We start from the raw sequence: 102,711 nt of genomic DNA on the forward strand, positions 1-102,711 counted from the left end.
AAAGTGTCGTCCACAGACCAGCAGGGTGGGCGTCGCCTGGGAGCTTGTTAGGAATGCAGTCTCAGGCCCCACCCCAGAACATGCCTCAGGGAATTCCTCAGGGAATGTCTATCGATATTAAAGGTTGAGAAGTCCTCAAGGAAGTAACACAGGAAGGGAGACAATCCACTCCTCTAGAAGCTCACACATGGTTAGGAAGATACGACTTGTAGATATGAAACCGTGGAGCAGAGTGCGTGTCTATATCATCGAGCACGTTTTGGAAGAAAACTTGGATACAGAACACCTAGACCAAGTCCTGCCTCAGCCACTACTTTCACCGAGCCTCAGCTTCCTCATCTGTACAGTGGGAATAACACTTGTCCTGTCTACCTTATAGATAGATGGTCCTAGGTGGGAAAGCATGATACCCATAAAAAATACTATTGAATGTTATGTACTCTAAGGGCTACAGAGGTGCCGGGATGCGAGAGTCTGGGAAGATCCACTGGGGGGCTGAAGGTGGCCTTTTAAAGGTATTGGACCATACACTTTACTAAAGCAAGATGGAAAAATGTACATTTTGACCTTTGCACCTCATATGGACTCTAGCCTGAGCTACAGAGAGCTCCCTCTGACCAGCTTTCATCCTGACAATCTGCTCGTGGTCAGCTCCACGGGTCTCAAAACACACACTCAATGCCACTGGGTGTGTTGCAAAAGGCACAAAGCAAATAGATGTGGTCTCTGTGGGGAGGCTGACAAGAGCCCTCTTGCTGCAAACCTTAACTCTGGTTTGTAGTACATGGAAGTGGATTTGTTTGTCATTTTGCATGAAGATGTCTGGACACCGCAAGAGGATGCAGGGGGTGAGGGGGGAGGTAAAGGAAATTAGCATGAGTTCTCAGGTAATCATTTTCCTAGATGATGCCTATTAAGCCTTTGCTATGTACTAGATGCTTTCATGCTTTTTCCCCCCCATTTAATCCTTACTACGACCCTATCAGACAGATAGGGACAAAAAGTCCCCACTTCACAGATAAGGAAACCGAGGACTTAGGATCTGAACCCAGGTTGGTCTGCTTTCCAAAGCCCGTGACCTTAACTGCAAGCTAACCTGCTAAAGGAGTGTGAGAATCTCTGGGCTTCCTAGTGCAGATGAAACAATGTGACTGCTCTTGTGAAACCTGGCTCGCTCTGACTCGCTGACGTTTGCCATGCTTGTCCTGAGCTTCTCCAGAGAAATGCCGTCTTCTGGCAGGAAAAGATAAAAACTGCTGATACAAATGAGTCACTACACTGGCTATAATTAACAGTGATGCAAGAGCCAGATGCAAACCAAGAGGGGCCTCAGGACCTGACTTTTCGGCAGCCCAAACTTTGAGCTGCACTTCAACGCAGAAGAGTCTCTGTTGTGAGCTGCTGTCTGCTCAAGATACATTTTAAATGAAGAAATGAAGCCTGGAATGCACACGAGCTCCCAGATACCGGAGTTGAGAGGGGTGGCACCAAATTAATCTCCTTATTTACAACTGAAAAACCATCCACCAGAACCAGAAAGAGAGTTTATACTTTATAGATAATGTAGATATTTGCCTTTCACACTCGGCTGCCCTGGAAAGTCTAAGCAGTTTCCAACATGCTGAGCTAATTTATAGCAACTACAATTGTAAATTTGGTTGTACTAGGTGTTCAGTTTACTCTCCTGATTGCAGTGTATACCAGTGAACTTTTCAAAAAAGACCAGTTATCATTTGCATCTCTCTACTCTGTTTTGCTGACCTGGAGTAAGCAGTGATACAATGAGAGCCCAATGAAAATGACTCTGAAAATACAATTCCCCCCACGCCATCCACATGGCATGATGAGAGGTGAAGGCGGTGCTCTCTGGCTGCTTCTATGACCAGTAATTGCCTCTTGAGGTTCAACTGAGAGAAATAACGAGTGGTCAGGACCTGGACAGACTTAAGTGGTCACTGATGTCAGCGTCAGCATCTTACCTGTTTAAAAGAGGCTCAACTGTCCTCAAGATTTGTACACAATACAGCTGATAGAATCTTACCACTTTCCTTTTGAATAGACTTTAATTGAGAGCGAAGTGAAAAATGCAGGTTACATTTTTAGTGTTACTTAGTGGTATACGTTGGAAGATCAACACCAAAACAGTGATGCATCTAACATTTATACATTTCCTAACTTTAGTTGTCAAAGAGCAAATCATTATCAGATATATATATTTACACAATAATTTCAAGCAACAGTAAATAATAAACTCCCTCCCTTAAAAAACAAAAACAAAACACACACATACACCCAACCACCTTTAAACAATGGATTTCCTCACACTAGTAAGTCTCATTTTTTTTCACATATACTTGTAGACCCAAAGTTACTTAAGTTACTAAAGAACAGTCTTATCAGTGGAGATCCCGGACCAGCCCTTATTTTCTTTTAGAGTCACTTTAATTTTTACAACTTGAATCCACATAACCAGTGTGGTCTGTACACTCTTAAGGACACCCCAAATGATAAAAATGAATTCCACTTCCTTTGTGTGAGGAGATACGTACATCTCTGAAGATGCATATGATTACAACTCAAAAAAGTCAAAAAGAAACACAAAAACAAAATCTCAGATCCTCAAGCACGGTTTCTTAAGAGCATTGTGCTAATGTTAACATTGAATTAACTGAATGATAAGATTCTTTTAGATATCTCTGCAGAGGTACTGGTTAGTTCTGATTCTTTTTTCAGCTGCTTGAAATGCTTGAGTTTTAAAAGTTGCCTGGTGGCGCTACATCCTGCTTTCCAGGTTAGCAGCCTGCCTAAGCTCCGGAATGTCGGACGAGACTCACCCCCAGTGCCTTGCTCTCTGATTTATTTCTTGCTGTTGCTGTTAGTAAATGGAAACCATGACAAAGTTTACATTAGCAGACACATCCACATGCCCTGGCCTATAAATATTCTATGATGGAAAAAGGTACAATGACTCCATTCCTCATGAAAATGAGCGTAAAGGGAGAAGGGGCAGGGGGGAACATTACCAACAATGGCTCTTCTTACAGTGGAAAATCCAGACCAAATGGCAACGGGCTTTTAACTAACTGGACGCTGACAGCCACTTCTCCAGAGCCTTATGAGTCAACTAAAAGTTGGCTAAGCAGAGACCAACTCCTCTGAGCAAACCTGGTAGGATCCAGTGGTACAGGCGTCTTTCTCGGAAGCTGGATGAAGAAGATCAACCTCCGTTTCCTTCTTAGAGAGGCGAGTGAGGAGGAATTTTAAAGTCAGCTTTGAAGGTAGTTCACACACAGTCCTGCCTGAGACACAGAACGGTGCCTGGCGTGGACCCCTCAAAGCGCCAGCTGGAGTTTGCTCATGTTTCTCTGGTGCATGTTGTGATGGCGGACTAATTCGTCTGACCGGGCAAACTTTTTCTGACAACTGGGCCACCGACAGCTGAAGGGCTTTTCACCTGTTGACACAATGGCCAGTCAGAGACACTTGCGGTGGAGAGATGGGGCGCAAGTTCAATCATCAAAGGCCCAAATTAAATCATCACAAGACACCCACTCCAGATTCTCTCTAGCTCTTTCCCTAAGCTAACAAATTGGGCTCATCTCGCAAGCAGCCTTGAAGTGGCAGCACCTCTGGGGCCTTAAGGATTAAAATACTGTGACAATTATAAAGTGTTATTGAGTCAGAAGACTTGGGAAATGGGAGAGAAAGAATGAGTCTAGTTAATGGAAATGTCTGGGCAATTCATATTTAATCAAGGGGGAAAAACATCTGGTAAAACCCCTGCCATTAGACTGTTTTGTGAACTGTGTAAATGTTTCCCCTTTGCTGTTTAAGGAGGGAATTGAGCTTAACTGGGAGGCAAGGGCCTCAGGATCATCACCCTGGATATTGTTGATTGACAGCCATCCAGTAGCGGAGCTGTGACTGTAGCTTTAATATCTCTGTCTGTATAGATATTCTGGATGGGCTGGGTGTTTTTAAATAAATCACTGACATCAGTGCACATGGTATTTGCTTCTTTCACCTTAAAGGATTACTCAGCATAATACCCATTATACAGAAGATTCTAACTGAGGCATGGTTTTGAGATTTTTTAACAAGCTTGCCAAAAAATCGAGGCTTCTCCATCTAAGGAGGCCTCAGAAGATCCTTCCAAGCCTCATTTTGGATAGGGAAGATAATTAGCATTTATGAATGCCTAATACATGCCAAGCCTTGTGCTGGGTGTGTGTGTGTGTGTGTATATATATATATATATATATATATATATATATATAACACACACACACATATACATACATATATATTCAAATATATATATATACATACATGTACACACACACACACACATATATATAATTTCGTGTACTCCTTACAGCAGCCTGTAAGGCCAGCATTATTATCCCCACTCTACAGATGAAGCTGGACCTCTGGTGAGGGCAGACCCAGGCAAGACTTAAATCCAGGTCTGTCTGATTCCAAAGCCCACACACTTTGCTGCATCATACCTCTTGGACCTTGACATAATGGAAATACAGCCATAGCTTTATCCTAAGTAAAAACGTTGCAGGAGCCTATTCCTGTACCACATGGGGATGTTCTCAGGATATGGCTAGTCCCACATTGTTTTCTCTGAGAACTACTGGATGGGACAAGCACTGAGAAATGTCCCAGGAGAGGCGCTGTTCCAGGGTCAGAACTGGAGGCCAGTCAAATAGAGCATTAAACAGTCTGCTGGTGACACAGGTCACTTCGTACATATACAGATATGCACAGGGTAGGGGGCAGGGTACAAGCGATGATAACTCTTTCCCACCAAGTTATGAGCTCAGGACTAAGGCAAAGAAGTGACACCAAAGGCACCTGAGTAGGGGAATGAGATGCCCATCCCACCAACTCTGGGGCACAGGTGCCTTGACTGTCTGTAAGTACAGCCTGTTGGGGCTGAGAATCCAGGACTTCACAGGGGCTCATGACCTCCCGTTTCCCTCACCTCCTACTCACTGTTCCTCTGCTCCCCACTCCCACCGCCAGCCATGCTGTCAAAGATCACCTCCTAACGGACAAATCCCAACCTCTTCTCCTGTCAGTCATCATTCTCCTCAGTCTCTCAATGGAATTCAACTCTGCTGACCTTGGGTCTCTTCTTTATTCTCTATCCTCCCTGGGCTGCAAGGTGAACCCAGGCTCTTTCCCCAACAAAGAAGGCAGTGGGTAGGTGGGCTGGGAGAAGACAGAACTGGGTTTGCTACTTACTAGCTTTGGGATTTTAGACAAAGTCATTTTATCACGTGCCTCAGCCTCCTCATCTGTAAAATGGGGATACAACGTGCCTACCCTACTCTTCTTCCAAGGATGTTGTGAAGATAAAATGAGATAACCTAAGCATTGGCCCTCCCTCCAAAGCTAGAAAATACACAACAAAGATGGTGCTGTTTTCATTATGAATCACACCAGCCTTGTGGAGAAGCAAAAACTTTCAGCAGCCAGTGAATTAATGTCCTTTTCCCCTCTCTATTCTAGTATGAAGGAAATAATACCCACACACTGATATGGGTCTGGCAGAAACCATGACTGCTCCTGCAGCATTAACTTTTAGCAGAGCAAAGATTCAGGGCTCTGAAAATAGTGTTGTGAAACACAAACTTTCAGGAAAATAAGTGTTTGGCTTGCTAAAATTTTTGCTGTTTTTCTGTAAGGTTGATTATCCTATCAAACTGAGTTGATAAAAATGTGATGCAACAAATTGGGAACAGCAGGGACCTAGCTTATCTCTTCACTTCATTCTGGACACTCATGAAGAGTTCTTTTCACATCTCTTATGCTCTGTGTCCCCCACCCTCATTCCTTCTTAAACAATGTTGTTATTTAAAGATAGCCATGCAGTGTTCTTTCTCTCCACTGAATCTAAACCTGTTTAGAACCTTTACACTTGTTTTTTCCAATCTCTCTCATCACAAGCAACTCCATTCAACAGTAGTTTAAAAAAATAATGAAAAATAAATGTGAAGAAAAGTTTACGCACTTGTTTTACCTGTATGAGTCCTGGTGTGGGTCTTCAGATGGTCAGACCGGGAGAACTTTCGCTGACAAGTTTTACACTGGAATGGTTTCACACCTAAACGGACAGAGAAGGTCTAGCCGTGGCCCTAACCATGTGGGGTAAAGCAAGGCCCACAAGGCCTGCTTCCCGGCGGCCCGAGGAGCCAGGCATCTCCAGCCACGCCTGCAATATCTGCCTCGCCCTCAGATTTCCCCAGTACCCCAGGCCCAGCAGGAACCACCTGACTCTACACAGTAATCCTTGAAGACCTGTGGTCTTGGGAACAACTACTGCTTAACCACAAATGTCCAGCTTCTCACCAAGTTCTCAGTTGTGTCTGAGACTGAAAAAGTGAATCACACACTACAAATGGGATTTTGCTCTCCACCACCCATGTTCTTTACTGACACTCAGTGTATCATCAGCAAACTGCTAGTGGGAATATCATGGCTCTGTGGTTTTCAGGGGAAATATGGGATGTTTCTTTTTCTTTCCTTTCTTCTTCTTCTTCTTTTTTTTTTTTCCTTAAGGGAAGGTAAATCCCCAGAGATTAGGGGGAAAAAATTATTGGAGAAACTAAACAAATGGCTGACCCTCTCACATCCATATTGAACAATAAAGAGAATCACAAAATCAACCATGACCCGAGGGAACACACTGCCAGCAACGAGAAGTGAGCCTACAAACCTGTGTGTCTCCTTTGGTGTCTTTTGAGCTGGTCTGAACGAGAAAACCTTCGCTCACAGTCCTTGAAGTCACACTGGTATGGCTTCTCACCTTGGGGAAGACACATATTCCGTTGGAAAATGATACTGGAAATGAGGATCTCATTAGAGGCAACTTCTCTTACTGGGACTGAAGGCATCCCAAAATGCTGAAGGCACTTGGGTGGAAGGTTTCAGGGATGTGCTGCCAACTGCAGTGTGAGGTTAAAGGCCCACCTATACATACACTCATGGGCAGGAGGCGTAGAAGGGGGTTGCGTGAATAAGGATGTGTTAGAAGTGAACGGAGGGGGACTTCCCTGGTGGCACAGTGGTTAAGAATCCGCCTGCCAATGCAGGGGACACGGGTTCGAGCCCTGGTCCGGGAAGATCCCACATGCCATGGAGCAACTAATCCCGGGAGCCACAACTACTGGGCCTGCGCTCTAGAGCCTGTGAGTCACAACTGCTGAGCCCACGTGCCACAACTACTGAAGCCCGTGCGCCTAGAGCCCGTGCTCCACAAGAGAAGCTACGGCAGTGAGAAGCCCGCGTACCGCAACAAAGAGTGGCCCCCGCTCGCTGCAGCTAGAGAAAGCCCGCGCACAGCAACACAAGACCCAACACAGCCAAAAATAAATAAATTAAATAAATTAATTTAAAAAAAAAAAGGAGTGAAGGGAATTCAGGTTCTGGAGTCTGACGCTGGGGTCACATCCAGCTCTTCCACTTAAAGTGCTGGTTGAGGTGTCATTTCCTCACTGTGAAATGGAGCCAATGATCCGACAACTTCCAAGGATTTATAAGCAGATTACAACAGACCATCCACATAAGGGTCTTAGCCCAGTGCCTAGCACAGAGACAGTGCTCAAAAAAGTACTGGCAGAGAATATTTAAACAAATAATAAACCAAAGCAGTCTTAAGCCCTAGGCTGAGTCTGAGGCAGAATTCTGGGATGGATGTGCCTTGGAGCCAGCCCTGTGACATAAGTGTTTTATGTTTTATGGCCTGAAGATCTGGTGTTCTCTGCTACTGACTTCCCATTCCTGAGTCAGGGATAAACAGCTGCATGATTGTGAGGTGCTCAAGTTAAACCAGGAGCCAGAGCCTTTAGAGTTTTTGGTATCCCTTTACCCGAGAGAAGTCAGGAGTGGGATTACACAACCTCCTGCCTCAGAATGGAGAAGCCCCACCCCTGTCCTCGCTGGAGAAAGTTCAGCCAAATCCTGGGAACGGCGCCCCCTGAACGCATTGAGCGACTCTGGGCCATCCCACCTTCTTATGAGAATTCTGAGTCACCAGCATTCTGGATGGAGAGCAAGCCTTCCCAGGATCAGCCAGCTCTTTCTGTTGCTGGGCAGTCCATGGTTACCTTTCCAGCCTCATGACGCCCTCCGTTTCCCTGATTAATCTATATTCCTGCTATACAGAGCTCACCATTCCCCAAAACTGCCTTGTACTTTGCTCACACTAAACATCCTTCATCCCTATCTCTGGATTCCTAACCCATCAAAAACTCTACTGCACATCCCTCACAAATGCCGCTTCCTCTGAGATGCCTTCTTGGAAACTTCATGTTCACATAGAAAGCCCTTCCTTCCCTCATTACAGAACTTATTACAGAACATCTAACACGGGGCCGTGTCCAGGTCTAGTTCTGCCGCGAGCTGGAAAATCCTGAGGGCAGGAGCCTTTCCTTAACTTTCTATTGATATCCAGCCCAGCGACTTAAGCTTCACCTCTTCAACCTGGGAAAAGCAACACTCCTGTTCAGTCTCATGTCTTTTCTCTGCCTTTCTGCTTCTGCTCAGCCGTTACTTCCTCTGCCCAACCCTGCCAACCCTTTGATGGTTAACCCAAGCCCTTCCTCCTCCAAGAAACGAACGACGCTTACTCGAGCAAGTCTTCTCAGCACCTCCAGATTCACACACTCTCTGTCCCTTTTCATTTGTGTATGTCTTGGCTCCAAAACAGACCACAGACTCTTTGAGAAGGGGGCTTGTGACTTGGAGTTGAAAGTCATGAGTTTAAGTCCCGCTTCCCTATATCCTACCCACCGGATAACTGTGCGTGAGGATTAAATTAAATAATGCATGTAGAGAATTTGGCACATAAAAAGTATTTAATATAAAAGCACTTAACATAATAGTCTGTACTATTATTATAAATAAGTACAAAAAGATGGCATTCTTTCAAGAAGGGGACTTCAGCGTTGTTAAATACCCTGCCCTCCTCGTCTTCTGCAAGGAAGCGCTTCTTAAAGGTTCCAGCAGGTCTGGGGGTCGTGACTATCTTGCCCACTGCCTTCCCTTCCCACAGCCATCTAACCCTGTTTTCTAAGTGCCTCTTTCCCATTAAAATTTCTACAACCACATTGCCTTCAATGTATTACATCTGTCTAGGCAGAATTTTACCTTATCATTTTCCTTATAATCTTAACAGATACTTTTCAAATGATCCCATTTGGGGAAATATGTAAAAATATAACATGCAATTGATTCTCTCATCTGCAGCTTCAAAGCAAGTGGTTTACTGAGTGCAAACTCAGGTCTATGCCAGAATTGCATCCTCCAGACGCAATGGCTTAGCAAAGACCAATGGTCTGAAGAGATCTGAATGCAGCTCACTTTCTTCTCCAGCTTCTCCAAAGCAAAGTCCACAGTAACAATAAAATAATAATGGTAATCATAACAATGTAGCTTCCCTTCTGTCGTGGAAAGAAAGGTACCAACTCCCCAGCAGGAAAGCCTGTGCTTTGCCCGGCTTTTCTGTAGGGGAGACCTAGCCACACTCCCATCTAGTGCCCACGAGGCCAAGAGCAGACATTTGTGAAATGGCTGTTCACATTCAAGGCAGCCAACAACAGCACATGGCCAATTCTCTCTTTCCCAGAGGCAGACCCCTTGACCTGTGGGAAAATCCAGTTTTCTTTAAAACATCATCAAAAATCATCATCCCTTTTTTTTAAGATTGAAAACAAAAATTAAACCTACCAGCCATTTTCCCATTCCTATCTGGTTGGTTATTACTAACCCAAGCAGTTAAGTTCTTCTTTGGACCATCTTTTCCAAAGTCTTATGATGACCTTGCATATCAAGCTCTCAGAATCATCTGATTACCAAGCTCCCAGGCTAGCTCCTCTCCCTTAAGAGATACTAATAGAATTAGAAAAGTAATCTATTCAGACCTATTAACATAGGAACTGTACGTTTCATATCTCTAACTCCTTTAATTCAATTTGATTTTAGAAGTTAATCTAGTCTCAACAATTGTATAAGGTAGGTGAGGCAAGTGAAGTTTGAAGAACAGTTCCGTAACTTGCTCAAGGTCACACCACCTGGTGGTGAAGCCAGAATTCAAACACAGGTCTCTTTAATTCTGTGGAATTCTCTCTCCACCTACTCTGCTCTGCCCTTCTTTAATAAAGGATGGATAATCAGGATACAAAATGACCTGGCATCCTTTTTCCATCACCTGGGCCAGATCTTTGAAAGCAGCACCTACTTTCCATTCCAGAAATCACCCGTGTCCTGGCAGCGCAGGAGCCAGGAGCAGGAGCTCCTGGGCCACCGCTGCCCAAAGGCCACCAGAGCCAAGGCTGGACGGTGGACGCACTTACCAGTGTGCTTCCGGCTGTGCATCTGTAAGTGAGACAGCTTAAAATATCTCTTATTGCAGCCCGGGTAAGCACACATGAAGGGGCGTTTCTCACTGGTCTCAGATGCCGACCGAACAAGAGTCGGGGCTACTCCGGGCACTCGCCGCACGTCCTACAAGCAGAGTGTAAGAGAAACGGAGGTTTTAAGGCACACGTGAACATTCATGTTGGTCCCAAGGAAAGTGAGCGTTGAAGTATTCCCAAAGAAGGGATGGCAGATGTGAGGCCTAAGCCACTCCCCGTCACACCCGAGGCGCCCGTAGCAGATGTCACTAATGGGTGACAGAGCAGTACATTCTACAGTGCAGTGCTCTAACATCGTCATGGCTATCAACCAGAACGGGGACTTGAAATAAAGTCTGTCTGCTGCTGCTGATCCGGAGCATGTGGAAAAGAAACGCTGGTGACCGGAAGAGCTCCCAATGCATCCTGTCTCTCAGCTTCTCCTCTTGAGGCAGTGAGGTCTGGAAGTCCGAAGCTCCAGATTCTATTCTATTCCCTCCCACTCGGGACACCGGGCCACATGACCTCGGGCCCAATCTGCAGTGGGTTGGGAAGTCCTTAGGAGAGAAAAACAAGGCATATTAAATGAACCCCCAACTGAGCAGACCTTCCACCTATGAGTAAATGACAAGGAAGAAGGAGCTCCTGGGATGCGGAGGTTCTGTCTGTGAAGGGAGCTGAAACTCCAGGAAGGCCATGGTGTGGCCAGGGCACTCCTTTACTAGAGACACTCAGAAACACTGTGTCCGCTTTCCGTCCACTTCACGTGTCCGTCTCAGGGCATTCTTCTGATCCCCCTTATCTTGTGCGAGTGAGTGTGTGCATGGCCGGTCCTCCATGAAAAGGAGCTACAGGGAAACAGTGAGGCAAAAGCCCCTTAGGCTCCTGGGACCAATGAGTCAGAGACAGGAACAGTGGAAGTGCCTGAGGGATCACTGTATCCCTTGTGCTCTCACAGATGTGCAGTCAAGGCCCAAGAGCACGGCCACAGTTTGTGTTAAGACCTGGAAACACTTCTGAGCTTAACCAACTCCTGCCCTGTGCACCTCCCACACCACCCCCAAGCTCCTGTTTGAGTTCCTATTTCATACTGCCTTGCACCGTGAGATCTTTTTGAAGAAAACGTACAGTAGTCTCATACAGCTCTGCTATTGATGGGCCACAGTGCCTCAAGGCAAAATGTGGCATAAGTTTAAATGGTGAGCCAGCGGTGTCCGATTGGTCTACTCTAGCAGAAAATGAACACCCGTCTGGTCTGGAGTCTATCAGAGGCCATGACAGCAAGTCTGACAAACTGCGCTTGGTGGAAAGGAAGGCAAAAGGAGCTTTTTACATTTCCTTTAATTCATCCTAAAGGCAGCACACACGGCAATAGGATATAAATCTGAGCTGTCAATGTCAGCCGGTCCCGGTGGAAGAGTCTGATGGTACTTGTCTGATTTCCATCTGATTGCCATCATATTTCTGTAACCCTTGCCTTTATTCCCACCACTGGAAGGCCTGAGATGAGGGAGCATGCTGTTCTATCACCATGACGCTTCTGGAAACATTAATCAGAACATCTCAGAGCACTTGCCCCACACATCACGTGAGGACTTGGCCCACACACAATTTGTTTCTAGTGTGCTGACTAGGCCGGTGAAAGTATCTCAGCCGTTCCTCATGTTGCAGACACTGAGTCACATGCCAGAGTCACAAACACAAACTCTTGGTAACTGTGCATGGTTCTGAGCATCCAAAAGAGGCTCCCTGGAGGTGGCCTTCCATCGAGTTTCCTGAATTCTCTGAAAACATCAGCCTTTTTACTTTACTTTCTTTACTCTCCCTTAGAACTGCACAACACACAAAGTGAACCCTAATGTAAACTATGGACTTCAGTTAAAAATGTATCAATATTGGCTCATCATTGTAACAAACGTACCACCAATACAAGATGTTAATAATAGGGGAGACCAAGGGATGGGGTGGGAGGTGGACATGGGAACTCTCTGTGCTTTCTGTTTTTCCTTACACCTAAAACTGCTCGAAAAAAATGAATTCTATTTTTTTTAAAAAGTCCATGTATAAAACTGAGCACAATGCCTGGTATATAGAAAGTGTCCAGCCATACATGGTGCTGTTATTATTGTTATTGTTATTATTAGCAATGATAGACTCTAACTTTGGGCACTTTACCTTGCAGACCAAGTCTCCGTACAAGTCAAGAGTCCAGGTCATTAATTCAAGCTCATTTACCCCCCCAACCCGATACAAGATGTGCGCGGCCCACCCTGGAGAAGGCGAGTTAAGCAGTGAAGGAGGAAGGGAAGGGGTTCTGCAGGAAGCATCCTGGTCTGAGTCAGGGAGGCGGCCACATCCACACCGGCCTCTGGAGAGGAGGAGGCCCCCAACCTGCCCCAGTGGAAGAGGAGGGGTCCCTGCTGTCACAGGAGCCTACAATTAGGAACAGACTTGCCAGGGCCAAATGGCCTTCAGCAAGGAAGTGAAAGACTGTTGGGAAGGAAAGAGGCAGCTGAGGCCCCTGCATACTCACCTGAATGCCCCTGAAGACGCCGTGGGTGTGTATCCTGTACTGGGCACCACAGAGGATGGGGGTGGTGTGGTTATCACTATCGTACCCCGTGCCATGGCTGCAAACACAAAGAAGGGAGAACAAGACTCAGGCTGGTTCACAGGCACCCTTTGGAAACGCACATCTGCAGCGGAAGGAATGTTCTTTAAAAGCTCTCGGGACGATTTGGTTGGTTTCTGTCTTCCTCCACTGGGGCTGCTGGAAGCAGGGCTCTGTGAAAGGTGGGGCTGCTCGATCCTCGGGTCACCCTCATGCAGCCCCTCACGCTCAGATTCTCGAGGGCACACCACCTATGCCTCTCTCTAAGACAAGACGGGCAAAGTCACAGTGCAGGATTTCATCCGCAGCAAGTTGTTTACCGTCAAAACGGGGCTGACAGCTGTGAATATCTCAGGAATGAGCAGATGCCTCAAGTTTCACATTGAGTGCAAGGAATTCTTGTCGGCACCTCATGACTCAGTTTTTACCAGATAGCACCAACTAAGTGATGACACTTACAAGAAGAGATGTCACATCCTCAGAAGTGGGGATTACACATCTGTGGCTCTGCTCCGCTCAACCCACAGATCACTTTTCCAGATCAACTTAACTCTTTGCAGCCACCCCATACCCTAGGTGGACACTGGATAGGTGATCTGCCTCCTTCCTTCCTCTGACCAGTCCTCTAGTCAGAACTCAGTTGACCTTCGACTACTATCAAGAGCTGAGGGATGGAGAAGGTTGAAAAGAACACCTTGGAAGGGGTGGATGTTCTGCTCTAAAGGTATTCTCCCCTTCGGATACAAGCTGATCTCTGTTCTGCAGTTATTTTACTTCCAGATGAGGCAGAGTGAGGGTTCCAACCCACACGGGCAGCACAGTATAATCATATCTAGACCCACCACGGGGAGCTTTTATGAAACGCCTCTGTAAAATGGTACAGCTGCTTGGACAATGTCCGGCAGTTCCTCAAAAGGTTAGACACAAAGTTATCATATGGCCCAGAAATTCCACTTCTAGGTATATACCCAGAAGAAATGAAAATGCATTTCTCCGCAAAAACTTGTACACATTGTTTACTGGCAGCATTATTCACAACAGCCAAAAAGTGGAATCAACCCAAACATCCATTGGCTGACGGTGGATAAAGAAAATATAGTCTGTTCTTAAAATGGAATATTATTTGACAATAAAAGGAATGAAGTACTGGTACATGACAATGGGGACAAACCTTGAAAAACATTATGCTAAGAGAAAGAAGTCCGTCACAAAGGACCGCCTGTTGTGTGACTCTCTTTAAAAGAAACGTACAGAATAGGCAAATTTATAGAGACAGAAAGTAGATGGGTGGTTGGTTGCCTAGGACTCAGGATTTTGAGGGGAAATGGAGAGCGACTGGTAAAAATGTCCTCAAATTGTGGTCCTGGTCATACAACTCTGTGAATATACTAAAACCATTGAACTGTACGCTGCAAATGGGTGAATGGTATAGTATGCGAAATATATAAAGCTGCTTAAAAAATTACCTTGGGGGTGGGGGAGGGATAAATTGAGAGACTGGGACTGACATATACACACTACTATATATAAAATAGATAACTAATAAGGACCTACAGTATAACACAGCAAACTTTTCCCAATTCTCTGTAATGACATATATGGGAAAAGAATCTAAAAAAGAGTATATATGTATATGCATAACTGATACACTTTGCTGTACAGCAGAAAGTAACGCCACGTTGTAAATCAACTATACTCTAATAAAAATTAAAGTGATTGTGCCAAAAAACTAAAACAAAATAAAATTGCAAGCATTTATAAATAAATTACCTCTGGGGACTACTATGCATTTTTTTAAGCCTCTGGGTGCAATCAACTGTCTGTCAGAGCTGAGAACCCCTACCCTCTGCCTCTGTTACTCTAGACATTCCCAGGGGCCTGATGCAGGAGGCAGGCGGCCCACTCCATCCGGGACTGGCTCAACTCTCACTCACCCAGGAGACAGAACTCCTGGAAGGGAAGAGCACATGCCAGGGCGACGGACATGTCCACACACCCTGTGGCCACAGCAGCTGTGGCGTTTCACATTTGGCTCTGGCTCCAAACTTTTTAGAAAGAATTGCCTTGTCTCCTTCGCACAGAGCAGTGAGAGCAGTTGGGGGAGGTGGGTGGAAGCTCTGCTCCCCCTAACCTCCTACACCTCATCTCCACATCCTTCAGGTGATTTCTGACATACCTGGGGAAAATGTCCCAAAGAGCTGACCCAGGGTCAGACACACAAAAACTGGAAAGAAATGCCAAACTCAGATAGTGTCTGCCCTTCAGAACCTTAGAATGTGCTTGCCAAAAGAAAGAGGCCCTATCTACCCTCCTTACAATTACATTATATAGACAGTGGGGAAGGGAGAGCTGACGAGAACGGCGATGTGGCAGCAGAAAGAGACAAGAATGGTGCTGCCAGATTTTGCCTCAAAGGCTGTGAAGAGATGCTGCCTTTGCTAGGTTTAGCCTTCTGCATGGAGCCAAAATGTGACTTACAGGTTTTGTAGGGCTGAGGGATTTTTAGGGACCCAACGATAGAAGTCTGACTTATTTTAAAGTTCCACCATCAAAGAGGAAGAACTTGGGCTTCCCTGGTGGTGCAGTGGTTGGGAATCTGCCTGCCAATGCAGGGGTCGCGGGTTTGAGTCCTGGTCTGGGAAGATCCCACGTGCCGCGGAGCAGCTGGGCCCGTGAGCCACAATTACTGAGCCTGCGCGTCTGGAGCCTGTGCTCCGCAACAAGGGAGGCCGCGATAGTGAGAGGCCCGCGCACCACGATGAAGAGTGGCCCCCGTTTGCCCCAACTGGAGAAGGCCCTCGCATAGAAACGAAGACCCAACACAGCCAAAAATAAATAAATAAATTAATTAAAAAAAAAAAAAAAAAAAGAGGAAGAACTTGGAATCTAATCTCTGGATGTTATCTGGATTCCTGGCCGGGGTGGGGGGGGTGGTGCAGGGGGGGGGATGACATAGGAAATAGACTTTTCTCAGGATACTTGTCCCAGGAAATGAAGTGTTGCACCACTCAAAGGGGATGTCATGATCCTCAGAGCCAGATGCAACCAACAAACAAAAGAAGCAACAAGATTGTACCTGCCAAATACGCCACTAGATTCTTCTACCAGGTCCGTGAACAAGAAAACCAGCCAGGTCCCTGCTTACTGGCTCTTGTGTCTCCATAAGACAAACTCACCAGTGCAATTCCACACAGTAGAAACCCTGCAACCCCACACTCTTCCCAGCGTGGTCTGCCTAGAACACTGAGTACAACCCGTGGGCATTCAGTATGGTAATAACTCTCTTTGGGTAAGTAAAGGAAAGCAAGTCAGGGGACTTGGAACCATAGATTAATAAAGGCAGAAAAATCATCTACTCTGACGCCCATTCAAAGCTCCTCCAGTTCATCCTCATCAGCTGGACAACATGACTGGTGACTAGCTTTGAAGGCAGCCCACTCCACTTGGGGAGAGCTCTAATTGTTCGGAAAGGGCTTTCTAAACTGAGCAGAAATCTGCCTCCTCATTTCTGTCTTCTGGAGAACCAGAGAGTATTACTATTTTACAGCCATCTCTGTGTATCTCCTCCACTGTATGGTAAACTTGGCCTTCAGGACAGACTGATTTGCTCCCCTCTGTATCCTCTCAACTTTGTGACTGAAGTAAGGTGCATAGTCCTGAAAAATTCCCGGAGATGGACTGAATCTAACTCCTCTTCCACATGACAATCCTTCAGGTATCTGAAGACAGCTCTCCAGACTACAGAGCTGTGGCTCTCACAACTACGACAATGTGAACTGGCATCTAATTTCCGTGCTTTCCAGATCATCCTCTTCTTCATCCCCTTCACTTTATGAAGTCCCTCTCAAAGTGTAAGCTTAGGATGGACCCCGGTACCCGTGAACAGTGTTTAAATAAGGGACTGAGAAAGGAGGACCACAAAAGTCTTTAGAGGGACTTCGCCAGTGGCACAGTGGTTAAGAACCCGCCTGCCAATGCAGGGGACACGGGTTCCATCCCAGGTCCGGGAAGATCCCACATGTCACGGAGCAACTAAGCCTGTGCGCCACAACTACTGAGCCTGCACTCTAAAGCCCGTGGGCCACAACTACTGAAGCCCGAGCACCCTAGAGCCCGTGCTCCATCCGCAACAAGAGAAGCCACCGCAATGAGAAGCCTGCGCACTGCAACGAAGGGCAGCCCCTGCTCGCCACAACTAAAGAAAGCCCACACGCAGCAACGAAGACCCAAAGCAGCCAAAAATAAAATTTAAAAAAAAAAGTCTTTAGAATCAGAGAAGTAACATAAATACCTAACACTGGAGAGTATATGCCTTACCCAAAGAGATTCCATTCCGAATTTTTCAAAATCAGTATGCTAGTCAATACAATGTGTTATGCCCACAGGCTGCCAGAGCTCAATCCCTGGGCAGAGGGTCTGGGGCTTCCCTTCTCAACCTGGACAGAGCACTGCTAACACACCTAAGAGCACACCCCGTCTTAGGACTCAGGTCAGAGTGGTCTTCCTCAGTCAAATAAAATCTCCAACTCCCACCCTAGCACAAACCACAATTAAGGCAGGTATTCCAACCTTGAACTTGAAGGCATGATTTTTTTTTTAACTGTACTACACATTTATCCTTCAAATCCCATTCTATTTCTTTTAGCAAGCTACCCTCAACTGTTGAAATCTTTTTGATTTGGCTTCCAAAGCATTTGCTTTCCATCCCATTTTATGTTATCTCAACATTTGAAAAGCACCTTTTCTGTTTTCATAAGAGGAAAAACTCTTCCTTGCTGTTGTTGGGAACTATTATATTAACAATATGTATAGTTATTCTCTGGTAACCAAGGCAGTGATAAGATTCTAGAAGGTCTCTCCATAGGGCAACCTGAGGGAAGCCGTCATAAAGAATCTGGTCATTTAAATGGGGTCCAGTCCAACAGAGCATAAGCAGGAGTTAATCTGAGACAGAAAAGCTCAGGAAGATGGCAGCTGCCATTGGGTCCATAGCTATTGTTAAGACCCAGCTGCTAGCTTAAATGGTGGAGTGAAACCAAGCTTTACCCCCAAAGAGATCAGACTTTAAAAGTTCCAATAAGTATGCTGTGGATGAACCAAATAGGAATGAAGGTAGGATTCCTAGAGGTCTGAAACCATTAAAGGGCAAGGAGCTATCAGCCTAGAGAAAAGATTTCTGGGGCCAATGATATACCTTTCAAATAAAGGACAGAGCCCCGGAGAGTTGTGGGGCAAAAATTGGTCATGACCCAGAGACAAGGGTGTTATCATTCATGGAGCTGATATCAGAAAGCAGGTTCTAGAGCAGAGCATGAATCCCACCAGACCAAGAAGTTGAGAGACCCCGTATCTCCCTTAGGGTAGAAATGCATGCAGTGACTAGGTCTACCTTCCAAGCCAGATTAATGAGGGAAAAGTAAAGGAACCTTGGCACTACACACAGAAAGGCACATGAACCAAGCCTGAGTGAGGCTGGAATTTCTTAGGGAAAAAAACTGGCACTTCATAAAATGTTTTCATGTTTTTCTGTTCTGTTGCCTCATAAATTTCTCTTTGACAGTTAAGATACTGGACTTGGCTGAATGACAGGGGAAATGGATTTGTTGACTCTTTGGCCAAGATAATCAGGGAGAGCACAGGGAAGTACAGTTGGGTGTAATGAGGGCAGCCATGGGTGCAGCAGGTGGGGAGAAGAGCTAGTGGTAACCATATGGGAGAGGAGGCTAAGAGTAACGCAATTGCTTCTTCCTTCCTGCCCCGGAGCTCTGCACGAGAAACCACTCAACAGCTTGATAAAGATACTTAAGACAGATCCTTTGGTTTTATTGTTCAACTAGGCACAAATCATTCATTTAAGCACTTGGCCCATAATTATCTTATCCACAAGGACATCAAAATATAACTAAGCTATATGGGGAGCAAAAGTTAACTTTCAGATGTCTTTTTGCAATAAAGATCCATTACATTAGTGACCTTCCACTGAGACTAGTAATTCTAGAATAGACTTGAGCACTGCCTTGCATACGATTAACATACCTTCGTTCTTAATCTCTCTTTTCTTCCCCATGTGCTTTCCGAAATCCAGCTTAATAGCTTTACCAACAACTCACGCTAATCTCACTGTTCTATGGGTTCCAGAATCTACTGGGTTTTTTTTTTCCCTACTTTAAGATATTTGCCTCATTTAAGACTAAAACTAAGACAAAAGTCTCAACTCTTCTGTCACCTCTCTAATTCTCCATGAATTTCCAGATTATTGGCCAAGGGTCAATAATTTTGCTAAACTGGTCAGAATACAGATTTGGGTTTTTTTCCTTAAAGCAAAGTCACAAACTCAGGTACCTACAGGGACCAAGTAAGTGAGAAAAATAAATGACGAAGGCCCCGGAGAGAAAGATGGCACCGAACTGGCAGGGACAACCACCCCACCCCCTGCCCAAAGGAGGCAGCCAGGACCCCACTCTACCAGCCAAGTACTGTCGATCACATAAACCCAGTGTTGTCAGATCTTTCCAGTCTCCAGAAAAGTCAGAAATCAGGACTTTTATATGAGATCACCTGAGTTTTAAATTCTGGCAAATTATTGAAATTTTGAAGAATCACTGTCAGGTCAAACAAAACGTACCTCTGGCCTAAGGGCCACCAATTTGCAACCTCTGCTTTGAAGGCTGAGCAGTGAAGTTTAAGCCGCAAACTGGAAAATTCCATCTGGATTCTGTTGCTTCCTCCTACACGGCAACAAAGTGGAGGTGGGGATGTGCCTGATTCTTTGAGAACTGAGTATTAGAACCTTCCAAACCCTTGAAAGCTTGAAAGGATGCTGTACTTGAACAGCAGGAATGGCCAGTGTTGTTAGAGCAAAATCCAGAAGTTACCATCTACAGGGGTCAGTGGTTTACCTCTAAATGTCACTGGTCCATTTGAAAGTAGGCTTAAGCACTGAGGTTACAGATAGAAAAATGCAGTTGCTGTGCAGTAAGTTGAAGTGTATCTATTTTCTACAGTTACTGTAACAAATTACCACAAATTTGGTGGCTTAAAAGGACACAAATCTATGCTCTTACAATTCTGGAGACCAGAAATCTAAAATCAGCCTCACTGCACTAAAGTCCAGGTGTTGGCGGGGCTATTTTCTTCTGGAGGCTGAGGCGAGAATCTCTTTCATTGCCTTTTTCAGTTTCTAGAACTCACCTGCATTCCTTGGCCCCTTCTTCACATCACTACATCACTCTGACCTCTTGCTCCCTGCATCACATCTCCTACTTGTCTTCTATAGTCAAATCTTCCTCTGCCTTCCTTTTATAAGGACAGTTATTATACTTAGGGCCCACTCAGATATTTAGGATATCTCCCCATCTCAAGATCCTTAACTTAGTCACATTTGCAAAGTCCCTTTTTGCCATATAAGGCAACATTCACAGGTTCCAAGGATTAGGACTTGGATATCCTTGGCGGTCATTATTCAGCCTACCATACCAAAGGAACTGGATTTATTTGGTTTCTTCCAGATACATTTGCCAGAGCTAAATTAACCTGGATCCTTTATCTCCAGATTAATCTGAAAAACTAGTCTGAAAGAACATGGGTTCTGCATCTGAAGGCATGTGTTCCAGGCCCAGTTCTATCATTTATTTGCTCTGTGGTCATGGGTGAGTCATCTAAACCCTCTGTGACTGAGATTCATCCTCTACAAAATGAAGCAATAACCTATTTCATACATTTGTTTGAAAACCAAAGAGCTAAGCTATATGGGGAGCAAAAGTTAAGTATCACTCAGTAACTTTATCCTAACAAAATGTTCAGGTCTATGGTTATATGCATTAGGTGACTAACAACCACAGAAATTATTTCTTGTATGCTTCTTATAAGCCTGGTGATTGAGATCTATAAAACATATATTTTTATCCTTAGCACAACACTAGAAGTCATTAAGGGTATCACTCTAGGCAAATGACTTAGCCTCCCTGGCCTCAGCTTCATGTAAAATGAGAAAAACAGTACCCCCGCCATTAGACTGTTATAAGGTCAAATGAGATTAGGTAAGTAAAGCACAATGCTTGTTACATGGTATGCCCTCAATAAGGGTTACTTAATAGTATTATCCCCATTTTACAGCAAAGAATACTGAGGTTTAAGGAGAGATTGAGTTATTTGCCTAAAGTCAGATAGATGGCAAGTGGCAGAAATGGGGTTTGCGTCCAGGTCAGGGTAGCTCTACTTTCTTCGAAACCAGCTAGACAATTCTGGTGGTGCAAGCCCATCCTGGGTTCACTTCTGTCATCGTGACACTTGAATAATTCCCAGCTCTTTTCTCCAGGGGTGTGAATGAAATTAGCTACATTTGAAGGCTTGAGAAATGCAGTAGGAGTGGGTAGGATAGGAGGATGGGGGCTGTGAGGAGGGGCAAGTTCAAATATGCACTCAGCACACTTCAGCTTCTGCTCAGAGGCACAATATTTATTTGGTATAAGAAAGCGCAAGGTAAACTGCAGGAAATGGCCTGCTTATGTGCGATAGAGCAGTTGAAACTGAGGACAATTTTTACAGGAAAATTTCTTTCTACCTAACTGGGAAAATAAACTAAGCAGAAGCAGTTATCAGCAGAGCATACATCTCGCCACTTCATTTCTGGCGGTGGCACGGACTGTACATTTTCCTAAACAGCTTTAAAACGCATTAAAATGTATCTTGAGAAAGTGTGCTCTTCCTAGACAGCTTTAAAATACATAAACATGTGACCTTAGAAAGTTTGTAAAAAGAGAAAAATGTCCCTCATATAACACAAATTATGAGCCCTATTCATGCTAAAAACTTGTACATTGAGGTTCGGCCCAGAGAAAAGTTAATGTTTAAAGAGTAGCTTCTTTAGAAATGATTAATTTTGATATTTCACAGGCACAAGAAGATTAATAAAAAGGAATTGAGGTTTTACACATGAGGAAAACCAGAGCTGCCCTGAAATCCCTTATCAACAGAAGAGGTTTAAAAAAAAAAAAAAAAAAAAGCCTTTTGAGGGCAACTAGCATTTGATAAGAATATTCAAAAAGGGGAAACCACCACCTGTGATTTCTCTCTCCCACCTCTAACCTTTGGCCAGGTGGGCATCCCCCCATCTTCACCTCTGTCTTCTCACCTCTGCAGAATTAATCAGATTTAAAGGGAAGCACATGGGAAAACTTCATACTCTTGTGTATCCAGAAAATGGAATTTACCCATCAACCCTTCTTCTCTCTCCACCTTTGCTACTCAGGCTTATATATGAGATGCTTAGGTGCCTGATTCCTTTTGGTGTTGAAAATACATTTTGCAAAAAAAAAGAAAATACACTTTGCTGCCAGCCTTGAGAACCATCATCCCTGTCTAGTGTGCCAGTTTTGAGCAATGGAACCATGTTTAAAAAGTGTGCTTCCTTAAAGTTTAAACCCAAGAGATGAGACTGAACACACCACCACTCCTCAATTATTCTTGCCAAAAAAAAAAGGAACCCAAATCTAATCAAGCCTCCAGATCTAACTACTTACTTATAGGAAATACAGGGCATGGACATCCAAAGTTAAAAGACTATAAGAGGAAGTGACCTGCCAAATCCTGACTGTGAGATATTCTACTGACCAATTGACCTGCCATCTTCAACAAATCATAGCATGAGAAAAAAAGAGGAAGTGAGGGCTCGGAGGGCAGTTACAGCATAAAAGAGACTTAAGAGAAGACAATCAACAAAATAAAAACCAACAAAACAATAAGCCTCTGCACAAATGCTCACCGTGCACAAGGATGAGCCAGAGACAGCTGGACTTGAACCGTTCAGTTCTAGAGGCCTTAGAGTCAAGAAGTCCCCGCGGAAGCCTCAGTGGTCACATCAGAATGCTTGGGTTTAAAGCTTTACTTTAAAGCAAATGTAATTTCCCTACAGCCAGAGTAATTTCAAAACTCACTTTCATATTCATTTATAAAATCTGACTTGGGAAAATGAATAGATATAGAACTATCTTTTTGTACATATTCAGAGCTGGTGTCGACCTAGCACAACTACCTCTAGTTCAATATGAATGCTATGTTATTCTCTTGCCTGAGTGTTATGATCTACAGGCAATATTTAAATAAAATTCTGCACAAATATTATCAGCAATGCCATCGAGCCATCCTCTTTTCTTTGTGTGATTTAATCTTTTATAGTGGAAGTATAACAAATCAATGTATATAAATATATGTGATATATAATGTATACATATATGTATGCATAATATAACACATAAATACATAAGATAATACATATAAAGTAAATATCAATACAAAAAACAAAGGATTACTCTGCTACTGAGAACATAAAGGGAAAGGCTGAAAGATGCAGTTTCTTTTACTAATCCAGCATAGAAAGTAGAATCTAAAAATGAAACGACCAAGTTAAATTTGACTGAGTTTAAAAAAAACACAAATAATATCTGTAATCTGATAACTTATGAGTATAAAATTTCCTCAGTAGTCTACAGAAAACAATCAGCCATATTTTTACTTGAAATATTTACTTTCCTCCTGCCCTCAGGTGTTTCATTTCAGTTCACACCTCAAGAAAAAGACACATTTTTTACTTTTAATTTAAATATATTGTATGTCACTTTTCATTAAAAATTATACTATGGTAATAATTCTAACTATTGTACTTTTTAATGAACACTTTTCCCATGAGCATTAGAAAGAAAGCTCCTCCCGCCCACTCCATCCTTCATTTATTTTCTACCCGGGTCTTGTACATCCCTGCAGCATCCAGCTCCACATAATATCTGGAGGGGAAGAGGACTCACCCCACTTTCACTAACTCTGACTTTTTAAATTCTCTATTGAGTATGTTTTTTTCTTTTTGCCCACCGTCCTCTGGTAACACAGCCTCTTCTCCTTTCAGGGAACCATCTCTCTCTAATCCCACCCTCAGGCTCCAGGGGTGAGTACATGCCTATGGCCTGGCCAATCAGACCACTGCATTCTCTAGCTACCCAATCCAGGCCAATCAGAGGCTTCCCTGGGTCTTTTGGTGGAGAAGAACCAATAGGGAGGCAGTCTTCTTGTGAAGCTGTAGGTGCCAAAAAACAGCTATTTTCGCCACAGTGAAGAGAGCCTGTCTGAGAGGACAGCCAGCACAGAGGAGAGCAAAGACAAGGGACAATGAAACAGTGTTCTAAAGACACTGTCTCAGCCCCTGAATCCACACATGGGGTTTTAAAACACAATACAATAAGCCACTAAATTTAAATTCCCTCTTTGACCTATGCCAGTTACAACTAGGGTTCTGCCACTTGCAATAGAAAAAGTCCTGTAATACATAATCTAACAGTTATCTAGAAGTAATTGGATTTATTTTTCAGCAAATATATCAAAACATGATACCTATAAGTGAGTACTGCAAAAGGTCCCTTCAAAGTATTACCTTTTGGGAACTCTGCTCAATGTTAGGTGGCAGCCTGGATGGGAGGGGAGTTTGGGGGAGAATGGATACATGCATATGTATGGCTGAGTCCCTTTGCTGTGCACCTGAAACTATCACAACATTGTTAATCGGCTATATTCCAATAAAAATTAAAAGTTAAAAAAGTAAATAAATAAAAATAAAAACAGCCCTCCATCCACATTTCATGATAAGACACAAAACTCAGTGAAATGACATCAAGAAAAAGGTAAAAAATAAAAATTAATGTATTCATTTAAAAAAATATATTACCTTTTGGAAGATGCTCACTTGTTCCAACCATGCTAGCTATTATTGCTAAAACTTGTTTGTATTCCTCTTTTGTAAGTTTCTTTATAGTCACAGCTCGTATGTTTTCACTTCCATGCAGCCTAGTCCTTAGCCACTATTTAATAGGGAATACAGGCTGAGTGGTTAACAGCCTGATAACAACGCTTGTATAAATCAGCCATTATGAACCATCAAGCTTTCCTCACCACTTGAAATGGTACACAAACCTCTTCCAACTGACTTTTTTCTCTTATTTCACACTCAGAGCAGAGCTAGAAGCTATTTTAAATCTAGTTTCCCATAACAGTTTGGGGAGAATACAGGTCCCCTCCAAAAATAAAACTCCACACTATTTACTGGCTCCTACTGCTGGGAAGAATATTTTTAGGCATGACTTTCCTTCCTACTTCAACACATACAAACATAGGAACGCACGTTCTCGTAGATCACCTCATCAGACCATATGAGAAATATCTGGATCTCCCCTTACATGTGTCTGGTATTGAAGTGCTAGTTCATCAGAATCCCAGTTTCATCTAACTCACTGGGTTCTATAATATCAATGCTTTGGCTCCATGGCCAGAGACTGCTGCTAGATTCACCCCAAGAACAGCTGTCCCAAATTCACGATAGATAAATTCTACACAGGGAAAAGAAGCAGGATCTTTTCAGCCTGGGTTCTCAAAGGCTCCCACCCAGCTTGCTCACACACGCTTAAATCTGAAAAATTTGACTCAACCATTCTCAATTACTTAAAAAAAAAAAAAAAAAAAGTCCTGCCTGAAACCCCAGAATCAAGCAGAGCGCTCTTAAGACTAAGCCCTTTTCTGCTTTTCCAGTTGAAACGGAGGTTTGTACACGTGAAGGCCACGTGCATAATCATCTCTACCAAAGGCACAACCTTTCAGCTGACATTAGTAACACAACAAAGTATTTCAAGGTAAAGAAACAAAAGAAATACCTTGTAATACATTCATAGGAATCACACTCATTCTCAAAGAGATTTATGAAGCCAGAGGCATTACTGTTAAAATTCCCGAAAAGGAGAAATTCAAAATAGGAACATCTGACATACAAGACTTGAAAAAGAGTTGAGAAATGCCATCCATGTTCTTGAAGAAAGGACTAGCAATTTTTCAAAGGTCAAAATTCTCCAAAATTAATTTTTAAACCTGATGCAATTCATTCAAAATTCCAATTAAGAGTTTTATAAAATAAACTTGTTACTTTAGAATGGGTCTTTATTTCTAAAGATAATATAGACAGTTGCGATATACTCTGCACTGTTTCCTCTATTCTTAACATCTCACATTGGTATGGTGTATTTGTCACAATTAATGAACTAATATTGATAAAGACTTTCTTTGAAATTAACAAAATGAATCTAAAGTTCATCTTGAAGAATAAACAAGAGATAATAGCCAGAAATAGTTTGAAAAAAGAAATACAATGCTAGGGAACTTTCCTATCAGGTATCTAAACAGACTATAAAATTATAGCAAAGAAAACAGTCTGATGCTTGACAAAAAGAGCCGGACTGATCAACAGAAGAGAATAACGAGTCTAGAAATGGATCCAAGGAATTTGATAGGATTCAAGAATTGATAAAGGTAATATACGAAGTTAATGAGAAAAGGATGGATTATTCAAAGCAGTTTGGGGATACTGGCTAGTCATCTAGAAACAAATCAAGGTGGAATCCAATCGCAAAATAAATTCAGAATAAATTAAATGTTTAAGTGTTAAGAAGTCAATCAAAAAATATACCAAAATACAATAAGTAAATTTTTTAAAAATGGGGGGACTTCCCTGGTGGCGCAGTGGTTAAGAATCCGCATGCCAATGCAGGGGACATGGGCTCCATCCCTGGTCCGGGAAGATCCCACATGCCGCGGAGCAACTAAGCCCATGCGCCACAGCTACTAAGCCTGCCCTCTAGAGCCTGGGAACCACAACTACTGAGCCTGTGTGCCACAACTACTGAAGCCCGCGTGCCTAGAGCCTGTGCTCTGCCACAAGAGAAGCCACCGCAATAAGACCGCGCACCACAACGAAGAGTAGCCCTCGCTCGCTGCAACTAGAGAAAGCACGCGCGCACTAACGAAGACCCAACGCAGCCAAAAATAAAATTAAAAAAAAAAAAAATTGGATATTTTTTGGATTGGATTGGAGAAATCTTTTCTATATAAAAGCCAAAACCTTGTAACTATGAAACATAAACTGATAATTTTTACTATGAAAATAAAAATTCCTGACAGAAAAAAAACATTAATAGTTAAAATACAAACCAGATAAAACATTTGCAGTACATATGACAAGCAAAGGGTTAATATCCTTAGAAACAAAGATCTGTTGTAAACCAATTTACTACTAGATGAACTATCCCAGCTCCTAGCTAACCAACCCCAGTTGCCCACGGAGCCTCTTTTCTCTCAAGGACCCTGTTCCAGCAATTCTATCCCCTCCCATCATTAATTATTTTCCCTCTTCTTGAACATTCTCAACAGCAAACATGCAGGTACTTCCATCTAAATATAGATAAATCAAAGCAATAAAAAACCACCTTTTCCCAACCCTCTTTCCCCATTGAGCTAGAACCCCGTTTCTTTGCTCCCTTTTGCTGCAAAACTCCATGGAAGTGTGTTGACTTAATACAATGTCTCCAGCTTATCTCCTCCTATGATCTCTTAAACCCATCTCTATTAGGCTTTTTCCCTTTTCCGCTAATCTTTTCAGAGGCAACTACAGTTAATAGTTCAGTAAATGTTTCCAGAACTTCTTCTCTGCAGATACAAATATACCCCAATATGTTTAAAAACTAGTTATCTCTGTGTGGTGAGATAACAGATGACTTTTCTTTTTTTCCTTTATAATGTTTTGGTACTGTCTGAATTTCTTCAATATATAATAAGCCTGTGTTACTTTTATAATCAAGGGGAAAAAAGTTGTTTTCATTTTGATAAAGTCACTATCTTAGCCTTAAGAACACTACATCTGTGGCTTTGCTTTTAAAATGAAGAGTTAGAAATAAAACCAGAATAAATGAAATTGTTCACTTTTAAGAGGAAAAAAAACCCTACTAAAATAAGCAGTAACCCCTCATTCCAGAGATGCATTTATTTGGATGACTTTTTATGAGTGCAGCTTCTATATTGACGTCTTTCTAGCTAGAGGTTATGATTTTTTTCCTCGAATAGATGACAGGGAGAAGGATAAATGGTGAGCAGAGGGTCTCAGAAGGGCCTATGATGGGATCATAGACATGAGAGGTCCAAAAGACGCCTTGAGGTCATGAAAGAGATCCTCCACTCATCTGATATACCTTCTCGCCCTCCAACACACACACACACACACACACACCCTTTATCAACAGACTGGAGCCCTCATTAACCCCTCCCTGCACCGAGTCCACCATGCTCCTCATTCCCAGCTTGACCCCCTTCATCACCACCTTCCTTTGCTATCATTCCTGCTTGGCTTCTTTCTTCTCCTGACCTGAACAAACCTGTTATTCATCCTCCCATTTATGAGATAAAACTAATTCCTTGCTTTAAAACAGAACAGTTAGAAACATAGTGTGGAGATGATAAGTCTACAAAGCCCAAAATACTTTTTAAAGTGAAGTATTTTTAAGAGGTTGAGAATATTTTCAAAAACACTCTCATGAAGGTCGAAACACAGAACTCGGCAATGGCCTATAGAAGTGCAGTTGCTGAATTAGATCTAAGCCGAAGCCAATCATTTGTTATAAAAAAGAAAAGGACACAAATGTATACCGATGCATGGCAAAAGGTCTGAAAGTGTATGCAACATAATATTAATAGTAGTTTCATCTGGGCTACTGGGGGGAGTGTTAATTTCCTTTCCTATAAAGTTGTATTTTCTAACTGTTCTATAATTTATACATATTACTTACATAATAAAAAAATTAAATACATGAATTGAATATAAGCCCAAAGAGAAAAGAAGGGGAAAGACAAAAAGCTAGGGAGGGGAAAGTAGCGGCAGGGAAGTGAAGTGAAGGCAAAGAAACTACTGAATTTGTCCACATTGAGAGGTACAGGGGAGACAGCTCTAAATCAGAGTCCCCATCTTTATCCTGCAAACCCGGGAGAGTCCCCTGCTTTGTTCTGGTAAGTATGGCTAACAGACTCTAGCCAAGTCCAGCACAGTTGAAATGCATAAATGTAACCATATAAAAGAAGAAATTAACAGCTTTATCCTGGGAGTGGAAGTGGAGGAGTACCCTCAGGAATGCTGATATTCCCAGAGCTGCTTCTCTCCACCTTTGTGTTTTCATCACAAGCTCCAGGAGCCCCTGAAAAGCAAGCTATCCATTTTCAAGAAGTAAATCTCTTGGACGAATACCTTCTGTTCACTAGCTGGAGAGGAAAGGTGCTGGGCTGTGTATTGGAACTCCAGTTATCTCTTCTGGCACAGGCTCTCAGGGATGAGACCATGTCTAGTGGGGATTTTCTCCAGATTCGACAGCCTTGGCCCTACCAAAACACGCAGCTTTGTTTTCACCATACATCACTCAACCTGAGTCTTTCGTTTTTCCTTTCAAGCATCCACAGGTCAAATACTGTGTGTTCCCAATGGTCTGAACTTCTTGGACCAGCAAAGGGACATTCATTTTGCTCAGCACTCCTTTCACATTTCTATTGTGTTCGATTTCCCACTCCCCCTACCCAAGTCCCCAGAGAATAACTTCTTCCTTGTTTTAATAACTTGGACGGCACTCAAGGTTGATGTGTTTCTCCATTTTGCAGGATATTTTCTTCAGAAGAGACAAAACAGAGGCTGACAGAGTAGCCGGGCTTGGGAGCAGCGTTAGGAAATCAGCAGGCGTTAGGAACACACAGAAAATGATTCTAAAGAAATACAAAGCAGACAGCAATGCGAGGCACCATACACAGAATTATTCATAAAGGTGGACTAGTGCTTAGAAAGATTCCCCTGCAATTTTTTCTCCCAATGACCCACTTAGAAAATATAATTTCATTTGTTTGTAAGGAAAAGGGTCAGAGTTAAGAAAGTGGCTTCATAAAGTACCTTCTCTTCGACTTAAATTGAAATACAATATTCTCCCATTTGAGGTCATAAAAGTAGCTCTGATCCCTACGGGCACGCAGAGATTAGAAAATGAGTAAAGGGAGGAGGAGAGAGGAGTAAATCAGTGGTAAGATTCCCTCCTCCCCACCCTGTTTCATGTTTTCATCTCGTCTTGCCCATGTCCTCCCTACAATCCTATCCCCACCCAGTATAATAACACTGCTCCCCAACGCCTAACGAAAGATGTCTCTGTGGACTTGCTCACTCTTTCTCAAGGAAAGGCGATGTGAACAAATATTTAGTGGGCGTTAGTGGGAGGCACAGGATCTTTTAATAAAAACATTATAATGCCTCTTTTTTATGAGTGATTTAGAAATTATATCCTTTTTCTCCAAAACATGACTCAAACCTCCAGTATTCATGTTACAGATCTACCTTGTCACCATGATTTTTCTTACTACTGATTTCAGATAGTGTCCAGACACTAGTAACAGATAAATGTAAAAACACAGTTATTTCTCTTTGTCTTTCTTCATGGAATATCTTTTCTCAAATGTATTTTCCGTATTAACAGCATTTTCATACCATGGCAAAGGAAAGCAAATTTGGTACAGAGAATAAAGATACCTACCCAGATTATGTACCCCCTGGGAAAAAACCACTTTCTACTGGGGTATCAGCTTCAATTGAATCCAGTTCTCTGCTGTTCATGGGCTTGGAGGAAAGAGCTAAGGAGTCGCTATTTTTAGAGCTAAGAGAGGCAAACTGTGGGTCATGATCTGTTAATGAGTTGTAAAATCAATCTACACATCTCAACCAGCATTTTTTAAAATGATATGGAATAAAGTAGAAAACATCAGTATGCACAGCATGTAGTAAGTATCGTTTTGTGAAAACGTCTACGTGTGTGGGTACATCTGATCTCAGTGTAAAAGGTATTTCTAACTGTGGTCGCAGTCTAAAAAGTTTAAGAAACGCTAATCTAGGGCCCAGATACTGGAGTCAGACAGAAGTGGGTTCCAACGTGGCTCTGACCCTTACTTGCTAAGTGAACTTAACCTCTCAAGCCTCCTCATGTGAAAGATGGGTGTGAACATAATACCCTAGGATTGTCATGAGATCAAAAGAGGAGAGGTATATAAAGCCCTTCACACCCTGCCCAATAATGTTAACAACCATCTTCAGGTAAATGTTCAGCTCACACTCAGAAGCAAACATTTAGTTGACTTACAACATGTGCTAAAGGGATAAAAACACAGTGTGAGAGAAGATATTAGGAAATTAGACAGTTGTAATGTTTTGCTCTCCAAAGAGTTACTCTTCTATAAGACTATCTACTGGAGGAGTCCTTGATGCTTTTTATACAACTCTCTGAATAAAGTATTCAAGAAATACATTTTAATTTCAGGAATCCTTTTCCAAAACGTAAGCACCAGATCAAGGAAAACACTTCTAGTTTTTGTTTCTTTCACAGGATTGAACAAAACAAATTATATGCATTTTGTGCTTCATCTTTGTAATATAGCTTCTGACTCCCTAGCAAGTGACTAATATCATGTGTCTAAAGATCTTAAAAGGTACCAAAATTATCTCACCTATGGAAAGACCCAGATTCAAATACATGCCAAGATTCTTTATATGTAATTTTTGCAAATAAGCAAATAAACTAACCCTGTACTCCAGCATGAAGAAATTTTAAAAACTGAAAACATACTACTCACTTCACAGTCATGTTCTATCTATTCTTGGCAGGTAGTTTGGTGAGAGTTACTGAATTCTGATTACAGTAGAGAGAAGAAAAGCAAGGGATCCAGAAAGAAAGGCTGGGACCACGAAACATAGGACAAGTTTTGAGTAGGTGGAAAGATACAGTGCTAAAACTGTCAGCAGCCCCTTGGATGGAAGTGGGGAGAGAAAAAAATCCAAGTCAATAGCAGGCTTTTTTACTTTTGGGTCTAGAGAGACGAAGTGGAGATTTGGTTAAAATAGAAAAATTGGGGGCTGGGGGTGGAAAGAAGGATCTAATAGTGAGTCTTAGAAGATGAAAAACAACTTCACTAATCACTGAAGGATGAGCCAACAAACAGGACTGAACCAACAAAAGAAAGATGAGAAGAGGGAGGCTGGTTTTGGTGTTTAAGCAGAGAAAACAAAATCAAAAGAAACAGTTACGGAAATGTCCAAGGGTGCAGGCTATAATAAGGCTGGGGAAAACACAGATGTTTAGGAATTTTCAAAAGTCTTTGCAGAAAGTCTGGCCATAGACTTGGGGTAAAAATTAAGTTCTCCCTGAGAGATTTAAAGGTAAATAGAGAAAAGGCTGAAAGATTTGACCGATCTAACAGGAATATGTGTAATGCCACAAATTTCATATTTTTTGAAACGTTCACCAGGAAATGAGCAGGGTTGCTACAGCATCATTTTTTTAATTGTTTTCCAGGAGTGTGTTGATGAGAAATGTCACCACCTCCATTTTTACCCACAGTATATCTACAATAAATAAGAGGAGGCAGAGAGAGACAGAGGGAAAAAATGAATAGATTCTTCCCATCCCTGTGCACCAACTGCTACCCTGATTACCCATCATCAGTCCTAACTCCTGCATCACCCCAGGTGCCAGTCAACAAGGCCTATGTCATTTGCTTTGCCATCATCGCATTGTCCACTCACTTGCTCTGCCCTTCTGTCCATTTCACTGAGCTGGAGCTCCCAGCAGCAACTCTAGAAGAGAAGAAGAGGTGGGGAATGGGGACTGGAGCATGCGTGGCTCTAGCAAGCCCCCCAGATCCCACAGTCCAATGAGAAGCCACTAAATACACAGAGATGTAAAGCCAGCTGTCTAGTCAAGAGTGCTGAACTGAGTCCTCGATCCCACTGGGGCTGATGGGGTGGGGGTGTGGAAGGCAGCACAGGGAGGCTGGAAAGAGCCTTTGCTTTGGAATCAGATCTGGACGTGGAATCCCAGCTCTACCACATAGTATGATGTGAATTTGGGAAGTTACTTAATTCTCTGAGCTTGACTGACTTATTTGGAAAACAGGATAACAGTACCTAGGCATCATAATGCCATCAGGAAGATTAGATGAGGTGACCTAGACGAGAACCTGATACACCACAGGTGCTTCATGACTGTCACATCCTACTGCCCACCAACTCAGATTCGAAACCAAAAGTGAGTTCTTTTACTGTTTAAAGCAAGTCCCACCTGCTTTATTTTTTTCACTTCCAGGTGCAAAGCATTGTCCCTACCTATGTTTGATTGCTATGTTCTCCCTATTCTGGTTGTGTATCAAGTGTGATAAAAGTCTGTTCAGGCAACCAGGTGTGAACACGTCTGACTTTGGATGGTCCAAATCATCTTCACTCAAATAGGAGTTTGGATCCTGGACTTTGTAAACTCAAAGCATTTCTTGATAAGATAATGTAATGATTAACCTCTGTGATATCACTAGCAAAACACAAACATTAAACAAGTTTGAATGGACACAAGTTTGAAGAACTCTAAAACATTCAATAAGGAAAGGCCATATTTAATTTTCCCAGTATTCTCAACCCCCTTGTTCTAGACGAGAACATCCCCTATTTATATTCCTAAAAATTTAATACTGAACAACACTGACCAACTGGGAGAGGGAGGAAAGCATCTTAATTCTACAGAGAGCCATGCCTATTCTTCTAAAACTGTACTCTTTTCATACAGTATAAGGACCTTTAAAATGGTTCAAACAAGTGTAAGTTACTGTTTAAGGGAAATGGAGTAGAGAAGACCTTACCCCTTTAATGTGGCTCCTAAGTTCATCTGATTCCAGGTCATGCATTCAAGTTGGGAGGTCATTTGGTATAAATTGTCACTGTTAGAAAAACATTCAGAGTTAGAAATGCATAATACAAAAGACATATATATATGCAACTGTTTCTCCAAAAAGCAATAGACTTTTAACTTTTCTTTACAATGAAAGCCTCCACATTTTCCAGAATGACAGAATACACGAGTCTGAAATGATTTTCATTTCATCCCACTGATCTCTGCACGTCATTCACTTCACACACAGCAGAAAGGATGTGAGAATAATTTGGAAGCCTTTAAAAAACCTTAGTAGAGCAAACACTGAAGTTTCTAGAGAGGTACTAAACCTCTGAAGGGAAGAGGCTAAAGGGAGTGAAACTTTGAAAGGCAACACAGGCTGGATAGCTCAACATTAAAGTTAAAAGCCTGGAGCTGAAAGTAAAAAGACAGCAGATTAATTATTCGTGAAAAGGCCATTAAGTTGTTTTAATCAAAAGGATAAGTATCATGTGGATTATGAGGGCCTGAAAAGTCAAAGAGTGATGGGTGATGGATGGTCTAATACTCAAGGATGTGACAAGCAAAAGAAAGAGGATGATAAACTCTAGATACAACTGAAGGAATCATTCTCTATAAATTTTATAGTCACGGAGTTTTTTTTTTAAAGCCCCCAACTCAGTTCTATATTATATGAGGGAAAACAATGGCTGATCATTTACATTAAGACCCCAAAGGAAAAATATCCCACCATATAAACCAACCAAAAGTTTTTCTCTCCCTTTTTTTTTGCACATACAACTCTTAAAAACATCATTATTGCATATGTTTTAAAACACATCTCTAAATGCATTATAGAAGAGCTATCACATCTATTTCCTGGAATAACACTCTTATCAAAGTATCCTGCATGCACGACTCATGAACATCTTTATTATATGCTTTTATGTTTATTAATTTATTAATTTTATATTTATCTCCTTCCTAAAAAACTAGCACATAACTCAATTACCAGAAATCCCCTAAGTAACCAAGCTCAACTAGGAATAAATGTAGTTCTGAACTGAAATGGTTAATTATGAAATTTGAGACCCAAGAGATTAATGGTTTGTCTGGGAACGCTTGGTCTAAACACATTACAGAAGAACATTTCCACTCCACCGTCACAGCAGAAGGGAAAGAAGGTAAGAAGCTTTCAGTATGTAATGTATGATACCAGATTGCAAATTCTGGACAATATCCACCTTGTCACGGCATTCCTTTGGACTGCTTCATCCATCGGGCAGAGGTAACACCAAAGTTTAATTAAGAGAAGGTTCTGTAAGGCCAGCCAAACTGAGGACTTGTGGAGGGGTGAGGGAAATTACAGTATTTATCCCTTGGAATAAATGAACACCATGCTCTCTCTCAGCATAGCTTGATAAATCATGGTGGAGTCCATCTGCCTCTCATATAATCACTGAAAATTATTTGGAACTCCTTAGTGGTGGGTACACAGGATAAGGAAGAAATCAGATTCCAGGAGGGAATTTTACGTATGAAATGTGAAGTGACTTCAAACTCGAAGTACGTGTAGTTTCATTAGTCAGTGCATATCTGGACCCCATCATTCATCCCCGTGTCTGACTGGCTATTATGCTACTACAATATCCTACATATCAATGAAAAAAAAAAATGATTAGTCTCTCCTGCAGCTTCCCTGTTCTCAGCAGCGGCCGGTGCTGGTCTGTGCCACTACGTTTCGCAATTCCACGAATTCTTGCTGTAAGGCCAGTGTAATTAATTCCTGAAGGACCCCAATTTTTATTAGAAGTGCCAGCCTGCTGCATTTAACATGGGAGAGTTTCTTGAACTTTCTTTGGGCTGACAGTTCATTAATAAGCGGCCTCCTCCACAATCTCTACTGGTTTTTGTTCTCCTGCGCCTTTTCATCAGGCAATCCATTTATTAATCTTGCCATTAATCTCAGCCAACAGGCATTGTATTCCCCAGGCAGCTCTCTATTTTTGTCACTGATTTTAAAAAATTGTTCACCAACTAAAATCACTCAGCCCCAGTTGACAATTTTCCTAGGTCCTATTGGGATGTGGGATCTTTCTGAAATTATTTCCTCCTTGCATAAGACTAAGAACACTAATTTTCAAGAGGTCTGAGAAGCAAGATGAGTGACAGAAGTTTACACACATGGGTCAATGAGTCCCAAATATCTAACTTTATGATTTAGGGATTTTCTCACAGATTTAAAGAATAGTCCAGCAGATTCCTAAAGAGAAAATAATTTTAAGGACATTTTCTTGGCCCCCAGAAAGCAAACCTTCTAAAATACAGAACCTATGTCTTATATATGTATCTTCCTAGTGGGTGCTTGATAAATACTCTCTACCACACTGCCCAATATGGAAGCCACTAGTCAGACATGGCTATTGAGCACTTGAAATATGGAGAGTACCACAGGTTGAAATAAGATTTGGGCTTTTGAGGTTAAATAGAATATTTTAAAAATTAATTTCCTGTTTCTTATTTTTTTTAATGTGGTTACTAGAAAATTTCAAATTACATAGATGACTTGCATTATGTTTCTATTGGACAGTGCTACTCGGTAAATTTTAAGACCTTGAGCATATCAGTTCAGCTCTCTGCACCTCAGTTTTCTCATCTGTTAAATGGGAATATTAATCTCAATCAGTCTAACTTTACTGGGATGTTGTGAAGCTCTAATACTGGCTCTTTCAAGACTATACAGATAATATATTTTAACTTTTTCTAATCCATCAAATTTTGTATAGTACATTCACACATCACCAATACGCCTCACAACAACTCTGTGAGGCAGGTGTAATTATGATTCCCATTTATCAGAGGAGGATGGGGGCTCAAGGAAGTGTCTAGTGCTGACTTGCCTGATGCCCCCACCTCTACCCTGCCAGGCCCCTTTAAAGGCTTCCTGGCATTATTTGACCTCTGAGTCTTGTCCTCTCACTACCATTTAAATGATAGTAAAAATAATATAGTAATACAAACAGGAGTCTGGAGGTGAAAGAGAACATACTCAAGGGAGCATCATGACCTACTCTGTCTCCAAGATGTGGTGTCCAACCACATCCTCTTCACCTGATTAAGAATAGTGTGCCAAGATCCCAGTAGGACCCTCACTTCGATTTCAGTGGTCCTGATAGCTCAGCTTGCAAATCCTCATAAGGGGAGAGAAGGTGGAAAGGGCCAATGGGGAAGGACTTTCAGAAAATCCCCAAGCAAAAACCAAAAAAGAAAAACAAACAAACAACAACAACCAGCAAATAGGTTTCCTGAGGCTGGCCATAGGATCAGAGCACAATTTTAACCACATCCTGCCTTCTGTTGGCTGCGGCTCCTCAGCAGCTCAGTCAGTCGGCTTGGCTGGCACCACCTTTCAGCTGGATGACAATGACAGTAATGACAATAGCTGCTGGTGGGAGAGGACAAAGTGTGAATTTGAACTAAAAATACTGGTCCCAAGCATGCTCAAGCTCTGATCTCTTTGGGTAGTTGGTCAACACCCAGCTCTCATCATGAAAACCCACGAAAAGAGGCAGCACCAGTAAAGGAAAATATGACCCCTGGAAAATAAAGCATCTAATTACTAAATAACCACTGTAGGTGTCAACCACCTCATTCCCAGAGGAGATCAGATAAGCAGGTGGTTTGGCTCACAGTGACCACAGTGGTCATGTAGGCATTTCAGCTCCCCATCTAACTCTGTCTGTTTGGAAGTGAACTCTGAAATTGCTGGCTGCCAAAATATATTCCAAAAGTCATGGTGTCTTTTATATTTTTAAGTAGATCTTTAAACAGAAAAAGTCACTGGTTTCCTATGTAAGAAATGTTTGAAGCTGGAAGCAAGGGAGAGAGGAAAGAAACTTCTACAACTGGGATTAATGCAAGTTGGAGTAAAATAAAAGGAAGTCAGTCCTAGCAAAAAGGGGAACTTAAAAGGAAATCAGTAGTAGATCATATAGAGTTTGCTTTGGCCTGGACTGCAGTATTACTGAGTTCTTGACCTCTGCGCAAAAAGAAAGGAAGAGAAAAGCTCTCGGCTATTATCTGGACCAGAACTCCCCCACTCTTCAAATGCATGTGTAATTCAAGTATATTTTCATCTTTAAGTATGTTTAAGTATATTCAGCAGAACAAAGTAGAAAAGTCCTTATTACCACTGGAATGGAACTGTCGAACCTGATTAAGACTGGAGTTACCTCTGCCAGATGGTTGCTGGCTGGCAAACCAGTATCTTGGTAGAAGAAAAGTATTTCCCGAGATCAAGGAAAAGAAATTCCCAATAAGAAAAAGGCACATATAACTGGCATCTGTGAACAGAATTCATGATGTTTCCAGAGTTTGCTGTAATAGCTCTGCCCCACACCTCTACCTGATGACCAACGCTCATGCACAGAGGCTGCAGCCAAACTTCCACGCAGACTTTTTCCTGCGTTCTTCCCTCCAAGGCGCCACAGAGGCTGCCTGTTCAGAAATTTCTGCTCAGCAGGCCATGGTGAATAATCATTTTACAGTCAATCTCTTGGTATTGTAATTTCTCTCTAGCTCACCAGTTAACCAAAGAAAAACCCACTAGGGATTCAACTTCTATTAATAAACACTTGGTCAGCACAAATGTTGCAGGAATAATTGAAACTAGATTTTTCCCACTCCCTGGAGACAAGTCCAATTCAAGCCTTTCTTTGGCTTTGATAACACTGCCCACCACCCTGGAAACCATTTCAGACTTTCTGCCTTCATGCCTACCTATATGGGAAACAAATATCAGTATTGTCTTAAACGAAACTTGTACACCATGTAAAGTGTTTGTAGACGACACGTAAGAAGAGGCATTATTAATTATGATTTTATTTCTTCGGTGACAGATGTCCTCTGATTTAATTCTACATTGAAGGCTAACCTAAATGGTAGATCATGTACTTCCCACTGACCGGATTCCCCAGAAGCTCTATGGCTGCTAAGGAAGCTTCTCTCACATGACAGTCTACCAGTAACAGGCTCCACTGTCAACTTCATCATTGGATTGAATTGTCAACATTCAATTAAAAATATTCAAATTAGCAATTACTGCTTCTAAATTGGAATAGTTTTACCTGCTAGGGGGCCAAAGGAAACATGCATTCTCATTTAAATTGGTAGCACAGTTGCTAAAAATGAATATGTAAACCTAATAAGAGTGCAAAAATAAAAGGAAAGTAGAATGTCTAAAAAAAAAGTGTGCGTGGGAATATTTTTCAAACACAGGGCACAGAACTCCTTTTCAAGGTAGCTGTGAGAATCAACCTGTGAAATGGGCATGGTCAGGGATTGTGGGCTCCAAGGAGCTCAGCAAGCTGAGGGAGAGAGGGGGACTTGTGGAAGAGGATTCAAGGGAAGTGAGCAGGGAAGGCCCAGCTAGCTGCCTGTTCTAGGTCAAAATCAGGGGAAAACTGTGCTTGGTGTGGTTGGACTTCACTACTTTTTCCCCTCAGGGTAGCACGGGGTCCCCCCTGCCCTGGGAACTTACCTCTGAGCAAGCACAGACCAGGGTGGCCCTGGAAGCTGTCGCTCCCCCTGGGTCTGGATGGAAGGGAGAAAGGTCTCTGCCATTTCTGCCTGTTTCTTTAGGAGCCTGGACTGAACTTCAGTAGTTCACGCCCAGTGAGCGGTAAAGGGAAAGCTGGAGGAGTCTGGAGCTTGAAAGACAGCTGCTTTGTGAGTTAAGACTTCAGGAGACAGCTCACGTTGGCTCCTACAATACTCACCAATGAAAATACTGCCTCTGATCCACTGAGCGATTTCAATTGAAAACTATGGGTCAAACTAATGGATAACGGGGTTTCTTTCACAAATGTGAGGAATAAAGACCTTCCTCTAGCAAGACCTAAGGCAGATGCCACGTTTGGAAAGAAATGGCACTTAACCATCAGGAGAGGCAGCAGGGTGCAGAGGGTGGGAAGATGGATTCTGGAGCCTCACACTTGCTCTGTCCCTTACTGTGTCACACTGGGCAAATTCCCCTCCAAGGGCTTCAGTTTCCTCCTCTGTAAAATGGGGGTGATAACCTATTGCCTACCTCAAAGAGTTTCAGATTAAATGTAAATAAGTCAATACTTGTGAAGTGCTCAGAATGGTTTCTGTAAGTAGTAAGTTTATATAAGCATTTGCTCTTATTATTTATTAGCAAAGGTGCTGGCACAGACTGTATAAGGGGAATATTCCAGGTGGAGGACACCAAGTGGCTTGGAATCCCTCAGCGATTCAGAGCACACATGAGCTTTGAAGGCAGAGAGACTAAATCAAATCCTGGTTCTGATTCTCACTCGCTGTGCAACTTGAGCAAGTTACCTGGAGTCTCTGAACCTATCTCCTCTGCAGTAGAGTGTGGATTACCGTACCAACCTCGTAGGTAATCAGAAGAACTAAATGAGTAAACTGAGTGCAGCACGCAGTGCAGTGCCCAGCAGCACAAAATATGCAGTAAAGCCTAGTGATTATGTAATGAGGGCTATGATCGCTGGGCTCCAGAAGGGCTGAAATCTGTTCCAGAATCCTTAGTGACCTTTAGACAAGATTCTACCCACTCTCAATAGGTAGGGAGAGAGTATGGAGAAAACTGTCTCCTAACACTTCGCATAAGTTGATTGGGGTGTCACTTTCTATTCACTACTGATCACATCTGTGTATAGCTGTAACTCCTCAGATCTGTAACCTGAAAGAGAGGAGAGAATCACTTCACAGTTCTCTCAGAATAGGGAGAGAATTTTGAGAATTTCCTCAAAGCAAATTCACATTGTGCAGTGCTTATTTAATGTCAGTGTATGTACCATTACCTTTAGGTCATGTGGGAAGGGAGACTAAATCCAAGAATGGGGAGACAGAAGCTTTGGAAGGGCAGGGCAAAGAAGCTGGGCAGGCTGCCTTAGGGGGTCAAGTGCAACAAGTCAAACAAAATACAAGCAAGCCTTTCCCAGGAGGTCCCAATTTTAGACAGAAAAGGGAACAAAGCCAGGGATCAGAAGAACCACTGAATATCTAAAATCTAAAACTTTAGCCATTAAGTGATTAAAGTTTAGTCGTACTTCCTATGCTTTTTCAAACACTGTGTTCACAAAAGCATTTAAATATCCTTCAAACATTTTTAGGAGTAGGAAAGAAGGAAATGACATAACCGTAATGGTAGTAACGTTGATGCACAGATCCAATTTTAAAACATCCCTACAAATGTCCATCCATCATTACTGCAGGGGAAGTACCTGATCTTTGAAAAGTGATTAGAAATGCTGTCAATTTAGAGTGGATGGAGCTTCAAAGACTCAGTCAGCACAAACTTCAAGGAAGCAAACTTTTCCTACGGGGTCACAAATTCTTTTTCAGGAGATATTACTTAGAGAATTTTCTGTAACAAGAGAAAATGGTATTTTTATGACATTCATATAAAAATGAGCAAAGAAGTTCCAATTATGTAGAAAGAAGAAAGGGATAAGCAAATATCTCTGAAAGATGAACCTGACAAAACTGCTTTATACAGTGGCCAGTTAGAAGATGGATTAGAAAATGTGAAATTTTTATGTATAAATGCAATCCAAGTGACTTTTCCTGCTTCCATAGCAACCATTAATTCAGTCCTAAGTCAAAATCCACCACAGGGACTCAGTTTGGAGAACTGCTGTTAAGACAGAAGTTGTGATCACTTTATCCCCTACTCACTTCTAGGCTGTTCAGTCCCTTCGTAGGGACCCACAAGGTGGATCTAGGCTTGAAGAGGGGAGAGTAAGAAATGTGTGTAACTGTGTCACTACTGAACCAGACTCCAAAGCCTCCCACTCCCCAACCTCCAAGGAGGTATCCGAACCCATCTAAATAGCACCCATTCCAGCATCAAGGTCTTCCTCTCTGCTTGGGGTGAGGCATCAACCAGGAGCCAAGGAAGAATGACTGGGTCAAGGTCATCCCACTGGGAGCCATTCCAACTGTACCCCCAGTGGCTAGAATAAGAGCAATGCTGCTCTGGCAATGGGCAGGAGCAGCTCCTTAAAAAGGATGGCAATGACCCCACCATCTCAGTTTTGCTTGGAGAGGGGGTTCACTACAGAGATTTCAGATCCTGTACCCATTCCAGTGAGTTGACCCACCAAGGGAAGGTGCAAAGATGGTTTGCTCGGGACAGATCACTGGGTCTGAGGTGCCAAAGAACAGAACTGGGTTCTAACTAGAGAGGGAGAAAAGGAGGGTGAGAAGCTGTGACCATTCAATACCTCTATCTGGGCAAAATGCATGCCTTTCCCCCCCCCCCTCTACAATTATTTTAAAAAAACAAAGGCGGGGGGAGCAGGGAGGAAAAAAAGTTATCTTGAATACAAGATCAGATTAGATATGCCGGATTTCCCGATCAAAAGGAAAGGTTTCCAAAACCTGTGTACCGTAGGCGTACAGAAGTAGACGGGCTCGACCCTGTCCCTCCCCGGGATGGGACAATCAGACCAGTCCTAGGCTCGGTTTCATAAACACGTCGGAACATTGGCATGAGCCGCCTGCGGGCTCAAGAGCGAACACTCCTTCCCCTCCTCCACCTGTGGGACTGGAGGTCCCCCAGGCGCGGCCATTCCTTCCACCAATCTCCCAGGGCAGGCGCTTTTCCTTCCTTTATTACCTCACTACCTCCTTCCCTTGACGTCAGCCCCGGGTCTTCCAACAGAGGGGAGGGAGGATGGAGATGAGTCTGGGGCAGTCGGTATCAGGATCCCCGCAGCACCGGGTGGGGGGTAGGGATGGAATATGAGGTAATGCGCGCCCAATCCCCGGCATCCAAGGCCGCGATCTGCCACTTCCCTCCCTCCGCCCCACCTTCCCGCCCAGCTCCGGCCGGTATAGTTACTAGGCAACCCTATCGGTGACGCGGGATGCCGGCCAAGTTCACCCAAAGTTGAAGAGTAAATTTGGGGGAGAGAAGGTGGAGGGTGGAGCAAGAGCCTAGAGAAGGCACGAGGAGCTGGAAAAGAGTCTGCAAGGAAAAGAAGCTGGTCTTCGGCCTCAAGGGAACAGGAAGAAGGGCGGGCGCGGGCTGGAGCGGTCTCCCAGCAGGTACCGCTGCCGCCCGACCACAGTCCCGCACACAGTCCGGGGTAGCTGGGCGCTGGGGACGACGCCCACAGAGTGGTGCCGCAGCCCGAGACTCTGGGGGACAGGAGTGGGGAGAAGGTTGTGGCCCGAGTGTACGCGCCCTCGAATTCGTCCCAGAGAAGGCTGGCGGGTGTGGCCAGTGAGCGAGGAGGGGCTTGAGGAGTGAGAAGAACCGAGTGGGAGTGGACCCCGTGTTTAATCTTTGATCCCGAGGAAGCTGAAGTCCTCCCAGCAAAGAGCCCTTTTAAAAAAAACTCCTCAAAGCGCCGCTCTTCCTTCTTCATCTCCAAACAGTAATCGCCCTCATTTATATTCAAAGTAAGAACACTGGGGGGACTTCCCTGGCGGTCCAGTGATTAAGACTCCGCGCTGCCACTGCAGGGGGCGCGGGTTCGAGCCCTAGTCGCGGAGCTAAGATCGCGCATACCGCGCGGCGCGGCCAAAACCAAAAACCAACGTACACACACAAAGTAAGAACACCGGGAGACAGGGAAAGCTACTTCTTTCAAATGGGAGCCAGGAGAGAGGCTTTCATTTGCTTTATGGAGACGAGTGGGCTAAAGGCGTACTTTGCCTCCAGGACCCTGCACGGCCGCATCCGGGCTGCCCCGCGTCGGACGTTCCCGTGCTCGCTGGCTCGAGCGCCCCCTCCGAGGTCGCGTGGACCCAGATGTGGTGCCGAGCGCCTTCCTACCTGCTGTAGGGCGTCCTCAGCAGCAGGGCCTGGCTGCCTGTGCAGCTGTCGGTGGGCGTGTGGCAGCCGTAGACTGGGGGCGGCACGGAGTACTGCTGTTCACCTGCAGAGAGCCAGGAGAGCGGGGTGAGAGCACACCAAGGGCTGGGGGTGCGAGGCTGCGGGCAAGGGCTGGGGCAGAGCGTCCTGAGCTGGGCTCCCAGGCTGCGCTGGGGGCACTGGGGCCTGGATGCCGGGGCCGTGCAGAGAGACGGCCTACAGGTCACAGCGAGCTAAGCCTCTCACTTCACATTCCCTTAGCAGTCACGGCACAGAGCACCGAAAAGGCCCTCTGGACATTCGCAGTCTCGGCTGAGCGGAGTTAACATACTTGGGGTGGGGGGAAACAATCTGTTCTTTTGAGTGAGATTAGGCTAATTATTTCTAAAATTCTTTTAGCTATCCTCTCCTCCCTTCCCCAATTTGCTGTGTGCTGGAAATTCCTGGGGAGGGAGGGGTAGCATGGAAGAAGGGGAGAAAGACCCCACATCATTCCCTCCGCTTACCCAGCGAGCCCTGCTGGCCCATGGGGTCCTCGTGCTTGAAGGAGTGATTGGGGAACTGAGCCGCGTGGTGTGAGGGCGTGTGACCGTAGCTGGGCGTCCCGTCGAAGGTGACCGTGCTGTATCCTGCGGGCGCGGCCGAGAGAGAAACAGCGTCGGCGGAGAGTCAGGGACCGTGTGTCTGAACCAGCACCCGGGCGAGGAGCGCCCAGCCCCGCATTCGGATCCCGCTCCCTCAGCCCCCAGGGCTTGCGGCGGGAAGCCGGGCCCAATGTGACCTCGCGACAGGCTCCCCGTCCTTTCCCGAGTAAAGCCCAGGCCTCCCCACCATTTCCCAATTTATTTACGCCCTTGTCTTTCACGGCGTCCGCCGCTTCTGCACACCTCGCAAGTATGAAAGCCGCCAACCGCTCGGCGGAGAAAGTTGTTCTCCCCCCAAAACAGGGCAGCGCGGGCGACCGAAATGAATCTGCTCGCCTGACCCGGCGCTGACTCGCAGCCGTAAATCAGAGGCCCGCGCACCAACTTTCATTAATTACTCGGGGCCAGTTAAACGGCATGGGCTTTAAATGGGGAGAGTAATTACAGAGTAATGTTATCTGTCTGAGGCTGCGCGACCCGACACCATTGACACCCAAGGCCCTCGGGAAAGCTGGTGAGGGGGAAAAAGAAGGGGCCTTTCAAGTTGGGCCCATGGGCCTCGACCCTGCGTCCTCCTCCTTCCTACCTCGGACCCACCTCGCGCCCAGCGGGTCGGACTGTGACCACCACTGCCGGGGCGGACTTCCTCGCGCACCAGTCCGGGAAGCCTGTTTGTTTCAGAGTGCGCCTGAGACTGTACCTCCCTTTCCCTCCATGGTATGCACTGGTCCTCTGCCTCAGTTTCCCTGCCGAGAAACCGAAGGCAATACCGCCCGTATTCTTCCCCAGCTCTCCGAAAGTGAGGGAAGAAAAAAAAAAAAAACGTGTTGGTTGAAAAACGTAGTCTCCTTCTGTGACTATTGTCACTAAATTACTTTAAACATTTACCGCACTAGCTTCTGCAAAACTGTAGCTGCCTCTGGGGAAAAAGCATCCTCCAGCTAAGATAAAGATCGGTTCTGAGCCCTGAACCCAATGGTGGGGTCCCTTCCGATACGCAGGCTCCGTAGTCTCTGGCCTGAGGTCCTGACCAAGTGACGAATCAGATTGGTCCAGACGCTCACATCGGCTCCCTGCAGGGCCACTGGGCCGGACCCAGTCCCCCCCACCCTCGGCCCCGCCTCTGGGCACTGAGCTGAGTCTCCAAACCCTGCTCAATTCTTGGGAGTGGGATGAGTCAAATGAACCCCATTCCCCCACTCTTGCCCCAGACATGGTCAAGGCTCTACAAGTGTCCAGTGAAGACTTAGATTGAACAGTGAAAGGTGGCCATTACCCACATCTTTCAAATACACATCCCCAGAACAAAAACAAAAACCGACCTTCTACAGTCCACTTCGGGGAATGTGGTGTGTCAGTGTGGGAGGGAGGGTTTGAACAGGTCTTCATTACCGGATTGTACAGGGCAGTCCAAGTCTCACGCACCAATTGGCGCCACAGGTTGACAACTTAAGAAGCCACCAGCTTTTATAATTTACATGACCCCAGAGGCCTCCATTTCTGGCCTGCTAAGTGGGTAAAGATAACCCCCGCCCCGTTAGCTGTCAGGAGTGGGTGAGCACGCTTGGGCTTCCAGGCACTTCATTTTGGGAGCGGAGGCCAGACTGTGTTTAAGGCCTACCAGTCCGCTGACAAACGAAATTTGGCTCCAAGCACCCAGTTTTGCAGAGGGAAGGCCGAATTTTCAAAGACCATTTTTTAAATAAAGAGGAGAAACAGAAGCAATAAAGAAGTTGTCTCTAGACGAGCCCTTCTCCATTCTTGAGCCGATGAGAAGGCAGTGGCCCGGGCACCGTGCTGTCCTCGGAGGCGGGCTCCGCAACCTTCGGTGCACGGCTAGGGCCACGGGTTGCGGGCTGCAGCTCCTGCGCCGGCCGCGTCGCCTCCGCGCCCCGCGAGGCTCCCAAGGACCCGTCCCAGACCGGACACCGGACCGCTGGGCAGAGGCTGGCCTCCAACCCCCTCTCGCAGTCCACCTCCCCGGAGAGGGGATGGGCATCGGTGAAAGGGCCCTCAGAGAGGAGGGAGGGCTCTTTAAATTAGAAACTTATCGGATGCGGAACTGATCAGAGCGTGCTGTCCCGGGGCCTAGCGCTGAGCCAGGCGCGGAGAGCGCTGGGGCGGAGGCCGGGGGGAGGGACAGCTGCCGGCAGAAAGGGGCAGCATGTTCAAAGGCTCCTTGTACAGGCCTTAGAGGGAGAGGCTCGAGGGGCCAAGGTAGCGCCTTTCCCACGATTAGTCTCGGCCGGGGAAGGGAGTGCAACCTTGACCGCGGGGAGAGGCGAGACACGCTGTGCGCCTCTCTCCCCCGCCTGCCGCAGCGGAGGAGCCCGGGAACCGCTTGGCCGAGCCAGGCCCCGCGGGAGCTGAGGGATGGAGTGGACAACAGGCTCTGTCAGGAAGGTGGTCCCAAGGCTGAAAATCATGACTCCGCAGCTTCGGCAGCATACGGGGAAATTTGTCCCGCAACGAAATACCCTCTCCAATGCGACCCGAGGGGGGCGCCCTTGGCCCTAGGGCTGAGCTGGTGTCCCCACGTGACACTAGGGTGGCCTGGTGATAACAAGGCCTCCTGTAGGTAAAGGGTTCTGAGCGCCAGCGGGGCTGGGGGAATCGCACACACTGTCAAGCAGTCTTTGTCTTCCCTTCCCAAACCCCGCACTTAGTCTAGGGCTATCGAAGTCCTCGCCCTTCTTCTGCCCCGGCAAATTCCCCACCTCTCACACAGACTACAGTGGGTTGGGTGCCCATCCAGCAGGGAAGAGAAAATCCATCTCAACAGCGGGGCCAAGATCCCTGGGAAAGGAGGTAGAAATAACCTAGAATGGTCTGGGTTTGAGTCCAAGTTCTGCCACAGAGAGATCTCCTGCACACATTATCTCTTAGAGCCTAGATTTCCTCATCCAAAAATAAGGGGCTCCTCCAGTGTCAGGCTGTGAGCTTCCTGCAAAGGTTGAGGCACTTTAATTGTCTTAACATTCAATCCCCAGTGCCTGGCACAGAGTAGGTGCTCAATAAATGTTTCCTGAATTAATATTTAGAAGCAAGATTAGAATACCAGCTATAATACTTAAGCAATTGGAAAAAAACGAGGTGTGATACCTTGGGGTGGCGGGAGGTACAAGAGTGCCAGCAATTGTCCCCACCCCTGGGCCATTGCTAGGTTGCCCTGCCTGGGGACAGGGATCCAGAAGCTTTATTTCTCTCCGCCTCGGCCTGCTGATGGCCATTCCCACACTTTGGGGAAGGAATTGATGCCCTTGCTTTCCCCTGGTTAAGCCTCCTGCCAAGACTCTACATTGCTGGGAGAGCTGCAGGAAGCCCAGAAATCGAGAGAATAAATCTGAAATCTCAGGGCCCCAGGGCCCACTCTGGTTGCCAATGCCAGGGCTGAGGCACAAGTGGCTTCTGACATCCGACCCCAGCTCCCAGCTGCTGACTGAGTCCCAAGGACTGGTCAAGTGTGATCCCTTTACGTTTTGATTACAAGAGAAAACCTAAGCCCGAAGAGACAGGAACCGGCTTACAGGCTGTGGCCTGGATCTGGGGCCGCCTCTCTACTGGGCTATTTCCCAGGATGGGGAGGGGGGATTCCTTTACCTGCTAGTTGGTCTCCAGCTCCCAAGCCCTTTTTCTCTTTAACATCCTGGGCCTATCCTCTAGAAAGGAATTGGGATTTTTCCTTTAAGCATAGTGCCCACTGGCTAGGAAGCCCACAGTCTCACTCCTGAGGCTGAGTTGATGAAATTCTGGGCACCAGACCACCCTGTAGAAGGATGGACCCAGGGATCCAACCAAAGCAGCAGAGTCCAGGTTCCAAAACCCCGACAGAACCTAGATGGTTTCAAATAAATGATAATGGTAGTATTTTGCACAGGGGGTACTTAGATCAAATAGCTTCTCAGGTGTCTTCAAATAGCACACATCCACACAGAGACTCACTCACGTCACACACCTGCCTGCCAGTCTTGCCGTTTCTGGTCCAACCAAGTTTACGTGGCTGCTGCCTTCTGTGTTTAGAACCCCTTGGGTGGGGGTGGGGGGTCGGACTTCTGCTTGTGTGGCATAGAACTTCAAACCTGAGCCAAACACCAGGTTGCCCATCTTGGCTCTCCTCTTACAGATGGGGAAACTGAGACCTGGAGATTTGCCAGAGGTAACATCAGCCTGCTAATTAGAGGTGGTACGATCAGAGGAAAAGAATCTGTAATAGTCACTGAGCTGTTTCAATACTCCTTGAGTCTGAAACACTAATTTCCTTCAGGAAAGACCTAGAGTGGAGGGACCCCATGGGTGGGCTTGAGGTTCTTCCACAGAACATGGATCCCAGGTTCCCCGAACGAAGAGAGGAGGAGGGCGGTTTCGGTTTCTCCAGCGCTTCTAGTGGGCCAGGTGTTCCGGGCTGGGCTAAGATACGAACAGCCTGGAAATACGGTTTTACAACGTGCGTGCGAAGGCGGGAAGAACAGGGCCCTTCTGAGCCTTGGGAGCCACAGCACCTCCTGCATACAGTACACACTCTACTCCTCCTAGCCCACGCATTCTAGAAACATCCCAGTCCCTAGGCCCGAGGGAATTTTTGCTCTAGGAAAAGCATCCACCCCTTTTTTAAAGCATTTCCTACAATATCGAATCAACTCGAATTGGTTTAGGTTCACAACAGCGCAGAAGTCTAATTAGAATAAACTTAGAAATCAAAATACAAAGGTTCGGCGTGATTGGTTCCGCACTGGTCCCTGAGAAAAAGAAGTGAGAGGGTGCCGGTGCGGGATGAGAAAACCACCAGCTGTGTCCCTCGATGTACAACGACTGAAAACGGAAAATAAACCTGTCCTTGTTCTACCCTCCAAGTCTTGCAAAAATCTTTCTCCAGCTAAGCCCCGTGTTCAACGACGAGGAGGCGCCAGAGACGGGCTGGAAGTAAGGCCGACGCTCGGGCCTCATTCCACCGCCTGTGGTAGGACCCGGTCCCGCAGAGATTGGAATCAGATAAACGGGGTTCTCTTCCAGCCCTGGAGCCCGCGTGGCCGCCACCTGAGCTGGAACCCAGGAGAGATCCACTTATATACTACCATGCGCTGGAGCCATAGGCGAACAGGACACGGGTCCAGGAAAGCCACTATTGTCTCTAGCTCATTCATTTACTCATTCTAGTGCTCCAAGGTGCTTACTGTGCCTCCCTTAGGTCTACAGTGGCTCCTGGACATTTTGGCGTGGCGGAGGCAGCAAAGGCTGCTCATCCTGCACTGGTCCCACTCTGAATCCAGGGTCTAAAAAGTCCAGTGCCTGGCGACAGTTTGGTGGTGCCTTGAGCGACAAAACCTCTTCCCGAGGCAGAGCCAGGCATTGCACCGGTTCCCGCTTCCCACTCCCACGGGGAATAGTCTTAGAATCTCCCGAGGTCCGAGGGGCCCCAGATGACCTCCCGGCTCATGCGAAGAGTCCGGTTCCCCGCTCTGGAGGATGTCAGGGGGCCATGCCCTGGACTCCCTCTCCTTGCCCTCCTCTCCCCCAGCTGCTGCTTCCTCTACCCTCACAGTCCTTGGGGAGGCAGCCGAGTAAGAGCTGTGGTCAGGTAAGGGGTAGGACAGGGGAGTGCCCGCGCGCAGCCACAGCCCTGTCGCCACCGCCCCGCGTGTAGGGGGCGCTCCCCAGTCTGCTTACCCTGGTTGCGAATAGCGGGCTGGCTCTCGAGGCAGCTAGGCAGGTAGGGCGCGTTGGGGAACATCCTGGCCTGGCCGGACGACGCCTGGCTGGGCGGAGGAGGACCGAAGGGTCCGTAGCGACAGGCTCCAGCCGTACCGGTGAACTGGCCCGAGAAGTGGACGGTGAAGGCGCTCAAGCACTGCTCCTCGTGCGGCTCCGCGCCACCCCAGCTCGGCTCCTGTTTGATGAAGGAGTGAGGCGGCGGCGGCGGGGGTGGTGGCGGCGGAGCAGGCGGCGGCGCAGGACCGCCCAAGGAACCGTAAGCCGAGGCGCCCGGGGGCGCAAAGTCCAGCACCGGCGCCCACTGCGCCCCGCCGCTCACGGGCAGGGCGCAACCGCCGCCGCCACCCAGCGAGGGTACCGCCGGCAGCAGCGCGTTCAGGTCCCGCACGTCGGAGCCCATTTGCTGTGGCTCAGCCCCGGACGCTCCGCGGCCCCACCGGCTTTGCAGACGCTCGGCGCTCGATTCTGCCGCGCCTAACTTGGCCCAGATGCTTTCCGGGCCCCGGATCCCCGGCTGCTCGGTCTGCTGAAGGCACCCAGGCCCGGAGCGGAGCGTGTGCGAAGACGCTGGCTCCGGGGCACACGTGGATGCCGGCTCTTGCGGCAGGGGTAAGTCCAGGATCGCGGCGAGGAGGCGGCGGGGCCCCGGCTCCTGGGCTGCAGTCCCGGCTATGGGTGGGTGGGTGGGTGAATGAGTGGGAGGGAGGGCGGGAAGGGGGGAGCGGATAGGCGGTCGAGTTTCGGAGAGCCCCCGGGTGTGGGCGCTGCCTTGAACTCCTTACCCCAGCTGCCTGGCTACCCCCAGCTTCCCAAAGCTCAAATAAGAGGGGCCGGCGGCGGCTGGGGAGGAGGAGGAGTCAGCAGTCTCGGCGGCTCCATTCACACCGCAGCCCTAGCAGATTAGGCAGAGCGCGCGACTCCTTGGGGGCGTCCTCGCAGTGGGGGTGGGGGGCGGGCCCGAGGGAGCGTCCCTCTCGGAGACACCCTCCTCTCCTACCCGCCACGCGCTCTCCGCAGGCCTGTGGGACACAATCCTCCCCCCACCTCCCCTTCTCGGCCTTCGCGAGTGTGGGCGCCTTGGGGTACTGGCGAGCCTCTCCAGGTGAGCACTGAATGTCCCCTCTGCATCCCTGTGTGATGGGGGTAGGGAAGGGGTTGTTAATCAGGGAGGGCGGGTTGGAGGGAGGGGCAGGGGGCTCCACGAGGGCGGGAACTTCAGGATAACGCAGAGAACTTTACCGGACTTCAAAGAGGCGGCGGCTCTTCCTTCTAGAGCCGTCAGACTGGACTGGTGGTCATAATCTTGGGGTCACTGGGGAGCGGGGTGGCTTTTTGTGGATTCCAGAGGCCAGACTCAGGCGAACGTGGGTCACCTGGAGGTTGCATCATTTGTGATAAACGGGGCGTATATCCACCGTCTGGTAGTTGGCGACATGGTGAGGTTTGCGCCCAGAGAAGGGCGGTTGCCGCCTACCTAAAAACGGTGTCAGCGGCACTTAATCTCCCTTTCTAGTGAGGAGTACCTAACTCTTCTACGGGGAAACCTGGAAAACAAAACGGCGGCTAGTTTGGGAGGGAAGAAAACCCTTAGGGAAATGCCCAGATTCCGGTCGGAGAATCCAGGCGCCGAGTTTGGAGGTTAGGGGGTGGGGAAGGTTTAGATACGAAGTCCTTGGGGCGAGGTTGGCTCTTGGAGCCGCTCCTGCTGAGCTCTGCCTCCGCTCACTCCAGTCGGGAGTACCATTCTGCATGCGTAGTGACTGATCAGGAGGCGAAAGCCAGGGTACGCGGACGGAAGAGAGCCTCCAGCGACCCAAGGTCCAAGGCAGGGTTCTTACTGTTCAGAGCTCCCAGCGCCTGGCATGGCCAAATCAGATTCCTCCCTCCACCTAATCATTCTTTGGGAGCCCCGCGCCCCAGAACAGGTGCTTGAGGTTTTGTTTTGTTTTCTTTCTTTTGGTTCTTCCAAAAGAGTCGGCTTCTATCGGGAAACAGACCCTAGGCTAGAAGCGCCGGGAACCTGAATGGGAGTGCGCTTCAGGGGCGCGTGGAAACGCCCAGGAGGCAGCGGCGACGGCGCAGCCTGGGACTGCCAGGAGCGCCAGGCGGGAAGCGGCCTGTTGCCGCCTGGCCTCTGACACGAGGCTGGCCGGGGATGGGGCCCGAAGCTTTTTAGCCAAGCCCATGTGAAGCAACAATCAAGGTAGTTGCAGTTTTATAGAGAAGCCGGGAGTTTTAAAGCCTTGATTTACAATTTCTTACGCGTTGGTTTTAGTTAATTTCCACTAAGTAAACGGTAGCCAGGAGTTCTCGCTGCGGACCCGAAGCGTGTGCCAGCTCAAGATCTACACGCTAAGCGCAGTTCCCTCCTGTTGGGGTCGCTTGTCTTGGAGGCGCAGGAAACCGTGAGGGCAAAGGTCAAGAACAGGCGCTACCCATTTGATCGCCGGACCGCTTTCGCGGTGGTGGACACCTCTCCGCGCTACTTTGGTGCCTGACTTTGCGAAGTCTTCACTCAGAAACTTTTTCTTTCTTTTTAAAAAAATAAGTGAAAAGGCTCTCGAGGCCAGCTCCTTCTCCCCTACACTCCCTGTGGGCCGCCCACTCCTCGCCCTCATGTCCCATCTCTAAACCTGCGCGGGACTCCAGGGCTGGGCAGAGGACAGGCGCTTTTCGTATTTTGGGTGGAGAAAGGCCTCGCGAGATAAAACTTCTCAGGCCAAGTTGTCCCTAGGACGCCCCAGACCACTGTCTCACACCCTTCACTTCTATTTCTACTTAGAAGTCGTTTTTCTTAACTAGGACTCACTCAAGCGCTACGAGGAAAGGCGAGCCCTTTATGAAAGCCCGGGATTTCCACTTCTAAGTGAAAAAGGTTGAGATTGTTTCTTTTTTTATCCTTCTTTGCAATTTTTGGGGGGGGGTATTTGGAGGAAGGTGGCTTGATTGTGAGCTTTTGCGGTTTTGAATCCCAGATAGAGGAAGGGCGCTTAACTCTCTGAGTTAAAAAAAAATTTTTTTTTTGGTTTTTTTTTGCCTGGGGGTGGGGTGAGAGGAAAGGAGGGGGCTAGCAAATTTAGAACTCCTCTCTCGCCCGCCATTTGTTGCCTGAGACCTCTTGAGGGAGGGAAGAGCAGTGGTGCGATCCCCATTTCAACCCTGGGGTACCCCCTCTCCCAGACCTTGCAGTCCAAAGCGGTGGGAGGAGTTCCCTGCAACCCTCAGGGCGGAGAAGTAAGTGCTGCGCGTCCGAAGCCGCAGCCAGAGGGCCTCACCCGAGACGAGGTCTTTGAACGCCCCTAGCCCGTGCCCACGCCCGGGAGCCCAGGCGCCCCAGGGCCAACCCTGGGAAACCCGCACGCTGCTGCGCTCACGGGGTGCCCTACGCTCCCCACTTGTCCCTCCACTAGGTGACGTTCTCCGCGGGAGCTCTGCAGTTACCCAGGCGGACGCGCCCGCTCTGCTGGCCTCAGCGCCCTGAGCTGGGCAGAGGGGGAGACAGTCTGGCCGGGAAGAAGGTCCAACCTCCGCCCGCCCCAGCAGGTAGAGCGCGCTCTGCTGCACCTCCTGTGGTTCGAGACCGGCCCAAGGTCCCAGGGATCTGAGGGCTGCGGAGAACTGGCCTTTCCTTTCTCTCAATCACCTTCCCACCCCCGATAGCACTGAGACCTGTGGAAGAGGATGTGGTCTGAATCACCGATTGGCAGAGCTGGAAATTAAACTCCTCGTTCTACAGAAAAGGAAACTGAGGCCCAGGCAGAGGGAGGAAAGGCAGATGTGCAGTGCAGTGGTTAAGAGCAAGAGATTGGTGGCCAGAGAAAGGAATCTCAGCTCCACCAGGTAACCAGCAGCTGTGCAACCATAGACGAGCTCCGCAGCCGCTGTGAGTCTCAGTTTCCTTATTGGTCACATGGAATAATGGGATATTAGTACCCACCTCAAGGGGTCCTGAGGATTCGACGGAAGAGAGTGTTGGCCTATGCCCTCAATAAACGTTACAATTTTTGTTACTATTGTTCAAGGACACGTAACAAATTAGTGGCAAAACCGAGCTGAAACCCTGGTCTCTCTCTGGGCTTAACCCACCACTCCTCTGCTTCTTTAGAGCTAATGGAATGGAGAGTAAAGGAAAGAAGGAGGAGGAGAGACGCTAAAAACCCATGTGGCTTTGTATCACTGGTAAAGTTCATCCTGGCCTGGAAGGGGCTTAATTATTGCAAGCTTTAAAAATGGATGCTGAGTGGGAGGGGGCAGTGAGGTCCTCTATCCCCCCGCCCCCCACTTTGACCCCGGCGCCGTCAACTGCATCTGACCGAGAGCCCAGCCCGGCCCTGCAGCCGCGGCCCCAGGGACCAGCGCGTACTCCCGAGCCGCGCTCCGGGCGTCACCCCGCGGGCGCCGACAACTGAATAAACACACCGTAGCGCTGCGATCTGTCAAGGGCTGGGGCCTCCTGCCCGCGCCCGGGGCCGTAGACAGCGGAAAGGAGTGGTGGGCCGCCCGGGAGGAACCAGCGCTCGATTAGCGCCTCGCGCAGAGGCCAGTGTCCGAGCTCCACGCTCCCGACCGCTGCTCCTCTCCTCCCCGCCGACTCCAGCTCTTAGCATTCTGCCTACCTCGGGCTGCTGGGCAGCCGCTTAGGCTGGTTTCCATCCCCGCGCAGGCGGTATAAATCCCAACTTCATTTATCTAAATTAAAAAAAAAAAAAAAAAAGTAAGAGAAGAGCTTTTGGTATAGTCTACCCCAGGCTTCCTCTGTTCGTTTGAAAATTAACTCTACTTTTTGGCCAATCCCCCATCTACGGTTCAAACTCAGTTGGTTTGGGGGCCAGGACCGGTGCGCACTACCAGGTGCGCAGAGCAAAACTCCCCCTTTCCCCCAGCGCGCAGTGCCTAGAGCGGTCAGGGTTACCCGTCTGTTCTGATGCCACCGCGAGATGGTCCCCGAGCTCCGAGAGAGTCCCCAAAGAAAAGACTGCGCAGCACTGCCACTATTATTATACCGTAAATCTTTTTAAATTCTGGAACTAATTATATAGAGGATATGTCTCAATTTGTTCTGCATTAATGCCACAGTGGGGATGGAGGCCGGGCTGTGGCCAGAGCAGATACGCAGGCCCATGAAATTGATGAGCTGAGAGTTGCTTCCACTCCTGAGAGCACCATCTGGAATTCCAGTCTGAGGTTACAATTAGAACTACTGACCCCAGATTCAACTTTGCAAACAACAGGAGAAAAAAATGGGAAAAAGAACCAAGAGAGAAAAAAAAAAAAAAAACTTATTCTGCACCTGTTAAAAAAAAAAATCCTCGCACAACCTTAAAATCTTCCCATCTTAGAAGATTCTTTCCAAGTATTTCTTTTGTGTTTTTTAAACCTATAAAAGATAATGGAATATATTTTATAGATTGGATTTTATCTTATCCCCTTTCCCTCTCCCGAGTGCACTCAGTTTAATAGTTGTCAGTTTTTCCTCAGTGTTGGATTTAATTATGTAGGACCAAAACATTCCTCAGTAAATTAGCTTGCTAAATATTGTCACTTTTGTGATTCTGCCTTTGAGAAACAGCTTAATTACTGAAATCTATCTGGATCTAGAAACTTTTTTTTTCTTTTTGACGGTTGCTCCACCTTAACTGTAATCAGAGATGTTATGTGTGTTGTAATTTTATTTGTGTTCTAAATCGGTTGTACCAGTTTCTTCTTTCTTTAGTTACACGCTGCTTTATTTTCCTCTCACTTTGACCCCCTGAAGAAAACGAAGGACCAGGCAGTACTGGGGAATCTGTTAAATTTATTAGCATAAATGCTTAGACAAAACGAGATATAAATCATTCAGATGTATTAAGCCGTAAAGTATCCCAATGAAGTCAGTCCCTTGCCAGGGTCCTGGTGTATAAATGTTCATATAAAACAAGGTATCAGTATTATCTTTCAAACTGAATATATGTTGTAAAAATATCCAAATGTTAAGTTAGGAATATGGGGGCAGTGGCAGGGCAGGAAGGGAATATTCTTTAGAGCAGCCTATTAGCATTGTAGTACTCAAAAAGTGTGACAGAAAGGAAAAATCTGAACAGTTTGCATTTGGAATATTCAGTAAACCGTTTTTTTAAGGCTATATTTGACTGGAAGCACAGGAATGAGGCAAGAAGAGATAAATAAAGAACAAAAGTCATTGCTTTCTATAGAATGCATTTTTTTTTCTCCAAAGGTCAATTTAGCTTCAAAAAAAAAAAAATCTGCTCAGAAAAGCACTGGCTTTTCATACAGATAACGGATGAGCCATTAATGAAGAGCCACCTGGGCCTTCATCTGTGAACCCGGATATGCAGCTGGTCGGCAGGAGAAGGATGTGTATTCACTAGAGGTGGATTGGGAGAAGAGGGGTTGGGGGAGTGAGGAAGGGGAATTGCCAGAATTCCTAGCAGAGGTTTACGAAGACAAAAATCAGATAAAATGTTTCAGGAGCAATGGCTCGCATAGCTCATAACTACAGCTCTCCGTAAATCTTGGCAAATCAGGGCTTTTTTTTTTTTTGCCTCTTAGAAATGATTACTCTGAAGCTTTTTTTTTAAATCAAGGAGTCAACCAGAGAAAGGGAATAGTCCCCCTTTTTTTCCAGCAGGGGCATCCTTACCCTTTCACTTCCATTCATTCATTCGCCGTGCAGCAACTATTCATTGGCACATCCTATGTGCCAGGCATTGTGGCAGGGACCGAGAATACAGCAGCGTGGGGACAGGCTCTGCCGTGCTCCCATGGATCTTACATTCCAGTAGGAATGACAGACAAACTACAAGAAACAAGTCAGATGCTTTCAGATAGTGGTAACTGCTATAAAGGAACAAGGAGGTCTGCTGGTCTGAGAATGGCTTACGGCGAGATGGGGACGGGAGCAATGTGTTACCCTCACTTCATTCTGCCCTCAACCCACACTGCCACATTTTAATGTGTTTAGTAAGTATCCCACCCTACAGTCGAGATGCAGGGAAAGTTGGAAGGATTTGGAATGCTTGGTCTAGATAAGTCTCTGCCTACAAGGCAGCTGAACTTTTCAGTGGGGCAGCTGTTCAGGTAAAGCTGGATTAAAATTGCCAGCACTAGCTGAGTGACTGAAAGTTACTTAAACTCTGAAAAACTTGATTTTCTCCTCTTCAAGGTAACAATAACGGTGCCTATTCAAGTTGCAAGAACTAGATAAGGTAAGGCATGTAAATTTTTTAGCCCATAGAAGGCATTTAATAAATGGTGGCTGTTATCTATATTAACATACAGTCTGGTTTTGGTTTGGTTTGGTTTGGTTTGGTTTTTGCTTCTAATTAACTGATGAGTTCTAGACTTAGAGTTGATATTGGTGTGAGTTAAGAAAAGGTAACAATCTTTGCTCTCGTTGTGTGAGGGAGAAGGGCAGTAAGGGAAGCCCTTTGCTCAAGAGTCTGACCTCAAGCAAGGATGTTGCCACCTCAAAGTAAATTGAAACCATTTTGTCCTACGCCTGGGCCCCGAAACGGGAAATATGTGGCTTTTGCTTCAAAATCAACTTCTTTCCTTTCAGTACAGAAGGCTCTAGGCTAACGTCAGCTTGAAAAGTTTAGGATTGCCTTCTTCCTCATAGTCACATTTCAGGTGTGCAGCCAGGTCCAGAATAAAGAATTAAAGAATCCTGGGCTAGCTACAAAAACACCTGGGCTCAAGTCCTGTCTCTGCCAATGACCATGGCCTTGGGGAAATAACTTAAGCTCTTGGTTTTTCATTACCCTTATCTGGAAAAGGAGGAGGACGATAGCAATGAAGTAAAGTGTGCAGAATGATCTGAAAACTGTAAAGTGCTGGGCAATGCACGGAACCATCAGGGTGATCTGTAACATGGGAACTAACCGTGGAAAGGAATACTCTTGGGAGCACGGGGGTACATGGCTTGCTCTCATGCTTCTTCATTTGTAAAGTGGGCATAGGGCTTTCCTCTTGGGCTTGTGAGAATTAAATGAGATATATGAACAACACTTGGCATAGAGTGTGTGCTACGTGGGTGTTGCTGTTGCTCTTATTGTTACCCTTCTCTGGTCATTTTTCTGGGCTCAGAGGTGGGCCTTAAGTTTTCACACCAATAACTTCTTATTCTGGAAGCACAGACTAGTATAAGTAATTTGGCTTATGGATAATACGGCTGGGGCTTAAGTCCTCCTCTGCTACTTATTTTCTGTATGACTTTGGGTGACTTCCTTATCCTCTCTGAGTCTTAATTTTCATAACTGTAAAATGAGGCTAATAATACCTTCACCTCACAGAGTTGTTTTGAGAACAAATTAACACAACACGTGTAAAGTGCCTGCATGGCGCCTGGCATGTAGTCGGAAATCAGTAAATGGTAGTAATTAAAAATTTAATTTGTCTAATCAGAGAATATTAGCTGACTTCAAAAAACAAATCAGCTATCAAGAACTTGAATTACAGCATGATTCTGAGCACGCAGAGAAACGAATTACCATCTTTTTTTAAACTACCCCGTGCCACGTTGAAATCTCGCTCTCTCATATATGAACGGCTTTGCAATCAAGACATTGACAAGGTTTCCTTTTTGACTATGAGCCTGTTAGGATAAAAGTCAGAATCCTATTTATTTCCACTGGGTTTCTTTGCAGAATATCTTGCATATATCAAGGATTCTGGCAATCCCATGCCCTTTCAAAATAAGCAGGAAACTGTTTTCAGCCAATGGAGAGAAAAAGCAGTTTGACTCTCTTCCTGGAGTTGCCACATAGCATTTATTAATAGCTCTGTAAACAGGCTTGAACATAGTATCAGCTGGCTGCTCAACGTATTACAACAGTTTATGAGAAGTTGCTTAGGAAAAACAAGATAGAGTCATTAGAAATCTGATACTGGTCAATAGTGCATTTATTCCAAGTCTCCATAAATCACAGACAAATGAAACCTCTATTGTGGTCACTGTTCCAGATCTAAAGGGTCCCTGTCTCCCCTTTGGTAGAAATTAAATACATTTAAGAACGCCTAAGATTTTTTTCTCTGCCGATACAGAGGCTAATTACAAAATTTTCCAAGAGATAATAAGTATCTAACTCTAATCAACAGATTGACACACGATAAATAAGAAGCACATAACTTTGATTATTTAGGGCACATGTTTATCTTTAATTATCCCCAAACTGGGAATAGAGTAACTGTTGTTATCTGTTATATTTATTATCTATTTCTAGAGTGACACCACATTTTGATTTTGCCCAGGAAAGCCTCAGTTTAAGCTGTTGTCCCAGCTTAATTATTATTTTCCCTTTATTCCCAAAAGCATCCTAGTTTTGATGGTAAATGATAAGGATTCCATTTGCTTAAAATTTTATTTTATAAAAAAGATTTAAGAAAGCTGTTACAACAAAGGTGAAAGACAAGAGTTAAGTGGAGCTAGTGAGAAGGAAAGATTGGCTTAATATTAGAAATGAAAGGATGAGGCTAGCTACTGTAACTGAGCATAAATCTTAGTTCTGAGCTTCCTGATGGCCAAGTCAAAAAGGGAAAATAAAAGTAGTTACATATCTCTCTTTATGCAAGAGAAGGAAGAAACCCAGTTTTTCAGAAGAGACAAACTTTTCTAGCACTAAACTTTAAGAGGAACTCACCTCACTGGCTTTTCTATAAGGGTCATCAGCAATGGTTAGGAACGTCAACAATAATGTTTCAAAAGCTGCAGAGACACTCTGGTGGTTTCTCATTTCAACTCAGTGGTGTAGTATTAAAATTATAGTTCTATAAAGCTTTTTCTAAGAGGGGAGAGGCAATAACATACTCCTATTAAAGTTTTCTTAGGATCTAACCTGATTCAAATTAACCTTCTGTGTTAATTTTCAGAAACTCCCAACTGATAATTTTTAAAAACATCTTTTATTTGTTAATCATCAAATAACTTTGAACATGAACCAAAACACTACTAAAGACCAGACCGTTATTCATCAGAATCTGTGATCTGATTTGGGGAGAACTGTAGGGCAGCGGTTAACTGAAGTGATTTGTGCCCACTCCCCCCGGGGGCGGGGGGTACATCTGGCAATGTCTACAGACATCTGTGATTGTCACAACTCTGTGGGAGTAGGAGGCGGGTGCTACTGGCATCTAGTGGGTGGAGACCAGGGGTGCTCCTGAACAGTCTTTAAAGCACAGGGCAGTCCCCCCGACAACAAAGAATTATCTAGCCTAAAATATCAATCGTGCTGAGGTTGAGAAACCGTTCTCCAGAGTATTATCAGTAGAAGGAGACCATTATTTCTAGCTGGGGTAAAAAGGAAAACGTTTCATGGAAGAGGGGCCCTTGAACTAGATTCCCCCCACCCAACCCCAGAGGAGCTGGAGGATGCCTCTCCCCAGGCTCAGGAAATGGTGGGAACAGAAACAGGCAGGTAAGAAGAGGTAAGGCGTGTTGTAGGGATGCCACCCACAAAGGGAATTGTGGGTCAACTAATTTAGCTAGAAAAGAGGGAGAATCCATGTGGAGCAAATAAGAGAGAAAGCCAGAGAATACACGCAAATTTAGGGCAAAGAGTTTCTGTTCTGATGTTATGCTCCAAGATCCCTAAATATTGCTAGTGTTTTTTAAAAACCACACAAATCAAAGGCAGCATAAACTTTTATGTTCACAAAGCTCATCTTCGGAATACTGGCTTGGGGTGTGTATAAGGATAGGCACATGTTTTGCTTCCTCTCCCCCACATCATTTTCACCACTTCCATATTAGAGATTCCTTGGAACTCAGTTTTATATATCACATTAAATTTTAAAAAATGGGTGCCTGCTTAAAAATACAACCTATCAAGGCACAGAAAATTCTGAACTGCTGCTGTAATTAATAGAACATTGTAGGAATCGCCATTAAGAAATATTATTCTGACCTAGTTTGCCATGTCACGCTGCAGATTGTCCTTTTCTTGAATCGTGGAACGATTTGTGAGAAAAGACCACGAAGCTGGGTCCCTCGATATTAGCCATCTCACCCCTCAAAGTTCAGCCAGGAGTGGGACAAAACCCTCCTCACCATGTTGACATGTTTATTTCTGGTGTAAGAAAATATTGCTGTTGCCCAATTTGGTTTTCCAGTCCATTCACTTGCCTGAAGTCATATATTTTATTCTTTCCTTTGATGACCTACAGATAAATTAGCACGATCCCCTAAGGTCTGCCAACATATATGCGTTACTGGAGAAATCTGAGATGTTGAAAGATGATTGCACTTTATCGTATCCCAATACTTTCTTCTTAAGGACCGAATAAATAGCATCAGCTAGTTTATATACCTGACATGTTTATTGAAGTATTCCCGCTGAGTACTTCCCATTGTCATGTGTTCTCACACATTGTTTTCACAAACTGTGTTTTGAAAGAAGTCAAGGGAAATTCAGGCCAGAGAAACAAGATGTTATCTTTTGGAAAGGATGAGCCCACTCTAATGGAAGAGGATAATCCATTCAGCGGTTTGGAAAGCCAGTGTCCTCCAGTGGGTGTGATAAATCCACAGGATCTGAATCCAGGATTTTGCACTGGGACCGTGAACTCAGCAGGAACAATTTAATCGTGTTCCAAATAAACACAGTGTATCATTATTATTATTATTGGAGAAGCATGAACATTTGTTAGGTCAATTTAGCCCCATTGCCTTAAGGCAACTGAATTCACTGAACACAGTTCTAATTATGTCTGTCACAGATAGATCTAAAATGGATCTATAATGCCATAACTGCTCCTTGATCATCTCTGTGTTTGAGACCAGGTTTAGAAAAGAAAAAAATTCACCTGCTCATCTCAGATGGGTCACTTGCATGGAGAATCCCATAGAGACTTCAGTTACCCTGTGGATTCTATCAACAGAACCATTTTCAAAAGATGAGAATATTTGAGACAGCTGGACTTTTTCACATTGCACGTGCTTTAAGTGATCGTTTGGGGCAAGAGGAATCCAAATATCACTTACTAAGAAGTTCATCACCATGTCCTTTTCCTAACTCAATATGGTGCCTTCCCAGGTACCACTCATTTCACACAAGATACATAAGATAAATTCTCTCCAAGGCAAAGCAACAGTTTCGCAGCAAGTTACAGCTGTAAGGGACTTTAAAAAGCTTCTAGTCCTAACCCTTGTTTTTCAGACAAGACATTACATTATTTACCCAAGATTACACAGCTAGGTAGTGGCAGAGCTGTCCCTAAAGCAAGACTGGTGGAGGGTGAGAACCGTCTTTGTATAATAGCACTCACTCTTCTACACTTACTGTGTACCTGTTACAGACCCAGCAACTGAATTAGAGATACATAGTCCTTGCTGTCAACTTGTTCATAGTCTGGCTGTGCTGTAGGACTTGGTCACAATGGAAGCAGGATGTGGAATTTGTGCTATAAGAAGTATCCTTGTAACAGCCCTCACTTAGACCCAGTCCAAGAATGCTCTTCAGCTCCTCTGTATGGTGATCAGGGAACCTAAAGGCCACTTCATCAGGTTTTAGAGAGAGGGCCTCTTGTGGGTCTGTAAAATAATTAGCTAACCACAATATTGTTAATATTAGGAAAGCATCAGTGTACTTTACAGAGGACTCAACAAGATACCTAATATGCTGACAGCATCTTTTTGCTTGAATTACTCAATGATGCCTCATAGAGGTTTAGCAACAAGGATACCCCAAGGGGGAGCTCTTCTGGTTTGGAACTGAACTGAAGTGACTGGCTGATCAAACCCAAAAGCACAAGCCTCTTTCAGAGCTGCATTTAGTAGCACGGTCAAAGGAAGATAACCAGAAAGCCACAAAGAAACCATTCATGCTCTCCACGGTGTATTTTGTTGTTGCCTTTTTAAGCTGATGAAATCCTGATAGCATTTGGGACCGGGACCGCGGGTGGGGGTGGAAGGATGGAGTGTTACACAATGTGCAAACATCACAGACATTTACCAAAGATCAAGTTCCAAGATGTAAAACAAAATAAAACAAAAAAAAAGATTTTCTCCTAATTTGAATCCCAAAGGACCTGAAAAGCATTGCAAACGTGTCCAGTAAGGCATTAAAAATCCCAAAGAGTAATCACTCCCTTGGTTGTTTTAATGTATTTTTGTCCACAAACGAGAGAAGTTTTCTAAACTGCTGCACTGGCTTACTTTGAAAGGTCTCTGGAACAAAAGTACTTTGGGTGACCCTAGGATACCTGGCAACAGTAACTAAGGATGTGGATGAGGCTAAGAAAGATAAAAACAGATGATGCACTTTTTGATGTCAGACCTGAAATATTGTATAATTAAAACGTAATAAAATGCTGAAGCTTAGAAACAAAGAAATAATCCCATCAGGGAAATTAGCAAGCTTATTTAAGAGAATGTTGAATATGATTTCTTTAAAGGGTACTATAAAATCACTCTTATGCTCCCCAGATGGCCCTGTGGGTGACTTCTTTATGTAATTAGATTCAGCACTCCCCCTCCTTCCCTCCTTCTTCCCTCCTCCTTCTCTTCTTTGCATAATAGTTATTATTATCAGCCATCATTTATTAAGTGCCTAGGCGCTCTCATGCATTCTCTCTATTTCTCAAATTTTAATTAGCAGTTATTATCACCATGTCCAAGATGAGGAAATAGATGCCAGTAGGTTTGGGTTGTCCACTGTTGGCTATCTAGAAGGTGGGGTATCCGGAGCAACAGTCATCATTCTGTACAATGTAGCTTCTGAATTCTGGAAGGAAGTGAAGGGATTAAACCTCAGGGATCCACTTCGGCCTCAGCCCTTGACAGAGAGCTTATCCTCAGAATCAGACTTACTGTCCTGTCCAGTTATGACAAGATCCACAGGCCCAAGTAAAATCAAACTGCTTCTGCCACAGGATCTGCTTCCACCACACAGTGTCAACTAAAGTCTAACCCACCCACTTCCTGTTTATATCAAATTCTGGCATACCCTACTTCATACAATGGCTGTGTCCCTGAAATTAATTTTTTTGTTAAATACGTGAATATCGTGTCAATGCACTGTGGGGGAGTTACAAAAAGAATGTGCTATTTCAAGGAATCCCAAGGTGATTTTTTTTCTCCCCTGAATCATTCTTCTCTCTCTCCCTCTCTCCAGACTTTTTATATGCCAGAATGGGATGGGGAGCAGAGATGGAATGTAGGAGCACACCCTTATTGTGTCTAAATAAAGCAGGAGGCAGCTCTACTGAAGAATCCACTCAGGTTTTTAACAAGGTGGCTCTCAAAAGATCTCAGAGCTAGGCTATTTCTGGTGGCCACAGGAAGAAGGATGTACACATATATAAACCTAGAAGCTCATATGTATGTATAGCTGTTCCCGTGAGGGTGCATTCACATGCACGCACATGCACATGTGCACATTTCTAACATTTACAGGCCTCGGCTTTCTCATTTTTACCTCTACTGAAAAAGCAGCTTCTATTTATACCTCCTCTCCCTTCCACACCCCCCTTCACACAAACAATCCGCAAGTCTTGAGCTAAAGGAGTATTGCAAATTTAGAAAGGAAGATGGCTTCTTAGGGGCAAGTCGGGAACTTCCAATTACACTAAAAGACAGAACTCTGTCAAAGTTGACTTTACGGAGGTTCTCATATGTTGGTAGGAGAGCGGGGTTAAATATCCCAGGCAGGAAGTCAAGCCCTCAAAAGCTAAAATAGCTTGGCCTGGCTGAGCACCTTAGGAAGATAACCGGGGATCCTCAGCCAGGTATTTGGGATCACAGCTCTTCTGAGAAATGCATTGTGGTTTCAGTTTCCCCTTTATCTCTTGCAAAGAACACTGTGATCACCAGCGAAGGATGGTGGGCGGAACTTGGAGCCAGCTGCCAGAGGATGCCCCACCCTGCCCATGAGGGTCCGCCCCCAAAAGCAAGAACAGCCCTCTCAACCCAAACCACGCTTCAGGGCTGGGCACGAGGCTTCCCCACTTAGTTCAGTTTCCTTGGGCATCCCTTCAGGATTCACAAATGAGGCTTTGAGGCTTATGAGGGTGGCATCCCTGCCCTTTGAGTCATTTGACCCCTTCGAAGAATGGGCAGCTCTTGGCAGGCTAAGAATGGCACAAGGATAATAATTAATAATAATAACTACCTTTTACTGAGTGCTCGTTAAATGACTGGGACTGCGATACATTTTTTCCTGGATTATTTCATTTGATCGTCACAGAAATTCTGGGAGGAAAGTCACATAAACATCCCCTTTTTTTTTTTAATTAATTAATTATTTATTTATTTTTGGGTGTGTTGGGTCTTCATTTCTGCACGAGGGCTTTCTCTAGTTGCAGCAAGCGGGGGCCACTCTTCATCGCGGTGCGCGGGCCTCTCGCTATCGTGGCCTCTTTTGTTGCGGAGCACATGCTCCAGACACGCAGGCTCAGTAGTTGTGGCTCACGGGCCCAGTTGCTCCGTGGCATGTGGGATCTTCCCAGACCAGGGCTCGAACCCGTGTCCCCTGCATTAGCAGGCAGATTCTCAACCACTGCGCCACCAGGGAAGCCCAACATCCCCATTTTATCTGTGAGGAAAGATAGGACAAAGAGCTTGTCATGTGTCCAAAGTCCCACAGGTACAAAATGGCAGAGCTGGAATACATATCCAGGTTGACATGACACTGAAACCTTTCATCATAACTGTACTGCCTTCAAGGAGTCAGGGAAACCATCTACTGGTCATCCAGGCATCTGCGTAGGTCAGGGTCCTGCAGGAAACAAGTGAGTGACACACTCACATGGGGTAATTGAGGAATGTTTAATGAAGGGTCTATTTTAAGAGATATGGGTGGGACTTCCCTGGTGGTCCAATGGTTAAGAATCCATCTTGCAATACAGGGGACACCGATTTGATCCCTGGTCAGGGAACTAAGGTCCTGTGTGCCAGGGCAACTAAGCCCACGCACTGCAATGAAGAGCCCACGTGCTGCAACTAAGACCTGATGCAGCCAATAAATAAATAAATAAATAAATATTTTTTAAAAAAAAGATATGGGCAGCGTTAAGGGAAACCAACAAGGGGTGGTGAAGACCCTTGACCCTAGTCACTGCAGGGATCCTGTTACCTTCCCTGGGACTGAGAGAGAGGCAAGCAAAGGAGGAGGTTCCCGGAACCTAGAGAGAGGAACTGAAGTTGTTGGAGAGAGTGGAGAGGCCCACCTTTCAGGAATGCTGACCTCGGGTAAGGAAGTCAACCTGAGCTGACTTGGCAGGGAGGGAGCCAGGGGACAAACAGCCTGACCTCATCTTCTTTCTCCCTCCAAGCTCTGCCAGTATTTCCCACTGGCCAAATCCTACGGGAAGTGGAAGATAAGAGAGCCCATGGATGCAATCGATTCAGGTCAGCCTCCTGGGGCCCAGGGTGGGGTGAAGAAAGGTGGAGATGGACTTGGAGGGGGCTTGTATGTCTGAAAATAACTTTATTCTAGCCTTTTCTTGACTGATATTTGGCTGGCTATATAGGTTGGAAATCATTTTCCCTTGGAATTTTGAAGGCATTGCTCTTTGCTTTTTAGCTTATAGCATTGCTTTTGAGAAATCCAAAGCCATCTGATTCTTGAGCCCATGTGTGAAGTAAACTTTTTCTCTCTGGAGTTGATAGGATCTTTTCTTCAGGAATTCCCGAAACTGCCCAATTCAATTCCCGATAATCTTTGTTAAAAAGGATTTATCTATTAAATAAATTATCCCAACTATTTTAGAATGACAATTTACAGAGAATTTATATAGACAGAAGAAACAACTTACCCATTTTCATAGAAATCCCTTTTCCCTTAAGTAGCATTTCAAGCCCAATCTAACATAGGTATTGAATTTTAAATTCAGATTTAAAATACATTCTCTGGGCAAATAATGTAAGAGATGAGGAGAGAAAAATTCATGATAGTGGGAGCATCCAAAAATCATAGTATTTCTATTCAGCATCTAAAAATGCCTCAGTTATCCTATCCTCACATGAAAATTGCTGCTGAATGAGATAGGCCTAGGTTAGCACTGAACTGTGTGTGTCTTTTCAATAATAACTTGGGGCCTCAGACTCTCCAAAATGCAGACTTATCAGACATTTCTCTTAGAAAAATGATATGTTTTATTCTTAATGATCTTATTATTTTACAAGAAGATATTATAGCTGGGAGAAGAGATTGCCCGGTTTTAGAAACCACCATGCAATAAATTGTTGCCCCAGTGCAGAACAATTGGTGACAGAAATTTCTTTTGTGGGTTGTAGTCCCCCGATGGAGCCAAAGTTGGTTGTCATGAGATGATTTCCACGGTCAGTTGAACACCAAAGATGAGACCAGCTCTTGGCCACAAACCAGACTGCACAGTCAGTAAGACCTGCGTCCATCAACCCAAGGCTGCTCTGACTTCTGATTTTTTTAACAATAGAAATGAAACTGCCACAGGGAGGAGAGAGAACAATGGTGTTTTGACAAATGAAACAAAGATAGAGCTTGGCTGACCATTCAGGTCAGAAAGAAAATGAAGGCACAGGAAGACTGATGTTGGTTGACCTCCTTGCCAAGAAGCAAACATTCTGTGGGAGGTTTCCACCGACTTGACGAACAGGCTCAATGGTGGCCTTTTGGATTTGGCAATTTTGTTGGCTATTTTCTGGCAAAAGAGCACTTTTTCTAGGACTTCAGACAGAATGAGAGTAAGAAATGCACGGTTAACACATATAGACGTAGTATCCTTGAGACCTAAGGAAGGAGGAACTGGCAAGAGCTTAGAATCACTGGAAAATGTTGTTGTCCTGTTTCCTTAGAGATCTTCTAGAATGGTTCAGATGGAGTTCTGGCCTGTGGAAGGGGTGAGGCTAAGAAACCTCTAGTTGCCCTTGCTAGACTTGTAATCCTCAAAAAATGGAAATTCGGAAGCATTTATTCATGACCTTGAAAACTTGTTTATAAAAGCATATTATAATGTATCAGTAAAATGAGCTGAGAAGAGGGTTTATGAGAAAGTTCACGTGAGAAATGCAGCTATTAGCACACATGCCATTCCCCACCTTGACCCCAGCAGGAATGCGTAAATGGTGACATATGGAATGTAAGCATCTGTTGAGATGTTTCATAAATCTGCCTGGCAACGGGCATCACAGGGCCCTGGGTGAGAACAGGCCCCAGGAAGGGAGAGATGGTGAATGTCGCATCTAATTTTAGGCTACTAATCAGCCCAGAATTTGACAATCAAAAATTTCCAGATAATTCTCTTTAATCATATTGATTATTTTCTGACAAGGTGACACTTTTTCATGGGACCCACTTCAGGAATAGGTCATATGTTCATCCATCCATCCATCCACCCAGGAAATACCTATCGAGGGCCTTCAGCATGGAAGGCAGCGTACTAGGTACTGCAGGTACAGTGGAGGACAAGAGAGACACTGCCATGCCACTGCAGAACCTACTGCGTGTGGGAAAACAGATATTAAACAAATAGTAACACAAATAATTTTATAATTACAATTTGGATAACTGCTATAACAGCTTATACTCGTAGTACACTCTTCCAAACTTTCTACATGGATTATCTCCTTTAATCCTCATCATAATACTCTGCAGTAGAAGCTATTGCTAGTTTCACTTTAGAGATGAGAGAAGAAACAGAGGCATGGAGGTCTGCATGTCCTGCCCAAGGTCACACAGCTAATGAGTGGTGGGCCTAAGATAGGGAGTCAAGCAGTTGAGTCCAGGCCTCAAGTTCCTGACACTACACCGTTTTTTAGGACCTGGGTGGGGAAGGGGTGCTGATTTAGATTTGCAGGTTAAAGAAACTTTCTTTCAGTATATGATTTTAGGCCTAGCCCAAGGATAATTAGAGATTAATTGGGCACAAGAAGGTAACAAGAGTATTCCAGAATTAGGGAATGAGATGTCAAAAGGCCCTGAGGCAGAAGGAGTTGGTCTTGGAGGCCGGGGTGACTGGAGTTGGGGGCGGGAGTGGTGAAAGGTAAGGCTGGAGACGTGGGCAAGGGTTAGAGTGCGTGGGACCTTGTAAATCCTGCTGAGAATCTTGAACCATATCCTGAGCAGAGGGAGAGCTCCTGAAAGACCTGGTATTGCTCCAGACCCAACTGCTACAGCTGGGAGAAGAGAGGCGTTCTCCCCATGGAAGCGTAAGGCTGTTGCTAGGCTAGCAACTCGCCCTTCCTTCCCACTTTCTTCTGTAGGAGTAAATGGATGCTGCACACTTCCGTTCTTATCAGACCGCTGTCCTCTGGTGCAGTTAAAAGACAGCGATGTCAAGAAACAACTCATGCTTTGGACTTAATGTTTGTGTCCCGACAACAACAACAATAACAGCAACAATTCCTGTATCGAAATCCAAATCCCCAGCGTGATGGTATTAGGAGGTGGAGACTTTGGGAGGTAATTAGGTCATGAGGGCAGAGTTCTCACAGATGCGATTAGTGCCCTTATAAGAAGAGGCCAGAGAGCTAGCTTACTGTCTTTTCACTATGTGAGAAGTCAGCGGTTTGCATCCTGGAAGAAGGCTCTCATCACAACTGGACCCTGCTGGCACCCTGATCTCAGACTTCCAGCCTCCAGAACTATGAGCGATAAGTTTCTGTTGTTTATAAGCCACAGTCTATGGTAAATTGTTATAGCAGCCCAAACTGGTTAAGACAACTGGCAGATCTAAAAATTCATTCAGCACTGAGTTCTGCTTAATATTTTTTTTCTTTTTTTTCTCTTTTTCTGGCCACACCGCAACAGCTTGTGGGATCTTATTTCCCCGAGCAGGGATTGAACCCGGGCCCTGGCAGTGGAAGCTCGGAGTTCTAACCACTGGACCGCCAGGGAATTCCCAGGTCTGTTGAATATTAACCTCAGTTTACCACCGTTAATTTTGGCATTGCCCAGATGTGGGACCCCATTAAGATTTCTTTAAAAAGATTTCCTCCAAATTTCCATGCTAAAAATAGCAGCATTTCCTTAAACTCCTAAGACAGATACTCTATTATTCTGTGTATTTTTAAATCAGTACTTTCATTTATTCATTCATCAAAGATTTGCAGACCTGTTGTGTGACAGAAGTGAAAGATACAAAAGTCTGGTTCCGGGGGAGCGCTCACACCACATGATGCCATCAATCCCTGTGGCAGGCAGAATAATGGCATCCCAAAGATGTCCACCAACTAAGCCCTGGCACCTGTGCCTGTTACCTTGCATGGCAAAAGAGACTTCGTAGATGTGATTAAATTAAAGATCTTGATATGAGGAGATTATCTTGGATTGTCCAGGTGGGCCCAATGTAATCACAAGAGTCCTTTTAAAAGTGGAAGAGGGAGACGGGTGGGTCAGAGACAAAGAAAAAGATGTAAGCACAGAAGCAGAGTGAGAGTGATGCAATTCCTGGATTGGGGCCACAAACCAGGAACTGTAGGCAGCCTCTGGAAGCTGGAAAAGGCAAGGAATGGATTCTCCTAGAAAGAACCTCCAGAAAGGAATGCAATCCAGCCCACACCTTGAGTTTAGCCCAACGAGACCCATTTGGGATTTCTGATCTCCATAACTGTTAGATAAGAAATTTGTGTTGTTTAAGCCACTAAATTTGTGATAATTTGTTACACTAGGAAACCAGTACACTCCCTACTCCAGGCACGACTTGGCTCAGGACAGACATCTCTAATCCCTCACAGTTTCCCACTGGGCCCAGATGCAGCCTCATGATCTTTCTCAACCCAGCAGTCCAGGTAGTTACTCCCAATCAGTCAGTGGAATGCAACTCACTTGCCATCCCATGGGGTCTGTACAGAAATTTACACCTGACTGTGACCCCTCCGCCATTGCCCCATATGTAAATATTAATTACTTGGATATTTCTTGATAGTTCTTTTATATCTGGGTTCCTAAACTAGTTCCACCACTTAATTGCTATGTGTCCTCGGACAAATTACGTACATCTCTCTGCTTCAATTTCATCTCTAAAATAAGAGTCATAATAACGGGAGTTCCCTGGTGGTCCAGCAGTTAAGACTCTGCGCTCCCAGTGCAGGGAGCCCGGGTTCGATCCCTGGTCAGGGAACTAGATCCCGCATGCATGCTGCAACTAAGAGCACGCATGGCGCAACTAAAAGATCCCTCATGCCACAACAAAGATCCCACACGCAGCAATGAAGATCCTGATCCCGCGTGCCACAACTAAGACCCGGCACAGCCAAATAAATAAATAAATTTTTTTAAGATAAGTAAATAAAATGAGAGTAATGCTATTTATCCATAAGGTTGTGAAGATAAATGGCTCAGATATTCAAGCATTACAAATAGTGCCTGCCACATTGGGAGTGCTCAACAAATTTTAACAATGGTGATGATGATTGTTATCATTATTCCCTACAGGGGTTAACATGAGGCTTAAAAGGCCTTTTCAGTCATCCTGTCTACAGTGTGGGATATATACACTGAAAAGGCAAGAGTGGGTGCAATTTCATAGGAGCTAATTGGGGGAAGACTGAATTAGGGTGAAGATGGTCAAAATGGAAAGAAATGTGTGGACTTGAGAGATATTGCAGAGGTAAAGATATTGTGGAGGCAAGGCCTGCTGGTGAATTGCATTTAGGGGGTGAGGCTGTGCCTAGGATGACAAAGTTAGAAGCCTTATAATGCCCTGCTAAAACAGCATGAAATAAATCCCTATTTTGCTTTTCTGCTCTCATAACCCTCCATCTTTTCCTACTGTGATATCTCTTTCCTTTCTTCGCATAATAAAGAAACATCAGAAAAATAAAAGCCAGGGCCAAAAGGAGTCACCAAGTTTAGGAGTATGAACTATTTGGCAATATATAGCAAAAACAGGAGAGATCTGTCTGGATTTTGGCTTTTTGGTGCCCATATGTGAAGAAAGCATTATATTTGGGCAGAAAGAGGGGGTGTGTGACAGGAAAGGAAGAAAAATTAAATAGAATTAAGATGTCTGAATTGATTTTTAAATACATGAGTTAGCATAAGCAAATGGGTTTTATTTTTAATGCCTGTAATGAAGTTGGGCTGGGGGTGTAGGCAACAGATGGAGAAGAGGAACCAGGCCCATGGTGGCTGTGCAGGGTATGTGATGAGGCCGGGGGCTGAGTGATGTGGAAGAGGGAGGCATCCTGGAGATGGAGTCAGGAGAGATGGTTTCCAGCCTCTTGCCACCAATGCGCATTTGAGCGTGGTGCCTACCGCACAAGGATTCTATGGGATAGCGCTTGTGTTCATGGGCTCTGTAAAGTTGTAGGAAACTGTAGGGAAGGAGTCCTCAGGAGAAGCCCATCTCGCTGGCACGTGAGATGCGTCTAGCATCGCACTGGCTCCACCAGCTCAAGGGTGGCTAGAAGGAACCACCTTCCCCCAAAAAGACCTTCACGCCCTTCTGCCTTTGCCCTCCCAAAGTGACTCCCATTAAGGATGGAATGTTTCTGAGCTGGTGGGCCAGGAACTGCTGACCGGTGGAGTTTATTTCTCCATGAAACAAAACACACCCACCCCTTATTTTTCCCTTCTGCCTGAGTCTAAGACTTGGCTGTGCTCAGCAGAAGGGAGGTGGGAAAGGCACCCTTGAAACTGTAGCGAGCATTTGAGCAGACCAAATTCAATTTTGGATACACATGTCGAGGAAAGGCTGCCTTGGCTCCTGCTGTTTGTTTACTGAGGCGCGATGTGATGCTCCATTGAAAGGCCTGCTGATTTCACCTGCGCAGGTTTGATAATGATACAGCGCAGGGAGCACGAGGAAGGATGACCTTCCTGAGGATGCTTGGAAAGGCACAGCCAGGCTGCTCCACACTCACCGGGACAGTGGGCAAGAACCCGGGAGCTTCTCAGGTCCCAGCCTGGCCACAAATAAGCTACGTGGACTCTTCCCGCAGCTTTGGCTTGATCTTCCTGGTCCATAAAATAAAGGGACTGGAATAGATGACCCCTAATATCTTTTCTTTCTGATGTTTTATGATTCTGGCATTTGGAGCATTTACAGATGCTGGCAAGGAGTGCCGGCAAAGAGTGTAGGATATTTGGCCTAACCATTTGGGAGGGTAATTCAGCATTAGCTTTCAGATTTTTTGATGTATACCCTTTGGCCCAGAAGAATCAATTCTTGGGATTTATCCTCTGGGAATACTAGCATAAATACGAAAACATGGATGTTTATAACCGCAAAACATCAGAAACAACTTATGTGCCCATTAGTAGGGAAGTGGTTAAATAAATCTACTACACAACTGTTATAAAAAAAATACAGATCCATACGTCCTGAAAGGGAAAAATATCCAAAATATAATTTTAACTGAAAAAAATTAGATTGAGTAAAATATATAGCATGATTTTTCTGAAATGAAACCCAGATATGTGTAATATACATATATTGTTTAATTATACATTTATATATGTATATATGTGCATAGAGAAAAGGTCAAGAAGGTTCCACACCAAATTTACATTAGCGGTTCCCTCTAGAGCTGCACGGTCCAATATGGTAGTCACTACCCACACGTGGCTACTGAGTACTTGAAATGTGGTGCAACTGAGGAATCAGATTTTTTAAATTTATTTAATTTTAATTACTTCATATTTAACTTAAAAACTGGTACTTCATTCAGTTATTGGAAAAATTTTGAGTACGTTTGCAGCAACTTGGATATGAGTCTACTTTTTCAACTTTACGTTTTAGGAATCTCAATATAGATCAAGGTTTTTCAATGAAAATTTAGCATCCAAATTGAGAGATGTTGTAAGTGTAAAACAGATACCAGATTTAGAAGACTTGGTACAAAAAATAATGGAAAATATCTCAATAATAATTTTGTAACTCATGAATAATTTGATAATGTTGATTACATGTTGAAGTAACAGCATTTTGGGTACGTTAGGTTAAATAAAATGTATAATTAAAATTAATTTCACCTGTTCCTTTTTTACTTTTTTTAATGTGGCTACTAAAAAATTTTTAATTGTATATGTGGCTCACATTTAATTTCTATTGGACAGTGCTGCTTTGGGGAGTGGGATAGAGGAGAGGGCTAGGCTTTAACTTTTTGCTTGATATACTTTTGTATTGTTTGATTTTGTTACAGTAAGCCTCGGTAACTTTCATAATTTATAAAGAATAATAAAGAGTTTTAAAATATTAAAATTAAAAGTTAACTTCTAGGATACAGTTTGGTATATAAAGAAAATTATTGAGAAAATACTTCTAATTTGTTCCTTTGGAGTTGGAGTGTCAGGGTCTGAAATAAATATTTTGCCATCAGCTTATTAGAAAATGGAACTCTCACTGTGGTGTCTCTGGGATTTACCAGCATCTTCTAATTGCCTGACTCTTTTCTGGATGACTGCTATCCTCAGCAAGGATACCTTTGCCTGACACTCTGCCTGACAACCATCCCAGCTGTGATGGAAAAGGATTGTTTCTCTGAGAGTAGGAGTTAAGCCCAGGAGGGTTAGAAAAAAAAGAGAAATAACCCTTAAAATAATCTCCCTTCTTCTCTCCTGCTCCCTCCTCCCGTATCAAGATTTCTCAAGGCTTCGGGGATCTCGAGTTCTAGGCTGAACTTCCTACCTCACTAAATGACAAGGCCAGGATGTTAATGTTCCCCACACAGACACGTCTGCATTAAACATAAAGATGTCCGTGTTACACATAAACACGTTATGGCTGTAACAATATCACTTTCAAAGGAGCGCTAATCCGCTGAAGTCATCGAGTTAGAAAACATTTGCTTCTCCATGTCTTGTGTCTGAACTGTGTGTGAGAGAGAAAGTAGGAAGGAGGGAGGGAGGAAAGGATGGAGTAAAGAGAAAGAGAATGCACTTTGTAAAACCCTACTTTGTAAAGATAGTTTTTAAAACTATCCCTCTGGTTTCTTCCTCATTTATTATGGTGTCACTCGCTTACACTGTTTAGTCTCTGTTTAAAAAGTTGATTATAATCTTTTCTGTACAAACTTACAGATACACAGATAACCCCAATCAACATTTTGGGTATGAAGTTGTTGGGCTTGAATGGATGTCACAAGGTGACTTGGGTGGAGAAAAAAATCAGCTGTGGTTCTCATAAAGCTCAGGAAATTGATAAGTCAATGCTTCCCTAAAACCCTCTACTACCCATACCATAGCTCGTGATTCCCTAGATCATATTTGCCTAAATCATATTTGTCTTCCTTGCTAGGCACCTCTAACCCCAGCACCTAGCACAAGGTCTGGCAAATACTAAGCTCTTAATAAAAATCTGTTGATTGACAGAATGAAGAAATGAATGGACCTACCATTCAAGGGTCAGCCATTATCTAAAACATTTATAAAATTAGAGTTCCAGCTCAAAAATGAACTTGTAAAATTTTCCATCTTATTAACACTGTATTTATTAAATGCCTATTATGAGCTAAAAGCTGACTAAACAAAGCCAGCTTTTAAAAACACGCGCGCACACACACACACACACACACACACACACGGTCTCTGCCCTTGTGAAGTTTACAACCTGGGGGGGGGGGAGGCAAGGGTAAGACATAAATACACAAAATAAAAAATTACAAATGGTAATAGGTGCTCCCAAGGATACAATCAGGGATGGTGATAGAGGATAAAGGAGGGAGCTATACCAATTTAGCCAAGCCTATTTGTCTCTTCTCTGAGGAAGTGACATTTAAGCTAAAGCATGGGGGATGAGAAGGCGTCAACTATTAAACTATTAAATAAGCAAATTTGGGAAAGGGGGGTATGAGAGAGAGGGAAGAGCCTTCCATATACCCAGGAGCACTGTCTGCTGCTTGGGTGACTCACTGCCCAATGTGCTATGAAATTCAAACTTGACTTGATTCATTTGGGTTTTAGAGCCCACGCTAATCTGCGTGCCTGGCTGGGTGTCAGTGTTCACACTGCTCTGATCACAGCTGTTACCAACTGACCTGACAAGTCAGGCAGGTGAGGCGGTGGGACAAGAGGCAGAATTCCAGGTGCCCAGGAATCAGAAATGGGTAGGCTGAAAGGATTCTAGCCGTGGAAGCCCCTACATGGCAGGACTTGAAAAAGGGATCCTCAACTGATTACTCTCCAACAAAACAGAAGAGCAGCCAGGGCTGGACCGTCCTCATGCCAGATCAGCCTGTCTATCTCCAAGCCAGCAAATACACAAAGATCCATTCCAGCCTCAAACCTGACGTTCCCCTTAGTTACAATCCTGTGATTTCCAAAAAGACTATTTTCTGTTTCTATTCAGCTTATAGCAACCTGTTCTCTTAAATAGCTTCTTTATCTGGTGGGGCAATTACAGCCTGTAACTAACAGCTGCAGTTCATAAACATGAGTTTCACTGTTTGGGTCAGTAGTTCTTAGTCTTTTCTGAATGGCAACTCCCCCAGCTGATCTTGGCGTGAAGAGAGGCACCTTCCATCAGCACTCTGCTTGGTACTCGATAGTGCAGTTTACTGTTGGAGGGTTCTGTTTCCCCATTATAAAAGAGGTGACATTTTTATTAAAGTTACAAGTGCTTGCATCTAATACCAAATGTATTTCTGGATTTCGGTTTTACTAGTGATTTTAACTTTCCTCATTGAGTTTTTCCTTATATTCCAAATGGTCTACAGTAGGCATGTCTTTCTTTTATATTTAGGAAAAAATGCCCTTTCAAAAAGTAATTCATAACTATAAAAATTTTAGGAGAAAATCTGTAGGATCTAGGGCTTGACGAAGGGTTCTAAGACATGGCACCAAAAGCACAATCCATAAAAAAAAATCTATAAATTAGACTTCATCAAAGAGGATGAAAAGACAAGCTATAAACTGGGAAAAAATATTATTTGCAATGACTGCACATCGGCATCTCAGAGGATGGGAAGCCCATTTACTGAGCCCTTAGGATGTGCCAGGCCCTGGACCAAATGTTTATCAACCCATTTCGATCTCACAGCAATTCTGTCAGGCAGGAGCTGTTACTATTCCCATGTTCAAATGCAGAGGCAGAGGCTCGAAGAGTTTTAGGGTCCAATCCAAGATCCTATCACCACTGAGGGGCATGGCCATGATTCAGTCCAGACCTGTCCATCACCCAAGTTCGCCATGATCCTGGTACTTGGTAGCGTCCCTACTTGGTATCTATTTGACTTTGCCTCCATTTCCCCAACTGTAAAATGGGATTAATAATAATACCTACCTCATAAGGTTGTCGTAAAAATTAAAAACATGAATCTGTCTACGGCCTAAGAGCTATGTGCCTGGCACGTAGCAAGGGCCATGTGAGTGATCACTATTGTGATGGTGTTGTTAGTATTCTACTGACTCTCAAAAATAGGATGGAGAGACAGGAGAAAAGCAAATGACCCAAAGAGGCACCATGTCATGTTGCCTCAAGGGATTTCTCCTAGCCAAGTAACACAAGATGTACCTCCTCCAGGCTGCCGCTCCCAGCCTCAGGGCTTTCAGCAAAGTGAAACCGGCCATTTCCAAAGCCAAATTCTTCAGGATAGCATTAAGTCTTTGTCTTATCAGGAAAGGGGGGTTGGGGTGGGGGGGACAACTCTTTCCTTTAAGAGCAGCAGTGGATTTCCTCTGAAGAAACTTGCCTTTTACAAGTATTTGTTTAGGAGTATCCAGTGATCAGTGATCTTATTTTGTGTATCTCTGCTGCCACAACATACCATGGACCGTCAGCATCCTCTTTACTACAAGAAATACAGTCCTTAGTGCCTTTAAATCTAATCAGATTAGAGAAACAGTTCAGAAAATTCATCTTTAAGATTCTCTTCCTCTAGAACAACTCTAGGTACCTAAAGTTACCAAAAGATAACAAGAGGCACCACCTGCCTGACAGTGACTGGTTACAAAAGTGAAGAGCTCCAGGACTTGAGGCTTTCTTAACTCCTCCAAATTGGTCATGATTATTATGCAAATGATGGCTTCAGTCGGGGCCAGGGTTCAGTTTTCAACCCCAGTCAACAGCCCTATGAAAGACTTCTCTTTGAGAGGCCCTGAGGTTGCCTTTTGAGATGGGTGGGCCTCACAGAGCTCAGGGGGCTACAAATAGAGAACCCTCTGGGCAGAGCAGTAAGAATGTTACTGCTGGCGTAGGACCCTGTGCCAGGTTTATAGCTCGGAGTCCCTGATGCCGACTCCAGGTTATCATAGCCTTCAGGAAGGACACAGTTTACAGCTGATCTAGTTAAGGAAGGAGACCTCTCACTGGAATCCCTGAGTACAAGGAACACCTGATTTGGGGGAAAAAATCTGCCCCAGGACTGGTGTCCCAGAAGAGTCCCCTTAGAATCCCCAGGATTTTGTTTTCATCTCTATAAAGAATCCTATGTCTTTAGAATTTGGAAACTTATCTTGATATGATTTTGTCAGCATCCTTTATCCTATACACTAATAGAAGGCACGATCCTCCGTGCCACGGTCACCTTGTTGGACTCTTCATTTCATGATGAAGAAACTGAAGCCCAGAGTCAGACAGCATTATAAAAATAAAGGCCTGGAACCCAAGACTGCTGACCTCATTCCAGTTCTCTACCCTCTGAGCTACCCTGCCAAAATGACAATTTAAAGAATGACTTCCTAAACAGATTATTCCTTCTCTCTTTCACAATACCATTGGGTCGCCTCCCTGCAGATAATTCTATCCATAAGCCAATTCAAACACTCTGAAGCATGTCTCATCATGAACTAGAGCTTCTGCTGGGATGGGGAAAGAGGATTCAGCGGGGCTTTTTTGGGGGGCACGGAGGGCACTGAACTCACTAAAAGACTCAGCAGAACAATCCTGATGATTCAGAATGACTGGAGAATAGTCTTTCTGATTATCTAGTGGCTTTGCTCATATTTATGGAATGAATGAATATGTGGGACATTGAAATATAATTCCAGCAATTCTACTGAATTTAATTCAATCTTTCTTTCCCTAGTGTAAGATCATAATGAATATGGATTACCACTCTGGAGAATTCAACTGATGAAGAACAGGGGTTGGCAATCTTCCCTTTGGTGTATTTTTGGTAAATTGCTGACCCTGATGTAGAAGGTGAGGTTGACCAAGCTGGCTCCTCTCTCTCTCTCTCCTTTAAAAGTAAATCCCTCATATCGGTTTGCTTATCTTTCACTTATCCCTTTCTCATAAAAATATCTTGAGGAATGTACACACACACCCAAGTCAAGTTATTTGATCTCTGGTTGACTGGAACATAGTTACCCAATCAGTAGGACCATCACACAGAGGATATGTCTTAAACTTTTCCATTGAATTCTCAGTTAACGAGACTGAAGACCTGCCATGGGGCACTTGATTCTTTTTACTTCATTTAGGAACATGAATGCTGAAGCCAAGAGGCAGAAACCAGCCAACTGACACAACGCAACTAGACACAGAACATCTTAGTGGTGGGTTCAAGAAAAATAAGGTCAGTTAAAAAATTTTTAAATTCAATGTCCAATTACAATTTAATACATTTTTTGAGCAGGCAACAAATTAAAACACAAAGAACAGTAAGCAGAGAAACATGTCAGGTAAATTACAAAACAGAGGCTTTTCAGTGAAACTATTTTTTAACTTAGTGCTTTTCAACTCAAGATAATATTTTTAAATTTTCAAGTTATTTGTAAAGTCACAAATCAAGATTTATCTACATTCAGGTAGGTTCTGCTGGCTCATGTCCAAAAGGCTTGGTCCTCTGGGGAGAAGTATTCCTTGCTCTTTCTTCAAGTACTTATTAACACCTTTTACTTGTCAGGAATTATGCCAGGTATGGCGGCTACGAAGGACTAAGACACAACCCCCATCCTGTGGGGACTGACATGGAGACTAAATGCTCACACATTTTCTCACCCTCGCCGTCATTTTCCTTCTTATAGTGCCACCAATCTGAACTTTATAATAATCATACGGTTTCTCTACAGGGTTTCTGTACACTTGATAATGATCCTTAATTCAGTTCACCCAAGCTCTCAAAAATCCTGCTGTGCTTTCTTTTTCCTTGCTTTTTCTATATATATTTTTTAAATTTTTATTTATTTTTTATTTTTGTCTGCGTTGGGTCCTCATTGCTGCGTGCGGGCTTTCTCTAGTTGCAGCAAGTGGGGGCTACTCTGTTACAGTGCGCGATCTTCTTATTGTGGTGGCTTCTCTCCTTGTGGAGCGCAGGCTCTAGGCACGTGGGCTTCAGTAGTTGTGGCACATGGGCTCAGTAGTTGTGGCGCATGGGCTCAGTAGTTGTGGCGCACTGGCTTAGTTGCTCCATGGCATGTGGGATCTTCCTGGACCAGGGCTTGAACCTGTGTCCCCTGCATCAGCAGGTGGATTCTTAACCACTGCGCCACCAGGGAAACCCTCTTTTTCCTTTCTTTAACTTGTTTTTTTCCTGGGTTCTTTCTTCGGTGTCAGCTGTCGCTCCGACACAATGAAGAGCTAAACGGAGAAGGGTCTGATTCCCCGCACTGGGCTCACGGGTAAGGATTTTGTTATGTACTATCTTTCCCAAATTTGCTGTAGCCCATTTATCCCTAGATTATTTCCTTTCATATTAATAAACCATCATTATTATTTGCTGAAGCATTATTTGTTAATGTTAAGGGGAAAAACACAGCAGTTACCTATATCTCCACCCATAGAAATGGGGCTAAATAAACTATGGTATATCCATACAAAGGAACCCTCTCCATGCTTTAAAAAAAATGAGAGGTCTCTAAAAAAGTTGAACTCCTAAAAGCAGAGATTAAAATGGTGGTTGGAGGAAATGGGGAGATACTCATCAAGGGGTACAAAGGTTCAGTTATGCACCATGCATAAGTTCTGGAGAGCTAATGGACAGCATAGTGACTGGTTACTAATACTGTGTTGTATTCTTGAAATTTACTGAGAGAGTAGAGCTTTTTACCACATACGAAAATGTAGCTATTTAAGGTAATGGATATGTTAATTAGCTTGATTTTGGTAACCATGTCACAATGTGTGTGTGTGTATGTGTGTATATATATATATATAAATATACCAAGTCATCATGTGGAGCACCTCAAATATATACAATTCTTATTCATCAAGTATATCTCAATAAAGCTGGGGGCAGGGAATGAGAGGTCTGTGTGAGCAAGTATCTATGATACATTGTAAAGTTAAACAAATAGGCAAGTTGCAAAACTCTCTGTGTTATGAGACCCCATTTAAAAACACATATGTGGGGCTTCCCTGGTGGCACAGTGGTTGAGAATCTGCCTGCCGATGCAGGGGACACGGGTTCGAGCCCTGGTCTGGGAAGATCCCACATGCCATGGAGCAACTAGGCCCATGAGCCACAACTACTGAGCCTGCGCGTCTGGAGCTTGTGCTCCGCAACAAGAGAGGCCGTGACAGTGAGAGGCCCGCGCACCGCGATGAAGAGTGGCCCCCGCTCGCCGCAACTAGAGAAAGCCCTCACACAGAAATGAAGACCCAACACAGCCATAAATAAATAAATAAAATAAATTTAAAAAAATAAAATAAAATAAAAACACATATGTGAATCCATATGACACGCATCTGAAATACACATACATAGTATTTAAATGGAAAACATTTTAGGGGACACAGAGTACATGTCTGGGAGCTAGGGGAGTTTAGTGAGTGAGTTAGGGGAGGAGCAAACGAAAGAGGGAATGTCACTTTCTCATTCTACACTTCTCTATTATTTTGACAATGAATAGATATACTTTTGTAATAACTAAATAAATAAATAGAAAGGAGAAATGTATTATTTTCCTAGACATTTAAAAACTATATATTCTTCTAGAATCGCATAGCTGTTGAGTTTTCATTCCTTTTGATGATACACTTATCTCCTCCTTTGTAGCTTCGGGGAATTAAGGCCCCAGGTGGACCAATCTGTGCCCTTGCTTCCCTATCTGCCCCTTCTGCAGGTTCTCCAGCCCCTGGGATAATGAGCTATGCACAACTGCTTGCAGCTTCCAGGCCACCTGCCAGCTTTGTAACCATTCTGCACTTGTCTTTTGCAACCAATGTCATTTTAAATCTTCACAGTGCATCTCCTGCAGACCTCTGCAGCATTCCTGGGGTAGATAGGGTGTTAGCAATATTCCTTTGGGCTCAGCAGAATGAACAATCTGCCCTCCGTATCCGCGGATGGGAAACCTCTGGATAGCTCCAGCTGACTCTCTTCACTGTCATACGCCATTTTATATCAGGGACTTGAGCATCTGCAGATTTTGGTATCTGCGGGGGCTCCTGGAACCGATTCCCCGCAGATACTGAGGCACAACTGTATTTCATTCAGGTTTATCATACCCTGTTCCTGGAAATCTTGGTCACATCATAGATAGACTTGGCCCTGGAAAATCTATCCACCAGTCCCTGAAGGCAAGCCAGAGAGGTATTATTCTCATCTCACAGACCGGGAAACTGAGGCATCAAAGATTGACTGGGGCTGCCTAGACCACATGGCAGGTTAAAGGTGATGAGGTGTTGTGGAAAAGGTATTGGGATTAAAACCTAGCGTCCCAAGTTCAAGTTCTTGCCACATTATATTTTCTTTAAGCAAAACTTGAACTCCCTGAGCCCCAGGTTCCTTATCAGTAAAATAAGAATTATAATACTTGCCTCCCAGAGTAGTGGTATTACATGAGAGTATATACAATTGCATTTTGTAAAGTACATATTTTATATATAGATATATATATATATATATATGATAGGAGGACAACAAGCAGGAAATTATGTATGAAAAGTTAATCTTTGTGGCTGTATATCCAACTAGATTTTTGTTTGTTTAGTTTTCTTTTGCCCAAAATAGAAATTTAAAAACTTCTTTGAAGCATCTTAGAAGCCATTCCTTTACCTTGAATAGTCTTGTTCTTTAAATTCAAGTGTCTTTTTATACCCGAAGCATTTCTCCAGATGGGTTTTAAAAGGGGCACAAAAGTATCAGTTCCAGGAAGAAGGCAACAACACTCTACCAGAATGCCATGCCAAATTGCATAGCACTCTGAAAGCAGATTAAAGTTGTTTCAAATGCTTCAAAGAGAAGGAAAAATCTAATCCCCCAAGGCTTCCTTTAAATCCATATTCCTTAATTTCAGAAAATTTCCCAAGTCTTTTAAAAGGCCCAAATATCATTTTACAGTTTGGAAATAGTAATGGAGAACATTTCCCAATTTTTTAGAACGTTCTTGTTTCCTTTAAAAAGGGCTCAGTAAAGCTGGGTCTCTCTCATAAAGGAACTGGCCCAAGTGGAAGACAGCCCGCCTGGCTTGAGGGGAGTGGGTGCAGCCATCCCCAGGGCCCTGAGCCTGAAGTCTATGGCTTATGGTTACCTGCAGAATTCCTTAAAGAAGCAGAGTCGGGCATTTTCCCTGTTATTTCTGGGCAAGATTTGCATGTCTGTCATTGTGGGAAGAACGCCCAGTCTCCTCACTATGTAACACTGAAGGAAAGAAAGTTTCCAAATGAGAAGAAAAACAAGCCCCGCTGCAATAGAGGCAAGCAGGACCATTTTCACTGCTCTAGAAAAACTGCTCTTCTTAAGCCATCTTCACCCACCCAGAGAGGCAAACTGTTTTCCTGAAACACTTTTCCTGATTCTTACCTTGCTGACCTATGAAAACAGTTATAAGAGCCCCAGTTACAACGAGTATTTATTGAGATTAACATGTACCAAGCACTGTGCTAAAGGTCCCACATGCTGTATTTCATTAAATCTGCTCAGTAGCCTTGAAGCAGATACTATAATTAGCCCCATTATACAGATGAGAAAGGTGAGATCTAAAGAGATAACTAAGCAGTCAAATGACACACAGCTACTTAAGTGGTTGAGCAGGGACATAAAACCAGATCTTTCTGACTCCGAAGTCCAGGTTTAACCAGAGTAAGGCACTGCCTAAATACAGTCCCAAGGCAGTGCAGGGACGGGTCCATGTTGTACACGTCTGTTCTACCTCAACTCTGGAGTTATTTTAATTACCAATAGCTGGCCTGTGTCCCAGCTAACTGTGCTAAGTGGTTTACATGCCTGGTCTCATTTAATGCTTCCCAGAGATTTAAATGGTATAAACTACCCTGATACTTTCTGCCTCTTCTGTCAGACTCTCTTCTTTTCTCCTTTTCTCCTGTTTCTTTCTCTCTCCCTCTTCAGCTCTGAGCCATTGAGTGCTTGGGTTGCATTTTCACCTTGCCTTCAGCCTCGCTTAAAACGTAGACTGTGTAGTGAGGAGAGAGATAAGTGCATCTTTTCAGGTGCCTTCCGCTTTAGTTTGAGGGCAAGTTACAAGTGCCCGTCTGCTCTACAACTTCAGGACACCTCCCTGTGGATAGTGCCAGAACGGTGACCTCAGGCCACAGCTTGAACACCGATTGCAAGTAATCCAGCTCCAGAGGTGATAGAGTGACCTCTCTTTAAAAAGGAGATAAAAATAGCTAAGAAACAACACTTAGCTTAGTGCTCTGAAAGGTTGGCATCCTTCCAGGATAGACTTATGTACTTTTTGTACTTGGAGGAAAAAAAGAGATGGGATTTGATCCAAGAATGGTCCTCCAAACGAGAGAAATATGGAGCAAGCAGCTGGAGCAGAGTGGCCAAGTGGTACCACCAGCTGCAGGCCCATTAATTAACATTCCCTGGTATGTAGCAGCTCCAGTGACCTTGATTCTTGTTGAATTCACAGAGATAACTTTTACAGAGCCTCTACTTTTCTCACTGCAGTATATTTATCCAAGGAGTACCTTGCATATTTCCCCCCATCTCTCTGAGCAGTAAATTTATTCTAATTACAAAGAGATATAGTAAAAGCCTGATTGAACGCTTGGCAGTTTATAGAAATTTATTTCTGGGGCTTAAGGGGGGTTTTTAGAGTGTGTGACCAGAGTGGGGTTGAGGGGAGCTGAGGAAAGGAGCCCAAGAGAAAATGTAGATTTAATGGACCTATAAAATGACCCTGCGGTAGATAAATGCTTGTTCCAGAGAAGCTTAAACAGCCTGACCCAAACCAGGGTCTGTGCCAGCCAGTCTGACACAAGGTGTCTGAAGCATTGCATATTTCTCTTTGGGTTTTCGGGTTTCCATATGAAATTTGTTATTCCCCAGGCAGAGGTGAGAGAGCAGGGAAATCTGTTTTCCAGAGGGAAGAAAGCATATTTAACTACAAATTTCTAAGTACTCAAAGCTATGAAAAGAGGAAAAAGTAAACCTCCAGCACCTGCCCTTAAAATCACTTTGCCTTTTCTCTAACTCTCTTGAAGCTCAGTTCTGAATTTTAAGCCTAAGATCCTGGAAGGCAGATCATGAGAGCCTGCCCTTTGTACCAGGATTTCTGCATAAGAACCAGCAGCCTTCCAAAGCCCAGTTATCCCAGGCACTTCCAGCTCATAATGAGACAGAGGGACACTATCGTCTAACAGAGCCTTCTGTTTAGAATAGGCTTTGCATGCACACACCGCTGAACTTTTCCACGAAATCCTTCTAGGCTTTTGATCCCATGAGTGACATTCATCTTTTTTGCAGCTGCTTTGCAAGTTTTGCTGAGGATGAATTTTAGGGCTTTCAACTGTTAAATTTGTTATACTGTAAATCTAACCACTACTAAAATGGAGACATTTGTTCTGGGGGGAAAAGCAAAACAGAAAAGGGTCTAAAGTAGACACTAGGGGGGAGGTAGTTTGGAGAGTGAATGCACTGGCCTCTTTGGCCAGAGGCTAAATGGGGATTGGGCCAGTGTTTCTTGGGGTTCCCTGTGTCAGCTTGAATAATGCAATAGCATCAATTATTTTACCAGCAAAGTGAGTTTATTCATTAATGCCAGAGGAATTGCAACCCGGGATACTGAATTATGGAGGACCACAGGCAAACCCAGGGAACAAGGAAGGGAAACTAGCTTTTATAGGGAAAAGGCGAGACTTGGGAGTACCTGTAATAACCAAGGAGCCATTGGAGGAAGCTGGGAGTCCAAAGTATGGAGGCTTCTCATTGGTTGGACTGCTACAGTCTCGGATTGGCTGGGCTGTCCTTCAGGGAGAGAAGTTTTCTTCTTCCTGTTGGATAGCGCAGTAGGCAACACGTTCCTGTGGGAGATGCAGGAGAGGTGTAGGGGTAGTCCCTTCCGGTTTGGAGTAATTGAAGAGGCATGGAGGGCGCAAGAGCTCCCCCTACAGGCCTGTACTGACTCTAATTTTAGCTGAGGGTTCTTTTAATTCCGCACCTGCCCGTTTTCTCTTTTTAGGAACTGGCATAAGGAGACCTTAGGAAAAAAATTTAAACTTTTTGATTGTTTAACACTCACACAGAGAAAACATTTTACCATGTTGTTTTAAAGTTAACACCCAAGTCAAGAAGTATAATATTGTGAATTCTCCCCCCCATCTCACATGCTCCTAGAGATAACCACTATCAGAACTTTTATGGGAATCACTTCTTTGCTTTTTTAAATAATTATTTAGCACCTAAATGTGCATCTACATAGAATATAGCTGAATTTTGTGTGTTGGAACTTCATAAATGGAATTAATGCCTTGTTCTTTTGTGTCTGGCTTCTTTTGCTCAACCTCCTGTTTGTAAGAGTCATCCAGGTTGTATGTAGCTGTAGTTCATATTTATTACAGCACATTTTTTATCTACCACGTACTGTTGGTGAACATTCTGGTTATTTCTAGTTTGGGGATGTTGATAATGAAGCTGCTGGGAGCATTCTTGTGCATATACACAGGGAGCATGAGAATTTGCTCAGCTTGCCTGGTTGATATCAAACAATTCAATCTGAACACATCTTGAATCACGGTTAGTCCTAGTTTTACAGGCAAAATGGGCAAGATTTGTCACTTGTTCATTCAATAAACACAAACCAAACTTCTAGTGTAGGAATAGAAAATATAAGACACAGGCTGCCTCTCCTCTCTTCTGTGCTCAGAGCAGACATTACTAGTTCATAAGAGTGTGCTTTCCTGTTAAGTCTGGACGTGACTTCAGAATCGTTTGCAACGTGGTGCTCAAGGCAGCCACTGGTAAGGATTAGAGATGAGGGGTGTGATGGTTAATTTTCTGTGTCAACTTGGTTAGGCCACAGTACCCAGATATTTGGTCAACATTATTCTAGATGTTTCTGTGAAGGTATTGTTTTAACTGAGATTAACACTTAAATACTTGAGTAAAGCAGATAACCCTTTATAATGTGAGTGGGTTTCTGCCACTGAGTTGAAGTCCTCAGTAGAAAAAAGACTGACCTTTCCCAAGGAAGAGGGAATTCTGCCACCAGACTGCCTTTGGACTCAAACTGCACCTCTTCTCTGGGTCTCTAGCCTACGGCCTACCACCCCTGCAGATTTTGGACTTGCCAGCCTCCACAATCATGTGAGCCAATTCCTTGCAATTTCTCTCTGTGTATATATAGACATCTTTTTGGTTCTCTCTGGAGAACACTGACTAATACCGGTGGCGTACTATTTGCATAGGGTCGCCTGGTGGCACAGGAACAGAAAGCCTCTCGAGCTAATTTAAATAAAGGAGATTTACTGTTGATAGAGTGGAACTTCTTAGCATCCAATACCAGGAAATACTTTTAATATTCAGGATTACCCCCTCAAAACCAATTCATTATAACACTACTTATGTCTGAGATATTTTCCAAAATAAAATTGCAGTGAGTGTCCCAGTTTTTGAGTGTCATCAGTTGCTGTCAGCCAATGAGATGTAGAGCAAAGAAGCCATTCTGAGTGTTCTTAACACACGGTACCACGGCTGCTTCCAGTTGGTGAGCTGAGTTGAAAGCGTCCTGATGTGTATGTTGTTTATTCTGCTCTGGGCTCCCTTTCTGCCATTGCTTTTGTGTTCTGGCAAACAGTATGACTCAGACTGGCTGACCAAAGGAGCATAGGTGATAATATTGGACCTACTGTAAAGAAAAGGAAGAGTATCGTGCTAGATGTTAGAACACAGGTTTTCCAGAGGCTATAGATTCTCCAAGTTGGGAAGTCCACTTATAAATAATACTTATATTACAAAGTGCTAAGTTCTGTAACAGCGAGGTGTACAAGTGTAATGGAAGTAAAATAACCATAGGTTGGGGCATCGAAGTGTGGGTAGAAGCACACCAGAAGAAAGGGTGTAGAGAGGAAAAGGAAAAGGAAACAACGTTAGCAAAGGTATGGGGAGATGAGAGAACACATACTACTCCTTGGCTGCCTGGCTACAGCAGCACCTTCCTTTTGTGTTTTGATTTCTCCCAAGGAGCAACAGTGAGGCTCCAAGAGAGAACTTCAGGTGCTCTGGTGAACTTCAGGTGAACTTCAAGCCTCCTGTTATTTTCCACATCTATGGGGAATGTGTCCACATGTTTTGAAGCCAGGGAAAATATTACTTTACAGTAAACAGAGAAAAGGTTTAGAGGAGGTTAGAAAATGGAAAACTGGAGCACAGAGTCAGTGATAAGAAGACAGTTTTATATGGCACATAGCAATTGCTTCTGGAGTCATTAGGAGTAATATTTATAATCAGGATAAGCTAATGCTTTGGATGAGTTCCTGTGATTCTTCTGTTTCTGAGAAGCCAGATTACCTCTGGCTCCTGCAGACCTGCAAGAGACTTGTCCTCACATGGAAGAGACCTGAGAGTAGGAATGACATTCAAAATATTTAACCAGTGGATAGTAGATACTCGACCAGTTGGAGACGACTGGGATGGCTGGACCCAGTGCATATAGGCTGAACTCCAGCCCTCTCTTAGGGACCATTAAACCCAACACTTGTTTTGCTGAAGAGACTGAAGGATTTACCTGAGACCATGTGGTGGTGGCAGAGGTAGGAGTGGAACCCAAGCCTTCTGTGTTCACCCTCTAACTACCTCCGCTGCAGCCGTGGCCTCAAAGCCCCGGTAAGGCAAGTGGGGTGCCCTGTTGGTTTACCATAGATTCTACTCACACCCAAGGCTGTCCGTGGGGCGGATACAGCTCTCACCCTGTTCATGAGTAACATGCTGAAAATTCTTTATCCATTAGTAAATAAATACCTCCTATTTATTTGCAAATATAACTTATTTGCAAGTACAATGTATTACATAACATACCATAAAGGATGCAGGAAAATAGTCAGTTAAAAAGAAAGCTGCCTGACAAGTGTGCAAGATGTCACTTATTTTCCTTAGATCAACATAGTTCCGACTCCAAGTCCTCATCCTGCCAAGCTTGTGAGAAAGGTAACAGCCTCCCTCTCTGCAGTCCACAGGCTCATGCAGAAGCCCAGGGGTCTTATACAACACCAAGGCCCTGCCTTATCACCATCATTCACTTACTTAACAAATATTTACTGAACACCTACCAGCTGCCAAGGCCTGCTCTAGGAGCTGATAAGTAGCGATGTGCAAAAGAGGTCAAACCCCTGCCGTCTGTTCCAGGCTGGGCAGGTACACCTGGGGTCCAGGAGGGACTCTGGCGAGGCTGGGACTGGGCCTCCCTGGCAGCACGAGCAGCCGCTCCCCACTAGATGCTGCCCATCCAGGCAGTGCCAGGAGGCAGGGGGCACACACCCCCTCGAGATGATCCTGCACTCTTTCCTGACAGGCAATTTCTTCTCCCAGACTCATCACTTCTCAAAGGCAGCTTCCCTTTGCCCTCTTTCTCCAGAGCTCACTTCATAGTCCCTCAAGGTACAAAACTTTTTTTAAAGAAAATAAATGCTATGTTTATTTCTTGTTATAACACAAATGTATCAGAATCCTCAGAACAAAATGATTTGTATTTAATCCAATCAAGTTTTTTTAAATTGTGGTAAAAAGCACATAACATAAAATTTACCATCTTAACCATTTTTAATTGAAGTGTATTATTATATTATAATATTCTTTTTAAGTCTTTATGTTTGAGAGCTTCATAATAATATTTTTAAAAATTAGTTACCAAATCTATATAAGAACATAAGAATGTTTATAATATTAGGTGAAAAAAACATGTAGTAACTGTTAATGATGTTCACTGATATTTTCAGTTCTCTTCCTTCCTAAGCACTTCCTTGGAGTTAGGTGTGGCCCTAGGACTTGCCTTGGCTAATTAAAAGTGAATGAAACTGTTGTGTGTCACTTCTAGATGGAAGCCCTTAACAGCCAGAGTATGATTCACTGTATTTTCTCTCCCCTGTTACAGGACTGATGTTCTTCCAATAGTCAAAGCTCCATCAGCCTGAATCCCTGAGTAAGAATCACACAGAGCGGAGGCCCTGCTGACCTGGGATGAACGTGTAGCATAAATGGGAAATAAACCTTTGTTTTTCTAAGCCACTGGAGGTTGTTTGTTGCTGCAGCATAAGGTAACCCATTCTGACTGGTTCAAAGCAGGAGGTAGCTTCTGGCAGTATAGATAACTAGATACTCAGAAGGCCTTCCAACTACAAAAGAACTGGATCACTTTTTTGGCCATGTGGCTTGCGGGATCTCAGTTCCCCAACCAGGGACTGAACCCGGGCCACGGCGTGAAAGCACAGAGTCCTAACCACTGGACCGCCAGGGAATTCCCTGGATCACTTTTTAAATGGGCTGTTGGGCTTGTAAGTAGTAAAGTAATTGTCTAGGACAGCTCTTATCCTCAAATATGAGCTGAAACCAGAACTGGGAGCCAAGAGTGCTAAGAAAATAAGAAAACTGGGTTGTCCTAAGAGCCAGTGCCATTGTAGCACGGTATGAACTCTAAAGCATCAGAAAGTGGGGAAGCCAAAGGTCTGCCACTTCTGCGTTAGGCCAGGACACTCCGAAAGGGGTGAAGTGTCTCAGGCTGGTGTTTTCCTTCTGCTCCCAGCAGAAGCAAATACAAATCTTCATAGTAGGCCATTAAGAGCCATCAAATTTGAGTTCAAATCTAAGATCACGGAAGGAGGCAAACCACCAAGAGAGAGTGAGTTGATGGAAAAACAAGCATCTAGTTTAGACCCCAAGAACTTTGGATATATATTTTCATTTACAAAAGTGTATAGCTCAATTATTAAGTGCTAGGCACTATTGTAAAGTTTTTTCTCCCCCAATTTTAACTTATTTAATTCCCATAGCAACTCTATGAAGCAAGTACTATTGTTATTCCCATTTTTTAAAGGAAAAAAACTGAGGGACAGAGAGATTAAGTAATTTGTTCCAGGTCAACATTTCTTAAGTGGTAGAACTACAATTTGGATTCAGGCAGTTGGTTCTAGAGTATGCACTCTTCATCTCTACATTTTGTTGACTTTCTAACATAGAATGTCTACGTGTGACAAATTTTTTTTTAATTAATTAATTAATTAATTTTTGGCTGTGTTGGGTCTTCGTTTCTGTGCGAGGGCTCTCTCCAGTTGCGGCGAGCAGGGGCCACTCTTCATCACGGTGAGCAGCCCTCTCGTTGCGGAGCACAAGCTCCAGACGTGCAGGCTCAGCAGTTGTGGCTCACGGGCCTAGTTGCTCCACGGCATGTGGGATCTTCCCAGACCAGGGCTCGAACCCGCGTCCCCTGCACCGGCAGGCAGACTCTCAACCACCGCACCACTAGGGAAGCCCTATGTGTGACAAATTTAAAGAAATAAGAAAGACTTCCCTGGTGGCACAGTGGTTAAGAATCCACCTGCTAATGCAGGGGACACGGGTTTGAGCCCTGGTCCGGGAAGATCCCACATCCCACATGCCACAGAGCAACTAACCCCGTGCGCCACAACTACTGAAGCCCTTGCACCTAGAGCCCGTGCTCCGCAACAAAGAGAAACCACCGCAATGAGAAGCCCGCGCACCGCAACAAAGAGTAGCCCCCGCTCGCCGCAACTAGAGAAAGCCCGCGCACAGCAATGAAGACCCAACGCAGCCAAAAATAAATAAAATAAATTTTTTAAAAAAGTTTAAAAAAAAAAAGGAGTGGAATACCAAAGATAACCAAGCAACAAAGGACCATCAAAGGATGACCAGGTAGATTTGAAAAAGAATAAAAAAGAGACAAAAATAAAATGGTTGAAAATAAACATTTAATAAACATGTTAAATGTCTGAAGAGATACTTAGTGAATTAAAGAAATATCTGAAGAAAACATCCAGAATGTAGCTCAGGAAAAAAAGGAAATGGAAAATATGAAAGAGAAATTTAAAGATATGGAAGATAGAATGAGAACTTCTGATATAAATTTAATTGGAGGTTTGGAAGTAGAGGATAGAGAGAATGGAAGATACATAATATCTGTAGCTGAGAGTTTTTCAGAACCGATGGAAAGACCTAAGCCCACAGATCTAGGAAATACAGCACATCCCTGGAAAGATAAATGAACAAGAAATTTATGCTTTAGACATGTTATAGGGAAACGCCAAAGACACTGAGAAAACCTTAAAAAGCAGCCTGAGAGAAAAGAAAGATCACCTGCAAAGGACTAAGAATTAGACTGTCAGGCTTATCAAAAGTAATTGTGGATGCAGGTGTCTGTGAAATAATTATTCAAAGTGTTGAAGGGAAATAACTATCCATTGCACATCCAGAAAAGCTACACTTCATAAGTAAGAGTAAAATAAAGTCATTTTCAGCTAAACAAAAGCCAGCAGACATTTACTAAAGGAGTTCACATCCATCTTTCAAGATTCATCTCAAATGCTGTTTCTTCCATGGAACTCTGACCTTTGAATCCCCATAGCATTTTATTTGAGGCTTTCTCATGACACTTCCCAAATTCAGACATAGACTGAAGTTATTTGTGCCTTTTCATAACACGCTGTCGCCCCTGCCACCGCTCTTACGCCACGCCCACCACCAATAAACGCCCCAGGAACTCTTTGGTGTCTAACTCACTTTAACTCTTTGTATAGCTCCTGTCATGATACTTGCATGAAGTAGGTGCATGATAAGTATTTGCTGAAGCCTACTGGTCAGCCTTCTCCTATGGGTTTCATAGACCATCAGTTCCAAAATAATGCTCCCTTCAAAAGGGGTTTTATGAAACTGGTATAGACGACCTTATTTACAAAGCAGAAACAGAGACACAGGCATAGAAAACAAACGTACAGATACCAAGGGGAAAAAGGGGGGGTGGTGGGAGGAATTGGGAGATTGGGGTTGACATATATACACTATTGATACTATGTATACAATAGATAACTAATGAGAACCTACTGTATAGCACAGGGAACTCTACTCAGTGCTCTGTGGTGACCTAAATAAGAAGGAAATCCAAAAAAGAGGGGCTATTTGTATACATATAGCTGATTCACTTTGCTGTACAGTATAAACTAACACAGTATTGTAAAGAAACTATACTCCAATAAAAAAAAGGCAGGGGGTGGTGTTATGGCCAAACCCTCTTCCAAATGCTGAGATCCACAGTTTAATTGCTTTAAGCCCACATTTCCCCCAATTTTTTGCCCACAGAACAACTCTTTCCACTCTTTACTCCATGGATATCCCAAGAGACTGGTATTTCTAAGAATACCTTTTGCAAAAATACTGCAGAAGGCAATCACTTATTTGAGTGTCCAAGGCCTGAAGTCAACATCTTGGATCCTGGTTCTATTCACAGCTAATCATATAATTAGTTCTAAGTCATTTATCCTCAGGTTCCTTATTTGTGACATCATTAGCAGGTGACCCCTTCTAACTCTAAAATTCTATGAATTAAAGGGCATTGCCTTAGATCCTTTTTGACCCACCTCCTAGAGTAATGGAAATAAAATAAAAAATAAACAAATGGGACCTAATGAAACTTAAAAGATTTTGCACAGCAAAGGAAACCATAAACAAGAAGAAAAGTCAACCCACAGAATGGGAGAAAATATTTGCAAATGAAGCAACTGACAAAGGATTAATCTCCAAAATATACAAGCAGCTCATGCAGCTCAATATCAAAAAAACAAACAACCCAATCCAAAAATGCGCAGAAGACCTAAATAGACATTTCTCCAAAGTAGACATACAGATTGCCAACAAACACATGAAAAGATGCTCAACATCACTAATCATTAGAGAAATGCAAATCAAAACCACGATGAGGTATCACCTCACACTGGTCAGAATGGCCATCATCAAAAAATCTACAAGCAGTAAATGCTGGAGAGGGTGTGGAGAAAAGGGAACCCTCTTGCACTGTTGGTGAGAATGTAGATTGATACAGCCACTATGGAGAAGAGTATGGAGGTTCCTTAAGAAACTAAAAATAGAACTACCATATGACCCAGCAATCCCACTACTGGGCATATACCCTGAGAAAACCATAATTCAGAAAGAGACATGTACCACAGTGTTCACTGCAGCACTATTTACAATAGCCAGGACATGGAACCAACCTAAATGTCCATCGACAGATGAATGGATAAAGATGTGGCACATGTATACAATGGAATATTACTCAGCCATAAAAAGGAACGAAATTGAGTTATTTGTAGTGAGGTGGATGGACCTAAAGTCTGTCATACAGATAGAAGTAAGTCAGAAAGAGAAAAACAAATACCGTATGCTAACACACATATATGGAATCTAAAAAAACGGTACTGATGAACCTAGTGGCAGGGCAGGAACAAAGACGCAGACGTAGAGAATGGACTTGGGGACACAGGGTGGGGAGGGGAAGCTGGGACGAAGTGAGAGAGTGGCATGGACATATATACACTACCAAATGTAAAATAGATAGCTAGTGGGAAGCAGCCACATAGCACAGGGAGATCAGCTCAGTGCTTTGTGACCACCTAGAGGGGTGGGAGAGGGAGTGTGGGAGGGAGGCTGAAGGGGGAGGGGATATGGGGATATATGTATACATATAGCTGATTCACTTTGTTGTACAGCAGAAACTAACCCAACAATGTAAAGCAATTATAAAAAAGTAAAGTGCATTGCCGCTTATAGTCAGTCAGTCAGTCATTCTACACATAGTAAATTCCTACCGTATGGCAGTGTGCAAAATCCTGGGCATAGCGTGGTGAACGAGATAGGCATAGTCACTGCTTTCATGGAGCTGCAAGTTGAGAATGATTTTCTAGAGCTCACTATTAGAACAGTGATCTCCAGAATCAAATGTCTTCTAGTTAAAAATTGGGAATTTACTGTTTCATGTATTATGTGTATCAGGTTGTGGAGTAAATCTTTAGAATCTAAACGTATGGTCTAACTAGGCTTATGATTCTGTTTCACCTAGGAGCTCCATTGTAAGCATCGAGAATTGAACACGTCAAAAATTGAAAACTAGGTGTATCTAGTTTTTAAGTCTTCATCTTTAACTTTCCTTGTAATGGCTCAATCCTCTGTAGTTTAAAAAGCAAATTTTGATGGTACGGCATCAACTGAGCACTTTTGTGAGTAGACACTGTTCTAAACACTTCATACGTCATCCAGCTGGTGAAACTAGGCTTTGACCCCAGGAAGTATGGCTTTGCCGTCTGTGCTCTGAACCTCAACTCTAAACTGCCACTATTCCTAATTGTCAAACACTGTTCAGTAGGTTTTCTGCTGGAAGTTTAAGGGTTAACATCTCTGAAGAGCTGAACAATCATATGGGATTTTTAAATGTCTAACTCCAGCCAGGTAGTGTACTGAGGGGGTAATGAAAAATTAACAGCTTTTTTTTTTTTTTTTTCTTTTTGACTAAGCACTAATCTTCGTGGTTATGGATGTATCCATGTGCCAGAGAATATTGAGATAATAAGCTAACATAAAATTGGTGATACAGTTTTAAACCTGACAGCTCCATGTGTCTGATATGTTTTCTGAAAGTAATTTTAAGATAAGACTCCACTCTCAAATCTAAAATTCTTTCTTCAAAGATTGCCAGCACCACACAGTATTTGTCATTGTATCAATTATATAGAGAAAAACTACAGTGCTAGGAGTAGAGGACAGTTTTAATCATAAAATAGTAAAATAACAAAATATAATCAATGAAATGCGAACCACACAATGTCAGTGAGAATTCTTGGCATTTAGTTTTAGAAGCCATTTTGCATGGAAATGAATAAAATATAAACACAGTACTTTATCTAGGATAGGACAAGAAACTTCAAGATTGTAGTGTGCATTAAGATAACATTCCAAACCTATCCTTTCAAGTTTTCAGCCAAGAATTTGTTTTTATAATTTCTTTGCAGTTGGCAAACAGCTAGCCTCTACTTGAGAATATCAATTTTCAGGCTTATGGTCCCAATCCCATTGTGTGTAACTGTTAACTTGCTGTGTGACCTTGACTAAATCACTCCCCGCCAACCCAACCCAAATGGAGGAGTGGGATCTCTCAGGCCCCTTCTGGTTTTAAAATTCTGTAGTTCTAGCCTATGGATCATGACATAAACACCATAAAAAATGCTTGCTAGAAGATTGGATTTTTTTAAATTTGTGCTATTTAAGCATTTTCAAATGACCACTCTTATAGCCAGCTGTACAGACCATAAACCACGGCAGCCAGTTCCTATGGGTGATTTACTTGGTTTTGATGCTGGTTAGCAGCAGCTGTGCTGTCTCAAGTCACCAAGCACCTTCTGTAGTTCACAGAAACAGTCCATCCACATGCTTCCTGGACTCCCCAACACGAACGGGCGCTGAGAGATTCTGGGCAAAAGAAGTAGGATCACAACCGCCATGGGCCATCAGATGGCCTTGAACACCCTCCAAAGATGGAGGCGGTGTGGACCCCTTGATCCACTGCTTAGATCCCCGCCTCGAGACTGAAGTGCTTATGCCCCCAGCTGCTGGGAGTGTTGGCTACTGATGGTTCTTCAGCGGAGACCCTCTCTGGAGATAGCCTTTGGCTGAAGAGAGCTGCTTTGCCCAAACCCACACCCCTGTTGGGGGCAGGCTACATGCAAGGACTGCAGATTCCACTAACAGGCCAACCCCTTGCCCCAGTGGGGTCCAACTCTGAAGGGCCAGGCCAGTGCTGGAGCTCTGGTAGGGTGGCCTTTCATCCTGTAGGGTGATGCACGTGTGCTGCATCACAGAGCACCTTCTCCCTTGGCCCACAGGTGTCGACCCCGAGCACTCCCCTTAAGCTTCCGGCACCAAGATCTCTGTCTCAGAGTCGGCGCCAGGAATCAGAACCTGCCACAGAGACTCACAGACCTGAGTTTGAATTATATCTGCTTAACTCTGGGTCCAGGAATAAATGTCCTCTCCAGTGAAATGGAATAATAACTACTCATAGAATTGTTTATTATATGAATATGAGGAAATGAATCCAAAGCACGTAGTGGATGATTAGTAGCAACAATTTAACATTTATCAAGCATTTATTATATGTCCGGTGCTGTTTTATGTACTTCACCACATAAGAACTCTATGAGGAAGATAATATCCCTATTGTACAGATGAGACAGCTGTGGCACAGAGAAGTTAAATAATTTCTCCAACGTTACACAGCTAATAAAAGTCAAGAATTCAAACCCATGCTGCTTGACTGCAGAAATAGCATTCTTAGCTTAAAAACTCTGCTGCTTCCCACTGAGAAAGGAAAATTGTTTAAATATTTGGATGATGGTAAACAAAAGCCTAGTAATGTCACCTGATTCCAGAAGTATCTTTTTTTTTTTTTTTTTTTTTTTTTTTAAATTTATTTATTTATGGCTGTGTTGGGTCTTCATTTCTGTGCGAGGGCTTTCTCTAGTTGTGGCAAGTGGGGGCCACTCTTCATCGCGGTGCGCGGGCCTTTCACTGTCGTGGCCTTTCTTGTTGCGGAGCACAGGCTCCAGACGCGCAGGCTCAGTAGTTGTGGCTCACGGGCCTAGTTGCTCCGCGGCATGTGGGATCTTCCCAGACCAGGGCTCGAACCCGTGTCCCCTGCATTAGCAGGCAGATTCTCAACCACTGCGCCACCAGGGAAGCCCCCAGAAGTATCTTTGAAACAAAACAGTTAGAAAACATTTACAAAGAATTTCTGTACTCCTATTGTTTATATTTTTGTGTTGCTATAGATTGTTTATTTTTGCTTCAGATCAACCCTTTTTCATCAAGAGAATGGATGAAACAGTTGGAGGGTAGGAGACCTAATCTGATGTGATAGTGGTTGTTCCACAAGATAATATCTTTTTGCTATTTGTTTCTATTTTAATGAAACATGTGCTGAGTTTCTATTTTAATGAAATGTGCTAAGTACAAGGTCAAAGAATAAATAAAACAATGACATGTTTCGTTGTTAGCTAGTAATTTTGTATACCAATAAGGTTTAGGTTATATCATATTTCCTACAATTTAAAATATCTCCCTCACCTGGGTCCTTATAATGGAAGTACATTATAACAGAGAAGAGCACTATGACAAAGACCCCTGCTAGGCCCCTTCTGACCCCTCATTGGCAGTTTACACTTGTACTCACTTCAGAGTAGTTATCTGTTAGCATCCGATGGAAAGCATTTGTTTCACATTTCACTTATAATCCGAAGGAATTTATACCATAATTTTTATCTCAGGGGATAATGCGTTAACAGTGCTTGTTTGGATCCCCGTTATACTTTTAAGGTCAGGAAAGTCTCTTTTGCTTTTTAAGGCACAAGTCTGTTAAAGTTTTTATGATTTGCCAGCAAAGTGGTTTTTCATCTTCTGCTATTTGATAACTAAGGTATAAGAGAGTTCCTTCTACACCAAATAAATTAAACATCTAAATAATTTATAGCTCCAGGTACGTTTGCCAGACTAGCATAACTGAATAAAGCCAACAGATTAAATGTTCCCTTGGCAATCAACAAGGGTATGATATACAGCACCTGGGCTGCCCCATTGGGTCTCATTATTAAATCACAGGCAAGAGCTCAGAATCCCAGGGTCCCGAGTGACAGGTAGAAGCAGACTTTGGGCGGAGGTTTTGCTCCTCCCAGGTATCATAGCAGTCATTACTCCTGATCTTTGGAAGTGGAAAACTCTTAGTACAATGGAGATAGAGAGAGAAAGAGAAGGGCAGAGGCAGAGAGGAAGAAAGAGAGACAGAGACTGCATGTTTCAATGAAGAAAGACTCTAGTTACTTATATATCACTAAGTTGGGAATTCATCAACATAACACTGTGTATTTGCACAATCTCAGAGCAAAAGTTAAAAAGAGTTAGGGAATATTTTGTATATGGGACCACCGTTTATCACTGTCAAGGGTCAGAACAAGAACTAGCTTCAAAAATAGACTACATTTCCCTCTTTCTACTCTCCAGGTTTTGACCAGCACCTGCCTTTGTGTAGGGAAGGAAGGTTTGGTTTCCAGAGCTGATGGCAATGTTTCCAGATAAACATTAGAACTCAGGATTTAGGGAGTTACGTGTAATATCCAGTCTACCTCCTGGAAAAGTTTTATGTGCCAGAAACCAGTCATCGGCTCTTTAACAAAGGGAATTTATTAATTAAAATGTGGCTTTAAATTTGCACATTTAATGATGGGAGGGTCCAGATGATCAGTAGAAAGAAGAGGTGGGAGGCAGCAAATATATATTTAGTCAGTGGAGAGCCCACTTTTAGATCCTATTCTCTGCACCAGGCAGACAAGCAGAGTACCACTTAAAACAACAGCAATGTCAACAACTTCTCTCCTCTCTTGAAAGGACTTATGGAAATCTAAGTGCCATAAGGAAAATATGGAAGGTAGAACTAAGCTTGTACTTCTTAACTATTGTTGGCACAGCTTCTCTGAAGACGAATGGGATAGAGGAAGAGAAAAAACCAAAACATTCCCAGTGTATTGTATACTGACACCTCTAGCAATTACCTGATGTCTGGTCCTGTGATAGTCCCCTTGGGAGGGGGGAGAATCGGAGGGAGCAAGGATAAGGGTAGTGGGGCAATGATTTAGAGTGCCTAACCTCCTAAGTATCTGAATTTAAAGTAAAACCATTAAATTGGGTTCATTGCTGAATTCTCATGGGGTACACTAATTTTTCATTTTCATTTAGGAAGAAAGGGTGAAAGAGAAGCTTCCCATGCCTGGTTTATGAACGTGGCCTTGAAAATGTCCACAGAACTATTGTTGTCTTGTTGAGTCTGCAGCCAGGAAGGCAGAAATCACTGCAGCAAAGCAGGTGTGAACGTCCCCCTACTTCAGAGGCAACTCTCTTTGAAGATGGAAAATCAAGGACGCTGGTACCTTCAAGGAAACAAGGATATAATTATCACAACACCCAATTGGCCGGTGACCTTCCATTCCTCAGGCCTGCCCTACTCCCTTCACTGGCACCAGCCCAGGTCCTCACAGACTGAGCTCTGTCCCAGATCGCTCAGCCAGAGGAACAGCCCACTCCCTCACCCTTTGAAAGTGTTCTTAATCTCTTTCTACTGCGCTGCTCTTGCTGACATAAATCCGCCAGCCCAGGGGGCCTCTGAGCCCCCCACAGAGGGAGGCCCTTCAGGCCAAGCGGAGTCTGAGCAGCGAAGGCGTAGAATTTATGCTTCCTCTCACCTGTGCCGTCTGTCTGTGGCCTCTACTCCAGGCTGGTTTTGAAGGTTTGACCAGAACCTCCCAGCTCCTTGCCAAGTCTGCCATCATCACCTCAGTCACAGAAGCAGACTTCTCAAGGCCACTGGAAGCTAATAACAGGGACTCTCAACTTCATTATTATATTTGAAATGTTGAAAGCTAAAGCCTAATAAAATAAGTTCAGAAAAACAAAAAGAGCTATAAATTATCATTTGAAAGTAGTGGCTAAAGAACTCATCTACTCAAAATACCTGGGGGCTATTTCTCAACTACAGCAATAATCCAGTATTTGGTTTCCTTCCCTTCACTGTGCGAAAGGCTTGGCTGTGTTCTCTTAGCAGGGATTCTTTTCTGCTTCTAGGATCAAGTGTCTAGAATCAAAAGTTACACAACAGACACTCTCTACCCAACTTTTTCACACACACATACACACACACACAGACACACACACATACACACACCCATACTCCCCACCCAGCCTTGGCCCTAAAGGGTCCACTGTATTGTACTAATTCTTTTTGACCGCAAGGAATTATCATCCTACATTATCACCAATCAATATTCATTGCAAATTTACCTTTTATTTATTTTAAGATAAGAGTAAAATTCTATTTCCTTCGTTTCACAAAGACTACCTATGTTAAACTGATATATTAATGGAAAAACATAATAATGGAAGCATTATTTCCTGTAAAATCAGAAATAAACTAGAGATGCCCATATCACAGTTATCATTATACAATATTTTGGAAATTCTAGACCAGTGGACTCTGCTGGTGGTAATTTTGCTTCCCAGAGGATATTTGACAATGTCTGGAGCCATTTTTGGTCGTCACAACTTTGGGAAAACTATTGGTATCTAGTGGGCAGAGGCCAGGGATTCTGTTAAGCATCCTACAATGCACAGGACAGCCCCCACAAGAAAGAATTCTCCAGCCTGAAGTATCAATAGTGCTGAGTTTGAGAAACCTTGTTCTATACAATGCAATAAAACATAAAACATAAATAAGAGAAATAAATTTAGAAAATAATTTTCATTAATTGAAAATAACAAGTATCACCTAGAAAAGCAAATAAGAAACAATTAAACAAACATTATTAAAATTTATAAAATAATAAAATATTTTCAATTGCATGAGAGACTAAGAGTCTTTAAATTTTCCTATGGGTCTATTTATCTATTCTACAAAAATTTTCTGAGAACAAAAGGATTAGTTTATAAAAGAATACTCAAGAGGTATGCGAAGACTTTTGCAATTCAAAACTATGGAAACAACTAAGAAATTTTAATAATCTAGCCTATAATACTGTAATACAAAACATTATAGGAAACCTAAGTAGACATATCTTCCCAAACCATAAGCTGGACTTGAGGACTTTTTTAAAAGGTTGTCTAAAGCACCAAAAAATTATCTGGGGGCAATGAAAACACACACACACACACACACACACACACATAAATGCCCCTTTGGCAGATAAAAACTTTCCCAGTGTTTCTAAATAAGGACAGTATTCAAATGCATCATGGAAATCAAGATAATCTATAACAATAGATTATTATGATTCAGCAGATCATATTGTAGGTAGACGTAAGTTTCTTGAGGGAAGGGCCCATATCTTACTGATTTTTCCATCTCTGTAATTGACACATATCAGGAACCCAATAAATATTTGTGAATTAATGAAATAAAGAAAATATAAGCAGAGATGATCTTTGAACTCTCTAGTCAAAAGTTAACTTACAACTCTAGCAGTTGTAATTCAGCATCTAAGAACCCACATCTGAAAGGTTAAATGAAGAGTCAACATTTTAATAGAAAATTTTGCCTCATGTTGCAGCTATATTATATATACACAGGGTGAGCCAACAAGAATCAACCAGTGATGTTCTACTGAGAACAGTAAACCCAAGTTTTAAATGTTGAAGACTTGAAAGAATCTATAAATATCTACATGATATACCTAAGTATATCAAAAATTTCCTTCACCTTTCAGTTCATTTTCATAATAAGCCTTCAAAATTTGAGGGGAAGGGAGGGAGGAAAGAAGCAAAGGAAGGCCAAATGAAAAGTAACAATCAGGAAATAATCAAAAGCCTTCCCTTTATCCCTTCCATGCAATCTCACAGCCTCTCCCTAGAATCCTTGGTCCTGAATGTTTAATAACGAGTATTCCATAGTTTCAAGGGGATGAAGGCCCCACAATCCAGTTTAATATAAGGTCATTTGAAATGCTGTAGTGGGACAGGTTCATGGTCCAGGAAGCCTCAGACAGTTTCACCAGGGAACATATTCCAGAAGGTCATTGTTCTCTTTGATATAAACTTCAAAGCTTAGGGACAAGAAAAATAATAGTTACTGTTCACTGAGCACTTGCTCTGTGCCAGACATCTTCCTAAGGATGAGTTACATTTTTCTGGGCTAACTTTCAACATAGCCCTCATCTTCCGATGAGGAGACAGATGTTATGGAGGTAACATGAGCAGGCCACCATGAGCTGGCAGAGCCAGGATGGGAATCAACACCTGTGAACCTCCAAACCCAGGCTCATAAGTACCACACTGTAGATGTCACCACAGCGTCACATTTCCCTCAGTAACCCACTCTTCATGGAT

At 44.0% G+C, this 102,711-nt stretch overlaps 1 protein-coding gene and 1 long non-coding RNA gene across 16 annotated transcripts; one reads left to right on the top strand and one right to left on the bottom strand.

Moving 5' to 3' along the window:
- Positions 1-2,077: 2,077 nt before the first annotated feature.
- On the bottom strand, positions 2,078-50,226 carry WT1 (WT1 transcription factor). Of its 11 annotated transcripts, XM_068555400.1 has the most exons (11): positions 44,991-45,010; positions 44,689-44,848; positions 43,965-44,087; positions 43,420-43,522; positions 33,580-33,657; positions 32,477-32,527; positions 12,943-13,039; positions 10,368-10,518; positions 6,731-6,820; positions 6,026-6,118; positions 2,078-3,454 (listed from the first exon to the last, which is right to left on the bottom strand). In XM_068555400.1, the coding sequence occupies exons 3-11, from the start codon at positions 43,984-43,986 to the stop codon at positions 3,333-3,335; spliced, it is 807 nt and encodes a 268-aa protein (XP_068411501.1). In that variant the 5' UTR covers positions 43,987-44,087; positions 44,689-44,848; positions 44,991-45,010; the 3' UTR covers positions 2,078-3,332. The 11 variants fall into 11 exon arrangements, with proteins under 11 accessions (XP_068411501.1, XP_068411493.1, XP_068411492.1 ...); XM_068555392.1 differs by lacking the exons at positions 44,689-44,848; positions 44,991-45,010 and adding an exon at positions 49,767-50,211 and having other exon boundaries at positions 6,035-6,118; XM_068555391.1 differs by lacking the exons at positions 44,689-44,848; positions 44,991-45,010 and adding an exon at positions 49,767-50,211.
- A 612-nt stretch (positions 50,227-50,838) lies between these two features.
- On the top strand, positions 50,839-100,256 carry LOC137771758 (uncharacterized). 5 transcript variants are annotated; one of them, XR_011075407.1, is made up of 6 exons: positions 50,845-50,913; positions 69,536-69,630; positions 78,694-78,809; positions 80,166-80,230; positions 89,888-90,050; positions 99,577-100,256. It is a non-coding gene; the product is annotated as an uncharacterized lncRNA (long non-coding RNA). The 5 variants fall into 5 exon arrangements; XR_011075408.1 differs by lacking the exon at positions 69,536-69,630 and adding an exon at positions 56,974-57,016 and having other exon boundaries at positions 50,856-50,913; XR_011075406.1 differs by lacking the exon at positions 50,845-50,913 and adding an exon at positions 66,079-66,153.
- Positions 100,257-102,711: the final 2,455 nt, after the last annotated feature.

Source organism: Eschrichtius robustus, chromosome 11, assembly GCF_028021215.1.
Source record: "Eschrichtius robustus isolate mEscRob2 chromosome 11, mEscRob2.pri, whole genome shotgun sequence".
NCBI classification, from domain to species: Eukaryota; Metazoa; Chordata; class Mammalia; order Artiodactyla; family Eschrichtiidae; genus Eschrichtius; species Eschrichtius robustus.

Bases quoted from the DNA above. Each gene is read 5' to 3' on its own strand.
- WT1 (XM_068555391.1), bottom strand. From the start codon at position 50,211: ATGGGCTCCGACGTGCGGGACCTGAACGCGCTGCTGCCGGCGGTACCC. The intron at 33,658-43,419 runs GTAGGAAGGCGC...TTTTTCTAACAG, and splicing joins CTGAGGACGCCCTACAGCAG to TGACAATTTATACCAAATGA. The intron at 3,455-6,025 runs GTGCGTAAACTT...TTGTGTCAACAG, and splicing joins GACTCATACAGGTAAAACAA to GTGAAAAGCCCTTCAGCTGT.